This window comes from Eptesicus fuscus, chromosome 2, assembly GCF_027574615.1.
Source record: "Eptesicus fuscus isolate TK198812 chromosome 2, DD_ASM_mEF_20220401, whole genome shotgun sequence".
NCBI lineage: Eukaryota > Metazoa > Chordata > Mammalia > Chiroptera > Vespertilionidae > Eptesicus > Eptesicus fuscus.
In genome coordinates this window covers 3247645-3390397 of record NC_072474.1, presented here as the reverse complement: position 1 = coordinate 3390397, position 142753 = coordinate 3247645, and the positions used below count along the sequence as shown (strand labels likewise).

The following is a 142753-nucleotide window of genomic DNA, read 5'->3' as shown; positions in this document are numbered from 1 at the left end:
TCATAACCTTCCTGTTGATGAGGAGCTCCTGCTGCATAGGGTCCATGGGGTACTTTTGGTGGCAGGAAACAGAGGACTCCATTGAGATTGGTTACGTGGGGAAAGGGTGGGTGACAGTTCCAGCTTCGGTTAATTCAGCTCCTCCATGATGCCATCAAGGACAAGGGTCCTGTCCCTTTTCCTCTCTGCCATCCTCAGGCATGTCCCTTGGTGCATGCAGGATGGCTGCTGCAGCCCCACGCTGGGGGAGGGTCCTGTGTCCTGCTCAGAGAGCTCTGAGCACTCGAGGCGGTGTCCAGAGCAGGGAAGCAACAAGTCCCTTCTTGGTGCAGTTTTTGACAAGCAAGGGATGGATTTTCCAGAAGCCCTGGCAAATTCTCTGCTGTCCAGCCAGACCTGGTGGGACAGGTGTACAATGGTGCTCATTTCACAGATGCCAAAGTTGCTCAGGGAAGCGCAAGGTCACAGCCACAGCAGTCCTGCGTCCGCTCTTAATCTCTGTCTGGATCTCCTGCCCTCTCCTGAGTGCACACAGCCCCTCTGGTGAGATGGAGGGCAGGGGCAGGGGCAAGAAGTAAGGCCCCCATACTGCCACCCAGGGGCTGGACTCACAAAACAGAAAGGAGAAGAAATCACTACTGCTTTAATGAAACTCTGCCTGTCCACCTCACACTCATGCCCTGTCCACCTCACACTCATGCCCCGCCCACCTCACACTCCTGTCCCGCCCTGCCAGCACCCAGGCCCCACTTGCCCCCCCTGGAATCCTTCCCCTCTCTGGCCACAGGAAACAGGACAGTGTAAGCTGTCCCCTGGTACATTAACATCCACCCAAGCAGTCATTAACAGAGTCACAATCAATTTCTCAAAATGATTGCTATTGCACAGGGAACTTAATGGAATCACACGGTCATTTTTCATTTGGAAAATAAAAGGAGATGGTGGGGTGGGTAGCAAAAGGAAGGAAAGAATGCCCACCACCAGCGCAGGCGGCTCCAGTTACCCCTCCTGTGGGGATGGCCGAGAGCCTGATGAGAGCACATGGCATTCTAACCTGCTAATCACCCAGCAGAAGGGACTCAAGCTTGTTAGCCAACTGAAGCATGATGGATGTTCTATTTCAACAGTGCAATTGGGAGAACGAGGGAGACAGGGGAGATGTTGCAGCAACAGCTGGATAAGACTGGTCAGGAAGGGCCAGGTACTGGTATCCGGGCAAAGGCAGGGGGCACCGGAGACTCTAGCACAGAAGACCAGACTGAGGGAGGTGTGAGCAGCAGGAATTCTGTGCTCTACTTACAGAGTGATGGGTTTCCTTTATTGAACAGAAAACTTTCAAATGACACCTTGTGTCACTGCGTATGTGTCCCAGGTGGTAAGACTTAGTGCAGATTGGGAACAGCACACGTTTCCTGTGTCCCTAAGGAAACCTCCTCTGGGGCCATTTCCTCCCCAGGAGGGAGCTCTGCCTGGCTGGGGCGCCTTCTCTTCAGGAGGAAGGACAGCTGGGGCTGCATTGAGCTGGAGGGGGGAGCTACTGCCATGGTCTCAGGCCAGCCAGTCTCCTGTCCCTGCAGCCTGGACGAAGCTGTGCCTCTGAGGTCTGAGCCCTCCACAGCAGCTTGTGGAGCCTGTAACGAGCTGTGGGGTTCCCACAGGTGGAGCCCCTTCCCAGGGGTTCAGGAGAGGCTGGAGAGCCGTCTCCTGGGAGGGAAGCTGGTCAGTTGCAGCTGTCCTCAACACTGGCCGCCCCAGGTAAACTTGTTATCCTCATCCTGTAGCTAAAGAAACCAAGGCAGGGGCCCTTTGCAAGTGAGTCTAGGCAGAGCCAGAATTAGGCCTGACTCTAAGTTGGGCACCCATGGCAGGGCACCTTAGTGGTCTCCTTGGGCAATGCTCTGCTTGAGTGCATCTCTTTTCTCCAGTCTCCTTTGGGAGATGATCCTCTATCCAAGAGAAGAATCCTAGCCTTCTGCTCTTGCACAGGTTTCTTCATTCAGGAGACCTTAACTGGCCAAGCCCTACATGCCTGGTACTTAGAGTTGAACCAGACACGGGCGCTCAGGGGCCCCAGGGCTCGGGCAGCCCAGGAGGGCTGCAGAGAGAACCAATGCTGGCTCCGCAGTCAGGAGCCAGGCCTCAGGACTTGGCTCTACCACTTACCAGCCCTGGCATCTAGGACAAGTTCTTACACTCCCCTAAGCCTTGATTTCTCTACCTGCACAATGGGTATAAAGTTAATCTACTTTTCAGGATTATTGGAAGAATTCAAAGTGATTATTCAGGTCCACAATCATTTATATGAATTCCTTGGACTCAGATGTGTTTCAGAATATTTTTTTTAGAGATGAAATATGGCAGAAATACTACATATTTTGTATTACTCCAGCACGATCTGGGCCTTGTAATTAGACACATTAACATTTCTGCAGAAACTAATGAATATTTATAGCCCATGGGGTAAATAGAGACTAAAAATATGTGCCAAGTACATTTTTTAAAATACTTTTGGTGTTCTGAGTGCTTGATATCTCAGGATTTTGAATAAGGGATTTGGATAGTAATGATAGTAATACTGTTTACTGAACATTTACTGATTTGCATGCATTAACTCATTGAATCCTCATAGCAACTCCATGAGATCAATGATAATGATTATCCTTATTTTGTAGTTAGGGCTGGGAGGCCTGAGAGGGTGGTTCACTTGCCCATAAGCACACAGTGGCTAATGGTAGAGCCAAGATTGGACACAACTAGTCAGGTTAGGAACTGAGAAGGGTGGTGGGGATGCTGGCAGGGCCTCAGACAACACCCACCCAATTTCCTAATGCGGCAGATGGGCACAGAGAGGAAAAGTAACTTCCACGGTCTTCTGTCCTCTTTCCACCAGGCTGAAAATTGAGCCATGCTGCCATGTTTCCAGATTCCGCATCCCGTGTACCTCTAACACACACACACACACACACACACACACACACAGACAAACACACACACACACACACACAGACAAACACACACACACACACACACACACACACACACACACACACACTGGTCTCCCCCTTCCAGCCTCCATCTTCCCAGAACCACCCAGCACACTGCTTGCCCAGACTGAGGTGTGAGGATAGCCAATAGGATATGCTCTGCCGCCTCTCCTTTCCCCTATGTGACCCCCCTGCTCCAGGCCCTTATCACCCCCCTGCTCTTCCCCAGGGGACCAAAGAGGCAGTGAGGGGACATCCCTGGGCAGTAGAGTACTCCTAGTTTCCTGACCTAAGCAGCATAGCTACCACCTGACCATCAATATACAGACTAAGATTAAGGGAGGCCCCAGAGCCCTAGACCTGGAGTCGGATAGGTCTGGGTTTGAATTCCAGTTTCTCTCACAAGCTGGTGCGTGATTTCAGCCCCCTGAGGCCTAGAAAGAATAGCAGGTTCTCAGCAGATGGTTGGGACTCGGAGAGCTAACATTGTTCGCTGGAGCCAAATTGGCCAGCTTGCCTCTCAGGAGACTTCCTGCCAGCCTCTCCCAAGACCTTGAGAGACGGGCTCCTGCGGCCACCTGTGGGAGCCCCACAGCCCAACAGGCTCACAGGCTGCTGCCGAGGGCTCAGACCTCAGAGGCACAGCTTCGTCCAGGCTGCAGGGCCAGGAGACTGGCTGGCCTGAGACCGCAGCGGTAGCTCCCCCGCCAGCTCAATGCAGCCCCAGCGGTCCCTCCTCCTGAAGAGAAGGCGCCCCAGCCAGACAGAGCTCCCTCCTGGGGAGGAAATAGCCCACAGGGGGTTTTCCTAGGGCACAATCATGTGGTTCGGCATGTGCTGTCCCCAATCTGCTTTAAGTCTCACCCGCTGGGACAGTTCCCCTAGTCCACCAGCTGTTATCCCATGGCCTCGTGGGCAATTGCCCCACTGGTGCTACTCAGAAAGCTGTGAGGCTGGGGATCACCCTCCCTCACCCCTCTCTGATTGAAGGGGAGGGTGTGAGCCAACAGCCCTGTCGCTGCCTTCTGTCTGTGGAGAGGAATGATTCCCTCTGGCAGGGTGGTTGAGAGCTCACAGTACAGACTTGTGAGTCAGGAACCTCAGTTTGAATTTCAACTCCACTGCTCATGAGCTGTGTGACCTTAAGCATCTCTCTGAACTCATGTTTCTTCATCTGCAAAATGGGGATAATCACACCTCTTAAAAGGGCCCTTGTGAGGATTAAACAAGATCACTGATTCAACAGCAAAGGATTACAGAGCCCCTGCTATGTGTCCGACATGTTGCTGAGCACTTGGGCAGAGCACTGAGCAAACAGACATGGCTCTGACCTCATGGAGCTTGTAGTCTGGTGGGTGAGCAGACAAAGTGTCAAATAAAACAAAATAGGATGAAAAGAACTTGGCTTAATAAACAATAGTTCTTATTATCCTCCTCTGGGTGTGGCTTAATACTTAGTTAATATTAACTTATTAAAACATTGCTATGTATCAGTATTTATTATTTACTTATGGGTTATTATGAGAGTTACATGAGATTTTATACATAAATATATAATACCATATATGTGTGTGTGTGTGTATAATCTCAATTAACCCTCATAAAAACCTTGAGCAGGGGGGAGGAACCAAGATGGCAGCAAAGTTAAACAACTAAACTGCCGCCTCGCACAACAATTTCAAAAATACAACCAAAAAACAAAACGTCTACCACCCAGAACCATGGGAAAGCTGGCTGAGTGGCAGATTTACAACTAAGAAGAGAAAGGAGCGCAAACGCTGGAGAGCTGAGGTACGGAGGTGCGCGTGAAGCGGGCTGGCGGCGGGCGACTGGGCGCACGGCTTTTCTTCAAACCAAAGGGAGACAAGCTCCCGATCACTCTGAACTCCAGTTTCTGGGGACACACGGGGGACCCAGATGCCTACGGGGAGAAGCTGGACTCTCGGCCATCGGTCGGAGAGTGAGAGTTACTTTTCTGCAGAGGTGCGCCCAGCAATCAGGGTTTGCTGCACTGGAGCGCGGGACACTGGGACTTGGAAACGTGGAAAGGCAGAGACGGCTGAAGGCAGCCATGGCCGTTGGCCACGGCCCAGCCTAGGGACGCCCTGAGACCCGCCCCACCCTGAGACCCTGCCCCGCACATTCTACAAACCCGCCCAGGCTCCACACAGCGGCTTTTACATATAAATGGCCTGTTCTGTGGCAGCTCAACCAAATTAACTGCAGCTCCAGTCAGACTGCTCCAAAACCGCCCAAGCAAAGAGGAGAAAACTGTAGCTCTTGCTGTAGCTCCTGCTGGGAGGCCTCAGACCTGCACCCCATTGGAGTTCCAGACACTAGGGTATCTAGTGGTCGGTGTGGACAACACCAGATTTCAACCACTCTCATAAGGGACACATTTAAGAGGCAGACTCAGTGAGCACCAAAGCCCTACTGTGTCTCCAGCACAGCAATTCTTCCGTTATAGACACAGCAGGTCCTCACAGCCAATTGGCCTGGAGGTCAATTCCTCCCAGTGTACCAACAGCAATCAAGGCTTTTAACCACACCAAGACTTTCCACTCAGCCCACAAAGGGGTGTACCAAGAGCGACCACCTAGAGTGATTGGGGAAGCTGAGCTACCGGCCCCTATAGATCACTGACCACACAAAGCCACTCCATCAACACAGGGAGGCAGCCAAAATGCGGAGACACTGAAGTATGTCATGAGTAGGAGAGATAGAGGAAAGCAAACTAATGGACGACACAGTGTTCAGAACCACATTTATAATGTTACTCAAGAATCTTCTAAAAACCTCTGAGAAACTTGAAGAGACCTTCAAGGACCTTAATGAGAATACCAAAAAAATGGAAAAGGACCAGTCAGAAATTATGCATACACTGTCTGAAATAAAGAATATACAGACACTCAACTGTAGACCACCATACCCAAAGAGTCAAACCAAAGATCTGGAATATGAGGAAGAAAAAAACACCCAACCAGAGAGGTGGAAAGAAAGAAGAATCCAAAAGTGTGTGGATAGCATAAGGAGCCTCTGGGATGGCTTTAAGCGTACCAATATCCGAATTTTGGGGGTTCCAGAAGAAGAGAGAGAGCAAGATACTGAAAACCTATTTGAAGAAATAATGACAGAAAACTTCCCCCACCTGGTGAAAGAAATAGACTTACAAGTTCAGGAAGTGCACAGAACCCAAAACAAGAGGAATCCAAAGAGGACCACACCAAGACACATCATAATTAAAAAGCCAAGGGCAAAAGACAAAGAGAGAATCTTACAAGCAACAAGAGAAAAACAGTTAGTTACCTACAAGGGAGCACCCATACGACTGTCAGCTGATTTCTCAACAGAAACTATGCAGGCCAGACGGGAATGGCAAGAAATATTCAAAGTGATGAATAGCAAGAACCTACAACCAAGACTACTCTACCCAGCAAAGATATCATTCAGAATTGAAGGACAGATAAAGAGCTTCACAGACAAGAAAAAAGCTAAAGGAGTTCATCACCACCAAACCAGTATTATATGAAATGCTGAAAGGTATTCTTTAAGAAGAAGAGGAAAAAGAAGAAAAAAGTAAAGATAAAAATTATGAACAACAAATACATATCTATCAACAAGTGAACCTAAAAATCAAGTGAATTAAAAATCTGAGGAACAGAATAAACTGGTGAACATAATAGAATCAGAGGCATAGAATGGGAGTGGATTGATAATTCTCAGGGGGAAAGGGGTGTCTGTGTGGGGGGTACGGGAAGAGACTGGACAAAAATCATACACCTATGGATAAGGACAATGAGCGGGGAGGTAAGGGCAGAGGGGGGGGGGGAACCTGGGTGGTGGGGAGATATGGGGGGGGGGAAGGAGAAACAATTGTAATAATCTGAACAATAAAGATTTATTTAAAAAATAATAATAATAAAATAAAAAAATAAATAAAATATAAAAAAGAGCCGAAACCAGTTGGGCTCAGTGGATAGAGCATCGGCCTGTGGACTGAAAGGTCCCACGTTCGATTCCGGTCAAGGGCATGTACCTTGGTTACGGGCACATCCCCAGTGGGGGGTGTGCAGGAGGCAGCTAATAGATGTTTCTCTCTCATTGATGTTTCTAACTCTCTATCCCTCTCCCTTCCTCTCTGTAAAAAAACAATAAAATATAACAAAAAATAAAATATAAAAAAAAAAAACCAAAAACCTTGAGCAGTAGGTATTTTCCCCATTTCTCAGGTAAAGAAACTAAGGCTTAGAGAGATAAAGTGGCTTGCCCAAGGTCACACAGCATGTACAGGGTGGGACGGGACACCAGCCCCAGTCAGTGCACCCAGGGCCTATGTTCTTATGTGTAGATTCTGCCTCGTCTTAGCTCAGGGTGTGGTGTATGTGAAAGGGCTCTCTGCAAATTACAGAGCCTTCAAGTACATGGGATTTTCATGGCTCTAATCCCTGCATCAATCTGGTCCCCTGAACACAGGGCAGATGAGCCTGAGATGGGAGCCAGGGAGACCAGCCCAGGTGCTTCCAGAGGAAAAACCAGCTCCCCTTCTGAGGGGGACACTGGACACAGAGGTGGCAGCCTCCTGGTGGATGCCTCTTCGGGGTTTTGTGGGGCTGCTCAGCCCCAGAGGGGGACATCCCAGGAGGACTACTACAGTCTACAGGACAGCCTTTAGCTGGCCACTTTCTCCATCATGTAAAGGTCAGTGCCACCACAGAGAATTGCCTCAGCCCCGAATCTACCACCTGGGAGGAGGCACAGCTTTAGTGACAAGCACACCTGGCTTTGAATACTTGTTTCCCAGCCGTGTGACCTCAGGCAAGCCATCTAGCCTCTCTGAGCCTCAGCTTTCTCCTCTGCAAAGGTAATGGGGACGTCCTGTCTGTAGCAGGTGGTAGGAGATCAAGAGTGGGCTGGTGGGTGGGTGCTAGCAGGTGGAAGTAGTGTCTGTCATTGACTATCTGTTGTGCACGCCTGAACAAAGCAGGAATGACATTGAATTTAGGCAATTAGGAGAATTTCCCATAAAAATTTAATTCTTCAATAAAGCAGGGCAAAATGAAATAGGTGAAACATTTTTAAACTGTGAATTAATGATGTATAGTTATAGCCATAATAATAATAACAACAGCTACTAATTACAGAATACTAAAGGTCAAATCTGGGCCAGGAGCTAGCTGCGCACACAGTGCCCAGCCCCCACCTCTGAGATAGGGCTCGGCTGTGCTTTGCAGCCAGTACACCAGGGTTCAGCAGGTTGGTGTTTGCCCACCATCCCACAGACACCGAATGGCAAAGCTACCGCTTCTCACTCCCATGTCCTCTCTTCCACACCTGGGCCCTTTCACATACACTTAGAGCAAAGTGTAAAGAAAAACAAACCAAGAACAAGAACCTTCTCTCGTTCCCTCTAGCTGTCTCCAGTACTGGTTTACAGAGAATTTGGTCTCAATAGCGCTTCATTATTTTCCACACCTTAAATGTTCCTTTTTCACCCAAGGCCATGATGACCTCCCATAATAGAGGTGGGAGCCAGGAGAGCGCCCTTCCACAAAGCGAGCTCTACAAAAGCCTCATCCTAATGTGCCACGCACAGTGACTAGCACTCACAGGCACACGGTAAATGCCAGTCTTGTGCGCCCAACTCACTTTCTCAGTTAACTTACAACGCTTTTTCCTTTTTTTAAACCATAGGTCAAGTAGAAGCAATTCCATTTTTATTGCCTTCAACAATGTATTTCTTCTTTTTTTTTTTAATCCTTATTGTTCTGATTATTACAGATGTTCCTCCTTTTCCCCCCCATAGCTCCCCTCCACCCGGTTCCCACCCCACTCCAGGCCTTCCCCCCCCCCACCGCATTGACCTCGTCCATAGGTGTAAGCTCTTTGTCCAATCTCTTCCTACACCCCCCTCAACCCCTTCCCTCCCCACCCCCCTGAGAATTGTCAGTCAGCTTCCTTTCCATGCCCTTGATTCTATTACATTCACCAGTCTGTTCTGTTCATCAAGTTTTTTATTCATTTGATTTTTAGGTTCACTTGTTGAAAGATATGTATCTGTTGTCACTTTGTTGTTCATAATTTTTTATTTTTACCTTTTTCTTCTTCTTCCTCTTCTTAGAGAATACCCTTCAGCATTTTATATAATACTGGTTTGGAGGTGATGAACTCCTTTAGCTTTTTCTTGTCTGTGAAGCTCTTTATCTGACCTTCAATTCTAAATGATAGTTTTGCTGGGTAGAGTAATCTTGGTTGTAGGTTCTTGCTATTCATCACTTTGTATATTTCTTGCCACTCCCTTCTGGTCTGCATAGTTTCTGTTGAGAAATCAGCTGACAGTTGTATGGGTACACCCTTATAGGTAACTAACTGTTTTTCTCTTGCTGCTTGTAAGATTCTCTCTTAGTCTTTTGCTCTTGGCATTTTAATTATGATGTGTCATGGTGTGGTCCTCTTTGGATTCCTCTTGTTTGGGATTCTCTGCACTTCCTGGACTTGTAAGTCTATTTCTTTCACCAGGTAGGGGAAGTTTTCTGTCATTATTTCTTCAAATAGGTTTTCAATATCTTGCTCTCTCTCTCTTCTGGCACCCCCATAATTCGGATGTTGGTACACTTCAAGTTGTCCCAGAGGCTCCTTACACTATCTTCATATTTTTGGATTCTTTTTTTCTTTTTGCTTTTCCAGTTGGGTGTTTTTTGCTTCTTCGTATTTCAAATCTTTGACTTGATTCTTGGGATCCTCTAGTCCTGCTGTTGAATCTCTGTATATTATTCTTTATTTCAGTCTGTGTATGCTTAATTTTTGATTGGTCCTTTTTCATACCCTTGTGGGTCTCACTAAATTTCTCAGAGGTTTCTAGAAGATTCTCAAGTAACCTTATAACCGTGGTTTTGAACTCCATGTCCAGTATTTTGCTTTCATCCATTTCTTTCATTTGTGACTTGTTTCTTTGTCTCCGCATTTTGGCTGCTTCCCTGTGTTTGTTTCTATGCACTGTGTAGCTGCTAAGTCTCCTTGAGTTGATAGAGTGGCTTTGTGTGGTAGATGTGCTATAGGGCCCAGTGGCTCAGCCTCCCCAGTTACCTGAGGTGGACGCTCTTGGTGCACCCCTTTGTGGGCTGTTTTCAGTCTTGTTGTAGTTAACCCTTGATTGCTGTTGGAATCACTGGGAAGAATTGACCTCCAGGCCAATTGGTTGTGATGACCAGCTGTGTCTACACTGGAAGATCTGTTGCGCAGGAGACACCCTTATGGGGCAGGACTTGCTTCAGTGGAGCTTTGGTGCTCACTGAGTCTGTCTCTTGAGTGTGTCTCTTATGGATGTGGATAGTTGTAATCTGGTATGGTCTCACTCTGACCACTGGGTACACTGGCTGTTGGATCTCCAAGGAGGTGCAAGGTCAGGCACTGTCTGGGGCCACCCAGAAGGAGCTACAGAGAGATCTGCAGATTCCTCCTCTTTGTATGGGGTTTGGAAGTGCTCATACAAGGCACAGCTGCTGCCGGGCCTTGGACCTTCTTTTGGAAGCTCTGGGTCTCTCTGACCCAGCTGCAGTTTGACAGGTTTTAGAAGGAGAAAGGATGGGCCATTCATATGCAAAAACTGATGCACACAGCTTGGGTAGGGTTGTAAATTGGGAGGGGCAGGGTCTCCAGGAATCACCAGGGCAGAGCAAACAGCAATGGCTGCCCTTCAGCCCTCCACCGGAAAGGTCCCCAGTTCTCCGCTTCCCATGCCCCTGTGCAGGAACAATGATCGCTGCAAGCACCTCTAAGAGTAAGCCGCCCTCATGTTCCTGTCCCGATGCCAGACAGTCCAGTTTCTCCCCGTACGTGTCTGGGTCCCCCAGAGTCTCGCCCGGAACTGGAGTTCAGAGCAGGCAGGAGCTTGTATCTCCCTCCTGATTAAAAGAGCAGCACATCCAGGTGCCAGCACTTTCCGTGCCTCCGCACCTCTTCCCAGTCTCCCTGCGCTTTCTTCTTCACCTCTCTAGTTGTGGAACTTCCACTCAGCCAGCTTTCCCGTGGTTCTGGGTAGTAGATGTTCTGCCTTTTAGATGTAATCTTGATGTGGTTGTGAGAGGCAGCAAGTATAAATGTTTACCTATGCCGCCATCTTGGTTCTCCCCAATGATGTATTTCTTAACTTGTTTTTTCTTTTGTATATTTTAAGAGGACAGAATCATTTTACAAGTCGCCCAGTGATTGCCCCAGTGGTCTCCCAGGGTTGCCTTTCTCTGTGGTGCCCCATTCGTCTAGACCCTACTGCCCTCATGTCCTGCATCCAGCCAGCCCCTCCCTAAATCCTGTGGCTTTCCCTTTAAATGTCTCTCATTCCCAGGCCTATTCTTGGTTCCTGCCCAGAATCCCCCTCACTCTTGGACTGTGACAAGCCCCCCCTTTCACAACCTACTCCACACAATCAGTCACCCCTTTCAGGGGGTCAGTTCCCTCTGCAGACACCCTGGAGGCTCCTCTGTCTGCCCCCCTCCATTCCTGATCCTCATTCTGGGCAGACTTTCCTACTGCCCCTGCCCAGCAGAAACTCCAGAGGCGGCACTGTGCTTTAGGTGCTGTGGGGGCCTTCAGGCTCCCCAACATCTAACAGGATGAGCACAAAAGTGAGCACAGCACAGACGCTTCCCATGGGCCCAAGCATTCAAATCCAGTTCAGCAGCTGCTTCTAGTTTGAGAAATATTCTTGGGCCTGATGTGCCAGTCTGAGGACTAGGTGTGGTGCAAAATGTCAGCAGCTAATTGCTTTAACCATTACTAATAGGTCCGCACTAATTACCCTCTTGCACCCAGGCAGGGTTTTACAAATGAGAGAACCAAGGAAGAGGGAGGAGTGGAGGGCTGAGCCCCAGGCCACAGGTGAGTGGCTGTCAGGATGGGCTGGGCTCGAGGCAGGGCCTTCCCCATGGAGGGAGTAGGGGGAGAGGGGCAGGGCTGCGTAGATGGAGCTACTGCCTTGCTTCTCTCCTCGCTGTCTCCCAGAATGCAATCTACTGAAACCTCTTATTAAAAGTATTCTGGAGGTGATAAAAGTGTCACCAAAGATTTGCTCATTTTCTAAACTGTCATTTAAACAGAATTTATGATCAGGGAAATATAGGCAAGGGCGGAGGGAAGGTGGGCAGGGAGAGAAGGAAGATGATTTAAAACCAGTTCCTTAATAAATTAAAGATGCTGGCTTACAAGAGGGGACTTGGAAAGGGAAAGTGCTAGAAGGTCATCGCTTTCTCCATGCCAGCTGGCCGGGTTCTCACAGGCTACCACACCCCTGCAGTCTCTCCATCCTCATTTGTGCCACCAACCATTCTCCTCCCGACCCATCCCTGCAGGACTGCCCTGCACCTCACCCTCCTCCAGGAGCCTCCCAATCCTCTCACCATGGCTCCATTGTCTGAACATGAACTAGAACCTGAACCAATAGAAGGTGAGGTGGCTGTTTCTGGCCCCCACTGGGCTAGAAGCTCTTTGAAGGCAGAAGTCCTGCCTCTAACTCTTACTTGAGTCTGAATCCTCATGATGCCCCCAAGGGGTGGAGATGGGTGATCTAATTTTCTTATAAACAAAACATATCAACTGAGAAAAGGAACACAGACCCAGGGAGTTTGAGTCCTCAGTATATACATGGAGCCGGATAGGAGGGAGGTGGCATGCACCGCAGGTCACACAGGAGAGCCACAGAATCCCCAGCTCTGGCTTCCAGCTTGGGGGCCTGGCAGGCTACCCAGAGCTCGGACTCTGCTTATAGTCCAACTGAGTCCAACTGTGGCCCCTCTCCACTCATTGCTGTGTGACCCGGAACAAGTCGCCGACCCCTGTGTCCCAGGCCCCGGTCTGAGTTGTGGGTGTCCACTGTGACAATGTAAGTGTTTTCCTATCATTGTCATCACATGACAGGAGGGAGGGCAGGGCAGGTCAAAGCTGTCAGCCTTCTGCCTTTTGTTTGGAGCCACATCTCCTGCTCTACAGTGACCCCCACACCACCATATGCCAAACCCTGTGTTAGGATTGGGGGATATGAAGGCTGGTGCGCCCAGCCCTCAAGATGCTTCCGCTGGCAGGAGACCCTGCTCCGAGTGTGGAGGCCACACTGATGCAGTCCCTGGAAGTTACCTGACCAAGTGTCTTGCTTTGGCCGAGCAAGACCAGCCCTGAAGCAGGCCTCTGGGGAAAGGCCCAGAGGGTGTGCCTGGCAGGGGTGAGAGCAAGGGTGTGGGTGCTGAGCAGGTGCTGACCCACCGAGAAAGGGAAGTGAGAGGACAGGCCGGGGGCAAGGGTGCCGGCTGGGCCCTTGGGGAGGGGTTCTCAGGTCTGCCCCAGGCCAGCAAGGTACAGTCACCCGGCTCCCTTCCTGCCTCCCCAGCACAGGCACCTGGCTCTGGTCCTGAGTGAGGTTCAGGAAGAGGGGCTGGGGCGGGGGCAGCCTGTGGCAAGAGCCAGGCTCTGGGGCTGAGTGCACACAGACAGCTCACGGCTTGGCAAGCTGCCTGACTGGCCTCTGCTTTCCTCGGTCCATGGCACAAGGTGCCTCCGCTGCATGCTCTCCAAGCTGAGGACCCAGTGCCGGCATCCACAGGAGTGAATTTGGAAAAATAGCAAGCACAGCATGAAAGAGTTGCACATTTCAGGACCTGGAGGACCCTGCCTGTGCATGTGCTGTGAGGCCTTGGTGGGTGGGGGGTTGGGGAGGAGATAAAAGGAGAGGACTTTACATCCAGATGGAAGGATGGAGACAGAGAATTTATGTACATGGCATTTGGAAGACAAATACTGCACCACTGAATGTGACCCAGCATGGCAGGCAAAATAAGTCTGGAGAAGACTATTATCAAAAAATAAACAGACAGCCCAGCCAGCATGGCTCAGTGGTTGAGTGTTGACCTATGAACCAGGAGGTCACAGTTCCATTCCCGGTCAGGGCACGTGCCCGGGTTGTGAGTTACAGGCTCCATCCGAAGTGGGTGGCATGCAGGAGGCAGCCAATCAATGATTCTCTCTCATCATTGATGTTTCTATTTCTCCTCTCCTTTCCTCTCTGAAATCAATAAAAATATATCTACACTAATAAAAGAGAAGGATGAAAATTGACCATACCTCTGCAACGCCCACCAGCCAATCAAGAGTGAGTATGCAAATTAACCTGACAAAGATGGTGGGTTAATTTGCATACATGGCACCGAGTGGCCTGGGTCCCGGGAACATCCTCGGGACCCAGACCACTCCGAGCCTGTAGGCCTGCAAGTAGGCCCTGAGCGGCCAGGATCCCAGAATGCCCCAGGCCAGGAGTGGCTTATGGGCAGCGATGCCAAAAGGCCCGGGTCCCAGGACAAGCAGCCGGGGGCGCCAAGCGGGCTGGGTCCTGGGACAAGCAGCTGGGGGTGCCAAGTGCAAGCAGCCGTGGGGCGGGGCAATAACTTCTGCCATGTTGCCATGGCGACAGGGAAGAAGTTCCCGCCCCTCGGCCGCTTGCGCATGCGCCCATGCTAAGTGGCCTGGGTCCACGCCTCCCAACCCTGCGGACACAGCAAACGTGGGCCAGGGACATGCCCCTAGCCCAGTGGACACAACGCAGGGGATCCTCTACACATGGGCTGCAGAGGAAACACCTTTTCTTTTTATAAAAAAATATATTTCATTGATTTTTTACAGAGAAGAGGTGAGAGGGATAGACTGTCAGAAACATCGATGAGAGAGAAACATCGATCAGCTGCCTCCTGCACACTCCCCACTGAGGATGTGCCCCCAACCAAGGTACATGCCCTTAACAGGAATCAAACCTGGGACCTTTGAGTTTGCAGGCCGATGCTCTATCCACTGAGCAAAACCAGTTCGAGCATAAACACCTTTCCTGACTGCTCATTGGCTAAGCTCCCTGTACACTGCCAATTGCAGTATTCTTGGTAACTTGTGTAATAAGAATCCAAGAAGGTGATCTAGGGTTTTTCCACCTCACTCCTGGAGGAAAAAACTAAGGTCCGCTGCTGGAGGGGCTAAGAAATATCATATCCTGCGCTAGCTGGTTTGGCTCAGTGGATAGAGCCTCAGCCTGCCGACCGCAGGGTCCGGGTTTGAATCTGATCAAGGACATGTACCTAGGTTACAGGCTCCTCCCTGGCCAGGGCCCAGGTCAGGGCTCATGCAATTAAAGTGTCCCTCTCACATTGATGATTCTCTCTGTCTCTCCCTTTCTCTCTCTTCCACACTCTCTAAAAATCAATGGAAACATATCCTCAGGTGAGGATAAAAAAAAGAAAGAAAGAAATGTCATATTCTATGAAAGACACATCTTGAAAATGCCTAAAGAAAGTTGTCATTTTTTCATGGTGAAGGGACTGGAGTCCGTGTTGATGAAAACTCCTTGGTGGCTGTGGTGACTGGCAGTGGCTGCAGCAGCGGGGTGATGGGGGTGGTGCCTTCCCCTGATCAGCCTGGTTGCCTCCAGCAGAGGGAGGCCAGACTGCGGCTTAGGCCCGCTCCCAGTCAGTGAGAGGGGGCAGGCTGGGCTGAGGGACCCCCCCCCCGCAGTACATGAATTTCATGCACCGGGCCCCTAGTTTACACATAAATTAATTAATTAATTAATTAAGCAAACAACAAGTGTTGGTGAGGATGTGGAGAAAAGGGAATCCTCATGTACTATTGGTAGGAATGCAGACTGGTGCAACCACTGTGGAAAACAGTATAAGGGTCCTCAAAAAATTAAAAATAGAATTATGATATGATCCAACAATCCCACTTCTAGTATTTATTTAAAGAACATGGAAACAGTAATTTTAAAAGAATATGCACCCCTATGTTCATTACAACATTACTTACAATAGCCAAGATATGGAAGCAACTTAGGTGCTCACTGGTAGGTGAATGGGTAAAGAAGAAGTGGTATAAATGCAATAGGATATTATTCAGCAATAAAAAGGAATAAAATCTTGCCATTTGTGACAGCATGGGTAGATAGAGAGGGTATTATGCTAAGTGAAATAGAGAAAGACAAATACCATATGGTTTCACTTATATGTAGAATCTTAAACAAAACAAAACAAATAAACAACAACAAAACAGAAACAGATCCATAGATACAGAGAACAAGCTGATGGTTACCAAAGGGGAGGAAGATGGAGGGATGAGTCAGGGGAAAAAGAAGTCCAGAAAATGCCCTAGGGGCTCGTGGTCCCGGTGAGCTTCTCAGAGGAGAAGGGGCCTGGGCTGGGCTTTGAAGGCACAATGTGCACACTGGAAGGGAGAAAGGAAGGCCCGGGTGGCAGGAGGGGCCTGGGAACATGGGGGTAGGTGGAGGCCATGGCCACTGCAGGCCTGTGTGGGCCCTATGGGTGGGGAACCAGGACTCTGCAGGCCTCCCAGCCCAGCCTCTGAAGAAGAAGTCCTCCTCTGAAGACCACATCAGTGGGAAAGGAGCAGCTGGCCCGGCAGGCTCCGCCTTCCATCCAGAAAGCAGGCCAGCTCCGTGTGGAGGGAGAGGAGGGCAGGCCAAGGGTCCAGCTGGCAGGCTAGAGGCAGCAGCTCCGAAGGGAAAGCTCTGCCCGAGAGCCCCACGCCAACAGCTCCTCCAGCAGAGGAGCCCCATTCCAGTCAGGCTTCCTCTCCATCTCGTCCTCCTGACATTCTCTTCATGCCTCACTGCCTCACTTCTGTCTGTGGCTCTCGCTTTGTTTTGCTTTCTATTGTTTCTATACTTCTCTTCTCTTCTCTTCTCTTCTCTTCTCTTCTCTTCTCTTCTCTTCTCTTCTCTTCTCTTCTCTTCTCTTCTCATCTCCTCTCCTCTCCTCTCCTCTCCTCTCCTCTCCTCTCCTCTCTTCTCCTCTCCTCTCCTCTCCTCTCTTCTCTTCTCCTCTCCTCTTCTCTCTTCTCTTCTCTTCTCTTCTCTTCTCTTCTCTTCTCTTCTCTTCTCTTCTCTTCTCTCCTCTCCTCTCCTCTCCCTTCTCCTCTCTCTCTCTCTCTCTCTCTCTCTCACTCAGCCCCTCCTTCATCCATCTCCCTCCCCCTTCCTCCCTTCCTCCCCCTTCCCTTCCTTCCTTCCTTCCCACGTTCCATCTCTCTCTCTTTCTCTCTGTGAGTCCCTTGCTTCCTCTCTCATTTTCTCCATACCTATTCCTCCTCTCTTGCTCTCTCTTTCAGGTCCCCCTTCCCTGCTCAGTATGTCTGTCAATCTGTCTGTCCCACAGTTCTAGCTGACAGACGGGAGGGGTCTCCAGGTTGGTAGCCCTGCACTCAGCCTGTGGGAGTGGCTCCTTTACTTCAACCTGGTGTGAACTGACTTTGACTTCCTTGCCCTCTTCTGCCTTTGACCTTTATCTTTCTTTGAAACCCTAGGTTGTTAGAAACCTCTTGATTTCAGATGTTCTCATCCTTCCAAGGCACAGCTGAGGTGGGCCTGGACCGGGAAATATGGTGGGATTATCCCTGGAAATCACCAGGGCAATGACCCTTCAAGAATTAGGGTTGCAGCCTAAGCCTTCACCAGATAAAGGAGACATACCTCCTGGTCCTGCAATCCTGGCACGTAGAGGGGACAGGGTGCATAGGGCACAGGGTGCACAGGGGACAGGGTGCACAGGGGACAAGGTGCATAGGGGACAGGGGGACAAGGGGACAGGGGACAGGGTGCACAGGGGACAGGGTGCACAGGGGACAGGGTGCATAGGGGACAGGGGACATGGGGACAAGGGACAGGGTGCACAGGGGACAGGGTGCACAGGGGACAGGGTGCATAGGGGACAGGATGCATAGGGAAGAGGGGGACAGGGGACAGGGTGAACAGGGGACAGGGTGCACAGGGGACAGGTGCACAGGGGACAGGGTGCACAGGGGACAGGGTGCACAGGGGACAGGATGCATAGGGAAGAGGGGGACAGGGGACAGGGTGAACAGGGGACAGGGTGCACAGGGGACAGGGTGCACAGGGGACAGGGTGCACAGGGGACAGGGTGCACAGGGGACAGGGTGCATAGGGAACAGGGTGCATAGGGGACAGGTTGCACAGGGGGCATGGGGACAGGGGACAGGGTGCACAGGGGACAGGGTGCACAGGGGACAGGGGGACAGGGGACAGGGTGCACAGGGGACAGGGTGCACAGGGGACAGGGTGCACAGGGGACAGGGTGCATAGGGGACAGGGGACAGGGTGCACAGGGGACAGGGTGCACAGGGGACAGGGTGCATAGGGGACAGGGGACAGGGTGCACAGGGGACAGGGTGCACAGGGGACAGGGTGCATAGGGGACAGGGGACAGGGTGCACAGGGGACAGGGTGCACAGGGGACAGGGTGCACAGGGGACAGGGGACAGGGTGCACAGGGGACAGGGTGCACAGGGGACAGGGTGCACAGGGGACAGGATGCACAGGGGACAGGGTGCATAGGGGACAGGGGACAGGGTACACAGGGGACAGGGTGCACAGGGGACAGGGTGCACAGGGGACAGGGTACACACGGGACAGGGGACAGGGTACACAGGGGACAGGGTGCACAGGGGACAGGGTGCATAGGGGACAGGGGACAGGGTGCACAGGGGACAGGGTGCACAGGGGACAGGGTGCACAGGGGACAGGGTGCACAGGGGACAGGGGGACAGGGGACAGGGTGCATAGGGGACAGGGTGCATAGGGGACAGGGTGCACAGGGGACAGGGGACAGGGTACACAGGGACAGGGGACAAGGTGCACAGGGGACAGGGTGCACAGGGGACAGGGTGCACAGGGGACAGGGTGCACAGGGGACAGGGTGCATAGGGGACAGGGGACAGGGTGCACAGGGGACAGGGTGCAGAGGGGGAAGGTGTGAGCCTCACTCACCTCTCTTCCAAGTGGCAGGACAGGCTCGGCTCAGGGTCCTTCTCAACCCTGCCCCTTCCTGGGGTAATTTAGGGTCAAAGGTTTATTAGACCAGCCAGTCCTAGAAATGTGGGTGCTCTATCTGATGCTGGGTGGCCCCCTCGAATTCACTCTATGGGCTTCCTTGCTGGGTGAGGAAATGAATTGAGGGTCACTGGCTCCTAACCCTGGCTGTGCAATGGACTCACCTGGGGCCTTTAGAAAACGGTGCCTGGGCGGCCCTCAGAGACCTCGATGTGACTCCTCTGGGGTGTGGTCCCGCGTGTGGGGTTTCAGAAGCTCCCCAGAGTATTCTACTGTGCAGCTGAGTCTGAGAACCACTGAACCAGGCCACGGGGGTCAGTTCTACGATGTCAGAGCCTGTGACTAAGTGCAGAGCAGGTGTATCATGGGAAGCATTGTCTGAGTGTGTGCGCGAGTCTGTGTCTATCTGTGAGTGTGAATCTGTGCTGGTGTGTGTCTGTTCCACTGGGTCCGTAAACGTGTGTCTGTATGTATGCCTATGTCTGTCTGCCTGTCTTGTGTATCTGTGTGTCAATGTGTGTGTGTCTATGTATCCATGTGTTTGTGTATCATTGTGTATCTGTGCATATGTCTATGTGCCATGTATGTGTGGGTCTGCCTGTGTGTCTGTTAATGTCTGTGTCTGTCTTTCCATGTTTACATCTGGGTCAATGTGTGTCTGTGTGTCTTGTGTGTATGTCTAGGTCTGTGTGTGTCTAAAGAGAAGGCCACGAGGGCAGCTCGTGGTGAGATGGCAGAGCTGTAGAAGCGAGGGAGGGCTCTGGGGATCCAGGTTACGGGCTCAAGCCTCCACACCACATCACACCCCAAGACCTAAGGAAAGAGGCACGAAAGGAGATGAGCTGGTTCGTGGCTCCAGATCTTGTTGGCCGAAGCATACTTGTGCTTGCTTCACCTGCTGCGGAATGCGGGGCCATCCCAATGCAGCCTGTTTTGCTGGTGGGCCAGCCGCTCTGAGAACCATGGGCCTCTAAAGCTGCTCCCCAGTCAGTGAATGCGCCTCCTGCTGCCCACCCAGGCAGGGCTCCAGGCCAGTCAGGGCCGCTCCCCTCTCGGGTCCCATGTAAGGAGGGGCCAAGCACAGCCCCCTCACCTCCCAAACGACCCTCCAGGATCCTGGGGTTGAGGGTTACGGATACCTAGAGAGATGCTGGGAGGTGAAGGTGGGCCAGGCAAGCTGGGGGTTCTGCCTCTTACCAGCTCTGCGATTCGGGGCACAGGTAAGTCCTGGTCTCCTCATCTGCAAATGGGCCCACAAGACCTGCCAACCTTCTACTGGGTGGCTGGCGGCACAGACAGGGGTGCAGGTGAAGGTACTGGGCCAAGGCGTCCCCATCCATGCCCCCGGCTGTTCCCGGGGTTGATGAATGCCAACCACTCTACTCCCGAATGTCTTGCCCACTCACCGGCTACAACTGCTGTTCCCACCATTAGACCTGGCCGTGTGGAGTGAGAGTATTCAGAAGCTCTCTGAATGTCATATTGTTGTTAATAAAAAGACTCCATTTTGAGGTAATTTAAAGATTAAAATACTATATGTAAAGGCAGAACAGTTGTTTTTATTATTTACATTTTGTTGAGGCCTTCCCACAGGCAGACTTATATATTTCCCCCATGTCTCAGTATTCCCCCCCTCCTTGCTGTACTACCTCCCTCCAGACTGGATGGAGTGCAGTCAATAGGGCAGGGGTTAGTGGTCAAAGACCTGGATTCTAAGTCTGCCCTCGCTCTTACAACCTGAGGGACCTGAGACAAGCTCCCTCACCACTCAGAGCCTCGCCATTGAAGTGAGGGCAGTGGATGGGATAATAGCCACTAACTCATGAAGTTGCTGTGAGAATGACATAAATAATATGTCTACAATAGCTCCCATTTGTTCAGCACTTACCAGTGTGCCAGGCATTGTTAAGGAATTCACAAGCATTATTTCAAGGGACTCACCTCTGCAACCTGATAATTACCCCCACTTCTACAGTTGAGAAAACTGAGGCTCAGAGAGGCCAAGCAACGTGGCCAAAGTTCACACAGCTTGCAAATGGGAGAGCTTTCATTTAAACCCCAGCAGCCACTGCTTCGCCGCTTTACTGGGCACAGAACCAAAGCTGGAGGAAGCCTTAAAATACACCTGGTCCAACCACCTGTTTACCACTAAAGGAGTTACCCCTCCACCTTGACCTGTGTCACAACTTCCCAGATGAGTCCCTGTATCTGACAGGTCTTTTCCAGCCACAAGGCATCCACAGAGCAAGTATTCCCTTCAGAGGAGGGTGGTGAGACCAAGAGAAGCCAAGTGACCTACCCGGGGCCAATGGCAAGTCTGAGGCCAGGCGGGACTCCAGCCCCTCCCGCAGGCTCTTGGCTGCAAAGCCTTGTGCCCTGTGTTCTTGGTGGGGCCGGGGGCCTTCCATGCTGGATGAGGGATGGCTAGTGTTCCCGAAACTTCTCTGTCCAAAAGCATCCATGCCAGGCCAGAGTGGTACAATTAGTTGAGCATCGTCTTGTGCAATGAAGGGTTGCAAGTTCAATTCCTGATCAGGGCACATACCTGGGTTGTGGGTTTGATCCCCAGTCAGGGAGCATACGGAAGGCAACCGATCGATGTTTCTCTCTCTCTCTCTCTCTCTCTCTCTCTCTCTCTCTCTCTCTCTCTCTCTCCCCCTCCCCAGTCTCTCTTTCCCTTCCTCTCTCTAAGCATGTCCTTGAGTGAGGATTTAAAAAAGTAACAAATAAAATAATTAAATGAAATCATCCATATGTGACCCTCCATAGTTTGTGGTCTAGGTTCCGAGGAGATGTGGGTGATGTGTCCTCCTCCTCTCCCTAGACTAGCTCGATGTGCATCCAGTTATGGCTGCATTCCTGCTGCACCCTCCTCAGTGCCAATCACGGCCTGGGTGCATGCTGCTGACTGTCTGCTCAGTATTCCTTCAGACTTGTGCTGAGATGTTTACATGCCCAGCCTCAATGACAAACATGACTGGTCTAACTCGTTCATGGTAATCCTTTCCTTTGCCAGTGCCCAGAGGACCCGGTTTCAACCAATAGGAGGGGAGGAGCATTCCACAGGGACCCTCAGGGAAAGAATTCCCCTCCCAAACAAGCAGTCCTGTGAGAAAGAGCTCTTTGGCTCCTCCTCTCTCACCTCCACCTTCTTTCCTGCTCACAACATTCTTGGGTGAAGATATGATGCCTGGAACCATGGCAACTGTCCTGTGACCGTGAGGCATCATCTGTTGAGGATGGGGAGCAGGAGGAGAGGGAGAACCTGGACCCTTGCTGACACTGTTGAGTTGCTACATCATCCTTGGAACCACTGTTCTTGTCAGGTAATATCATACATGTATGTATTGATTATACCATTATCGGATATTTTGTGACTGCAGCTAGGATCATCCTAACTGGTAAAAGCAATAATAGTAATAATAATAATACCGACTTTATGAAGTAGACACTCTAACATCTGTTATATATACAGATGCTCTTGATTTAGGATGGAGTTAAAACCCATTTTAAGTTGCGGGGGGTGTAAAAAGAGAGATAACTAAAATATAAAAAATAAATGAATAAAATGCATTTTATTCACCTAATCTATTGAACATCCTTAGCCTACAGTTAGGCAATTATCTTGAGTTTCCTCTTTAGAGTAATTGCCTTCCTCTTCTTCTCCTCAGAATCAGGACACAGATAGGTGTTTTGTAGGATGATGGGATGCAAAACCACAAAACACCATATCCCAAAACTCTGACAACACAGTGATCGCCTGGCTCACTGGGGGCTGTAGCTTTATGCCGCTGCCCAGCATCACGAGGAAATGTCATACAGGAAGTCACCCGTAGGATAGCTGAGGTTTCGAGAAAATACTGAATTGTCCACTTTATCCCCTCCCCCAGCAAGTAGACTAAATGGGAATTGGGCCAGGTTTGTCTGACCCCCACACCTGTGCACCATACAGCCCTGCCCTCAGAGAGAGCTGGAATCCACTGAAGAGACATCAGAGAAAAGGTAAGATCTGTCTTGAAATGCCCCCATGTCCAAGTATTCAGTGAGCACCATGTTGAAATGTGTCCTGTCAGATGGATGATGTGCTTTGGGGTTGAGAAAGGTAGAGATAATGGGAGTAGGCCTGTGTAGGATGAAATGAGTCCTGCCCTTCAAAGTCTGCCTTTAATGACCAGGATGGTCGCGCTGGACCCGGAGAATAACATGAGAAAGAACACATCTTCTGCTCCCTTTGGTCTGGGCCCTTCACGGTCAGTTCCAGTGTCCCTTCTTCCCGAAGCCTGCCTGACTGTCCCAAGCAGACCTGGCCCCACTGCATATGTTCACCCACTTCTTACTGATGAATTTTTAGTTAATTATGTGCACAGGTACCGTTCCTCCCACGTGAGTGTGAGTGCCTGGGGGACCGACTGAGTCTTACACACAGGTGCCCCCGGCACCCAGCACAGTTCCGAGGCCAAGTGGGAATTGAGGAAAAGCTTGCTGGTTTGATGTGACCTCATTCGGCGCCAACCACATACTCTGTAAGGACAGCTGCCCAGGTCAGTTTCCACACGCGTTCAATGCTCAAAGTAAATCTTTGTCCACCAAAGGGATCGTCTTCCTCCAAAATTTGGGGTAGAGGTTAGGGGGCACGCCCAGAAGTGCAATGGCCATGTGAACCACAGGGGGAACCCAGGACATCAGACATCAGAAAAGACAGCCTGAAGGAGGAGGGACTTGACCTGGCCTGCAGGCTGAGCTAGAAGGGGTGTGGGAGTGGCCCCCTGAGGGGGCCCAGCATGAACAAAGGCATAGGTGAGGCCCTCACACAGGCACAGGGCCGTCAAAGCTGGCTTCAGAAAGCCAACGGCACCACGAGAAATGGCAGCATGCTTCCCTGGCTCGGTCCAGGCGACACCTCCTTGACCCAGGCCTGAGGAAAGTTCTAGCGGCTGGCCAGGCCCTTTCCCTCCGCCTGACTCTTCCCTGGAACATAATGGCTGGGTCTGCAGCAGGCTCTGGGGCTGCCCTAAAGTGGCGTCTCCTCGCGGGTATTGTTAGTCACATTTAATTTGGCAGCACTGAGCACTTTTGATTTCAAATGATTAGTTAGAGCTTGTGTGTGCACTGTTTTCCTTCCTCCCTCCCTCTCTGTGTCCCCCAAGGGGCCTGGGTGTTGTTTTGACTTTTATGTGTTACAGTAAAAACTTTCATTGTAGCAAAATGTTTGCTAGTCAAAATTAGCTTGGTTAATTCCAAAGAATGGTTTCATCTTGGCTCCACGGGCACGGGGATCTTTTTGACAAGACGAATTGGCCATGAGCCAGCTCTCTCCAGGACGATTCCTCTGCAGCGCGCTTCCCCCGGAGTTTACCTTCAAAGAAGCAAGGCCTGTCTCCACTTCCCATCGCCTCTGAACGGGCTGCTGGGTGCAGCGCCCCGCGCGGGCAGGCAGAGCCAGTGCGGCCGGCGGTGTGGCTTCTGGGGGGCTGATTTTGGAAGAAAGCCGCACACAGACACAGACGCTCATGGGCGCGATCCAGGTGTGTGCGCGCACACCACACCCGTGCACACTCAGACATGCTGGGCCTACACCTACACCTACACCCAGAGATGTTACTGCTGGGCACACATCAACACACACGGATGTTCAGACACACCAGGCACAGACCACAGACAAGCAGGCTGCCCCAGGGCCACACAGAAAGAGAGACATAAAGGCAGACCCACACAGCCTGGGCAGTGGGAACCCTTGAGCTGCCTCCTGCACACTGGCAGGGCCCGGCAGGCACGCTGGCCGCAGCGCCGCCCTGCAGGGCGGGAGGTGTAGGTGCTGCCTCCACACACTGCCAGTTACGCTGGGGCCAGGGCTCAAGTGCCTTCCTTGCACTGGAGGAGGCCCACCCCCATGTCCACGCGCATTTGGTGGCTTCAGGAAGTCAGCGTGACAGAGCTGAGCGAGCAGAGAGGAGTGGGGGGAGCAACCAGAGGCCAGGTCTTGTAGGGCTGCAGGAGACATGGTGAGGACTCTGCGCTGAGTCTTCATCTGTAGGCACCAGGACCCACTGGGCAGGAGGTTAACAGCCCCCAGCAGAGAATCGCCCACTCTCCAACTGCTGGTGCTTTTCAATAAAGTTTCTGCGGCCAGCACTCCTGGTTCCCTGGCTTAGAGACCGAGCCCTCCTGCTCAGTCCCGTTTAGCAAAAGGGCTTGCAGAAGCTGCCGAAAACTCTCCCTACACTGCTGTGTGCTGGCCAGGGCCCGCAGGCCCCAGTTGGGAAGAGGAGGAAAGGCAAGACCTGGGATGGAATCCCTGTGGCTTCCCGGCCCAGCTGTGCAGCCTTGAACAAATTGCTTGCCCTCTCTGAGCCCCAGGACCCTTCGCTGTCAAATAGAGAGATGTTCTATCCAGAGTCATGAGGCTCAAATGAGCACCAGGAATCAAGTGCATTGAAAAATGTAAGAATTCTGCACATCTATAAGTTTTTACTTAAAATTGTTTCTCCCCTGTTGGGGGAAGGAGAAGGCTTCTCTGGGAGGGGACTGTGCCTCCGCCCTGCCCACCTCCTTTCGCCGCCACCTGGTCAGGGCCCTTCATCCTGAACAGCGAAGACGCTTCACTAGACTTCGGTGTCCAGCCCACTGGTGCCCAATGTCTCAGCCAAGATTTCTGCTCGTGTTCACGTCGGAAGGGACCTCAGGGGCCTAGGCCCTGCCCCAGGCCAGGATTCAGAGACGGAGGGTCCACGGTGGCTGACAGGACCCGCGGGGCCTTCCTGCCTCCCCAACAGCCCTCACCTCCACCCGCACCCCAATTTCAGCTCTGGTGACTCTCCCTCTCTGCGTTCACTAATGACTTTCTATAAAGACAAATGTTTGTTTTTGATTGATGTTGCTACTTCACCTCATGTTTAGATCCTAAGGATGCACATCTGTGAGTAAATGGGTAGAATATGAGAAAATATGAAGGGAATAGCTGATCGAATAACTAATCTGGGTCATCACGGAATTCTAAAATTGTTTTCCTTCCAATAAGACAAAAAGACTGCTGGTGAGTGAGCAAGGGCGTGGGGACGGTCACAGCTGGGGGGCAGGCCTGGGCCCCCGAGCAGGCCTCTGCTTCCGAAGAAGAGCTCTGGGGTGAGGCGGGGCCTGCCGTGCGCTGGGCCCCCTGACACCTGGGAACACTGGGAGCCCTCTGCCTCCGCCGGGCCCCGCCTGCGCTCCCGCCGGGGCCTTTGCGCTGCATCACAGCTCCGCCAGCCTTTCCTGGGAGCACTGGCCGCTGCGAACGGTGACCCACCGCACGGACGGCATCAGGCCCAGAGGCTGTGTCCGCCGCCTCCGTGATGGCTCCGCTGCGTGCTCAGCCCAGGTCATCCCAAAGCAAGTGGCGGTGTCGGGAGCCTCCTACCAGGCGTGTTGCCCTGTTTCACATGTGAGACGTTGAGCCACTCCAGGAATAATAACTAACGTTTCGTGACTAGTTAGTGGGAGGCAGGAACTCTTCTAAGTACTTTCCACGTTTTAACTAACTTGATCCTCACTATTATGACCTCTGTTTTACAAAGGAGTAAACTGAGGCACCGAGAAGCTAAGTGGCAATTGGCAAAGGAGCCATTTGGAGCTGGGCAGTGACTGTAAGCCTGTGCGCCTGACCACGCCGCTGCCCCCCGTGGGGAAAGCCCACAGCAAAGGGCTGAGGCCCAGAGCCGGCTGGCATCGCCTGTGCCGAGCATGGCCGCCTCCCTGCCCTGCCCTGTCCGCGGCGCCCTTCCCACGCTGAGTCTAAGCAGAACCCCGGAACGCTGGCTCACCAGCTGCCCTCCTCTCTGGGCCCTCCTCCTCCAAACAGGCCAGAGTGAGCCCTTGTCCTCCAGGGCGCCTCCACCCGCCTGGCTCGCCTGCCCGCCAAGCCTCTGGTCGGATGAACCTCTGCTGGGCCCCTGCTTAGTCAAGTCTCTGGCCATCTACCCTTCATTTGGGGGAACCTCTGGGCCCTTCTCACGGGCGCTCACGGTAGAGGGAGGCCTCTCTTCCTTGGGCTGGATTTGCACTCCGCCCAGTTCTTCTCTTCTGAAGCTCTGGGCCACTTTTCCCGGGCCCATGCCCCACTTCCCTTCACCCTCCAATTTCTCCTCAAGGGTCACCCCCGAGGCCCTGGGCTCCCCGCCCCACTGGGTGAGGCTGTCAGCGGCACCAGCCTGCGGGAGAGGCGGAGTGGGATGGAGCTCTCTCAGCTGCCCCCGGGCCTGGGCCTGCACCGCTGGGCCCAGGCTGGCCCAGCCGGTGGCCCAGGGCGTCCGGCAGGTCCAGGTGGGAGGAGCTTCCCGGCATCCTCCAGAGGCAAGACGAAGGAGGGCTGGGCGAGCCGCACTCCCAGGATCACACTCAGATCCCTGGGACTATGGGCTGCCTCTCTGGGCATCTCTTTTGAAGAGAAAAGGTTTCGCTCCACAGCATCATGATCCCTGGGTGGGAGGGAGACACAGGGCTGAGTCCGGACGAGGCACAGAAGAAGGGCCGAGCTCAGGCCTGGAATACTAACCTTGCCAGTTGGGGTGGCCAGATACCTTGGCACAGTAACCGTTCCTCACCCGCACAAAGGCAGCGTTGGGCTTTTTACAAGCATGTTTTGACATAAGCTTTTGTAAAACCTCCTGACGCAGGGAGGCAGGTCTATTTGGATCCATTTCACAAATGAGGAAACTAAGGGCCGGAGAGACTGAGCCCTCCAATGTGCCCAGCATATTAGGGGCAGAGGCCGGGGTAGAGCCAGTTTAGGCCAAGCCCAGTGCTCTGACGCCTGCACTGCCATGGTCAGCAGCCCAACCTGTTAGGCCATTGCACTCCCAAACGGGAAAAGCTTAAGGGGCTTGAAGACTGTAGGCCAGCAACCATTTGGCTGTCACAGTGCTTAGGACTCTCTAGGCCCAGTTAAAAGCCTTCATCCCCAGAGGAAAGTCCTGGTGCCAAAGGGGAGCTAAGGCTCCTGGGGGGGAGACTAAGGGAGGACAGGTGGGCTTCCATAGAGCGACCCCCTCCCCAGCCCCGGAGAAAGCAGCAGAGCCCCGGGGGAAGGCCCAGGCTGGATGGGAGGGGAGCCTGCCGCACCCTGGCTGCAGGGATCTGTGCACCCCCACTTAGACGTGGCTGCAGAGCATCTTCTGGGTGGTCACCAGTGGCTCCTCTGAGCTGCCTGCACGTGGTGCGAGTGTCTTAGTCTCCAGGAGCCCCACAGCCTGCAATCCCTGCCCTTCGGCTCAGAGGGTTTGCCAGTGTGGTCTGGATGGACAGGTCCAGCGGCGGGCAGTGTGCTGGCGTGGGGGTGTTTGTGGGTGTGAGTCCTGGGGAGAGTGCAGATGTCATGGGAGCCTCGAGGTGTGACTCGGATCCGGGCCTGCGTGTGTCTCGCTCATCCCCCAGCGCCTATCACACAGCGCCATCGCCCAGCTGTGTGGCCCTGGGCAGGTGACTTACCTCTCTGTGCTTCAGATTAGCCTTCTGTAAAACCAAGCTGACACTGGGGTTGTGGGAGGGGTCTGAGGAGACAGTGAGAGGACAGTGCCGGCATCCCTTGTGCCCCCAGAGCATTTGGAAACATGAGGGCTGGTACCTGGGGTTCTCCGGGCTTCCCAGCCATCAGGAGGAGGGACTGTTGATCCTAGAAACTGGAACCATCATCAAAGGAGACGGTTAAAGGAGCTGGAAAACTGAAACCTGGGGAATGTTGTTTACTGAGAACACTTCACGCAAGTAATCATTGTTTTCCCTGAGAAGCAGTTCTCCAAAGGGCACTTGAAATACCTCCCCAAGAAATACTCCAAGAAGAACAATTGCAGTGACTTGCTTTGAGGGCCGCCTCAGACAAGGAGACTCACAAGCTTCGCTCCATCCAGATCCAGAGAGGTGAGGGTGGGTCCATGGCCAAGGACTGGGCCAACTCCTTCCACAGAGCTCGGCTGAAAACCCGGGGTTTAAGGTGCTGAAGCATGATTTGTGAATGGGCCTTAGTATGCTGGTGTAGAAAGGACCATAGACTGTCAAAAAGAAAAAAAGTGCTTAGCATGCTCAAGTCTCAATAGCTGTCACTATAATAATTACTTATGTGTTATAAGTATTATTTCTCTATAAGTATACTAGAGGCCCGGTGCATGGATTCATGCACTGGAGGAAGGGGGATCCCCTCAGCCTGGCCTGCACCCTCTCGCAGCCCAGGACCCCGCAGGGGATGTGCACCTGCCTGCAACGGAGGTGGGAGAGGCTCCCGCCACCGCCACTGCACTCGCCAGCTGTGAGCCCAGCTTCTGGCTGAGCGTCTGCCCCCTGGTGGTCAGCACACGTCATAGTGACCAGTCGTTCCTCCATTAGGTCAATTTGCATATTAGGGTTTTATTATATAGGATAATAATGCTATCACAGTATAAAAAATGAATGTCACTACCTGAAAGAGTGGATGAAGCAATCAGGTGTCATTCACATTCATCATTTTGGACATCCTTAGAGGAAATTTGTCCAGGAGAGACTTGCCAAAGTTATGCAGAAAGTCAGGAATGGAGCTGGGATAACCTCCTAGCTTCTGGCTTCCAGGATCCTGTCCATCGAACTCCAGCCTTTCCCCTCACTGCCTGACAGAGCCTCAGCCCAGTAAAGGGACCAGCAGCCCCCGCCTGGCCTATGCTATCTCTGGGCAGGGTGACTCCTGTCAGTCATTCGGGAGGCCCACCCACTTCAGCTCAATGATGAAAGCCAGGAGATCAGAGCCACACTCGCTGCCCACGTACCCTGCCGGGAGGGACGGACCCGGAGATGGCCAGAACCAACCGAACACCCCTGGGAAGTCTCCCTTCACGCCTCCCTCACACACGGGGTCAGCAACCGAGGGCCTCGCGCTCAGAAGGGGCAGCAGCCAGCAGGCCGTGTGGATGGGGGCTTGGCGCCTGCTTTCTCAGAGAGGCCTGCCCAGCACTCTCTCCCGGGAGGAGCGCTGGCACGTTGGGATGAGGGAGAGTTTGAAAGCTCTGGAGCCAGTTTTGCTTTCTCTTGTGCACCAGGGGGCTGGGGGCCGTGAGAGGGGCGGGTTAGAATCCACTCCTTTTATGTGCACGCTTTGCAGGGTGCACAGACTCTGACACTGGGTTTGAAACAGGGCAGCCCCCTTACCAGCTGCTTGAGCTTGGCAGGTCCTTTCAGCTCTCTGAGCCTCAGTTGCCTCCTCTGTACAACGGGGCCATTGGGTGCTACCCCCTGGAGTTGCTGGTAGCGGGAAGTGAGGCACAGCTGGTGACAGTGCACTTGGCACAGATATCGGCCACAGGGGAGGGGTGGGGAGGTGCACGTGTGTGGCAGCAGCTGTAACTATTCGCCTGGTGAAAAGGTCTGAGAATATTCACCAAAATGTTAGTGGGCAGGGGCGATTATCACTAAGGGGCAGGGTTTCAGGCCCTCCAATTTCATTTCTGCTTTCCTTTTTCTTTCCATGTTCCTGAGTTCATTGTTGTTTCAAGATGATAAAGTGAAGAGAAAACCAGGGGCCGCTGGTGTGGGTGGCGGCAGAGGTGCTGGAGACCAGAGTCCAGGGCGTGGGGGGGTGGGGGAGGTGACGTGCCGAGGGTGAGGACCCCCTAAGCCTGAGAGAGGTGGCTGCGTCTTGCTAGCTCCGCTCTGGCTGTGCCTGGATCAGACAATGCGAACACACAATCATTCATTATAACTCAATTACGGTGATTAAAGCTGGTGGCGTGCAGAGGCAGGAGGGAGTGTTGCCAACAGAATTTACACTCCATGTCATCAGGAGAGATAACAGCAGCTGACGCCGCCGCGTGCCTCCCCTGCCATCTGCTCAGCAGGGGCCGACTGAGGGGTCGGCTAATGGAGGCCCACGCAGCAGAGAGCTGCTGCGACGGGGCTGCCAGGCTGGGGCCACGAGGAGCCCGGTGCTGGCTGGGAAGATACGCCTGTGCCCCTCTCTGCAGACATGGCTGCCCAGGAGCCCAACATCTGGGAGGGGGAAGGGAAAGCCACAGTACTGCTCTCAGGTTGTGCCAATGGAGGCAGAGGCTGGGACTCTGATATCTGGTTTTCACCTCCGTGTTTCAGATGGGGAAACTGAGGCACGGACCCAAAAGGATCACAAACATTAAGCCTGGGGCAGAGCCTAACCTCACACCTGCTTTTTCTCTCTTGAGGACATGCAGAGAGGGAGGCTGGGAGTTTGGGGCCACTCTGAACTGCCTGGAGATGGGAGGGATGGAGCTGAGGCCTGAGACCCTAGGGGTCCAGAATGAGTCTAGGGTGGTAACAGGAGGGCCCATGGGGGCAATGCAGGTGATACTATGCACAGGCAGGGCTACGGGGAGTGAGGCTGCAGGAGATGGTCCTTGGTCAGCAGGCATCAGACCCAGACGTGGTGGGTTCTGGGCAGGGGTCCAAGAGGAACTAGGCGGAAGAGAGGAGGCAGAAGTCCATGGCTGGGGTCTGCACCCCCAGGAGGCAGAGGGATGGGGCAGATGGAGCGGCCTGTCAAAGGACAGCAATGACACCAGTCTCCCCAGACACCAGGCCTCCAGCTTTGTCAACCACAGGAAACGGGACACTGTGCGTAGGACCAGCTGATATGCTCGTCTCCATCTGGAGGAGCCTCCCTCACGAGCCCCTGTTGATTGGTGGGGGCGGGGGGCAGGGGGTGTGAGAGGTAAGGGGGGCTTAGTTCATTCAGCACACTTTCCTGGTGGTGCCGGCTCTGACGCCAGTCACCATGTGGTGGTGCTTGCTGCCCCTCCCAGAACCCTGCTCAAGGCCACAGCTAGCACTTGTTCCCTAATGCCCGGAATTCTACCACAGCCTCTTTAGTTAAACTGCTCATTAGTTCCCCTGGGATACATCTGGCCCCCAGGGGTTTTCCCTTGAGCCTCGTGTCTTACCCTCCCACCAGGGCCTTTGCACAGGCTGATGATGGAAGCCCTGCCCTTCCTCCTCTGACCTTCATCCCACCTTGCCTCAGAGCCCAGCTCAGGCATCCCTCCTCCAAGAAGCCATCCCAACCTCCAGGAGTCACCACAGGCCAGGCGGCGGCTGCAGGTCCCTTTACCACGCACCTGTTTTCTGGGTCCCCACACTCGCATGTTCGTCCCCTTACAGCACTGGCCAAGGGACATTAGGGTCATCTGGAGCAGGCCTGCCTCCCTCCAACCCTGGCTGCATCGTGGGGGTGAGGGCTGGGCCCTCTTCATCTCTGAAGTCTCAGGGCTAACTGGTAGATGCTGAACAAGGGCTGGTGGGTGGCCCAGACAGGAGCTGATGAAATGGCTGCTCAGATGACCGACCAGCCTCGGAGAGCACAGAGCCAAGCCCACAGGTGGGGGCCGAGAGCAGTGTCCTCAGAGTGAAGAGGAAGGAAGGGAAGGTGAAGGGACAAGAGCCACCGCCCAGCCCTGGCCTCTCCCACAACCATCAGGGCCCTCAGTCCCCTCAGCGGGCCCACGGGGCACGCCTCCCTCTTGCTCGCAGACAGGCCAGAGGGGGCAGGGGGCGGCCCGGAGGGGGCCTCGGAGCTCTGACTGCTGAGGCCGGAGCGTGGGAAGATGGGGCTGCTGCCTTCTCTCTCGCACACGTCCCGCCGCAGCCCATCTGGAGACCGGCTGTAACCACTGCGGACACCTGGAGGCAGGGCGCCAGAGCGAGGTCCAGGCAGGGCCACACTGTCCTGGCAAGAAGCACAGGCTCTGGAATTCCCCGCGAAGAACTGAAAGAGGAAGCTGAGGAGAGGTGATGGGGCCTGGGGCAGGGTGGGGAGTCTGCGATGCAAAAATCACTCCGAGTCAAGAAATCGGGGTTTTCGTTTCAATCTTGAATCGTGGCTGTGTGAGGTTATTCACTTGTTCACTCTGCCCGCGCAGCTCGGACACAGGACCAAGGCTGGCAGCGGTCCTGCCTCCATGGAACTCCGTCCGGAGTCACTTGTGCTCTCTGGGCCTCCGTTTCCCCATATGGAATGGAGTGTTGGACTGGGTTTGGACAGAGTAGGAAAGGTATTCTCTTTCTGCTTCTCAATCATGCTGATTAGCTCAGGGAGCAAGTTTCCTGTGTGTGCGGCGGGTCCTCAGCACCTCTCAAACACTGCTCCATCTCCCCCTCCTTTCTTTTAACAGAAGCGGAGTAAGGAGGGCTGGAGGCACAGCCCATTAGATCGACCTAATTGCAGTTATTAGTGTAGATACTTTTTAAGGTGAGTGATATTCATTTAGAAAAATAATATAAAGTTTTCTCTTTAAATACTTATATTTAGGCTTTAAAAATGAATTTCAAACAACTATTAAGTAACTCACAGGTGGTAAGGGTTAGCAAAACAGGGGAAATATCACTAGATGATAATTTACAAGTGATGCAATTCTTTGATCCTTGGCTCCAGGGACTGCTGCGTGGGGCGGGTAGCACTGCTCATTGGGGGCTGGACTCTGAGGCCTGACAGCCATGGCTCCTAGAACTGGGCCTGCAGGGCCAGAGCAGGGTGCCCCCTTGATAAAAAGGTGATGGTGAATCAACTGGGAGAGACTTGGGGCTCTCCAGGGACTAGGGAGTGTGTCCCCAGACAAGCTTGAATGCAAATTACTTTGGCTGACAAACTAACTGATCCACAGCAGTTGACAGCAGTTCCTGGACAGTGCTCCTGACAGAGGGAGCCTCTCTGCTTTCCTCAAAGTGACCTGGGCCTGTGGGCTTCCTCCCCTCCCTTCCTCCTTTCCTGCCCTACGGCAGCTCCCTCCAGGGAGATACTAGGGGTCTGGGGAGATCCAAGGAGTGGCAAAGCCTTCAGCCACCCAGGAGCAAACGAGCGCAGCACTACATGGGGCAGGCAACTCAGGGAGTGGTGTGTCTAAAATGCCTCCCCTTCTCCCAACCTGCAACTCCTATTCATCCTTGAACACCAGAACAAATGTGATCTCCTCTGCGAGCCTCCATGATACCTCCCCTTCTGACCCTTCTAAAAGGTGCCTGATCCTTCTCAGGACACACATGGCATGCTGTCCAGACCACTAGTCATTTATTTTATTTATGTACTAGAGGCCCGGTGCATGAAAATTCATGCACTGGTGGGGGGGGGGTCCCTCAGCCCGGCCTGCCCCCTCTCACAGTCCGGGAGCCCTCAGGGGTGGGAGGTGACCTGGCGATCAGGGGAAGGTGACACCCCCATCACACCTCTGCTGCTGCCACTGCCAGCAGTGCAAGCCTTGGCCGGCCCTGGTTACCTGAGCCTCAGGCAGCCCTGGGCGGTTGGGCAGCCACCATCCGAGGTTTGCCTGCGCCTTGGGCTGGCCCTGGGAGGCTGGAGGGCTGAGGGGACTGGGGGACTCTGGAGGCAGGTGCGTGGAGCAGCCGGACCTGCCTGGGGGTGGGCCCAGCCGTGCCATGCACCTGCCACCCTGGCGAGGCTGAGGGGACTGGGCGCCGCCATCTTGTGGCTATGGGCACCACCATCTTTGAGGGCTTGGCAGTCAATTAGCATGTTCCCTCATTGGCTGTGGGTGCCACCATCTTTGTGAGGGCATGATGATCAATTAGCATATTCTCTCTTTATTAGATAGGATTTGTTTATTTTAGTGATTTTAGAGGGGGAGGAAGAGAGAGATACATTGGTGTGAGAGAGACACATTAACCTGTTGCCTCCCTCACATGCCCTAACCAAGGATTCTTACCTCCTCTCTACCCGCAGCTAATCAAGCCCCACGATCTAGCCACAATTCAGCAATCAGCAAAATTCAGCCTGTGAGAAGTTCTCAGGACAAATAATTTTGCTTCTTCAAGAAATAAATGTCTGTTTGCATGTGTGTATGAAAGAGAGAGAGAGAGAGAGAGAGAGAGAGAGAGGAGGGAGGAATCTAAAAGACATATCAGTTATAGTCACTTTGTGTGAACCTTATTTGGATCCTACTTTAAATAAACACATTTTTAAAAATATTATGAGACAATTGAGAAAGTTGAAATACAGATTGGGTATTGATGACATTGAAGATAATTGTTAATTTTTTAGGTGGGTTAGTAATATTGGGATTACATTTTTTAATTTTAAATTTAATTTTAACATGCTTTTATTGATTTCAGAGAGGGAGAGAGAGATAGAAACATCAATGATGAGAGAGGATCATTGATTGGCTGCCTCTTGCATGTCCCCCACTGGGTATCAAGTCCACAACCCAGGCATGTGCCCTGACTGGGAATCAAACCATGACCTCCTGGTTCATAGGTCAATACTCAACCACTGAGCCACACCAGCTGGATTAAATTTATTTTTAAATTACAGTTGACATACAATATTATATTGATTTCAGGTGTACAACATAGTGATTAGACATTTATATACCTTACAAAGTGATCACCCCATGAGTCTCATACCCATGTGACACTCCACACAGTTATTACAATATTATTGACTATATTCTCTTTGCTATATATTTTTAAAAATAGATCTTACCTTTTGGCGATATTAAAATATTTACTAATTAAATGATGAGATGTCTGAGATTTGCTGCATAGTATTCCAGTGATGGTGGCTGGATAGAAATGGGTAGGCGGACATAAAACAAGATTAGCCGAGTTGCTAACTATTGAAGCTGGATGATGGGCACATGAAGGTTCATTATAATGTTCTCTCTGCTTGGCATCTGTTTAGCATATTTTATAATGAAAAGCTAAACAAATTTAATCCATGTTGTCTCTGATTGATAGTGGCCCCTGCACACCTACAAAATCTTCAGAATCACAAAATATCTAGGCTGGAGAGGACACAAAAATTGCTCATCCAGTTTTCAAGCATCACTCCATAGACGGACGAGAAGGTGGGGGACTGGACAGGTCCAGTGACATAGCTGAGATGACACAGTGAGCTTGGGACTTTGCTCTGTGCCACTGGGCATGTGTCCCCAGCCCAGCCCTGTTCCCCGCGTGCCCAAAACTCTCCTTTTAGTCACCAGAAACTATGCTAGGGGTGACTTCCTCAAATCCTGATTTTTATGGCTTTCTTTCTTTATTTAATCTTGAATTATGAAATATATCAAACATGCAGAAAAGAACAGAAAATAATGTGACAATACTAAAGCCACCACACAGGTTTTTTAAAATGGGAACATTTTAATATTTTTTTAAAAAATGTAAAGGTAATACAATGTTTTCCTTCCTTCCCTCCCCACAGATAACCATTATCCTGGTGGAGGGCTATATATTCTTCCTATTTATGTTTGTGTGTGTGTACAAATTTGTAACTGTGGATGTGGATTTACACTTGACATAAATAATATCATATCATGTATTTCCTTTTGCAACTTTCTCTTTTCACTAAACATTGTGTTTGTGAGATTTATCCAAGTTGATATGTAAAGATCTAGTTCATGCATGTTAATGTCCATACACAATTTCATTATACAAAAATGAATAGATTTTCTTTACCCACGCGCCTATAATAAGCAGGTCATTTCCAGTTATTTTTGCTACTTCAAACAGTGGAGCAATAAACATCTCCATGTACACCTCTGTGTGCTTGTGTAAGAGTTTCTCCAGGGTATATACCTGGAAGTAGGGTTATCGGGTCATAGGATTGTGTTGCTTCCACTTGCCTATTGCCAAATGCTCCACAAAGTGGGTGACTCAGTTATGCTCCCACAGCAGTGTTTGACGTACTAGTCGTGCCCCACCCTCACGGAAGCTCCATATTATTAAACTCAAAATTTGCCAATCCAATGCGAATGAGCTGTACTATCTCGCTTTGTTTTTAATTTGCATTTCCCTGGTAACTAGTGAGGTGTGGCATTTTTTACATGTTTACTGGCCATTCTTCTCCCGTGAATCACCTGCTTCTGTCCTCTACCCATTCCTCCTGCATTGTTTGCTTTCACATACTGATTTGGAAGAATTCATTACGTATTCCAGATACCACTCTTTGTCAGTGGCAGGCGCTGCATTCATAGGTCTATGTTGTGTACTTTTATGGCATATCTAACTATACAGGTGTTTCACATTGTAATGTAGTCAATTCGACTCTTTTAGTTTTTAAATTATAGCTTTTGTTTTCTGTGTTGTGTTCAATAATTGTTTCCCTCCGCAGGCTACTGAGGTTGTGCTCTTCAATATTTCATTCTAAGAGTTTAAAGACTTTATTTTTGTGTAGTGTGCGAGATAGAGATTCATCCCCCCCCCCCCCATACTGATGGCCCACTGTGCAGAATTATTTGCTGAACAGTACTTTCTTCACTCACACACGATGCCACCCAGGTCAGTCAGACTCACATCTCCATGGAGGTCTGCTTATGTTTCCATTTGTCCCACTGGTCTTTTCTACACATGCACCAAGAACACTCTCCTGGGACTGTAGCTTTACACAAGTCTTCCTATCTGGAGGGCAAGTCCTCCCTTCTGATTCTTCTTCAGTGTTATATGTGCTATTCTTAGTCCTTTACTCTTCAAATAAATTCAGCTATTAGCTTATCAAACTACATAGAAAACATTTTATTTGGATTTTGCTTAACATTGTAATATAGGCTGGTGGGAAAGACAGTTTTTTTGTTGTTGTTTTGTTTTAAATATATTTTATTGACTTTTTACAGAGAGGAAAGGAGAGGGATAGAGAGTTAGAAACATCGATGAGAGAGAAACATCGATCAGCTGCCTCTTGCACACCCCCTACTGGGGATGTGCCCGCAACCGAGGTACCTGCCCTTGACCAGAATCGAACCTGGGACCCTTCAGTCTGCAGGCCGATGCTCTATCCACTGAGCCAAACTGGTTAGGGCAGGGAAAGACAGTTTTTAAAATGAAATCTAATTTTCTCATCAATGAATAGGGCATAGCTTATGATCTACATAGGTCTTCTAAATATATACTTCAATAAAATTTTATCCTTTTCTCCACTAAATTCTCCTATAGCTTTACTTAGATTTATTCATAAGTATTTTTTATTGTTATTGTAAATGCATTTTATTTCATTATATTACATTTTCTAACTGGTTATTGCTTATGAATAGCAGTTATTCATATTATGAATAGCTTTTGATTAATAAATGTTTTTTATTTCAAACTGAAGAACAGTTTATTTTTATAATTGTAGACAGACTTGTGTCACAATATATTACTCGCATAGGAGCATAGCGACACAATGGAAACCAAGCTTCATAGGACACAGCTCCTTACTGCAGTGCCTCGTAGTCGGCACGCTACTGCGTCTTTCTTTATCTTTTAATTTTTTTATTTGCTTAATCTTTATTGTTCAGATTATTACAGATGTTCCTCTTTTTTCTCCCCATAGCTCCCCTCTACCCAGTTCCCACCCCACTCCAGGCCTTCTCCCTCCTCCCCACTGACCTCGTCCATAGGTGTAAGCTCTTTGTCCAGTCTCTTCCTGCACCCCTCTCAACCCCTTCCCCCTGAGAATTGTCAGTCTGCTCCCTTTCTATGCCCCTGATTCTATTACATTCACCGGTCTGTTCTGTTCATCAGGTTTTTTATTAATTTGATTTTTAGGTTCACTTGTTGAAAGACATGTATTTGTTGTCACTTTGTTGTTCATAATTTTTTATCTTTACCTTTTTCTTCTTCTGCTGCCGGAAGCCAATTCCAGCATGTCATAATTACAAGAGTTTCATCAAAAGGTTGATGAAACTTGGGGGCTCCACAAGGGCTGAGTCACATATGTAATTACCTGTTGGAGTGGCTAAAGGGCACTTCCCCCAAACCTGAATAGGATGATTGCTTGCTGCCAGACAGCTCAGGGCATCTCAATCTACATGTTATTGCCTCCTGTTGGCCAAACACCTGAACAGCTGTAGGCTATTCCCCAATCTGACAATGCTTCTGTACCCTACCCTTTGAAGTGTATTATCTTCACCTTGCCTTAGGACAAATTGTGTTAATAAAAAGCAGGGGTCCTAAGACAAGGAGAAGAAGGATGAACTGAGATCTTTAGCTCCTTTAGCTGAAGCTCCTCTGACCCCCAATGCCTTTCAAAATTATCTTTCATATTTGAACTCTTATTTAATCTATGCACAGCCTTTCTCAAGATTGCTGAACCCTTTGTAATGCTGGGACAAGAACCCTGGCATTCTTCCTCTTCTTAAAGAACACCTTTCAGCATTTCATATAATACTGGTTTGGTGTTGATGAACTCCTTTAGCTTTTTCTTATCTGTGAAGCTATTTATCTGACCTTCAATTCTGAATGATAGCTTTGCTGGGTAGAGTAATCTTGGTTGTAGGTTCTTGCTGTTCATCACTTTGAATATTTCTTGCTACTCCCTTCTGGCCTGCATAGTTTCTGTTGAGAAATCAGCTGACAGTCGTATGGGTACTCCCTTGTAGGTAACTGTTTTTCTCTTGCTGCTTTTAAGATTCTCTCTTTGTCTTTTGCCCTTGGCATTTTAATTATGATGTGTCTTGGTGTGGTCTTCTTTGGAGTCCTCTTGTTTGTGGTTCTCTGCACTTCCTGGACTTGTAAGTCTATTTCTTTCACCAGGCAGGGGAAGTTTTCTGTCATTATTTCTTCAAATAGGTTTTCAATATCTTGCTCTCTCTCTCTTCTTCTGGCACCCCCATAATTCGGATGTTGGTACGCTTGAAGTTGTCCCAGAGGCTCCTTACACTACCTTCATATTTTTGGATTCTTTTTCTTTATGCTTTTCCAGTTGGGTGGTTTTTTTTTTTTTTGTTTGTTTTTTTTTTTGCTTCTTCATATTTCAAATCTTTGACTTGATTCTTGGGATCTTCTAGTCTGCTGTTGAATCTCTGTATATTATTCTTTATTTCAGTCTGCATATGCTTAATTTCTGATTGGTCCTTTTTCATATCCTTGAGGGTCTGACTAAATTTCTCAGAGGTTTCTAGAAGATTCTTGAGTAAACTTATAACCATGATTTTGAACTCTATATCCAGTATTTTGCTTTCATCCATTTCTTTCATTTGTGACTTGTTTCTTCGTCTCCACATTTTGGCTGCTTCCCTGTGTTTGTTTCTATGTACTGGGTAGCTGCTAAGTCTCCTTGAGTTGATAAGAGTGGCCTTGTGTGGTAGGTAGGTGTCCTATAGGGCCCAGTGGCTCAGCCTCCCCAGTCACCTGAGTTGGACGCTCTTGGTGCACCCCTTTGTGGGATGTTTGCAATCTTGTTGTAGTTACCCCTTGATTGCTGTTGGAATCACTGGGAGGAATTGACCTCCAGGCCAACTGGCTGTGATGACCAGCTGTGTCTACACTGGAAGATCTGTTGCACAGGAGACACCCTTATGGGGCAGGAATTGCTTCAGTGGGGCTTTGGTGCTCACTGAGTCTTCCTCTTGAGTTTGTCTCTTATGGATGTGAAGAGTTGTAATCTGGTATGGTCTCACTCTGACCACTGGGTACACTGGCTCTTGGATCTGCAAATAATTACAACTCCAAAGAGGTGCAAGGTCAGCCACTGTTTGGGGCTGCCCAGCAGTAGCTACAGAGACATCTGCAGATTCCTCCTCTTTGTATGGGGTTTGGAAGTGCTCAGACGAGGCCCAGCTGTGAAGCAAGGCAGACTGCTGCTGCTGCTGGGCCTTGGGCCTTCTTTTGGAAGCTCTGGGGCTCTCTGACCCAGCTGCAGTTTGACAGGTTTTAGGCGAAAGGACAGGCCATTCATATGCAAAAGCCAATGCACATAGCTTGGGTAGGGTTGTAAATTGGGTGGGGTGGGGTCTCTGGGAATCACCAGGGCGGAGCAAACAGCAGTGGCTGCCCTGAACCTGAGAAGTCCCTGGTTCTCCGCATCCCACACCCTCATGCAGGAAGAATGATCGCTGTGAGCACCTCTAAGAGAAAGCCGCCCTCGCATTCCTGTCCCGATGCCAGACAGTCCAGTTTCTCCCCGTATGTGTCTGGGTCCCCCAGAGTCTCACCCGGAACTGGAGTTCAGAGCAGGCGGGAGCTTGTATCTCCCTCCCGATTAAAAGAGCAGCACATCCAGGTGCCAGCACTTTCCGCGCCTCCACACCTCTTCCCAGTCTCCCTGCGCTTTCTTCTTCACCTCTCTAGTTGTGGAACTTCCACTCAGCCAGCTTTCCCGTGGTTCTGGGTGGTAGATGTTCTGCCTTTTAGTTGTAATTTTGATGTGGTTGTGAGAGGCAGCAAGTATAGGTGTTTACCTATGTTGCCATCTTGGTTTTCGCCTTGATTAATAAATGTTAATCTTAAATCCAGCAACTAAACTTTTGTTTTAAATTTTTGTACATTTCCTATGCATACAGTTATATCATCTGCAAATAATTACAACTTTCTTTCATTTTATTTATTTATTTTTATTAATTCTCACCCAAGGATATTTTTTCTATTGATTTTATTTTTCTTAAGAGAGTGGAAGGGTGGGGGGAGAAATATTGATGTGAGAGAGATACATCAATTGGTTGCCTCCTGCATACACCCCAATTGGGGCCAGGTATTGATCTTGCAAACCCAGGTACATGCCCTTGACCAGGAATCAAATCTGCAACATTTTGGTGTGGGGGCTGACACTCTAACCATAGAGCAACACGGTCAGGACTCAACTTTTATTTTAATCCTTGTACCTTGTTTAGTCTTTTATTTTGTTCTATTCGCACTGGCTACAGCCTCTAGCACTAGGTTGAATAGAAGCAGTAATAGTATTCTTGTTTTGTTACTGACTTGGAAACAGTGTATCTAAAATTTAACATTAATCTATTACTAGGCCTATAGTCTGGTTTAGCTCCCATTGTCTGTTTTCTTTTATTCCTAGATTGGTTCTTTAAGAAAAGTCATGAATGAGTGTTAAATTTTGTAAAGTGCCTTATCTGCTTCATTTGATTGTAAAATCTACGTCTTCCAGGTTTGTTGGAAAATAATTTGTGCTCTTCAATAGTTGGTTGTAGGATTGTATGTCTTCTATATCCTTATAAATTTCTTTTAGCTCAATCTACCAAATTCTGTTAGTGGTATGTTAAGACCTCCTTTTGTAATTATGTCAGGCTTTGCTTTATGTAGTTTTCACATATTATTCTCAGCATGAGAGTTCCTCACTCTGCCTTTAAAGTCTTTCATTTATTACATTAAAAGATTCCCTTTCTTTCAGAGTAGGTTAGTAAAATTGTTTTAATTTTTTCAACATGTCTGTCTGTCCACACAATTAAAGGAAATCCTTGTTAGCTTGCTGTTTCATTTGCCAGAATTGGAGATTCCAGACCTGGTTTTTGTTTTTTTTTTTCAAGTTTTGTAACCTATTGTCAGCAAATACTTGCCCAGGGCAGGTCTCGTTAGTGACAGCCAGGAGAGATAGGCCCCCGGCCCCATCCCACTCTTCTGTCTGGCCTCAGCAGGCCAGGAGGTCCCAAGGGCCCTCTCCTGAGACTTCAGCCATGCCCTGCGACCTGCCTAGAAGGTTAGCTCAGGTGGGCACACTGTGGAGCTGTCTGGGCAATGACAGAGGTTCCCTAATGGACATGAGGAAGGCCTAAGCTGACCAGGGGGCACTTCTGTCCCTGTCTTTCCCTCTTATGCTCTTCATCTCAAGGTCACTGATCTCCTCCTCCACTTGTGGGATCAGTTCTTTGCAAACTTCTGAACTGGTCCTAATGATGCATCCAGTCCACCATTCATTTATCCAGCCAGCCAGCAGCAATATGAACTCGGGCTAGTTGAACTTCAGTTCCCTCATCTATAAAATGAGCATAATAGCATTGACTTCATAGCAGCGGTCACCAACCTTTCGGACTTCATGGACCACCAGTGGGGACCGCTGCTCCAAAGGTTTCCTTAAACCAGTGGTCGCCAACCTTTCAGACCTCACGGACCACCAGTGGTCCGCGGACCACCAGTTGGTGACCGCTGCTTCATAGGACAGTTATGAATATGGAATTAGACAGTTTATGAAATGACACATACTAAGCACTTTGTTAATATTGCCTGCTATCTCCATCACACACTCACTGATTCATTCAACTAACATCACCTTCTATGTGCCAAGTCCTGGAGATACAAGACACAATTCTTCTCTTGGAGGTCCCTGTCTGGAGGAGGGTCAAGTGGACATCAGATGAAAGGATGATGTAATGAAACTAATAGTCACAATTCATCATGCTTAGTATGTGCTGTAGAGAGCACAAAAGAGACACACCCAACTCAGACTAGAGGAGTGTGTGTGTGTGGGGGGGGGGGGGGGGGGGGGCGCAGGAGAGGCTTCCTGGAAGAGGTGACACTGAAGCTGAGTCCTGAAGTATGAGCAGGGGTTCAAAGAAGGATGCAGGGCATTCCTGGCTGAAACCTAAAATCAGAGGGGTTGTTTGTTATAGGGCATTGGAGGCGTGTGTGGACCGGTGTGTGCAGTGAAGCAAGAAGAGGTGAGGACTGACACTAGAGGTGCAGGGCCCAGGCCTGGGACAAGCTAAGGAGTGTAGACACCGCTATGCAGAGGGCCAGTGAGGAGGCCTCAGAGTGCTGAGGGTGTGAAGGGGCTGCAGGAGTGGATGGGGAACTTACCTGGTGGATCACCAGAGAACGGGCTGACCCCGGACAAGCCAGTGCACAGATCCCCAAGGTTTTGAATGGCAACTGTGTCAGGGACTTAGAGCCCTGAGAGGTCATCACAGGCATTCTCTTGGCCCTGGATTGCCTTTGCATCTCCTCCCCATCCTCCTGCCTCCTCTGGCTCTGGCGGGAGCCCTGGCCTCTGCCCAGGTCCCTCCTCCTGTTTCACTATCCTGCTCAGTGCCGAATCCTAGCCTGGCTCCTGCACTGGAGGAGACTGGCCAGAGAGGCACCGGGAACTGGAAGTTGAGCAAGCTGGATTGGAGCTAGAGCAGGGAAGGAGTTAGAACCACACAGGTTGCGGGTAGGAGAGGTACAGGTAGGGTCGTTTCCTCTTACCCAGGCCTTAGCACATGCTGTTCGTTCTGTCCAGAACACTTTCCCCACCTCCCTTTGGCTCAGCAGCTCTCCATTCTTCACGTCTGTTCAGCTCACACCTTCCAGGAATCCTCGCTCACTCTCCTTGCCCAGGCTAATGCCTCAGCTATGTGCTGGGACATCTGGTTTGAAATTGTCAGTTGATGTGACTGTTCTACCCAGCTGGTGAGAGCTCTGTGCGGTGGGCATTGTCTCATTGATCTTTGCATCCCAGTACCTAGGCTTTCAATTCATAAATGTTGCCTGAATGGATAGGGGGATAGGATGGCCAGATAGAGGGGTAGCTGGATAGGTAGGTGATGGGGGGTGGGGAGGGAGGGAAGGAAGGCAGGAGAGAGGGTGGGAAGGAAGGAGGGAGGGAGGGAAGCACTGGCAAGATGGGTGTGTGAGTTCTAGGATGTTCTCAAGGCAGGAGGCTGGTTGCCATGACTTTCTTTGGCTGTCTCCTTCTGTGAGGAACTTCACCAGTTCTGTGGGAGAAGGGGCAGGAGGCCTCAACCCGGCCACTGGGCAGCTCCCTCCTACCGTCCCCCACTCCCTAGTGTGATCTGTAAATCTCACTCAGGCTATGTGACTCATGATAAGTCACCTGCCCTTTCTGGGTCTTAACCATCCCATTTATAAAACCTGGGGCTCAGCATAGATGTCTCTTCAAATCTAAAAGGCCCAATTTTGGTGCAATATTTAAAAATGCTTCATGGGTACCGCAATAGAGTACATTTTATATTTCACACACACAAAAAATCAAATAGTGCCTAACCATGCAAATAAAAAAAAAGGTTGATCATGTTGTGCTTTATATTATAAACTAGAGGCCCGGTGCACAAAATTTGTGCACGGGGGGGGGGGGGAGGGGTGTCCCTCAGCCCAGCCTGCACAGTCTCCAATCTGGGACCCCTTGAGGGTCCCAGATTGGAGACTGCCCTCACAATCCAGGACTGCTGGCTCCCAACCTCTCACCTGCCTGCCTGCCTGATTTCCCCTAACTGCCCTCCTCTGCCGGCCTGGTCACCCCCAATTGTCCTCCCCTGCAGGCATGGTTGCCCCCAACTGCCCCCACCCCACAGTCCTGGTACCCCCAACTGCCCTCCCCTGCAGGCCTGGTCTCCCCCAACTGCCCTCCTCTGCAGGCCTGGTCTCCCCCAACTGCCCTCCCCTGCAGGCCTTGTCCCTTCCAACTGCCCTCCTCTGTTGGCCATCTTGTCCCCACATGGGAGCAGCCATCTTGTGTGTTGGAGTAACAGTCAATTTGCATATTACCCTTTTATTAGATAGGATAGTGCAGTTTCAAATATGCTCTTGAAAAAAATTTATACCCCATCATCATGGGATATTGGATGGCCAGTCTATAACATTTAGCCTTCTTGCTAAAAATGCTTTTCTACTCAGCAGCCACAGCTCTGTACCTCCAGACCCTCCCACAGGCCCTACAATGACAGAACAGGCAGGCTGAGGCTCCAGCAGCTGAAGAGGAAGGATGTCCCCAACACCCCTTGCTTAAGGGGCTGTCTTGTCTCTCCCCACCCGCAACTGTGACTTCCATGGTGGAGCCTGAATCTTGGTCATCTCCCCATCCTGGACCATGCCCAGGGAATCTTGTAGACAGCCTTTCAGAGAATACCTCCTCTTCTCAGAAACGGAGTAACTCTGGCCTTCACTTTCAGTAGGACAAGCATTCACTGATAGAAGTTTTCCTCTTCCACCCACTGGGTCCGGCCAGCTCCGACTCCAACCCTATCGTGGCACCCGTGGGCAACCGCCAGGCCAGTCCTGGGCACACACAGAATCTCCTGGCTGGAGCCTGCCATCTGGCCCTCTGCTGCAATGTATGGGTCTGGATAAATGAGTGTGGCCCAAAGAGATGCCATTTTACTAGCATGTCAACCGACAGAGCTGTAAGCTGAATTGCAGCTCAACTTCTCTAAAAGCTCAAGGGACATGCTCTCTCCAGCTGAATGACCGAGTCAGCCCAGCTGTCCTTTCTAGACTTAGAATGATCACTCCTTTAAAAAATTTTTTGTTCTTGTGTGAAATAACAGCAGCCAATTGTTTGTGCTGATGTATGACTTTGAGGGAGTAAGCAGTTGGAAACCTTGAGCCCGCAGTTCTGGGAGACTCCGCCAATGGGGGTAGGAAATCCAAGAGCATGGAAACCAGCCCAGCCCTGACCCCCTCCCTGTCACTGACGCACTCCTTTCTGCCCCTTCTGCAAATCCCTCCAAAGCCTTCAAAGCACACCTTGGTGACCGAGGGATTGAAGGTTCCTCCTCCTCCCCCCAAAAACACCTATATTTGTTAAGCTTTTAAAAAAAATGATCTAGGTTTTCAGGGTCTAGATGTTCATGGACACTGCAATTTCAACTGCAGTTCATATTTTTTCCAGTTTTGCACTGGCAGCTATAGAAGACTTTGGTGTAACCTACTATAGCCTTCCCCTCAGGGAACTTTGTCCTGCCCACCTACCTGCAGGAAATCCCTGCTCCCACCCCATTCCCTGGGGCTTAGACTGGGAGGTGCGGGGATGTATGGAGAAAGCACCCTCCTTCACCATCCTGCACAATCAGCATGGGGACTTTGAAATAAGAGCTCATGTTTACAATGACAAAGGCAATCACCCAGGATTCAAACTTGAGGGTGACAGTGGCCCAGGTTCTCTTCTGACAAACTGTGTGTGTGTAGAGGTTGGGGGGCAATTAAAACGCAACAATAAAGCCAACCTTTAAATAGTAACTTTTAAAAATATAAAAACAGCTCATTACAATTACTTTTCATTTTCTTCTTTCTTCAGGAATCAACTTCTACCCTCACCCTCCCTTGTGGCTACAGCCTTAACAACAGTGGCAGATGAACATCTGAGACAGAGACAGAGAGAGAGAGAGAGACAGACAGACAGACAGACAGAGAGACAGATAGATTCTGGCCACCACTCCCCCAACCTCAGAAAGGTAATGGGTGCCTGGCCAGCCTCCGTGGCCTCCTCATCACATCAGGGGAGCTGCTGGCCCAGGAGCAAGATCACTGAATACGGGCAGTTTTCACCAGAGCTCCTCCTTCCTTCTCACCAGACAGAATCACACATTACAAAATAAGCCATAAAAATGCAGTATAAAAATTATCTTCCATACACTTACATCCATGGAGAGCCCACCACCAGGACTCAAAGGGCCTTTAGCTTTTCCTTAAAAAGAAGGAAAAAAAACAGAAAAAAAACAGCCTAACTCCTTGGAACATTTTGGTACAAAAAGTGGTACCTGCAGGAGACAGTATTCTACTTGTAACCTGTTTGGGCTCGAGACTGAAAGCTGCCAAAGTCACCAGTGTGCCCGGACATCGGTGCCCCCCACCTCCTAGTGTCCTCGGCCCCCACAGCCGCCAGACTCAATCCCGCAGATTAAATCACTTTCCCTTGGGGGTGGGGGAGGGAGGGGTCACAGGCAGGAAAGGGGAGAAGGCATTTTATAAAAGGACATCACTTCTAACTCTTTATTCAAATTTAAAAAAAAAAGCACCCACATCAGTTGCTGTTTTTCTCTGGTAGCTCCCTGAGCTGAGTTGCTATGCTTTCCTCTAACTTTCTGTCCTTTTTAGGTTTTGTCTGCAGATTAAGAAGGGCTGGAGAGGGAGTTCTCTGAACTCCATTTCCCAACATGACCAACTGTGCACCGAAGAGATGGAGGCAGGGGAGCGAGCGAGCTGGTCAGAGCCCTGAGAGAGGGTGACAGGAGGCGGGCAGCGCGGGCGGCCAATCTGACAGGCGCTGTGCCCTCAGCCCCGGCCGGGCCCACCTCAGGCACTGTCTGTCCTCTGTGTGGCGTGGTCTTGACCCTCCCGGGACCATCCCCAAGGCCACCGGGAGGCACCCTCATTCCAAGGGACCCGACTGGTCAGTCTGGTCACCAGCTGCAGCTCCCTTTCTCCACCCCAGGATTCCTCTCCCCATTCCTCCCCCTCCCTGACTCCCCTCCCAGGCGGGAACTGGGAACTTCTGTTAAAAAGAAAACACAAAACACCACCACCATGAGTGGATTACAAATACAGCAGGCGAAATACACGGCTAGCATTTCTGGTGAGAAGGAGCCCCCTTCCCCACTGACCAGTCCGAGATAGGAGTCTGTTATTTACATTTTTCACAAACCTTGTGCGCTGCACAAGCGGGAAAATAAGATCCCCGTCCCTGGCACAGGTATGTGGTCCACTCCAGGGTCCCCAGCCCAGGGCAGGGGACGGGTCAAAAGAAAGGAAAGACAGAGATTCACGAGGGTGTCTTTGGGGAGCTGGAGCCATGAGCCTCCACATAAGTCTATTAGTAGCATCTGCCAGCACGGTGAAGGGGACGAGGAGAGAAATCCATTGGAGTCTGAGACACGTCACCTCGGCCCGGAGTCGCACAGTGCCGGCGCCCGCCCAGCCTGCCACAGCGCCGCGGAACGCTCGGCTGCTCCCGGCTGCTCCCGGGCCTCGCCATCCTGGGGGGCCCGCACCAGGATCTCCCTGTCACAGCTGAGTCTGTTTCTCCCAGAGTTTGACAGCCCTGTTAGAGTTCTTGTTTAGTAGATGACCTCATAAACCGTGGCCTTCTTGTCACCAGAGCCTGTTACAATATATTTGTCATCCGCTGAAATGTCACAACTCAAGACAGACGAGGATTCCTTAGACTGGAGGAGGAGAGGCAGGAGGTGCAGGACGGAAAAAAAGACAGGAGTCACTTCAGCTCCGCACCACTTCAATGCTCCAGGTTACACCGCCCTCCCCCGCCCGGAGCTCCCACCTGCCGTGCACACAGCGCCCCTCAGAGGCAGCCCAGGGGGTGCCTCCAGGTAGAGGTGCCCTCCCACGGGCTTGCAGCCGCTGCAGTGCCCACGGGGATCTTAGGTGCCGGGCCCCGGATCTTGAAGAATCATAAAAAGCCTCCTCCCTCTCCCACCGCTTTCTGGACCCTTTTCCTCCTGCCCACCTCTCTCCTTACATTGAAATGTGGAGATGAAACTCGACCTTACTTGCATATCAGGTAACACTGCTCTGAAAAACACTGCCTCACACACCTCCTGAGTGCTCGGCTCCCGGGCCAGAGCCAAGACCATGCTCTCTCTCTGCTTGGCTCTGGAAATCCTACAAGAGCCCCTGCCTAAAGGCCCTCACCCTGAGGGGCCGGATGCCATCAGCAGCAGAGAGAGTCCTGCTGATGTGGCCAAGTCCTTGCTTCTGGAGGCCCATTTGGGACCCCATGAGGGAGGGGCTGGAAGATGGTCCCGCTTTGGCTCCCACCATCCCCCCCCCCCCCCCATCACCACAGTCTGGCCCTGACTCTGGGTAGAACCAAGAGGGGCACTTGGATGGCAGTGGTACCTGGAATATGCTGGCTCCATACGGTGTCCTCCAGGCGTTAAGCAGGTTGTCTTTCCCAGTGCTCACAAACCACTTGCCTGCAGGGGAGAGGAAAAGGGCGTCAGGTTGTGTGTGACCTGCTGCCCTCTAAAGTAAGACCTACCCCGGATGTGGTGGCTGCCATGGAAACATGGTGTGAACACTAACCAGTGCTTAGCTGACTTCCTGCTTCAAGGGACAGATACATAACAGACACATGGACACCCAGAGAATGCCTTTCTTTGCAGTCAAGGTGGAGGGGTGGGCAGGGCTGATGAGAAAAGGTAGGGTTTGCACAACATGGGAGCAATGACACTCCCCCAAAACATTTTTTAAAGCCACCAAGGTAGACTGATCCTTCTCATTTCTATTGGAAGATAGCAGGAGGTGTTGGAAAATGGCAAAGCCCTGAGTCTGCAGACCCAGCTGGGACAGAGGTCAGCGGGTGCCCTTACTCTGCCAGGGCACTGCCAGCATGAACACACTGTGCCCCCCAAGCCATGTGGTGGGCGCCATGCCAATCCCAGGCCAGAGTAAGATGCATCTGAATCAGAGAGGATGAGATGTGTCCCAGGCTGCACAGCTAGTCAGTGGAGAAGCAGACATTCCAGTGCAGGGCTCTGAGCCGTCAGAGGCTGCAGTCTTCACCGCCTGGAAGAACTGCCTAGAGCAGTGATGGCGAACCTATGACACGTGTGTCAGCACTGACACGCGTAGCCATTTCTGATGACACGCGGCCGCTGAGGCGGCGCATGCCGAGGATGAAACATTTGCTGCTCCTGAGGATGAAACATTTGTGAAATAATGTTTTTTCCTCAAAGTGACACACTACCCGAGTTATGCTCAGTTTTTTGGCGAAGTTTGACACACCAAGCTCAAAAGGTTGCCCATCACTGGCCTAGAGGAACTGCCCACAGGGCTGGGAGCACTGTTCCACTGCCCCAGGCCAGCAGCGACTGGCTCTGGCCTGGCGTCCAGAGAGCTCAGTACCCTGTGGCAGTATCTTCATCTGTGGAACAAGGATGGGGAGACCCTGGTTGGGGTCAGGAGGCCTGGCTCCCATCAGGGCTCTGTTCCTAAGCTTTGGGCCCCTCATCTGTATACAGAGGACAGGCCAAGCTGCCGGGACCCCGCTCCCCAGGGCTCACCGCAGTAGGCGAACTTGAGGGAGAGCACGCAGCTCTCGTGCAGGTGCAGCTGGTACTTGTCCGGCTTGGTGTGGTGCAACACCTCCACATTGCTGCTCTCCATGCCCACGGCCAGCCACTCCCCAGTGGGGCAATAACCCAGCGAGAAGATCTGCAGGGGAGGGACCAGATGAGCTCAGCCTCGCCACCCTCCAGATCCCACCACTCATTCCCCATCACCTCTCCACCTGCCCTTTGCAAAGCCAAGCCTTCCTCTCCCTCAGCCCAATAGCCAAGGGGTATGGGATGCCATTTTCATCCCCATTTTATAGGTGAGGAGGTTGAGTCTTAGAGAGGTTGCTGACTCCAGATAGTAAGTGGGAGAGCTAGGATTCAAACTCAGAGGTGGTACAGATCTTTTGCTTTCAAAAAGTTACTCTCCGTGACTTCTGCCTTTCCTTAAGAAAAAAGTGAGCAAATAAAACACTAAAATATTAAATATGTATAGCTAAAAATATTAGAATGAGTAATAAAAAAGAAATTAAAAAAAAATCATAATACCTAGTATCTACAGAATGCTTCCTCTGAGCCAGGCTAATGGCTAAGGCTTTTAGAGGGACCATTCCAGGTATTCACACTGGATCTAGGAGGTAGCTACCATTATGCTTATCCCAGAAATGAGAAAACGGAGGCCAAAGTGCTCAACAGTGGAGGAGCTGGGAATCAAATCTAAGCAGTTGGGTCAAGCGTGGCCATTTCAAGGCCTTGCCAATTCTATTTCATAGCTGCTTCCTCCGGGAAGCCCTCTCGGATGGCTCAGATGCATCATTTGCAATGGCCCACTGGGCGGGAATAAGCTGCTCGCGGGGAGGGGAGGGGAAGAGAGGAGAGGGGAGGGGAGGGGAGGGGAGAGGGTGCTCACCTGAGAGGTGAAGTCATGCTGCTGCAGCTGCCGGCCCTCCCGCAGGTCCCAGGAGCGCACGGTGTTGTCCAGCCCTCCAGTCCACAGTTTGGTGCCGTCGTGGGAAATGTCTATGCAGCTGGCCCCATCGGTGTGGCCCTGGAACTGCCTATGAAGGCCAAGCAGGGAAGAGGAGTGAACCCAGGGAACCACTGAATACCAGCTGGCAGCCTCTGAGCAGAAGAAACTGAGGCCTAGAAAGGGGTATACCACGTGCCCATGGTCCTTTAGTGAGCTTATAGCAGAGCCAGGCCCCTCCCCCACTCCACTCAGGGGTCATGTCCAGGGGCAGGTACGTAACACAGGAACCTCCCTAGGTGGACACTCTGTCTCTCCTCAATGTGCATTCTTAATCCCTTTCCTTACCCCACACGCATGACGAGGGGCTGAGGTCATACGCAAGCTGTATGGTAATGTGACAAACAAGGATGGCCAAGGTGTACTGAGCCGGCTCTGAGCTAGGTACTGAGACACAGGGCTAGGTGACTTGCTCGAGGTCCCTCCCACAGCCGCACCTGACGAGCGTCTGGTTGTGCAGGTCCCACACAGCAATGTTCCCATCGCTGCAGCAGGAAAAGCAGACTTTGGCATCGGGGCTGATGGCCAGGGCATAGCAGGCAGGGGCAGAGGACGTCAGCTCGGCCTTGATGCGGGGTGTGGGTGAGGCCAGGTCCCAGATGGTGAGCGTGCTGGCCTCGCCGCCCACGATGAGCGTGCGCCCGTCAGGGAGCAGCTTGCAGGAGCGGATGTAGTTGTCCCTGTTCTGGAGGAAGCGAGGGCAGTGTTCAGCACCGCCCACCTCCCTTCCCAGGGACCAGGAGTCACAGCCAGCACCTCCGGCCCCCCTGCCACCCCTGCTCACATCCCGCCCTTGTTCCTGGCAGCTGCCAGGCCATCTGCACTGCTCATTCACAACCCTTCAATCTTTCACGCATTTTTTTACACACCCAGGTCAGTATCATCTCTACCTAGACAGTAAAACCATGGATCAGGGAAGTTAGCCAGCTTGCCCAAAGTCACCCAGCCCATACAGGGCTCAGCCAGGTCAACAGGGCTCCCCCGCTGGCCCTAGGCTACCCGGCTCTCCCATGCCAGTTAGAGGTGCCCACAGCCCAGAATCCTCACCAGGCAGTCCAGCTGGGAGATGGGGCTCTTGCTGCCCGGTTGGCTGATGTCCCAGATCTTCACACAACCCTTGCCACCTGTGTAGACGTGCCGCGTGGGGTTGCTGATGGTCACGGCACACACCACCTCCCCGTGGCTGAGCGTGTTGATCTGCCGGGCGTGCCTGGGGATGCCGGGGCCTGCCAGGGCATCGTGGGGAAAGGGCACAGGCTGCATCTGCCCATCAGCACTCACATGGAAAGAGTAGGCTCTGAAAGGGCAAGAACTGTCACTTCCGCTGTCCCCAGTCCTCTCCCAGTCTCCTCAGGTCCTGCCCAGTTCCACTGGAACCACCCCAACTGGCCTCACTGCCTCCAGATGCCCCCCAAATCTTAGGAAACCAGGTAACCCCAACCTTCTTGTCCAGGCTCCACCAGGGTGGGAACTGCTTAATATTCCAGCCTTGACTCTGCGCCTGCTTCCACATCCCTGCTCCAAACCGGTTCACTGGCCCCACCTGTGCCGTGGAATGGCCTCTCCCACCATCTGTGACGTCCCTAACACACCGCCCGCCCCTAAAAAACCCCAGCAGAATGCCACCCCCTCCTTCAGGAGCCAGTGGTATTGGGGGAGGGGGATCTGTTCACATCCTCAAATAAATCGGAGAGTACACATGAGAGCCAGTGTGTGAGCCAGTGCGGGCTGCCTGCTGTTTCAGGCTACTGGGGATGCACCGGGAGTGTTTCAAACAAGTAGAACCCAAAGGAGCCCCCAGGCCAACCGTGGCCTTTGGTTAGAAGGCCCTGATGTCTTTCATGTCCCTGCTCTCCCAGATCCCAGTGAGCATACCTCGAACCCCTCAGTTCCCCTTGGAGAGGGAACCCTGAGCTGATCAGGAGTATGGGGACAGGCTGCTGATTCCTGGGGTTGTAGCCTGGCCTAGGAGAACCTCTAAAGGGCAGGCTAACACCTTCTCAAGGGAGGTCCCCCAGGGCAGCGGCTGCTCTCCCCTGCCCTCCCCAGAAGCATGCAGTAAGTGCAGCCAGAGCTTACGGTTTTCCACCAGGAATGGAGGCGAGGCTCGAGGGCAGGCCTGTGGCCCGCATGGGGGGGTGAGGGTCAAAACCAACCTGTAAGGCAAGACAAGGCCAGCCCTTAGTGAGGGATACACCATATATCCCCCCACCCTGGCCTCCTCCTCCTCGGCTTCCTGGGTCCTGCCTGCACATCACTGCTTCTTCAGAACCCGGGAGACAGACAAGCAGAGCAGCGCCCAGGAGGGCCAGCGCTCACCCAGGACAACGGCAGGGAAGGGATGACAGTCCAGATCTCCCAGCGCTGACCCAGCATCCTCCCCACCTCCCTGTCCCCGCTACCCCACCAGGCAGTGGCCTCTGCCCCGCTTCAGTCCCCCCGCAGTGCCCCAGTGGGCTCTCATGTACAGAGCAGGCCCCCGCAGGTATAGGAGGTACAGACAGAAACTGTCTCCTGAAAAAAGACCCCTCTCTCTACCAGCCCAGTCCAAACTGCTCATCAACACGAACAGACAATTGTTGGTGTCAGATGCAGCCCCATTTGCCAACCCCCTGCTCCCTGCAAGTCATGTGACTCATCTGGCGATCCCATCCCATGGAGCCCAGAAAGACAGGGATCAGCCCCATTTCCCAGCTGAAAAGGCAGGCAGGGAGGCTGCATCATGTGAGGGGACATGGCAGCTGGTGGGCAAGCAGGGGTGGATCTGCGGCTGCTGATCCCCAAAGGCGTTGTTTTCTTCTTTCTAATGAGCACTGTACCCTTAAGGCAGCTAGCTGTCTGGTCGTGAGACCCTTCTGGTCTGCAGGGAGTGCCCCCCTCATCCTCACCAGCTCCCCACTCCTTGCTAGTCCCCAAAAAAGGAGCCAAAAAGTCTACGTACAGCTCCAAAGCTCACCATTGGCGATCGGCCATAGGCGGCAGCGGCGGCCGCGGCGGCCGCACTCATCTGGGGCGGGATGTTGTGGAGGCTGGCGTAGGCACTGGGGCTAGTGAGGGAGCCATTCATCTCGTGGTGGCTCATCATGGCAAAGGGCGCTGCGTAGGAGCTGGTGATGGAGATGGGCGTGCGCAGGGCCGAAGCTGCAAGGAGGCAGGCGTCAGTGGGAAGTGGCCGTCACGGGGAGGGGGCCCCACCCAGCAGCGATCCTGCCAGCACCCTAGAGCTGCCTGCCCCGACAGTCCTCTCAGAGGAACCCACCTCACTGGCTCCCACCTGCACAGCTTAAGAAGATTCAAGCGGAGGGATGTCCCACCCTGTTTTATAGAGCAGGTCACGGAAGCCAAGAAGGGGGTTGTCCAAAGCCTCACAGAGGAAGGCAGGAGCAAACCATGGGTGTCCCAACCTGTCTGAAGTCCCCTGCCCCGTGGCCCCAGCAAGCCCCACATCAGTGTTGAAGCACCAGTCTGTCTCCTCCTGAAACCTGACTATGAGCCCCCCAAAGGCCGGCCCTGGAGAACCTCAGCTCCGACATCTGGTGCTCTGGCCCGTCTGTGCAGCCGCAGCCCTGGCCTGGCAGAGCCCTCCCCTCAACCACAGGTATCCCAGCCCTGTCGTGCCTACCCATTATACCTATCGGGTCCATGCCCGGAGGTTTGCCTGGCATCGACCGGAGCCCTGGGGTCGTGCTAGTGCCTGGAGTCGGGGCATCATTCCTCGGGGTTGGTGTGTTGGACTTGAGCCCAGGAGTGGAGGATTTGTCGTTCTAAAAAGGGAAGATGCAGAGACCCAGGGAAACCATGAAGCTCTTTACATTCGGATCCCCAAAGGCGTTGTTTTCTTCTTTCTAATGAGCACTGCACCCCAAAGGCAGCTAGCTGGTATGCAGGAGGTGCCCCCCAATCCTCACCAGCTCCCACTCGGAGCCGCAGTGCCCAGTGCTGGTCACCACAGGAAGCATGGGCACAGCCCCCACCCCGGTTTTGAATCTTCTGCCCAACAGCCACTCATTCTTGCCCAGCCTTGTTCAGCACAGACCACGGTGACTTGCCCACTTCGTAGATGCAGCAACCAAGGCTTAGAAACGTTAAGTAGCAGTAACACCGGCATCTGAACCGGGCCGAAGCCCAACCTGTTTGTCTTACTCCACCCCTCTGCCTCTGGTCAGCACCACTCCAGCTCCAGTCTCTTTTCCAGGCGGTTCCCCTCCACCCGACCCCCGCAGCGCCAAGGGCAGACCCCACGTACATGACCAAGGTCTTTGGTCTTGGAGGAAGGCGTGCTGCTGGAGGAGGCCACCGAGGCGGGGCTGGTGGGGGCGTCCTTTTTCAGGCCCCGGGCTTTGTCCAGCCCATTTTCAGGAGGGGAGTGTGCCGGGCTCACCCGGGGTGTTGCTGGATCCTGAAAACACAAGTGATGCAGAACTGTACTCAAAGCAACAACCAGCCTAGACTCCTTCCTGCTCTGGGATGGAAGGGAGTGGGCATGGGTGATAGGAAAAGGAACTTGGCTGAGAGACTGGGGACCCCAAAGTGGGGGTAACTAGTTCTTAATTATCTAGTCTGACCCCTTTGACTCCCAGATGGGGCGACTGGGGTCTGGGGGATGGGGTGACCTGCCCAAAATCACACACAGTTCAGGACTCAGATCTGGGCAGCTGGGCCTTTTGGCCTTGGGTGGCCTTCCGGCTGAGGCTGACCCAGGAATCACAACCCCACCTCCAGACCCCAGGGCGGTGGGCAGAACACAGCTGACCTGGAGGACAGGAGGAACCGGCCCTGGCCCTCATCGGGGTCTCCGGGGGTTTCTGTGAGGACCTGTCCTAGGAAACCCAGTGCCCATTGAAGGCCCGGCCACCCCATAGCAAAGCCCTGCTCTGCTCCTCCCCACCAGCCCGATGCCCCAACCTCGGAGGCCTCCTCGCACTCCACAGGCTGCCAGTCTGTGAGCACAGTAGCTGGGACACAGAGCGCCCACCAGGGCGGAACACCCTCACCCCCAAGCCAACAGCCGCCCTGCACTCTGGGCCTGCCCTTACCTCATTGGAAACATCCACCACTAGATCATCACTCTTGTCCCCATCACTGTCCTGCAACCAAGACAGAAGCCAGTAAGAGGCCACGCCCCCCCCACCCCACACTGAGCATGCACCATCCCCACCCTGCTTCCACCAGCCGGATCTGAACCCAGGCCAACCCGAAATCCACCAAAGGCGGCCCTCCTCCTTACTGTGTCCTAGCCCGGCCCGCAGCCCTGGGTCACTCTGCTCCCACACCCACTGGCAGCCATACCAACCGCTGGCCCGTTATATTTCTAAGCCCTTTAACTTGTCTTTTTGAAGCCAGACATTACTTTCCAGTGGGTTTATATCGGCCATCATTCACAAGGAAGTGACCTGGTCTCACTTCACCATTTCCACGTTCTGTGTGGGAGGGAAGGGGAGCCACAGCGCCCAGAAATGCAGCTAAGGCTTCGGCTGTGCGACGTGTCCAAAGCCAGAGAGCAGCCAAGAGGCTGAAGAAGGCTTGGCGTAAGACCACCAGGTCCCAGCACAGCATCGTCCCTCCCTCCGTGCCAGCTCTCACCCCTGCACACTGCACAGCCTGCATAGCAGATACCACGACCGGGCTGTAGGGTCAAACTGTGGGGCAACTCAGATGGGCACGCCAGGAGGGCCACGATGGCAGCGGGGTTGTTGGCCTGTCCCTGAGAGACGCCCTCAGTTCTCCCCAGACCCCGCCACCCTCCGCCCACCTCCCCCAGGCCACCACCTATCCTTGGTGGGACCCTCTCCTGCCCCTGGCCCCAATTATGTCCTTCTGACTCAACCACAACGGGTCCTGTGAGTTCTCCCACACCCCAGCCTGCCCACCACTAAGCCCAGCAGAGCCCACCACACCCTCAGACATACGTATCGGCTCAGGCTGTCCTTCTCCTCGGCCTTCCGCTTCTTGGCTTCCATACTGTAGTCTGCAGAGCCCCGGTGCTTCTCACTGGCCCGCAGGCTTTCCGAGGGTGACACTGAGTTGTTCTGGAAGCAGGAAGGAGGTTCAGTGTGATCATTTCGCACACAGTCATAGCGAAGTGCGCTAACTCAGGCCAGTGGAAGTGTCCTTCGTGTCTGCAGGTCCCAGCTGCATCGGCCCCTCACCAGGAAAGCCCTCCTGACTCCACAGCCAGGTGCCCCTGAGAGAGGCTCTGGGAGCATCACAATTCGCTTTTGTTGCAGAGCCGCTGCTACTGAGTAATTAACCTTGCAATGAGCCTTACGCCCTCTGGCCTATGAGAACTGCGCGCTCCTTCAGGGCGGCAGCCCCACCTGCCTCCTTCACCCCATCTCATGCCTGTCACACGTATTTGTTCCAAGAAGGAATAAAGAAAATTTGCACCGAGTCCTGAAAGATGGATCTGAGCCGACAAACTGGAACCATGTGCAAATCTTCATCTGCTGACCCGACAGGAATGAGTGCTGCCAACATGCTTTCTAAGTGGAGGTGCAGCTTTAGAGAAAGGCCAGGATGACAAAGAGACAGAACTGCAGCGGCGTCTTCCCTCCGGAAGATGGGAAAGAGCGTAAGGGAGGGGCAGGCCCCCCTGCTCCTGTCACAATGGGAAGAGGTGGGAAGCGTGCCCAAGGCCCGCTGACAGGAGGCACCGTGAAGGAAAGCCAGGTTCCTCCAGCCTGGACCTAATGCATTCTCTCTTCAAATATAAAGCAAGTGGGGACAAGACCACTTTGAACTCGAGGCCTGGGGATGGCGAAGACGGGCCTACAGCTGAGGCAGCAGCACCGTGCAGGCCAGCCTGGAAACCATGCTATCCTGGAGGTGAGAGCGCCACCACAGAGGAGGGCCTGTGGGCTCCCCGTGGTGTTGGCAGCAGGAGCGGCACCATGTGGCTGTCAGCACCAGGCTGGGACGTAGGGAGGGGCACCTGCCAGCAAACCTCTGTGCCCAGAGAATAAAGTCAGAACCAATATCCCCCTTGGGAGGGAGGGGGGGCTGGTTGCGTTTACCCTGGTCTAAGAGCCAAATCCCTAACCTTCCCTCACTTTCTCATTACCCACCCCTGTTCTGAGTACCCACCATGCAAGAGAGAGGGGGGTGCCCAGGACGGAGGAAGAAGCTGCCTTCCGGGAGCTTCCAGTCCAGCCCGAGAGAAGGGAAAGGCCAAGCCATCAACATCGCCATGCAGTGCAGAGGTGTGTGACGGGGACACGTGGGGACGCAGAGGGGCCTCTGTACACAGAGGGCATCAAAGGGCGGTGGGATGAGCCCACCTCTGTTTTCCCACTTTCCGGGGGTTCGTGCTGGCGTTTGGGAGAACAGTGTGGAAACCAGCTGCAAACTTAATTTCCTTTGCTAAGTCGGTTTCTGGGCATCCCTTCCCTGCCAAGTTTCTGCCTGAAGCAAATTAAAATGGCAGAGTTATCAAGCCTTGAAGAAAAAAATGGAAGTTATAATGGAACTGCAGTTCAACCTTCCCCACAGCCCTGCGAGTGACGTCGATGTGCGCACAGCCGCAATTCAATTAGCTGCTGCAAGCCTGGCAGAAACATCACCTCATTTCACTTCCCTTCCTCCAACGGTGGCCGCCCCATGCTAAGCAGAAATGCTTCCAGGCCCTGTCCTCGCTGGCGGGCAGGGAGGAGGGGGTGTGTGGCAGCTCATGTTTCTCTCTGCGCCCCAGAGCGCAGCTCAGAGCACAGCGAGCTCTTTCTTCTCATGCAGTCAGGCTGAAAACCCTGCTGCTACCGGAGAGTCATGTCAGGCATTTAGCGGCATCGATCCAGCCCGCCTCTGGCTGGCAGGCGGCCAAAAAACTAAGTATTTTTTATTGCTTCGGCTAGGCAAGGAAATATGAATGAAGCTACCTCTAATTGGACTCTAGACTAACCCCTCTGGGACAGCTTCCAGCCCGTCCAGCCATCCCCCCTCCCACCCGACACAGCCTTGTCCTTCCGGCCGTGGGCCACATCTGTTGACAACCTGGTTTCCAAAGGGCTGATAGCTTCAGTCTGCACCCCCGCCGATACCATCCCCACATGCACACAGCCCCACTGCCTCTCCCAAGCTGCCCATCCCACCCCCAGACGGCATCTTGGCTCATTCCCACTGGACTCTCCAGGGGCCCAAGCCTGCCTCCCTGCTCTGTAAGTCTGATGTGCATGGATATGGGAGAGTGACATCGAGCGAAGAGCTTAGCTCCTGAGGGTTCCCTGGGGGTTTCTTGGAGCAGAAAGCTTTCATAAACTGGGGCACAAAGCCAAGAGCAAACAGCAATGAGGATGAGGGCGATGCGAAGACAGGGAGGGTTTTGGGCTTCAATGACCCATTTCGTTCTGCAACAGGTCCATTAACCAGGTCAGGTCTGGGACCCTGGGTTCTGTTCCGAGGGGTGGGGTCTTCCTAACTAAGCTGAGAGGCTGGCTGGGCAGGAAGATGCCCGTGTTAGAGATAAAGAAACCGAGACCGGGAGAGGCCAAGAGAGTCATCCAGTGTCCCATGAAGCCAGGACCAGACCTAAGCCTTGAGGGATCCAGTCTCAGCCTTCTCCTATCGAGGCAAGCCACCCCTCCAAAAACACCACCTTCTGAGAACCAACACTAAAGCCAACAAAATGAATTTTCAACTTCAGTTATTCCTTTCTTAGGTAGTGAGCCCCTCCCGGGCCCCCCTGTGGATCTGGATTTCTGAGCACGTGGGCCAGTCCAAAGGGGACACGAGCACTGCTGCTCAGAGGGCTCACCCTCAGCCTGGGCAGTGGCTGCGAAGGGGAGGTTAGTTAACTGCCTGACCTCCAAGTCCTACTTAACACAAGGTAATAACCAAAGCCCTCCCAGCAGATTAGATGGCCCCGGATACAAGGACAGCGATGAGGAACAAAATGCCTTTGCTAATCGCTGGAGGCTTTTTTTTATCCAGACTCCACTGTACTTATTCAGAAGGCTTATTCACTTGAAACAGAACCTCTGAGCCTCAGTGTGATCAGAGAGATTTACAACGAATCTCAGAGCTGGCAGATGCACAGGCAGCCTGGCCTTAATGCTCACTTCCTAGCACTTTCTTAAACCCAGAACAGAGAGAAACCTCAGAAAGTGACGAGGCAGGATCCTATGGGGGAAGCCAACCCAGGGAGTGGGGAGGCATCCCACCCAGGATGTGGGACACCTAGGCACTAAGCCCTGGTTCAGCCCAGACTCCACAGACCCCCTGGGAGGCCCCAGGGCGGCCAGCAGACCTCTCTGATCAACCACTTCTCCTGTAAAGGGAGTTGGAGCTCGTTTAGCCAGAGCTCTGTATTTGACAGACGATGGACCAAAAGCCTGGAGATGCAGGCTGCCCCAGCTGAAGGTCCCTCTCCACAGGTGACAACTCTCATCTCCTGACAACGCTCCCACCCCACCACCAGAAAAGCACCTGGTGCCCTCCTCCCACCCCAAACACACCCAATTGGCTCCAGAGTGCTGACACTTACCGCACTGGATTCTCTTTCTTTGGGGACCGAAGGCCAGGACAGGAGGAGGGTCAGGGCCCCAAAACAAAAAAGAAAGAAAAAAGGTCAGTCCCAACATTTTCAAGCAAGCAGCGGGCCTGGCCCGACTGTGGGCCAGCCAAGGCAGGGCTTTGGGGGACGTTTCTCAGTTTGGAAATTAATTGCCCCGATCCTAACACTTCCCCCGGCACCAGCCCTGGGTGGGGCGGCCTTCGTGGCCCGGCTCGCCAAGGAGGACACCAAGGCTACTAGTCAGCAATTAAGCCATAAGCTTGGGAAAGATCATGCTATGGAAAATATCTATAGGACCTGGGATTGAGAACATTATTGTTTGTGGGTTTTTTTTAAAAAAAGAAATTGTGAGAATGGTGTTGTTTGTTGTTTAATTAACACCATTCTCCGTCTCTTTGCCAGAAGCCCCGGGAAGCGGAAACCTCTGATTACTGAACCAGTCGGCCACTAGCACCCTAACTGGCCTGCCTGCTGTGGGAAGGCCCTCTTCCTCTGCAGAGCACCGTCCTACTGCAGGGCAGGGATGTGAGCCTCTGGCTCCCACAGCCTGGTGCCACCCTGGGGCCACAGCCTGGGCAGGATGATGACACTCCAGGCCCCCAGTGCCCAAGAATGTGGCGCCCAGGGGCTCCGAAGGTGCAGCCCTGTGCCTTGGCAAATATCTAAGGGCAAATGAAATCACCCCGCTGAATACTTTTGAATTTACACGATGTTATATGTCAATTATCTCGATAAACCTCGGAAAACCACCTAAGGGCAGAGCACACAAGGTGGCAGTTTTTGAAAAGGGTCTTCCAGGAGGCCGGGCCCCTTCCTTTCCCATTCAAACTGAGTCCTCCTGAGGCCTACTCCATGCAGCTTCCTGGATCCTGATGGTAGGGGCCCAGGGAGGGTGGGGGCAGGTCCTCACTGCAAGTCTTCCCAAGCATCTCCCTGCAGTAGTGTGATGGCTACCTCTGCCTACAGACAGTCAACTCACAAGTCTTTACATGAGTGCTGACTGTGTGCTATTTCCAAGGCACCTGCGTGGGTGAGACGCACATTCAGTTCAATATCCTTGCCCTCAGAGGACTGATACTCTGGGAAGACAAAATGCTTTCCAGGGGTAGGATACAAGAGGACAGTAACAAAGGCTCAGTTCTTGGGACTCTACTTCTTAAACTCTTATGTGAATTTGAAAAAGAACCAGCCTGAAGGCGTGGGACTGAGGCCGGCCCTTAAGGCTAGGCATGGTGTCTAGGAAGATGGGAGGGGAGGGAACTCCAGGATGAATGGACAAGGTGTCTTCCAAGGCAGAGAATTTGGTGTACGTCGGGGATTGGGGGGATTGGCATGGGTGACGGGGCTCTTGTTCCCATCCGCCAGGAATTCAAGAGACAGCTCCAAACCTTTTGCTAACTCCTGATCTTAGGGTGACAGCATCTGCTGTGTCCACTTACAGTGGGGTCTACCGGACCTCTGCCCCAGCCCAGCCCTGCCCTCTGCCCTCTGCCCCCAGCCCCAGACCTAGGCCGCACCTCTGTGATCCAGCTCATGGTGGTTCTTCTCGTCCTTCACTGTCATGTGGGCCTGGCTGCCCAGGGCTCCAAGTGCCAGCAGCCCCGAGCTGCTCCCTGTCACCGGGGGGATCCCTGGAGGCTGGAGGCCTGATGGGTGGGGTGGCAACTGGACCGGGGGGCCATGCGTGGCATGGGAGAGGTGCTGCGCCTGGAGCTGCTGTTGCTGCAATGAAGTTGGTGGTGAGCACAGCTGAGCAGAAAAGGGCAGGGGAAGCCACAGGCTTCCTTCGTGTGGCAGCAGGGGGAAAAGCCCCCCAACACCTGTCCCCAGCTCAGTCCACATGCTGTATTGCTAAAGGAAGTCTGTTAATGGACTGCAATTCAGATACAAGATTTATGTCTTCAAACACTCCACCTGTCCCCCCACCCCATTCAGGATAGAACTTCCCATGTTTAAAAGTCTAAGATAAATAAAGCATGCATTTAAAAACCAGTCATCAGGGGTCCCTCTCAGGAGAGGAGATCCATTTCTAAGCTCCTGGTAGTTCACGTTTGCTCATGCTTACATGCCTTCAACGTTAGCAGCCAGCATCCCCCACCCTGAGCCCCTATGGCAGGGAAGGCTCCCTAACACCGAGGAACTCCAGGCCTGCCTTTGAGGAGGGCCGGCTCCAGCAGCCAAGTCCAAGATCAAGAGAAGGCGGGGGCCTGTGAAATGAGAGCTAATGTCACTGGACATCAGAGTGGAGAAGAGGGTAATAAGAAGAGTGGAGTTTTCCCTAACTGGGCAGCGCAGTGGTTAGAGCAGTCCCGCTATGCCAAGGTTGTGGGTTCGGTCCCCAGTTAGGACACATACAAGAATTAACCAAGGAATGCATAAATAAGTGGAGCAATAAATCTATGTCTCTCTCTCAAATCAATAAACAACAAAGGAAACAGTGGAATCTTTAGAACCAGCGCAGGATGCAAACCCCAGCTCTGGCACTTATTACCGTGTGACCTCAGGCGCGTTACTCATTAAGTGAGCTCATAACAGTAGCTAACATTCACCAGAGGGATTACAATGTCTCCCCTCTGTTCTAAAACCTTGACCTGATTAACTCAGCATTATCAACAACAGCAAAGATAACAGTCCCTGGCTAAGGAGTTTGGGCCCCTGCTCCAGACACCATACCCCTTCCCAGCACTAGCCTCGGGGTCCTCTTTTTCCCTCTCCCCCTCCCACACCCAAGGGATTGGTTTAGGGCAGCCTCAGGTCTCTCCCAGCAGCCAGGACAAAATGCCCTTTATCTTAATACTAGGGGCCCGGTGCACGAAATTCGTGCACTGGGGGGTCGGGGGTCTCTCAGCCCAACCTGCCCCCTCTCACATACTGGGAGCCCTCAGGGGATGTCCTACTGACGGCTTAGGCCCGCGCCCCACAGGGAGCGTACCTAAGCCCCAGTCTGGCCTCCCTTTGTGGGAGGCAACCGGGCTGATCAGGGGAAGGCACCAGCCCCATCACCCCACTGCTGCAGCCACTGCCAGTCACCGCAGCCACCAAGGTGTTTTCATCAACACGACTCCAGTCCCTTCACCAAGAAAAAATGACAACTTTCTTTAGGCATTTTCAAGATATGTCTTTCATAGGATATGGATTTCTTTATTTATTTTTTATCCTCACTGAGGGTATGTTTCCATTGACTTTTAGAGAATGTGGAAGAGAAAGGGAAAGACAGAGAGAAACACTTGGATTTGTTGCCTCCTGCATGAGCCCTGATCTGGGCCCCGGCCAGGGAGGAGCCTGCAACCTAGGTACATGCCCTTGATCAGAATCGAACCCACACCCTGCTGTCTGCAGGCTGAGGCTCTATCCACTGAGCCAAACCGGCTAGGGCAGGATATGACATTTCTTAGCCCTCCAGCAGCGGACCTTCGTTTTTTTCTCCAGAAGTGTGGTGGAAAAACCCTAGATCACCTTTTCGGATTCTTATTACCCAAGTTACTAAGAATATTCCCAGTGGCATACAGGAAGCTTAGCCAATGTGCAGTCAGAAAAGGTGTTTCCTCTATAGTTCACACCAATGGAGGGCTGGGCCCTGCCCAGGCCTAAAGCCTCTGGCCGAAGCTTTAGGCCTGGGCAGGCCTCTCCAGCTCCCTCTGATCACCGGCTCAGCCCCTGCCCAGGCCTGCCCAGACCGAAAGCCTCTTGGGCAGGAGCGGACCCCCAGCTCCCTACAATCAATCGCAGGGGGTCCGCTCCTGCCCAGGCCAAAAGCAGACCCCCAGCTCCCTGCCCAGGTGATCAATCGCAGGGGGTCCGCTGGTGTACCAGGCCGAAGAAACCTCCAGCTCCCTGCAATCAATGGCAGGGGGTCCGCTCGTGCACCAGGCCAAAAGCCTCTGGGGTCCGCTCGCCACGCTCACCATCCAATCAGAGCGAGGAGCTGGGTGTCCACCACGCCCACCATCCATCGAAAGCGGGGAGCTGGGTGTCCGCTCCGGCGGAGGCTTTCGGTCTGGTGCCAGAGCGGACCCCAGCTCCCTGAAGTCCGTCGCAGGGGGTCAGCTCAGGGCACCTATGTATGCAAATTAACCGCCATCTTGGTTGGGTTTATTTGCATACTCGCTCTGATTGGCTGGTGGGCGTGGCGTGGCAGGTGGGCGTGGCTTGGCATAGCGAAGGTGTGGTCAATATGCATATTGTTTTATTAGGTAGGATTCCTAAGCTGGGGCCTTGGATGTGCTGGTACCTTCTGTACATACATCTTTCCTCTCAAATAACAGGAGGGAACCAACATTAATGAATGGCTGGGCATTCCAAATATTATCTCTGACCCTTCCAATCACCTGGCAAAGGAGGAGTTGTGCCCATTTTACAGATGAATAAATAACTAGCAAAGTCGCATCTCTAGTAAGTGGGATCTAGGCTCCAATCTATCAACCACCAGCCTCATCCAGAGAATATTCCTGAGGAGGACCCCAAAGCAAGAAGAGTTCTTTGGGGCTGTGGGGGGACAAAGAGCAAAAGTTTGATAAGCCTGCGTGTCAATGTTAACCGTGGCTTTGGGGCCACTGCGGACCCATGGCAAAACACAGTGAAGGCCCACAGTTCCGGTTGGAGGTGAGGCTCCAAGAGGCAGTATTTGAGGTCAGAAGTTACCTCCCCGCTCTCCCACAGCTAAGCTGTAAACTGCCAACCTGGCCCACCCCAAAGTTAATGGCAACCACAGCTACCACCACACTCCTGGCCCAGAGGGCTTCACTTCTCATCTCTGGGAGAAAGGCTGGGACTTGCAGCCAAGACCTGGGATGCCTGTTGCTGGGCAGTTTACAGAAGCTGCTGTTGGGCACTGGTCCCAGTGTGGCCTGACCCCAGATCTGCCCCCAGGATGCTCAAGCAGGAACCAAGTGCAAGGACCGAGGAGCTGGAGTCACAGAGCCCAGTGCAGAGATCCAACCCGCCAGCTGAACTCAGCTTTCTGGGACTGGAGCTTAGAGTTGAGCTCCCCTACCTTTTCTTTGTCAAGAAAATGTAATTTTTATATCTAATTACAAAAGTAATACATGCTCAATGTCAGAAAATATCACAAATAAATAGAGATTTACAATTTTTTCTAAAAATCTTACCCTTCAATCCCACTCCCTAGAAAATTGACTATTCATCTGTCTAGATTTTCCTTTATGGAAATCCATAAATTTCAAATGAATTTCTATATAAATGGGTTCTTGTTAACTTTATTGCTATACAATTGAATTTTAATTTAGAGGATTACAAACAAATCAACATTTCATTTTTAATGGCTGCATAGTATTCCCTGTGGTTGAACCATTCGACTTTTTTTTTTTTTAATCCTCACCTGAGTATATTTTTCCCATTGAGAGACAAATCGATTAGTTGCCTCCCACATTCACCCTGACTGGGGGCCGGAGATTGAACCCTCAACCTTCCATCTGTACTCTAACCGCTAAGCAAAATTGGCCAGGGCTGGACCATTCAACTTTATCTAGATGCCCAGTTTTAAAATGAGTCTCTGCTGGGGGCCCTGTGGTTTTAGACCAGTTGCTGGTAGGCCCTCCAATACTACTAGGATTAACTATTCAGTAAAATTCCAGAGAGCAAAAATGGAGGTATTTAACCTACTCCTTACTGTGTATGGCCGATAAGATCACTGGAGGGAGAAGGGAAAGAGGAAGGGAGGGTGGCTTCAAAGAAGTAGCTCTGCTGCCTGGGAACAAGGCTAACTCCTCTACTAGCAATTCTGTGTCTACAGAAAGAGCTTATTGAAGATTCGTACCCATGGAAACACCCTGTAAGGTAAGGTCTGCCCTCTGACCCAACCTTCTAGGCTCATCTTTCAAATGCCACCTCCTCTAGAAGCTCCCGTCCTCCTGGTCAGCTTCTCCCTTCTAAGTGTTCTAACAGCTCAGACCTGAAATCAGGCAGACCAAGGTGGACAGGCAGATCTCCTTTACCAGCTGAGACCTTAGATGAGTCAGTGGACCTCTCTGAGCTCAGTCTCCTCATCTGTGAAATGGGAATCAGAATGCAACCCATTTCTTCAGGTTATGCAAGGATCACATGCTTTACTACATGTAAAGGCAAAGCAGGTGCTCAATATTAGCAAAATCTATGACTGGACTGCAAATATAACTATTTCTTTCATCTTTATATGATGCTTGGCAACTTGTGGCTTCCAGAAAAACAGAGACCTTGTTTTATCCATCCCAGCACCTCAAATGTGGTGCCTGGCATGCTTGCCAGGAAAAGGTAAACACAGAGTAAGACAGCACATGGCTCTGTCCAAGAGTGACCATCCACCTCCCACATCCGTGCCTCCTCTCCAAGGCCCACTTGGAGGCAGCTCGAACTGTTATTTGGGACAGGAAGCATCAGCGTGGCTTCCTGCTTCCTTCCCTGAAACACGAGCCAGTGAACAAGCATCAGAAACTTGGAAAACAGAGGCTTGAAAAGCTGTTGTGCTCCCAAGACTGAGGGGTGGTTTCTGCCATTAGCATGTCAAGCACAAGTGTCTCCTTCACCACGGAGGAGAGGAAGCTTCCATGGCGCCATGTACTCCTCATCTTCAAGTACCGGAGCACCCTGCACAGCCAGGTCTCCGCTGAGCGATCTGAAGGCAGTCGAGAGTGGCCCGACAGGCTCCAGGACACAGGAACAGAAGAGCTAGCCTCCGAGGCTTCCTTCTCAGGGTGGGGCAGATGCCAAGGGCTGGCTGGGCACAGGTCTGCTAACAACGGTCTTTGTTACAACAGACAGTAAAACAAAGTTTTCTCCCTAGTGGGGCAGGGGGAGCCAGCTGGCAATCGACGACGATCCGATGATCCTGTGCATCCCACCACCCCATTCACAGCCCGGCCCCTCTGCAGGCAGGCAGGGCCCGGCCCTGCTCAGGCTGCATTTCTACCCACTGTGACATCCCCCACGTCAGAGGACAATGTGCTAAAACACAGTAACATGTGAGTGAGAGGATGGCCATATTTTCAATTGGGGAAGAAGAAATCAAGTCCATAGTCTGAGGAGAGCCCTGAGCTGACCACTTTGCAGCAGCCGGACTCCAGTTACTACTATTCCTTCTAACTCCAGGACTTCTCCATCCGTGATGTGAAAGGAAGTCAACCACCCGCCCTCCCCACTCCAACTCCAAGCCCAGAAAAGGGGCTAGGAAATTGGACCAAGCCCTCCCGTGAATGCTCTTCCTGCCCCTTTACCATTTCATACCAGAACACAAGCATGTCCAAGAAGGTGTCCTATGGGGCTTTTGTGTGTCCCCACCCTCCACACATGTGCCAAGTGCCTGTGCCCTGGGCTCAGGAGGTATAGCCACTTACAAGCGAGGCCACTGGGAAGACTGTAGAGTATATGTAATTGGATTATGCATATCATGCTCTGTGTTTTTGTGAGCTCATTTAATGCTTCACTCCTCAGGTTTGTGATTTGGGCTAAACTCAGCGAAGTTCTGTGTTCTCTAAGTGCTCCCAGAGCCATGGCCCACTGAGGAAGCCCACCAAGGCAAGCACAGATCCTCACCGCATGAAAGAACACTTCTTGCCCTTCAAGGAGAGGGGAGCAGCCCCACGCCTCCACTCGTTCCTTTGCTTCTTTGGCTGGTGGACCCATAGCTGGGGATCACAACAACCTTTCTGATTCCCAGTTCAGAGATGGGGTCAGGGTCCGAGAGGCTAAGGGACTCTGCCAGAAACAACCAGAGCCAGGACTCAACCCCAGCATTACTTGTCTCCACCATGGCCACCTGGCTGAAAGAAACGATGTATTCTAAGGCCTACTTTCTCGCCATCCTTCTTCCTCATGTAAAATTCAATCAACTGCCCAGCTGGTGTGGCTCAGGGGTTGAGCGTTGACCTATGAACCATGAGGTCATGGTTCAATTCCAAGTCAGGGCACATGCCCAGGTTGCGGGCTCCATCCTCAGAAGGGGGCATGCAGGAGGCAGCCAATCAATGATTCTCTCCCATCGTTGATGTTTCTATATCTCTCTCCCTCTCCCTTCCTCTCTGAAATCAAGAAAAATACATTTTAAAAAATTCAATCAATTGAATCCAGCTCAACAACATCCTGGAGTGAATGCAAGAACCTTAGGTATGGCTTCACCACTCTAGTTTGTGACAAAATAGATACAAACTCCCTCTTTCTCCTCCTCACCCCCCACTTTAATAAAGTGCATGTAACAGGAGGGGGTCTGTAGTAACTGGGTCCTGCCAGGCCCCGACGAGCAGAGACATCTTCCAGCCTGTCTTCCCTAGATGGACACAGGGGAGTAGGTGGGCTGGGCCAGCGAGCCTGAGCTCCGTGGACCAGCCCCCATCTCCTCTCCTCTCACACTAACCTGATGCTGGATCCTGGCCCTTCTCACCAGGAAAGGGAGACCCTAGAGCAGGGGTAGGGGACCTTTTTTCTGCCAAGGGCCATTTGGATATTTATAACATCATTCACAAGCCATACAAAATTAGCAACTTAACAATTAGCCTGCTATATTTAGTCAAACATTTAATTAACTCACCCCTAATGCCTTTGGCAGGGCCAGACCAAATGCTTTCGCAGGTCTTTTACAGTCTGCAGGCCAACATTCCCCACTCCTGCCCTAGAGGTATCTCAATCCACGCAGTAAGTATTCCACTAGCTACAGGCATGCCCACGCCAGACATACCTAACTTATCTCTCACCTCTCTCTGAGCTGAGCCAAGACATGGCCCCAGGATCCTTTAACTCCATGCCCAAGAGAGCCCTAAACAACTGACTGAAGCAGGAGGCACATCAGATGAAACTTGCCTAGTTCTTCTCCATCTTTTGCCAAATGGGGAAACTGAGGCCTGGGGGGTTGAAGCAACTTGCTCAAAGCCCTCCTAATTCCCAGATCAGGGGGCTGGGCTACTTCCCCCTCTAGAGGGGCTGATCCACAGCACCATGGGCATACTAAGAGCCTCTTCGGACCTTCTCTTCACTGTCCTTTACGGCTGAGGACAAGACATCTACCCTCCTGCCACCAGCCTCGGCCCTCCTGGCCCCCTGCCCCGCGCCATCCTTCTCCGCCTCACTTTCTGAAGTCAGCTTAGTTAGCTTCAAGCTCACTCTCCCCTCTCCCGCTGAGGAGGTGAGCCATCTCCTCGCTGGCTCGCAGACAAGCCTGGCTCCCAGTGCAGCGGGCCTCAGCTGTCCGTAACTCCTGCCTTGTGAGGCTGTCAGGCGCAGCGACTGTACGCCTGCCTGCTTAATGACAGGGCGACGGCTGCCTTCACTCAGAGCTGCAGAAGCAATTACCTTGAAAATGGGGGTCACAGGCCCCACTCGTTGGCTTTAATTGAATTCCAATATCCGCCTGGAGCTGCCTTGACCTAACTGGTAGCTTCCTAAATACTACTTAAAGGAAGTGGAGCTAATCCAAGCAGCGCCTCTACCCCAATTTCACTCTTTTTTAGGAGTTAGACAAAAATTATTTTCCTAAGAGGATTTTAATTCCAAGGGGGGAACAGAGGGGGAGAGGGGACCCCACTCTGGCCACTGTAGGGAAAGGAGGGCTCATCCTGAAAAGTGGGGGGGGAGAGGCGCTGGAAGAGGAGAAATTCCAGGACAGAACTCACAATGTGCTTGCCACCCGTGATCCCCCTTCTACCCCTGTCAGCTGAGCCACGAGCCGGAACTGGTCACTGAGTCACAGGCCACAGGATGAGGGCTGAGCCCTGAGCTGGGAGTTGGTCCCTGGGCCTCTGCCCGGCTTTGCTCCTGAACAGTATGTGACCGTCCCTAAATCATTCTCTCTGAAAAACAAGGGCACTGGCTGGATGGAGCAGTGGTTCTCCACCAGGGGCCATTCTGCCCCTCCCAGACAGACACTCGGCAATGTCTAGAGACAGTGCTGGGTGTCACAACGTGGGGGGCTGCTACTGGCATCCAGTAAGTAGAGGCCAGGACTGCTGAACGACCTCCAATGCACAGGGCAGCACCCCCCACAAAGCACCTGGTCCCAACACTGGGTTAGATGATCCTAAAGAGACGTCAAACTCTGGTATTATGATGTCCCCCCCGGGGGTGCTGCCCCCCAAACTCAATGGTTAAAAACACTGCTTGCTCACAGTCCCCTTTCCAAACTCCCCCATGCTCCTCGCACGTAACGGATGAGGGTCTGCTCCTCCCGCAGCGCTACCAGGACCCGGTCTAACACTTCATGTCCTTCCCCAGCAGCATTCGGGAGCTGCCAAGGAGCTCACACCAGGAGTCCAGGACCACACAACCACAGTGGTCCCAGCGGCATGAGGGAGGGTCGGGACCCACCGGCATCTCTGTCACTCAGACCTCCGCCTCCAGGCATTTCTGGCCCAGAGAGATGAGCTGGCCCACACCCTCCTTTCACAGATGCAGAAACCGAGGCTAGAAGAAGAAAGGAGCCTGCCCAAGGTCACACGGGAAGAGCCAGAACTAGAGCACAAGTCTCCAGGTTTCTGCCCCAAAATGAAAAGCCAAGAGTCACCATCTACCCCACCAAGCAGAAAACTCTGGGCCTACAGTTCCACTTAGAAATAACAACCTCAGTTAAGAAAAGAAAAAGAATGAAAACCAACCAGGACCCCAGAATGGCTGAAGGGTCCCTGGCCAACCAGTCCACTGTTTCCTAAGCCTGACTATCCTTCAGAATAATCCCAGAGCTATGGAAAAGACTGTGGCGAATTACCTGGAATCTACATTGTTCCAAAGCCCCCGTGGGGATCCGGACCCAGCTGCCTGTGGGTGGGAAGCAGTGCTCTCACCCACCCCCTGCATTTTACCACTTTAGGGACAAAAGGTGAACAGGTACACCCCAAGGGTAAGAACCTTGTCCAAAGTCACCCTGAAAAGGTGTTTTTTCTCAGATGTTTACCTTAAACATCCTTAGCCTCAGCCAAAGTACCAATCAAGAGAAAGCTGCTATTTACAACCAAGAACTAAAGACGCAAACCAAGCAGGGGCTGGGGAAAGGTCTGGCTTCCTCCTTTCACTGAGGGGTCAAACCAGAAGGGGTTCGTAAGGAGCTCTGGGATATGTCTCCCTGTTCCCTTGACCTAGGGGGTCAGGATGACCTGTCTAGGTGCCGCAGCTGGAATTCACAAGGGCACATGAGGAAGGTTCAGCCAGGCAGCTGAGTGCATGGGACAGCAAGGCCCAACCCCAAATTCCACAGCACGCTTCACATCAACAGTACAGCAGAGATAGTTCTGATCCCAGATGGCTAAAGAAAGGCAGACCTTTGCCAGGGAGGGGGAACAGAGCAGACAGGCCCTGGGAAGTCATGAGGAAAGGGTTGGGGACCCCATCAGTCAGCCTGGTCTTAAAGGTGATCTCAGAGCTCATCCCCCTCAAAAGTTGAGGGAGGACAGGGATGATGAGTTTAGAGGTTGATTTGAGACATGTCTTTAATTCAGGGACTGGGGGAGAGCGCCCCAAATGGACCCAAGCCTATGAAATGCTTTAGGAAATGGAGTCCTGGGGCTGCCATTCTTTGAGACCACCTGAGATCAAAATCGATCTCTGGTTATGATAAATGAGAGGAATAAAAGGGCTATACACACGGTGAGAGGCAGATTGGGGAGTCCACGTACCCCGATGATGGCATTCAGCTCCGTCATGGTGACCTGCTTGGCACGTTCCACAGCCTGCGCCACCTGCTGCTGGTGCTGGAGGGAACGGAAGGGGTTAACTGCGGCGGCACAGAGGCAGAGGAGTCCACGACACTGGCAGCGGACACAGGTGGGTCGCGGACAGGACATTTTCCCTTTCTTCTCTAAATCCTTTTCAATGAGCATGTATTACTTTTGTAATAAAAACTTCGTATAAATTGTTTTAAATTAAAATATAAATGAACCAAAAGATGGGTTTTAGTCAACAGCCCCGCTCCAACAGACATACAAAAAAAGGTTTTCCATGCATTAGACTACGAGCAGGGCATCGGATGACGTTATCGAATGAGTATTAATGTTCTAAATGCAGTAACGGCATTGGAGTCACGCAGGAGCCTGTCACGCTGTTAGGAGATGCAGCGGGAGCAGTGAGTGGTGAGCTGTCGGGATGCCTGCAGTTTACACTCAAAGGATTCAGAAGAAATATATGTGTATCTAAATATAATCAAATCTGTACCTACCTAAATAGAGAGAAAACAAAAACATATGTCTACACAGACAGAGAACGAAAAGCAGCATAATGAACCCGAAAGTAAGCAATGAGTCGACTTTGGATGATGAAGATGTGTCCATGTTATGTTCAACAGCTGCAACAAACGCACCACTCTGGTGGGGGCAGCTATGGGAAATCTCTGTACTTTCCACTCAGTTCTGCTATGAACCTAAACTGCTGTAAAAAAGAGTCTTTTTAAAAAAAACTATTTTTCGGTGTATTCATTTCCCTTCAGCCTTGAGGTAGCACCAGCTTCATATGCAGCTGTCTCCCCTACCAGGTGGCAAATTCTAGGACATGGCTATATCCTGTTCTCACAAGAAGTCAATCATTTTGACCCAGGGCTCCAGGAGTGAGCTGAGAGGGCCCAGGAGGGGCATGGAGGGCAGGGCCTGCCCCAGCCGGAGTAGCTCTGCCGGGTGGAAATGGGCCTCGCAGGCGGCCCATCGGCCCACCCTGTGCCAAAGAGCCTCCTTGGAGACGTTTCCACCAGCTCAGCCCCTGCCTCAGGTGGGGGCCGGGGCCCCTGCCAAGTGGCTTAGAAGGGATGTGAGCGATCAGGCGTGCCTTTGGCGAGTGCACTGTTCCGAAGGGTGGGGTCCCCTGTGGGTACCGGCTCCCCTCATAGGGGCTGGGTCTTGACACTGACTGGCCAAGTGTCCTTGCTCCTAGAGGCTCTAGGTGTGGAATCTGAAGCACAGGGAAGCAGAGTTCAACTGGACACAGCATGGGGGCACAGAGGCAGCTGCTGCCATTGCTACCCCAGTGGCAGCCAGAACCCTCCTCTCTGGTCTCAGATAGTGGCAGAGGATTAGTCCTACCAGGAAAATGAGCACATTGTTCCTCTGATGTGGCTGCCAGCCCCTAACCTGGCTGGAGAAGGCTCTGTAAACCCCAGGTTGTCCACTTTAATTTCAGTCCCATGGACGAACCGGGGCTAGAGCTCCGGTGGGACCTCATCGCCAGTGGCTGCTTTGGAAAGAAAAGGACACAACAAAAAGTCTTACCTCTTGTGACAGGAAAGGCATGATCTGTGCTAAAATTGTGTTCAGTCTCTTAGCAATCTCTGTCTGCAAAAGAATGAAGTTCAGGCAAATAAATCGTCGCCATAATGTCAGACAAGTGCAAGTACAAACTCCCCCAAACCACAGACCCTCCCACTGGCTCATCTTTTCCACCCTCAGGAGCCTCTTGGCTAAATCACAGCATGAAGAAATCTTCCAACTCCCCCAACCACTCTGCCTACATTCTGGGGATCTCCAATTCTCTGTCAGAGGTGGTCCAGCTGTTTGGGTCACAATATAGTTTGTCTCCTCTGGATGAAAGCCCTAACGAAAAACAGAGCAACACAAAACAAGAATGACCCCCTCCCCCCACCACACACACACACACACACACACACACACACACACACACACACACACCAGCAAAACCTATTACAAGAGGGAAACCGCGCAGCGAGGAAGGGACTGCTATGCCCAGTGGCCCGAATGGCAACAGCAAGACAGGCCCTCAGACAAATCAGGAGGTCGCCGGGAAGCCCCCAGGGGGTCGTGTACCAAAGGATCCCGAGAGGCCAGCTTCACGCAAGGTGATGTGTGGCTTACAGGGTCTCCTGCACCCCCACTTTTCACTGCTGCCTCTCCCATATATGTGCTGCCCAGCCTAAAATCTCACCATTAACTGTTTTTTAGGGTAAAGCATCGCCTTTCCTAGAAGCCACTCAGGAGGCAACTCTTTAGATCCCGAAGGCTTCACTGAAGTTGATCATAGAAAGGCTTATCAATCCCTACCCCACCTCCTAACACTCCAGAAAACATCACATTTAGAAAAACACCAACTGGTTTTGCCACCCACGTGCTATGTGAATGCCAGATAGAAAGAGGTTAAAAGAGAGTGGTGCTAAATGGTTAACGGAGGCCAGACTGGGAAGGCCTAGTCCTAATAACAGACAAGTCTCCCAATTGCTTCTCTTATCTCCTTCTAAATCCTGAGGCCACTGAGGCTGGGATCCCAGCACTGGCTTCCGAGCTCTCATCAACACACAGCGATCTTCCAGAGACAAAACCGTGACAGCAGCCTTTAAAGATCTGGACCATCTGCATGTCAATGATTCTGGATGAGAAACCCTTGTGCACTGAAAATAAAAGCAATGCTGTTTGCCGGCTTACAAACAGACCCCGGACCTCCGGACCTCTGGACAATTCCTGGGGCAAATACCCCAACCCAGCCAGAGAAGGACGCCTGTGGTTTATGAGGAGCCAGCCATGCACTAGGACTGACAGGCTTTCCCAGCCTGTCCTGGAGCTGCTGGCCACAGGGGCAGGCTCCAAACAGGGAGCCTGCTCATACACCGGGGCCTCCGGACGGGGCCAGAGACTGCGCCTGTCTCCTGGAACACTCCAAGGCTCAAGAGCAGGTCAGGGTTTGGCACTGCGGGCATCTGGGGTGGAACAAGTCTTTATTACGAAGGGCTGCCCTTGTATTCCAGAGCAACCGAGTGTCAATAATGATCCTTCTTCCAAACTTCCAGGGCGACGAGGGAGGGTCACAGGACCCAGAGCCACATCTGCACATCTGAGGCACACCAGCAAGGGCATTTACACCAGGGCTCCTCAACCTCGGTGCTACTGACATTTGGGGCTGTCACTGTAGGGTTTTCTGTGCATTGTAGGGTTTTTAGTAGCATCCCTGGCCTCCACCTAGTAGATACCTGTCTTTCATATTGTAAGGAACCTGGGAAGATTACTAACTAATTATTGTATAAATTTTTAAATAAATCTTTATTGTTCAGATTACAGTTGTCCCTCTTCTCCCCCCCCCCCCCCGCATAGCTCCCCTCCACCCGGTTCCCACCCCACCCTCTGCCCTTACCCCCCCACACACTGTCCTCATCCATAGGTGTACGATCTTTGTCCAGTCTCTTCCCGCCCCCCCACACCCCCTTTCCCCCGAGGATTGTCAGTCCACTCCCTTTCTATGCCCCTGATTCGATATTGTATAAATTATTAATCTAGGTAAGTGGGAAGAGTCGACTCCAAAATAGGTTTTTTTTTTTCTCATTTCTGTTCATTTTTTCCTCCCCCAAATCAACTGATAGTGGGGGAAGGAGAATGAAGTCTGAAAGTCTGAGCTGTATATGGCAGGAGTTCTAGAAACAATCGGCCAGCCTGCATCCCAGTCCAAAGCCGCATAGAGCAACAAGGTCACTCAATGGTCATGTTTATGTGCCAAATAAAAATAGAAAGAGATATAAAAACAAACAGAAATAAACTAGGTTCACTGCTTAAGCAGCTCAATTGGTCCAAGGCCTCTTACCTCAAAGAACTAGCATAGCAGTGCCTAGCACATAGTAGGTGCTCAATAAATGTTTAGCCAAAAGAATCTCACTAGCCTCCCTGTATTTATTTTTCAGAGTGGAGTGTCCCCCTAGCCGCTGACCAGGCCTGACCCGGTGTAGACAGCATCTGTGGGAGGGACCGGGGTGGATGAAGTGTTGACATATTACTGGGAGGTGGGGTGGGCAGCAGCCAAGCCCTCTGAGAGCCAGACCGACCACAGCCGCCTTGGTGGGTCTCAGGCTGTGGCCCCTCCCCACAGCCAGCACTAGGCTCTGAACGTCCGGGTCACTCTGGCCTACTCAGCAACTACAACTCTCACCATCTCTGGGGTAGGTGGTTATGAAAGGGTTCCCAGCGATTGCCTACTTCCTCTAGCAGAGAGGCCAAGTGTCAGGGTCTTGGTAGTTACAGGAAAAAGGAGCTGACCTTCCCTTCCCCACACTCATCAGCAAACAGGCAGCTACAGGCTTCCCCTGCGTGGGACCTTCTCCCCAGGCCTGGCTGGAGCCCAGCGTCTTCTCGGTGTGAGGAAAAGGGATCTGCCGGGATTTCAGGCAGCTGTGCCCAGTTCCAGGCTCGGTCTCCAGGCTACCAGGTGACCACACTGTCATCAGAGCACGTTCCCTCTCAGACTGCCGCCCATCTGAAAGCGGCTTCTGCCTCCTTCACCTGCCTTCCAACATCACAAACAGGGCCTCGGAACAGCTCCACAGACGCGGAATGTTCTGGAGGCCTGGGTCTGGCATCCAGGCTCTCTCCCGGGCTTGACCTCAATGCAGAGGCCTCAGTGCGCAGTTAGAACGTTGGTGCCCCACGAGACAAGACTGTACCGGGCTGGGGCCGGCAGAGGAGGGGGATCTTCCACCCGAGGGCTTCATATAAACCACAGCGGCCCTGTCCTCGGGTCTGGGGTTTGTCTGGGTTGGGGAGAGCTGGGAGAAGGAAGTATGCAAACTGCATCCCTCCTGGCCCTTCTGGCTGTACCTGTGCCATCACCTGCTGCAGAGCATTCCCCTCCCAGTCTCCCTAAAGCGTGGAAGCCGGGGCTGAGCCTTGCCCATCTGTACACATGCCACCCAACACAGAGAACGGCCTGGATACTCTGGTGAGTCAAAGAATGAACAAGAAAACTGTCCACTGCATGATTTTTTTCACAATGATTTTTTTTTTTTTTTTTTTTTTTTATTGAAGGTGGTGATAGCAAAAGGGCAAGTCCTGGAAATAGAAACTGGGCCGGAGAGGACCTCTCTTCACAACACGATAAATAACGACTGACATCCGAAGCCGCAGCTCTTCCAAGCGTTTTATGTTTGTGAACTCACAATCACCCTCACAGGAAGGCACTTACTAAAATCTCCATTTTTCAGATGGGGAAACTGATGCTCAGCAATTAAGCAACTTCACTAAATGACTTCCTACCAAGAAACCAAATTTCCACATTTCGAGAGAGCTTAGAGAAGTATTTTTGAAAGAAAAACTACCATCAGGGTTAATAATTGACAACATTTCTGATGAGAGCAGCTGTTAAAACAGCATTTTATCCAACTCAAACAACAGTTCCAAGAAGGAAGAAAACAAAATCAAGATGTGTGACTTTAACTATCGGGAGAGTCACCAACCGCAAACTGGAAGGAGGCCGTCGCTGGAAACTCCTTTTGGCAGCTCAGGGCACTGTTATCACTAAGGCCACCGCCCTCCATCCTTCCCCGTCTCAGGCCCACCAAACCACCGCCTGAGCCAGTCTCCGCTGTGAAGCGGAGAGGTGCCTACGGCAGGAAGACTGCTTCCTCTGGGAAAGGGTGTGTGGGGAGCTGATGCGGCCTTTGAAAGTTTCTTTCCAAGTGCGGTTCAAAGGCGGCGGCTTTGCTGGTAGAAAACAGTGCTGCTCGGAAGGAACTAATCTACAGGCACCTCAGAGACACGTGCACGGAACCCTGAGAAGTTCTGGATCTGGGCTCCCCACTGGGCGCTTGGAGTAACATCTGCCCTGAGTCTGTCGAGATAGTTAGTCAAATAAATGAGGAAACAAGACAGTGGGGGGCAAGTGTAATTTCCCAAAGAGCAATCTGCTCGATGTGCCTTAGGAGCTCCCATCTGCCCCATCATCTCCTCATGAAAGCAGGACCTCTAAGCATCTTGCTGTAAACTGAGGGCACTTGAGCATTCCAAAGTATATTCTCTCCCAATACGCTAGCATCTCCTTTGCTGCTGCTTACCACCCCTGGGCCTCGGACCCAGGACACTAAATTAAGGGAGATGGGATCTGCTGGTGGTCCTCACCCCCAGCAACCTGTTACCCCTGGCCTCAGCACGAGCCAGGCTTTGGCTTTTTTTTTTTTTTTTTTTTTTTTAATTTAGCCGACTGCTCAAGGCACAGCTGACAGGCATTTCCATCCACGGTCTCTCCACTATTTAGGTTTAAACTGCCAGGCAGCTGTACCAGTCAGCTCTTGAGAATGCACCCTTCTTTTTAACCTCAGACAAATAAAAACAAGGAGAGGGAGCTACCTACCACTTTAAAGAGCATGTTATGACCCAAGGGCACACAGAAATGACCTGGTTTCCATTCCCGGCCCTGCCTCCATCTAGCTGTGTGGCTTTGGGCAAACCACTGCCCTCCACTGTGCTTCAGTGTTGTTGTCTGTAAAACGGAGGATGAACTGGATAACTTATAAGATCCAGGAGCCACCACTTAAGAGTTTAGAATACTAAACATTCCTGAATTGCTCTGTGACATGTCACTCTCCATAGAGCTCAGTAAGATAGTGCATGGCATGAGTTTGAAGGATGAGCAAAGAAGCCAGCCACCTTGAGAGGTAGATGGCTGCTAGGTGGTGGGCTAGGCTGGGGCTCAGTCCCAAGAACCAGTCTTCACAGCAGGAACCACTCAAATGTGACCATCAGGGAAACTGCACGCAACTGCCAGAGCACTGATGTCCTAAATCTCTACACGTCAAGCCACGGTCTGGGTTCTCTGCTTCACGAGAAAAAACTGGTTGTGAGCCGAAGACAGCCAGGCAAGGCCTTTGGAAGATGTATCATTTAGTGGGCAGTGACAGCAATTTCCATGTCTGTGAGACAGCCACGGGGCTGCCACGGCTCCTGGTTCACTTCTGCACTAAGACTCCTTCCTGGGACAATCCAGAACCCTCTGTGGAAGTGTATGAAGAAAAAGATACCTGCCTCTGTGAAGCACGAGTTACGCTCCCAAGCCATGTGGAAATGGTGGTTTTCAACTCAGCTCTGGGTCTGGCGTGCCATGTGACCTCTGGAAAGACCTGCCCACTGGCTGGGCCTCAGGTCACTCTTCTTGAAGCATCTGTGTCTGAGGTGGGGACTCGGTCCACTCCGGGGCTCTTTAATTTGAATCAGCTTTAACCTGGTTCTCTGACTCAAGTCCTGGGGTGTTCAAAGCGAGTCTGCCCCACCTTGAATTAAAATCACAGGGGCACAGGGAGGACTGGGGGGCTGTACAAAAGGAGGAGGCTCCAGCAGCTGGGTGCCACAATCACCCAGCAATAAAATACTGGAAGAGTCCAGAACAATGTGTCTGGGCACTTTAAATTAAAATACCCTGTTGCATTTCTAAGGCAATTCTAAATTGATAGGCCCTCAATTATTGGACTACGAGATGCTATTTCTTGCCAGGAAGTTTCTCCTCGGACCAAGCTGAAATAAAGCAAGTGGGTGTTTTATCGCTGATGGGACGGAAGTTCAGAGACAGAAAGGGGTAAGACCTCCAGCAAAAGCCGGCATGGCATCCCCGGCCCGTCCATCCCTGCCACAGGCCCGAGGGGGAAGCAGCACCACGGTGCCTTTCAGAAGGGAGCAAATGACCCACTTAGCAGCCGAGGGAGATAAGGACCCTGTTCCTGAAGGGGCTAAGGAGGTTACATCACAGACCACTCAGTGACAGGTGAGCCTCCGTAAAGGCCCTTTTAGCACTGACGTATTGATCAGATTATATATAACTACAACACCATTAAATATTTATGCTTCCAGAGAAGCCTGCTGAATTCTTTACGCTGGGAGGGCTCGGTGCAAGAAAAGGCCCAGCCCTGGTGTGACCCCGAGGATCTGTCTCCCCTGGGAGGAAATGGAATGCTGGGGGCACCAGACTCCAGGTCCTTCACACAGGGTAAGGGTGGCCGGAGGTCACTAAACATTCACCCTGACCCAGCTAGACAGGCAAGGGAGTCTGGGGTGCTGAGTTTGTGACGTAACCTTCCCCATGCTTCCCTGGAAGGAATGTGCCTTCTCTTCCTCACCCTTCCAGAAATCTCAGGTATTTTCTGCCAAGAGTCTAGGGGATAAGGGAACTGGAAATAGAAAGACTGAGTGAGGAAGTGGGGGATGGTGGGCATAGACGAAGATTCTAAGCCACTGACCTGGGAAGAACTGACAATGCAAAATCTTGCATTCCAGTCCAGGTATGTCCTGCACTTGGCCTCAGTTTCCGTTACGTGAAGGAGGCAGATTTGGTTCCAATATGATAACCTCAGAAATGAATTAAGTGCTGTGCACAGGGGAGTGCCCATCCTCAGGAGCAGGGTGTAGACACCTCCCCCTGGGAGAGACCGGGGCCTAGATGACGGCCAAGCCCAGCGCTAAGACTCTAAGACTTTCATTTCTCAGGCTCTGGGTTTCCACCCACAGGCTCCCTGTTAACAAGATCCAATGATCTTTAAACATGTGTTCACTTTAATTCCTTGGTTCCCAAACACAGTAAAAACTCTGCTTGCCCCCACACCCACTCCAGGGGCAGCGCTCAAAGAGCCTGCTTATGTAGACAGAGCAGGGAAGGTCTCTTCAGAGTACACCTTCCCCCAACACTGTCCATTCAGCCCAGGCACTGTCACCCCCCGTCCTATCCTCCCCTCAGAAACTTCCCGCAGCCTCCCCCACCGCCCCAGATTCCATGGGCCACTCTCCACAAGCAGGAAAAATTCTCAATTCCTCCCTTGGGGCTGCCATGGCAACCCCCACCTAACCCCCAGGGAACGTTATGAAAACCTCCCCTGGCCCCTCAACAGGCTGTGAAAGTCACATTGCCCTTGCAGAGGCAGCTCCTTAAATTCTGGGGGGTCTCCCCAGGAGGGCAGTACTGCAAATCAAACACTGGCCGTTACTTTTAAAAAACAGGGGCTCTCTAGGAAACCTGGGTGGCAGGGAAGGGAAAATGAGGTGTAGGGGGAGGGGACAGACTGTGGGCAGAAACAGAGCCCCATTTTATCCACCTACCACCAAGTTCACAACCAAAGAGCATGTATGTCTGTCTGTTCCTTAAAGGGTCAGAGGGTCCTCTCACCCCAAACAAGGATGGCAGGAATGGTGGCATTTCATAGGCCACCAAAATCAAAATCAGTTATTAGAAACTTGTTTTTATGATCAGCTCCCTCTCAAACCCACCTCCTCCCAAACTGCCATCCAGTGGTCTAGTAGAGTTTTCATTAGGAATTAAAACCAGGCCTGGCAGGAGTGGCTTGGTGGTTGAGCATGGACCTATGAACCAGGAGGTCATGGTTCGATTCCCTGTCAGGGCACGTGCCCAGGTTGAGGGCTCGATCCCCAGTATAGGGTGTGTAGGAGGCAGCAGATCAATGATTCTCTCTCATCGCTGATGCTTCTATCTCTCCCTCTCTTTTCCTCTATGAAATCAATAAAAATAGATTTAAAAAATAATTAAAATCAAACAAAAAAACAAATTGAGCTGTGAATAATGGTTATCAAGGATTCAGAAGGGCAATGAGCTAAGGCCATAACACTTTAAACTCCACACCTAAATAGACACCGAAGACAAGACAAGCGTAGTTTACTAATAATTTACCTCCAAGCCACTGACCCTGGCTTCCTGCTACTCGGTTCCTACATGTAATCCAAATTCAGCATGTTTACCAAATTCCCCCAAATCTGTTTTATCATCTCTCCTCCTAGCTATCTCTTTTCTCACCTCCCCCTTTCTTACCCTCTCACAAACTATCCATAATGTGAGATGGGAAAAAAAAAAATGCTTCAGCTACATTAAACACACTTTTAAAAAAAGGTATATGACACATTTCTTTCTGTAAACAACTTTTACACTGACAGGCTTCTTTCAGAAACCCGAGAAAGCCAGCCTTCCTTCCTTCCTTCCCAGAAAGTTCAAAATGCTATCCAGGGTTAGGGAGAACCCCCACCTGGAACATAATCCCACTCGAGTCTTCCACAAAATGAATTCTGTGCACCCAGGACTGGCCAAGCAGCACGCAGGGCTCATGGGCTTCAGGGAACACCACAGGTCCCGATCCTCAGGGAACTCCAGCCTTGTCAGTCACACTGCTCTCCCCACCCTGCCATCAGCCCCAATTTAAGAAGACGGGCCTCCGTGGCCCGGAAGTATGCAGGTCATCGTCACACCCCAGTACAGTCACACTGTGCTCTGATGCTTTCATCCTGGGGTGTGTTTGACCCAGACCCAAATGCCTATTATTTTAGGTTCCTAAAAGAAAATGTCTAAACTGCTTTATGAACAATCAAGTGCTACTTAGGGTTATACTATTATAACCAATAACACTTGGAAGATCAAAATTTCCAAACTCTTTATCCTCAACAAAGGTCTTCTTCCTGAGGTCATTTGGTGGTGGTGGCAGCTGCCCCGGGACCCCCAACCCCATCCTTTGTCACTTACATGGTGGGTAAATAAAGGGCAGCTGGCCTCTGAGAGAACGGGCAACAGCCACAGCCAGACGCCAGACTCCAGAGCCAACAGGGCCCGCCTGGCCTCTCAGCCCCACCCCCGGTCTCTCCCAGCACGGGGAATGTGGCTCTCTCTATACCCTTCAAAGGATGCAACTGGTTAAGGGAAGCTTTGGTGACAGTGCGGTGAAGGGAGCCCCTTCCCAAAAGGTTGTTGCATTTTCAAAGGAAGGAAGGTGGCTGGAGTGAAGGGGAGGGAGGCATTTGTTCTCAGGCAAAATCCTCAGGGTCGAGTAAATGGGACCCCTGGGTAACTCCCGAATCCTGGATGAGCCTCCACTTGAGAATATAAATCTCCCTCCCTTTTCCAGAGGGACCTTTGCACAAGAACAGCCGCCTAGAATCTGATTTGAAAGGGGCTGAGAGGTCCGGGATCTGACTCTCCAAAAGGAGGACCCATCCCCCACACCCCCCACCAAGGTGGCCTCTGCCTAAACATTCAGTGACAGCGGGGAGGCCGCCCGCTGCCTGTGCTGTGCTGACTGTGCAACTTCCTTAGCAAACAAAAGAACTCAACATCAATGTTGGCGAGAAACGCCAGGTCCTAAGGACCCTCGGGGGAGGCGCTGCAAGGGATGACTCAAAGCAACAAACCCCCGGAATCATCCTTACTTATTTATGTGAAGGCAGGAAACGCCTCTTCCTGAAGAAGTTTCTCCTTAGCCCCCACTTAAGGGGGAACATCTACTTACTTTGAAAAGCAAGAGAAAGAAAAGAAATAGCCAACGGAGAAAGGCAAAGAGAGAAGGGAAGAAAGCATCTTGGCTGCGAGTCTCAGAGAGCATTTGTTGAAAACAAGACATTGTCCCTTTAAGCATATAAAAACAAGGCCCTTGAGCACGCAGTTCTCACTCTGGTACACAATTATGGGTGCTTTCAGCTGTCTAGCACTACTTCAAGTGCGCTCTTAAACCAGACTGTCAATGGCATGTTGAAAGCTATTTTGCTGGCTGCTATCATTAATAGCAAAGTGGAGAGCTGGGCTGATGAGAATTAAATATGGGGGAGGGGGCGGGTCACAACCAGTCATTACAGAATTACCCATATGAGAAGGGAGACAATGCCACATTAGGAAATGAAGTTCAACCCAGAGTATTCCGATGGGGACACAGACAGGGGAGGCCGCAGACACAGAGCATCCCCCACCCCCACCGCAGGCAGATGGACTCAGGCCAGCCCAGAGCCATATGGGGACGCAGGAGCCACAGAGTCGGGAGTGTGAGAGCAGGAGTCCTTGGAGATCACTCCTGCAAAATGTCACCACCTCGCCTCACTCCCCAAGTGGAACCCCCCTCCACACCACTCTGAAGACTTGCGGACTTGTGGCTTCCGGAACACACTCGCTGCCTCTCTACGCACTGCTGCCGCTTCTGGAGGAGTCTCCAATGGCTTCTGCCTAATAACCCCTTGCCCTCCCTCTAAGATGCGGCTCAAGTAACAGCCCTCGGTGCAGTCCTCCACCGGACTCCCCTTTCCCAGGAGGAATAAGCTGCTGTGCTGCTGTGTCACTCGGCCATATTAGCACTTACCTCACTGCATTGCAATGACTTATTTAGATGCCGACTCCCCAGTGGAAGGAAGGGTGTCTCATTCACCAGCCCCAGCCCACACCCAGCACATCCCAGGTCCCTAATCACCGTTTTGGGAATGAAGCCAACCCCCTCATTTGACTGATGAAGAAACTGGATGCTGAGCTGTGGGAGGAAGCCTGCAGAGCCAGAGGCCAGCCCACAATTAAAACCTCCACTTCCTACTCACAGGGATCAGGGAATCAGAATTCTACCCTCTCAGTAAAGAAAAACCAGTGGGTTTACTGAGCACCTGCCATGTGCTAAGTGCACACAAGAGACCCCAACCTTAGTCCATTACTACAGAAATGAGATAATGAAGTGTGAGAAAGGGCATCGCCGAGGCTAGATTGCAGAGGAAACCCCACTGAGATTGGCCTTGATGACCTTTTTGTTCCTGGTGTCCCCGAACTTTGTACGGCAAATGGGACAGGAAAACATTTTCCTCTGCAGGAAGAAAAGGGGAATTCATTCCTTGATTGACTCACTCCTACAACAAAATGGAAATGAAAGGCCTCTGACACAGACTAGACCCTTCCTATATGAGGTAAGAAGGAAGGAATCCAGAGAAAGAGCTCTGTGCAATCTGGAGCCTCCTGGTCCAGAGAACGAGTCTTAAATTAGAAGCCAGGATCCCTCCCAGGCACTTTCCTTGATCGGTAGACAAGGGAGCATTTGTCCATCTCCCAGGTCACTTAGTGATCAAACGTGTAAGAAAAAGACCCAGAGAAGCACCACACCATACTCTGTGCGTCACTGGCAGCAGATGGGCCGGAGAAGGCTGGCAGTCTGGAAGGTGGGGCTGGGTCTCCTCCTCCTGGGTGGACAGGGCAGAGTGAAGAGAGCTTTGAGCTCAGTAGAGACCACAGCTGAGTAAGGCAGAGACCCAGGACAGTGAGAGGAGCTGTGACTGGAGGAGACTGTTCCAGGGAAAAGTCAGATGGAAACCAGAATGCAGAGGGGTTCTTAGATGCCAGCTCTGTGGCCAAACTGGTACTGGGATTTCTTCTTAGCTCAACACAGATGCCACACAATAGGCACTGCCCTAGTATAAGTACCTGTGTCCCCTTCAACTTTGAGAGGGGTGCCACCTTCTCCCTACCAAGACAGACTACTCCTGGGCAATGTCGTTGTAATCTCGCCACCTGCTGGCTCCCCCTGGCCACCCACACCCTCACATTGGTCACAGAACGTCAAGCTGTCGTACCCAGAGATTTGCCAGCCCAAGCCCCTTACCACGTATGTGAGAGGACCCAGAGGGGGAGATGACAAATGGAGATTTCCCATCTCTCCCTCAGCCCTGTGTTCATGGCCACCACAACGACTATCTGTGTCCCTGAGTAAAAAGTTCACAGGTTTTACCGCTTTACCTCACCCATGAACCTTACCTCTGGGATCTTTACTACTTATACAGTCCATGTATCATTTGCACCTCAAATCATTAATTGTGCAAATAACTGGCAATTCAGACGAGGACCGTGGGCAGAGGGTTCAGCTGACACGGTTATACAACCCAAAGTGGGGTACTTTGGACTCTGGTGTAACCAGGTTTGTAGCCTTAGCCTCTGGAGATAACAGCACAGAAGAAAGCAATAGTAATTAAAGGCACAGCGTGCTATTAGGACCGGAGCCCTCTTCATTTCTCGAGTCTTGCTGAAGAGACCTGGGGTTGGGAGGAGAGGCTTCGATGGCAGCTCTACCGCTCACAAGGGGCTGGATGAGTCAGGATGCACCAGCTGCCCTGCTGGGCCTCAGTTTCCTAATCTGTAACTGGAAAGGTTTGAATGAGAAACCACAGGGTCCCCCGTTCCAGCATGGCAAAAGGAAACTGAGAGAAAGAGTTGCTCGGTTTCCAGAAAAAGCTGACCACAGAGTTGGCATGAGGCTGCCCCCAAATAAAACGCCTCACGTCCTCTTTCAAACCCTCAGTGCTCACTAGCGGAGGGGGCCTGACCCAGCGTCTCAGAGTCAGGGCCTCAAACCCAAGGCATAACAGTTGCTCTGAGGTGCTTGTTTCGAAGTGGCTTTGTGATTTGTGGCTGACGCTGCAAAGCCTGCACAGGAGTGAGATGGAAACTGATGAGCTGGTCAGCCATCCTTTCCACCCTGGCCTCGCTGAATCACCCTTGACATTATGTCTGGAAGCAAGGGCTTGGAGGGGTGAGTGACCTCTTCAAGTCTCAGGCCAGGCCCGTGATTCTGTAATCTTTGCTTTACCATAATTAGGGACGGAGGCAGAAGAGTGGGAGGAGAAACCATTTATTACTTCTCTGGGGTTTGACAGCTTGGAAAAAGCATGAGAGGGAGAGAGTGAAATGGCCAGGAGAGAAGCCAGCCAGTGAGTTTAACCTCTCAGTAAAATGAAAACGGGCTGGACACACCTCATCAGCTGCCCTCTGTCAATACAGGACCCATCTGGCAGAACCGTGCTTCCAATGGTGGGGCTGGGGTGAGGATGTGTGTGAGAACGGGCTGAGGACGCCACACTTCCCAGGTGCCAGCTCAGGAGATCATCTTTATGTAAAAAAGTTCCGACGGTCCCCACCCCCAGCCCTGAGCTTAAAGATGAAGAATCCAGCCTGTTTGTTCCAGGCAGATGTAATCACACGAACAGTCAAGTCTCGAGGGCAGGACACTGCATGAATAATTCAAGCACTCCAGTCACTTGATTGTGTGTGCAGATAAAACACCAGTCAACCGCTAAACAGGTCAGCTGATAAACTTGTTTGCTCAGGCCTAACCACCATCCGCCAAATGCACCCAAGACCCACACTACAATTAGTGGCTGGATTTTCTTCTGCAGAAAGCTCGAAAGCCCAGGCTGTGGCCAATCCCTTTAGGTCAGGGTTGCACTTCTCTGCAGAGGTTTCTTCGCCTCTTTGTCTCTTTGTTCCTACACAGCCACGGGGTGATTTCACCCAACTCAGAGATTGCCATAAACCCTGCAAAGGCACAGCCTTCAAGAGCAGACAGAATCATGCTGGGAAGCCAACGGGAACCGAGGCTGGAAGGCAAAGGTGGCCGCGATTTGAGTACCAGATCTACCTTCTTGGCACCCCTGAAGCCTTCATTTCCTCACCTACAAAAAGGGGAGAGAGAATCTATCTGCCTCTGGCAACTGCCAGGATTAAATGAGATAAGGCAGCCAAACCTCAGGCATTCTCCCCCTAAGAACCCTGTTTCGGAACGGTCAGAAGCCCCAGGTGCACACAGCTGCTCTTTACACAAACCCCACCACCAAATGTGTTAAGGTGGTTAACTCTTCCTGAGTTCAGTGTCCTAAGGACTCTGGGAACAGCTTTGCTCTGCCAACCAAGGTAGATTTTCTGTGCCAACGAACCGTCCACTCACCCGCACGGGGAGGAACACCACCCACCCATTCAGACCTCAACGTGCAACAACATATTACACCTTAATTATGAAGCTCTTAGAATAACTACTGCTGTAAATTTTAAACCCGAGTGCAATTACCCTCTTTAAACACACCCACGATACTAAGCACTGAGGGAACAAGAGGAGGAGGCACAGAAAGGGGGGAGGTGGCACCTTGCGTCAGACCCCAAGGTCCATGAACACCTGGGACCCCAGTTCCACTTCATCCAACCTTATCACACAAATCAGAACCAGTCAGTTCCACCTCAAGTTGGGCAGAACCAATCTCCTGAGAAGAAACATTTTTACATACGAAGCGGTATCTGTTTATGATTTCTGTGGATCAAGAAGTAAAAACCTGGTAGCCTTCATGTGCCGTCCGAAAGCGCTAATCCCTCAGGAAGCCACCAGCTGGCTTCCCACACTGCTCAGAAAACTCCTTTCTGGCTGCCCTTCACCCAACACTGGGGCTCCCTCCAGGAAGGAAAAGGAAACTGAGATTCACAAGGCTCTATGCAAGCCACTGGAGCAGACAGGAATCTCGGCGCATTCCAGAGGTCACCTGCCCTGGGTCCTGCCCCCTGAAAGAGCAAAACCTTGTAAAAGGCTGTTAATTTACAGCAGAAAATCCATTCCAGTCACGGTCACCAAAAGCTAGCATGAGTCAAGAGCCTTCTGAGATTTCAAGAACACCAATTGTTGAAAAGAACAACAGGCCTGTGCCATTTATACATGCCAACGCTAATCGTTGGCCAAGCCAAATTATAGGAGCCTCTCCTTGGAACAAAAATACACAAACAGTCCTCTCCCACAGCCCAGCCTCTCACCAGGGACTACTCACTGATATGCACCGAGATAAAGGGTGTTTGTATTTGCTCAGTCTGAGGTATACTGTTATTAGAAGAGTGACAATAGGAGCAGTTTACATATCCATCAAGCAGCACCATACTAGCTAAACTGGTTTGACTTCAGGATTTCAAAGGTGAGCTCAACTCCCAGTCATCTCAAAAGTCCTGGCCAGGCTGCCCTGGGCAAGTTACTTCACCTCTCCAGTTTATCTTCCTTCTCTGTAAAATGGGAAGGAGACTGCTTTCAAATTAAGAAAGAGCTGAGAAAGTTCCCTCATAAATACAGACAGAACATTAGGGTTTTATTTCATTCCAGTTATATTTTTAAGCAGTTAGTAACTTGTTCCTTTTAAGTTTTGACAGCTCAGCTTGGCTTTTAAAACTCCTGAAGTTAAATCTTATCAAGGCAGAACATCACATTTTTGCGCTCGCACGCTCGCGCGCGCGCACACACACACACCCCTCCTGTATTTCCTCTTGAGAATTTTACATTAAAACAGATAAAGCAGCCAGCCACCTCTGGGCTCCAGGAGCTCTAAAGCAGATCCTGAAGGTACAACTTCCCTTTGCTCCTTTATCCTCCGAGACCAGAACAAATACCGCAAGCTTGAAAGCTCAATGTCTAAGAAATTAGCAAAGCCTCAGACCCTGCATTTCAAGGACTAGATCCGTTCATTCTTCTAGAAGTAGGAGGAAAAGAAGAACTAGGCTCATTTTCAAAAAGGAGGGCCCATAAGAAACCACATATTATATATTTTTAAATAGATATATATATATAATATAAATATATAATATATAATATATAATGTATATTTATATTTATATTTATATTTACATTTTAAGCACTTACCTGCTTGTGCATTTCAATGTTCAAGCCATAGGACATCTCATAGTACTAAAAGTGAAAAGAACTACCATTAACAGACAACTCAGAAATCTCTCTATTTTCCTAAATCAGCTTTTGGGAAAGTTTTGGTCAAATTGTACTTTCATGATACATTTGCTAAGGAAGTTTAAATCAAACCCCAGCCAATAGAGTGGTTTCAGGGCTGAACACAGCAAGGGCTGCCCTCAAGAGCATTATACATACAGTAGTCAGAGAAGCTGGGCCCTCCCTCCACAAGCACATGTGCCACATATCCTGTTTATACAAGGTTCGGGTTCAACAGGGAATCGTGTGTACACTGGGACCCTCTTGTCCCCTGAGAGTTATTTAGCAATGTGTCGAAGGCCTCTTATGTGGAAAGCAGTTCAGGGAGGCGCTTAAGTGCTTTCCATGCCCTCTCACAGAGGGATGATGTAAACTCGCTGGAACAGACACTGGGAAAGGGGAGAATGGCCATCTACTGCCCCAGGGCTGCTAAGATTCTCAGTTGGGAAATCCCTGAGGGCCGTGGAGGCTCTTCCTCCACTCAGCAAAGTCTGGGGAAGGAAATGGGTAGGAGGGAGGGTTTATAGCCCACTGGCTAGATCCCTGGGTTGCAAAGTTTCCAAACACTCCCAAGAGGGCTCTAAGGGACATTTGCTATCCAACCCTGATGTGGGGTCCTGTCCTACTCGCCAAGACAGGGCAACCAGCCCTCGGGGAAAGCTTCAAACATGAACTAAAGGGGCACAAAGGTAGGGCAGAAATGCCGGGACTGGGGTTTGGGTTTCTCTTTCTGCCTCTCCTCTCGCCCACCCTCCTCCAAGTAGCCCCCACCATCCCCCAAGTGGCCGGCGGAAGGAGGGTGGGAAGGCTCAGAAGGCACACTAAGATCGCACCCGCCCCCAGGGCTCCAGCCGGCCTGCCAGCCCGCCCTCACCGCCTCTCACCATCACATAATGGCGTTGCATCTCCGTCTTCTCGTTGGCCAGCTTGTCGTATTCCACTTTGAGGCTGCAAGGACAGGAGCAGCCGGCTCAGGCCTGGGGCCTGCACAGTCTCCCTGAGGCCCCAACGGAGGGCCTCGGAGAGCCACTTTTCCACTTCCCTAATGCCCCCCTGGGTACCCTGTTACCCCAAAGCCTCTGGACGGAGGGAGAGTGAAAAAACTAAAACTTCCCGCTGCCGAGTGAGGAGAGTGATAGGGCCACAGGGAGGCAGGTCACTGACGCTGGCTCTACCCCCAGCACCCAGAGCGAGCCTGCCCAAGACTCCTGCCCTCACCCTGGGCACCCTGCGGGCTGTGCGGGGCGCTGGGAGTCTGCGGGCGGAGATGGGTTAAGGCAAGGCCCTTAGAAAGGCGAAACAAAAGGCAGAGGCCGGCCACCCTGAAGCCCGAGGCCTGGAGACCCCGCCATGCCCACGGAGGTGGCTGGAGCCGCGGCAGGGACTCCCCTTCCCACCAGCCCGGGCGGCCCCAAGGCCTTACCTGTGATATTGAGCTTGCAGAAACTGGAATTCGTCTTTGATCCTGTCACAAGACTCAGCCACTGTGAATTTAAATCCCGGCTGTCCGGGTTGATGGGGAGCCTGAAGACCGCCAGGACAAGACAGGGAGGGAGGAATGGGGGGCGGGGGGGGAGGGGGACATCAGCTGGGGCTCCAAGCGGCCTGGCCCCTTGGCGGCCGCCCTCGGCTCCCCCCACCTCATCCTCACCCCACCAGAGAGCCACTCTCACAGACCCCCACCTTCCCAGCAAGTTTCTCAGCTCCCAGATGGGGCAGGAACGGGGACACCCCAATCTCTTCCAATTGGCTGCAAAGCTCCCATCTCTGTAATGAAGGGGTCCCCCATTCCCAAGTAAGATGGGGGCAGGAGAGACACGAGGCTGAGTTGAGAGACTTAGTCGAGGGAGCAGGGAACAGCGTGAAAACAAACAGGTCTCTGGAACACAGGCAGCGCCCCCTCCCACGGGTAGAAGGAGCCTCCTCTCTCAGAGGCACCCCCATCCCCTTTGTATGAGCGCGCGTGCGTGTGCACGAGGCGCGCGCGCGCACACACACACACACACACACACACACCAGAAAGGTAGCAACAAGCAAAATGGAGGTGCCAGATAAACTGCCCCGTTTACCCTGCCATGATAGATGCTTAAATAAACCGAGAGGCATTACTCACCGGATGTCTGCCTTGCGGATACATGGCAGGGAGGGGTCGTGATTCGCAGAGAGTGGAAGCGCCGAGAGTCCGGGCCGGGGAGAGGCGGGGGAGGGGGGAGCCCAGCCCGAGCGGGGGGCGGCCGGCACACCGAGAGCTCGCCCCCGGCCCCCCCAGCCCGCTCTCACGGCGAAATCCCAGAGTCGGGCGCCCACCCAGGCGGAGACAAAGAGCCGGGAAGCTGGCGGCAAAGTCGTCGGCGGGCACCGAGGTCGGGCGGCGGGCGCGGGCTTTGTGAGCCTAGGACTCGGCGGGCTGCGGCCGGCCGCCTTCCCCCGACTGCGTGGAGCGCGTCAGCACCGGGGGCTGCGTGGACATCGTCTCCTCCCCGGCGGGTCCGGCACGGCTCCCGAGGCCAGGGCCCCTCCGGGGGCGAGCGGGTCCCCTCCGATCACTGAGGTGGGACGGGGGCGCCCCGGGGCAGACCCAGCATTGGTGGCGCGCGGGTCCAAACCCGGAGGCGGCTGTCGGCGAGAAGAGGAAGCAGGCCGGCTCCGAGGTGGCGGGTAGGGGCCTCAGGAACGCCGGAGGGCGAGGGCGGGAGCCCGCAGCGGGCGCTCCGACGCCCCCCCTCGGAGAGGAGAGCCTGCTGTTCGGTCTGCTACTGCCGCCGCCGCCGCCGCCAGCCCTTCCCAGCGCCGAGAAGAAAACTCCGGCTCAGTGGGTGCAAATCGGCCGACCTGGCATCCAAACTCCGGCGGCACAGAAAGCCTCCGCAAAAGGGTCCTCGCGGCTCCCAGCTCCAACGCCGTCCCCAGCGAGGAGCGCTCAGCGCCGCCGCAGCCGCCTCGGAGCGCGCAGGCAGAGGCTGGAGGGAGACGCAGCCGGAGACCGGGAGCTCCGTGGCTTCCTTCCTTCCCCTCGGCGCGGCTCGGCTCGGCTCTCCGCTCTGCGCCACGACAAACCCCCTAAACACACACCCAGCGCGCACACACACACACACACACACACGCACACACACACGCAGACACGCCAAAAAGTGCCCCGGACCTGCGGTACCACACACAGACAGCGAGGGGGGACGAGCACGAGGTCTGAACCGCCGCGAGAGCAGTTCCAAATAGGGACTGAAAAGTAACAAAATAATGTGGCAGCTTCTGCCCGCGCCGGCCAATGGGAGCGCGGGGCCCCCACGTGGGGCCCCGGACTCGGCCTGCGACTGGGCGCCGCCGGGCTGACGTCACAATGCCCTCTTGTGTCTAAAACTATGCATGAAAAGTAGCAATCAGGCCCTGCCCGCGGGTGCCTTTAGCCGGGGAGGGAGGAACAGCGCTCCTCCGATCAGGAATTAACCGAGAGACACATAATAAATAGATATATATTATAGCCCCGGACTGCTGGAGTTTTTTCCACTTTTCCCCCTCAATCTACTAACAATTGTTTGGCGGAAGGAGGAAAGAGAACAGGAATAACAACAAAAGGAAAACAGACGAGCTGTCCAGTCCCCGAGACCTGCGCGGTGTAATGTATCAGTTCGTTCTGCAGCGGCGGCGAACGATTCCTCCCTTTTAATCTCATTAGGTCTGCAGAGCAGCCCAATTAGATCCTGCAAAACGAACAGAATCACTTCGGCACGCCACTGTTTTCCTTCACGGGACGGGGAAAATGGGGGCTCCCAAAGTTGCCTCCCAACTTTGCTCGGAACGGAGGGTGTCCCTTTCTTTACTCCTCCTGCTCCCCCACCCGCCAGGGCCCCCAGCTATTCTTTGTTCTTCCGTCCTTCTTTTCCGAAAGCCAAATACCGCCGTCTTTGATGTGCGGCGGTTGCCTGCAGAGAAATCTGGGGAACGCTCGCTAGGCGGGCAGCTCCGCAGGAAGGGCCTGTGGCCCGCGGACGAACAGCTCAATTCGCGCCTCCCCCACCGGGGGTTCTCCCGCTGGGAACAGCGAAGCCCGGCCGCCGTTCCTCGCCGCGCCCGAGACCGGGGGGGGGGGGGGGGTAGGGTAGGGAGAGGTGGTGACCATGCCCCGGCCCGGCCCGGGAGCTCCGAGTTCCGACCCGGGTTCCTCAGCCTGTCCCGCCAGTGTCGCGGCGTCGCGGAAGGCCTGCGGAGGGGCGCGTGCAGCCCTGCGGGTGCCTCGGCCGCCGGCCTCCACGTCCCGGGAGACGCAGACGCTGGCCCGCCCCCGCGCGACTCCGGGACTCCCCGCGCGGTCGCACACATCACTCAGAGCCCTGCCAACGGGCCCACAAACCGACGGCCTGGCTCTCCTGCGCCCAGGGCTGCTTCAGGGTGGACAGGCCCCGGGGAAGCGACTCCCGGGCAGCTCCGAGGCCGGAGCTGCCGCACCTCCCTCCGCGGGCGACTCCGCGTGGGCGACCCAGGGGGCCCGTGGCCCCGGCCCCTCTCCGGCAGCTCCAACCCGCGGGCACGCGCGAGCCCGGCGCGCGCCCCCGACCTATATTTCCCCTCATTAGGGCCGCGTTCGCCCGCGCATCTTAATGAGGAGCTGCCGGCCAGCGGGCGCTGCAGGCCCGCGGAGTTACACGTGAGCGCCCGCCTCGGAGCTCAACTTCCCCGCGCCCAGGCGCCGGCCGCCCGCCCGAGCCGCGGCTCCTCTCTTCATTTATTTATTTTCTTAAATAAAAACATAAATCGTGTGCGGCGCGCAACGAAGGGGGGAGGGTGGGGAAAAGCCGGGCTCGACAGATGCGAGCAGCATCGCTCCGCAGTATTCATTAGACACAAAATGGCTCCTCTTTGGAGCTGTCTTTCCCCCTCCCCTTCTCTGCCCTCCCCCTGACGTCACGGGTGGGCGCACCCGCTTCCTACCCGCCCCGCCCCTTTCTCGCTCCTGCACCCACGTGGGGACCGCCAGTCCCGCCCCTGAGCAAGGTCAGAAAGACCAATCAGAGACCGCTAGGGGGACTCTCCGTTAATGATTGGTGGAGCTTCCGGGAGCTGTCAGTCCGCGCCAGAACTGTCAGTCAAAACCACGCGGGGTTGGGGAGCGCTGACAAATGCGGAGGCTTCTGAGCCTCCCGCTTGCAAATAGTGCTTGGAATGGCTGCTTAATTAGCTTTGAATGGCTTTTCCTTCCAGCTCAAACAATCTGTCACTACCATGTGGTATAAAGGAGCCATGCATAAAAAAGTAAGCAGAGGCTAAATATCAATTTGATTTTGTGTATCAAAGGAATATTTTATTTTTCTCCCTAGTAATGAAACGTATCAATTTAAATAATAAAAGGTAAAACACACACACACACACACACACACACACACACACACAAAAAAAAAGAAAGAGAAAAAAGAAAAGCATCCAAACTCCACGGTTCCCCGACTTCTGCACATGCCTGAAACAGGTAATTTCTACGCCCGTGTGCAAGATTGCTCTCTCCCTCACCCCACGCACCCACCCCTTAAACTTGTGTTAATTGTTTTGTTGTTGTCCTGAAGTCTAGAAGGAGTGATGGGGGAAGGGTGGCCTGTAAAAGGGGTGGGGCGAGGAAGGGGGCGAACTTTAAAGCGATCTCTTTGAAGCCGCTAATCAAAGTAGAGGGGGGTTTTAAGACCCCATAAACTGGGGATCCCACAGCAGGTCTCGATTTGGGAGACTAGAGGAGAAGGGGGAGGGCGGGGGTGCGTCTAGCCCGGATTTATTAAGCACAATGCCTTCAAGATGCCAGGACTCGGCGCCTCTTCGCGCCTCCCTCTTTGGGTCTCAATCTGGACTGGCTCTGAGGGCGCCCGCCCGCCCCAGTGGGCCCACGAGCTCAGGCCCCAGGCCCGGTCTACGCGGACTGTGGACAGAAGAGCACAGCGGCTCCGTTTCGGGTTCGTGCGTCGCTCCTATCCCGACATCCATACTCCTGGGCACCCCACGACCCGAGCGTCCTGCAGGGTAGACTCCCATCGAGTTCATCTGTGAGCCTCAGCACCGGCTCCTGGCCGGGCACTTCAGTAGAGCCTGGGCAGCGTGGGATGGATGTGGCCTGGCGGTTAGGAACGAGGACTGCGCCGGAGAGCTTATTATGGACAAGGCAGGGCACTGCTACCCAGGCGAGAACTCTCTCCTCAGCTCTCTCCTGAGAGAAGTGGCCTGCCTGGTAGCCCCATTTCATAGAGTAAAAAAGGCCGAGAAAGCTCAATGATTTGCCCTATGCGGGACAGAAGTGTCAGGATTCTAATCCAGGACACCCTAGGACAGCCAACCTCAGTTTCCCATTTGCTTGCTCCAGCTGGATCTGAGGGAGCATTTGCTGAAAGAAAGGCACTTGTTCATGCTTTCCTATGCATTCACTCATCCATCCATCCATCCATCCATCCACTACCAGCCCTTGGCTCCCAGTCACTTCACACCCACCATCAAGTCCAGCTCTCCAGAGCTGTCTGAGCCCCTAAGCTGAGGAGGAGGAGGAGCTGGGAGGTAACTAGGCCAGCACCCCTTTAAGCTCTCCACCGCTCTACCCCTACTCCCACACCACAGCACAAATCAGGAAAAACAAGGAGAAAAATAATTTTTTTATGCTTGAGAAGGAGAAAATGAAATAAAAAAACATGTATACAACACCCTGTCCAAAGCTTTTGACAATTATTTTTAAAGAAGGAGGGAAGTGGGGAGAAAGAGTTCAAACATCTCTTTCTCCAATTCTAATTGGAAAGGTTTCAACTGTTTATGTTACAAGAAGTGTCAGGGTCATTGCTACCAGAGAGCTAACTTTTCATTGGTTGTTTAATTGAGTACCTGGGAGTCCACCCCACGTGGGAGAGGAATTCCTGGCACACCCAGGCGGGCTCGCACTCACACACACACACACACACACACACACACACACACACACACACACACACAGTCACACGGGTGAGTCAGAAAGTCCGGCCTGGATTTTCTGAACAAAGGCTTCCAGCCCCTCTTGTGGGTGCAGGGTGGGTGATGGGCAGCTGTTTGCCAGCCCCAAGAGCTGCCACTCTGGTTCTCTGAAAATCATTGTCCAACACTTTAGATACGTGTTAATAAATGTTTTCCTCCTTTCTCAGGAATTAAAGGGTCTGGCTCAGGTCTGTCACCAGGCTGCGGCCTCTCATTTGAGGAACAAATCCCAGTGCCTTGGGTGGGGATTGTATCTCTTCCCTTACAGCCTTTCTGGCTTTGGTTTTTTGGAGGTCTCTGGGAGGGACTGCCCAAAGAGAGGGGAAATCTCCCTTGCCCACCCCCTTTGGTTGACTGTAAGACTCCTGTGATTGTTGGCCTTTGACTCCATTGCTAGAGCAGTTCTGTCTCTCCACCTTCACCCTCCCTACCCACTACTCACCCCAGGCCTTCCTCCACAAGCAAGCACCTCACCAGAGAGGAAAGGGAATTTTTATTTATTTAACCAACTCTTACACAGTGCTTACTCTGTGCCAGACACTGTTCTAAACACTCCACAGATGTTAAAGCACTTAATCCTCTCACAGTGAATGAGGCGGATGCTATCAGTATCATCCGGATTTTACAGAGGGGCAATTGACAGGCAGTGCTACAATGACTTGCCCAAGGTCACTTCAGTGGCTGATGGAATTGAACCCAGGCAATATGGCTCCAGAGTCTTCACTACCACACCCTAAAATCTACAAGCTTGACTTCCCTGAAAATGCAGATCAGGGTTTTACCTATAGGGTTTTAGGACAGACTACAAGACACTGGAGGGCCCCAGAAAATTCCAAAGGGAACCCCTATAGAGCTCCTCCTGGAACCACCTCATTTCAGGGAAGGCTCTGAGGGCTCACAGGACCTCTCACAGGGTCCCCCAACTTCTCTTCCAATTCTCTGGCTGGAAGCTGTATGACTTATTTAATCTTGCTAAACCTTTATTTCCTCATCTGTAAAGTGGTGATAACAATCCAGTCCACCTCATAGGATTGTTCTGAGGAACCATGAAGAGAACTCCTATGGTGTATTTAGTACAGAACCTGGTACATTAAGTGATCAATAACCATTAGCTTTGGTGGCTATGATGATGATGTGGAACCATCCAGTGATTCAACACCTTGCGCATTTTCTGGGTGCTTGCAGAGAGAGGAGGTCTAATGTCCCAGCCCTTGTGGGGGAATAAACCAGGCAGTAGCCCAACCTTATTGTACACATTCATAGCTAAACCCATCTGGGAATACCCAGCTCCCCTCCCCTGAGCTCCTGCCTAGCAAGGCCCTCCTGAGTTCAGCAAGCCTTCCCCTTCCTTCTGGAATTCCCATTCTTTATCATGGTCCTCAGATGACCTTGGCCTTTTCTACTGCCCAAGGACCACTGAGGAATGTGGGGGATATGAGGAAAGAATAAGGGGACAAATCAAGGAATAGGCCTGTGGAAAGGGGGCGGAGGACTGAGGCAGAGGCAGAGTAATCAGACTGGGACAGCAGTGGAGCCCATACATAGCAGTTCTGAGAAGACGAGCCATAGCAATGACGTATATACTCATAAAGTAGTCTGGCTCTGGGAGAGAACATCAGTTGGGAAGGGGGATCTCAGAGGGTTTCCTGGAAGGGCAGAGCTTGAGCTCAGCCCAGAAGGATAGACAGGAGTTCCAGTGGGCTGTGGGGCCAGAATAAGCAAAAACTTCTAACAGAAACCCTTTCCTCCCCCTCAGCTTGCTTCCTTGGGTTCTTTCTGTGTTTTGCCTTCTGACAAGGCATCTTGTCTTTGCTCCCTAAGAAGGGAGCTAAGAGCTTGTTCCCTCATCCCCACTTCCATTTCTGGCTCCAATGAAATCTGTCTCTGAAGGGCTCCTAAGGTCAATAGAGAGAAATCCAAGCATCAGTATTGTGTGGCAAACCCAGCTTGGGCATCAGAAGGCCTGAGGATCTGCAAGAAACTCATAGCTTCTTGGTTTCCACGTCTCGCTTACATGGTGAGAATTCACAGAAAGTCTATTCTATGTAAGACCTCTTCGGAGGTACCAAAATCTAAGGGAAGCCATTGCCTTTGGGACACACAAGGCCAGACAGCTCCCGATTCAAGCCTGTATATAGGCCCCAAGAGCTGAACAGAGTCTATGCAGGGACGCGATATTGGGTAGAAGGGTGAGGGTTGACCATCAGGGAAGCTGCCTGTAGAGGGTGGTCCTTTGTCTGGCCAACTAGAGAGGAAGGGAGAGAGTTCCAGATAGGGCCCAGGTGCCCAACCAGGACACTCTAGAGAACACTGGGGTGGTTTGGTTTGTTTGGTGGCCCAGCTGGCAGAGGAGGCCACCACCTGTGTTCAGAAAGCTAAGGAAGCCAGGCAATGATTTACAATGACTTTATGGGGGGCAGGTATGCAGAGGAGGTACAGAATATGTTTGTTCACCTGTCCTTAGCAGAAGCATAAGACTGGAAACATTCTCCCAGCAAGCCATGCAAAGCCAAACAGAATTGTGCCCTTTACTGACCTCTATTGACTGATGGCTCAGAGTTTCCATGCCTCATGTCCAACCTGGTAAATATTTATTGAAGTGATTGGGCGTCCTAATTAAGAGATTTGTGCCCTTTCTTTCTTTCCTTTTTAAGGATTCAAAGCAGAGGCTTAGGAGATTAAGAAATATTTTGCTGGTATTGATGCATCCAGCTTCACAAGGGTGAGGCACATGCTGCGAGAATGACCCAGGCCAGTGGAGGAGAGTGCCCTGGGTCCACCTGGGTGATTAAAGCCGCCTCTCACCAAGCACACCTGGGCTTTTATGGTGGGTGGGGCGTGGAGAGGAAAGAGGAGAGGGGATTTGCCTGACAGCTTTGATTTTCACTTCCAAATCTGCTCTCAACTTTCTGTCCTTTCAGTAAATGAATTGGTAACTCTGTGTTTGTCACAAGCATGCAATGTAGTGAAATTCACATACAGGGGTGGTTCTCAACTGGAAGTTATTTTGCTTCCAAAGGGACATTGGACAATATCTGGAGACATATTTGGTTGTCACAACTCAGGGTAGGGGTGCTACTAGCATCTAGTGAGTACAGGCCAGAGATGCCTCTAAACATCCTACAGTGCACAGAACAGTCCACAACAAATTATTTGGTCCCAAACACCAATAGCAGTGAGGCTGCAGAACCCTGGCAAATATTATTTCATCCAATCTTAACAAGGAGGGTAGTTCTCCATGTCTTTACTTCGCAGATGAACTAACTGAGATACCAGAAAGAAAATATTACGTGTGCAGGCAGGGAAGGAGTGGTTGTTATACTCGGACCCTCTATCTTTAAACCCTTTAGCAGGGTCTTCAGACCTCTTTTCTTCTCTTTTTTTTCTATTCTCAGTGCCCTCTCCACTAGAAAATGATTAAAACCAACCATCTCTGGAATTTTATCTCATGTATAAGGTTGCCCTCTATAAATTAGCCATTATGTAGTTGTTCAAATGAAGTCTCTCTGTGAAGAGCTGCCTCTAGACAAGGTTCTGAGATCCCCTGGTAGCTCCTACAAGCCTGGGCCTCTGGGCATGTGTTACACTAGAAAATAGGCAGGAAAGCAGCCATTGGCTCAACTCTGAAAGACATCAAGGTGGAAAGCTAAAGAGGACAAGGTTGTATGCAGTTGGGGGTAAAGAGAGGGCTGGCCCAGGAATGGTATATACTTTGCCTTCTTTGGGGGTGCATTTCCTGGAATTGAGGTTCTATAGGAGGGCCTCCAGAACAGGGCGGGCAGGGCAGGAGTTAGGAGGCAGAGAGAAGAGGGTGATGGGGACTCTAAAAGTCCAGGCTGTACCTATCAATGATTCTTTTTCATCATTGATGTTTCTATCTCTCCCTCTCTCTTCCTCTCTGAAATCAATAAAAATATTTTTAAAAAAATCTTCTAAAAGAAATAATAAGCCCAGGCTGCAGATAGAGCCTGGAATTCTGGTAACATGGAGAGATAGGGGCAGGAACAGAGGGAGGGGGCTTCAGTTGTAAGAAATGAGGAAATAAGGCAGATAGACCATGTCAAATTTTGATGTTGGAATAATGTTGCAAAACAATACTCATTTTGAAAGTCTGAAGGTTTAACTTAACATTTGACCACTAACCCACTGCAAAACATTTGCAGACTAAAGCAAGGTACAAATAACAAACACCACCTTACTTCTGTGTTTTCACCTTAAAACACTGTTATATCTATGGACTCAGGCAAGGCACAACATGTATAGCAGGGAAAATTATCCCCATTTAGGAGCTCAAAAATCTGAGGATCAGAGAGAGTTAATCGTCCATCACCACACAAGTTGATAACAGCAAGTTCTATCAGAATTGGGCCTTGAAATGAACTTTTCATAAACCAGTCTGGTTTTCAAATTGTGCTCTAAGGAGGTCCTGGGATCTGCGGAAGTTGATGGGGTAGGAAGAAGGTGGGGAAGTAGAGATATATTACCTCAACTCTATTAGGATGGCCCCTTTAAAAACAATACAGAAAATAACATGTCGGTGGTGATGTAGGAAAATTCACACCTTTGTGCATTGTTGGTAGGAATTTAAACTGATACAGCCACTGTGGAAAATAGTATGGAGGTTTCTCAAAACATTAAAAATAGTTCTATTTTTACCATCTGACCCAGCATTGCACTTCAGAGTATACACCCCAAAACATTGGAAGCAGGATCTTGTAGAGATATTTGCAGAATATTTCATTGAAGCATTATTTTCATTTTCTTTGAAGCATTATTCACAATAGCCAAAAAGAGAAAGCAACTTAAATGTTCATCTACAGTTAAATGGAAAAATAAAAGGTAGCATATACTAGTACATATAATGGAATATTACTCGGTCTTTAAAAAGAAGGAACTCTTGTTACATACTACAATATGGATAAATCTTGAAGACATTATGCTAAGGGAAATGACCCAGTTACAAAAAGACATATATTGCCCAGCCAGTGTGACTCAGTGGTTGAGCGTCGACCCATGAACCAGGAGGTCATAGTTCCATTCCAGGTCAGGCACATGCCTGGGTTTTAGGCTCAATCTCTAGTGAGGGGCATATAGGAGGCAGCCGATCAATTGTTCTTTCTCATCATTGATGTTTCCATCTCTTTCTCCCTCTCCCTTCCTCTCTTTTTTTTTTTTAATATATTTTATTGATTTATTACAGTGAGGAAGAGAGAGGGATAGAGAGTTAGAAACATCGATGAGAGAGAAACATCGACCAGCTGCCTCCTGCACACCCCCCATTGGGGATGTGCCCGCAACCAAGGTACATGCCCTTGACCGGAATCGAACCTGGGACCTTTCAGTCCACAGGCCGACGCTCTATCCACTGAGCCAAACTGGTTTCGGCTCCCTTCCTCTCTTTGAAATCAATAAAAATATATTTAAAAGAAAAAAGACAAATAATATATGATTCCTTTTATATGAGGGTCCAGAATAGTCAAACTCATAGAAACAGAAAGTAGAATGGTGGTTGCCAGGAGCTTGGGGGGAAGGGGAAAAGGGAGTTGCTAATGGGTACAGTTTCAGTTTTGCAAGTTGAAAGAGTTCTAGAGATCTGTTGCTCAACAATGTGAACATAGTTAACACACTGAACTAGACACTTGAAACTGGTTAAGATGATAAATGTTATGTGCTTGGTTTTTTTAACCACAATTTTTTTTTTTTAAAGAGGCCGTCCCCCTGGCAGGTGAGTTTTTCAGAGTTCTAGGCATGGTTCCCGGAGGCCCAGTTCCCCAGCCCACTCCTTTAGCCCTTGCAGCGGGGTCTCTGATGCTAACTCCTCCCACTGAATGTTGTTTGTGTCACATACCTTCAGTGGCTCCTGCTCCCTGCACCTGCGTCCTGACGGGTACACTCCTGCTTATTCCAGCAAACCTTCTGACTGTGCCAATCTCAGCCTGACTTGGGCTTTTGGGATGTTTTGTCTTTCTTTGCTGTTTACCTGTTTTACAAGAATAGTGATGGAAAATAACTCAAGGCCATCAAACCTGAGCATAAACAGAGGAATCCATGCAACCTAGCAGAGGGCACTCCTCTACCATTCAGAGTTCAAGTGCTTCTCCTGGTAGACAGGTGGGTGGAATGCTATGGGACCTTGGGCAAATGCTTGTTTTGCCAAGGCTCAGTTTCCTCATCTGTAAAATGGGGATATTAATAGTGCCTTCCTGACAGGGTGGTTATGAGAATTAAGTAGGATAACCCCAGTTGGCAGCAAGTTTTCAACAACTGTCAGTGATTCTGAATGAATGAAGGCACATTAACCACTTTGTCTCAATGTGTTCAGACCCCTCAGCCTCTTTATCTATATCCAAACTTATACGTCTTTCTACTAGAGCCAGATTCTCTGCACCCAGAACTTAAATATGTCTCACATTGGTGGGAGAGGTGGAAAAAAGGGAAGCTGCGGACTCCAAGGCCCGTATGCTGGAGGTCAGTATTAATCAGAGGGCCCCTGGAGACCTTGAAAAGAGAGTACGCGAGGGGAGTAGGTGGGTCGGTTTTCAGTGAGTCACAGATGTGAGGGGAGGGATGAGGTTGTGGACTTGCTCATCCAGAACTAGCAAGGCCCTGGACAGAGGTAGTCCCTGCCTACCTGCCTACGGAGATGCTGGGAAGCACAGCCAGGCTGCCCCTGCAACTGGCAATGCAGGGATCCCCTTTCAGCCAATGGTGAACATGTCTTCTCCAACTCAATGGACTGTAATCTCATAACTCATAACTAAGAGAAGAAAGAGGCCAGACCCAGACAGGGGAAGACCAACGCCTCCATGACTGTGATTGGGGTCTGGGCTTGAGACAGAATCATTAGAAGATCTGCATTGCACTCTTGATTGGGATCTGCAAAATTGAAGGCGGGAGCAGAGCTGGTCACCAATGCACAGGGAACTGTGATCATGCACCCCTCCCAGATGTTAAGTCAACAGGCCTGATTTTGGAAAGGGCTTCCCAAAAGGAGCTGAGGGAAATTGGCAGAGCAGATAACTTGAACCTTGATGGCTGATGATTGATGGTCTTGAGGGCCATGCTAAGTGACCTGACCTTTCTGGGGGATGCTAAAATCACTGACCACTAAACTAAGCTGTTTACACAGTTGTCTCACCAACTGGATAACACTGGGTCAAGGTTGCTGTGGTGGTGTCTGATGTCCTCCCTTCAGAACTGAAGTCTCCATGCGGAGGAAGAGGGCATTGGGGGCTGACAGTGCAGAGCTGAGTCCCTCTGCTGGAACTACCTTCAGCAGAGACACCTTGCCCAAGATCATACCCTCCTCCGGGAGAGCCAGAATCCGATGATAGGCAGGGCATGGGAATATAAAGGCCCCGAGCCCTAGCCTCAGTTTGGGGCAGCGCTGAAAGGCCGGCCCAGCCCCAGAGCTCCCTCCACCCCCGGGTCAGGTTGGCTGAGACCTTTGTGTGACAGCACCACTGCCCTACTTCTCCCTCGGCTCCGGTCTGCTGCCTGGCTCCTGAGCAGGCACTCACACTGAGAGCTCTCCTCAACCCCCGCACGTGGACTGTCTCCATCCTACCATTGTCACATTGAACAAATGCAAATACAGGATACCCATTTACATTTAAATTTCGGATAAGCAATGAATAATTTTTTTAATATAAGTGTGTCCCAAATATTACATGGGACATACTTACACTAAAAAAAAATATTCCTTCGATGTTGAAATTCATATATAATTGGGGCCCTATATTTTATCCAGCAGCCCTGCTCCATCTCAGAGTCCATTCTTTGGGGCATCTGACCTATACTAAACCGCTTGAAGTGGTAATATCATTGTCTTGCTTTAGAAACATAACTAAGCCTCAAAGAAGTTACAGTCATCTAAGTGACACTGATTATTAGGGAAGGCATGAGACAACAAAAGCAATGTATTCAGGAGCTGGATCAGCTGGATAGGGTGGGGGTGCAGAAAACTCCAACCATTTTCAAAGCCCCACTTTTTACTAGTACTGGGCCTGCAGTTCTGGAGGAGAGGGTTCCTCCCCAGGATTTCCAGCCAGCCTTCCCAGGGCAGGGCTGAACAACCCTGGGGAAGAACGTTTTAATCAGCCACCCAGTCTCCACCCCGCCCCCTTTTGCTTTCATTGTCAGAGTCTGTGTCAATAGCTGGAAATCCAGGCAGCCGCACAAGTAGACATTTTGCTTCTACCCAAGCAGAAATCTCACAAAGGGCAGGGCTCCCCTCTTTACAAGAAAACAAACAGGTCTCTAGGCTCCCAGGAGCTGGGAGTGGGCTGGGGGAGGGGGTGTGGGCAGCCAGCTGGCTCAGCCTGGCCCAAGCTCCCACTCTCACTGGCTCCCCACTTCCACCTGCCTTTCCCCATGCACACCTGGACTGCCCGTGCACACCGACAGGCTTCCCTCTCTGATAGTAGAGCTGGCTCAAGCCTCCAGATTGCTCAGCTGGGCCATAGCAATGCCACTCCACCCCTGCCTGGGAGTCAGTGTGACCTCTAAGGCCAATCTGGTTCTGCCACTGCCCTGCCCCAAACCCTCCCATAGCTCCCAGTAGCCATTTGCAATGTACCTTCACACTCTGCCTTTGCCTGTGTGTTCCCTCTCCCTGAAAGGCCCTTTCTTCTCTGTTTAAGCTAATGCAATCCACCCACTCTCCAAGGCCCTTTCTTCTATAAAGTCTCACTGTCCCCCCTTGGTCAGAATAAGTCATGCCCATCTGGGCTCTGTGGCATCCTTACTGGTGTCTGATGTCCTCCCCACAGTGGTTAGCTGGGTATGTGAGGGTCTCTCCCCCCTAGGCTGTGCACGATCAGTTTGTAAAGTCACTTTTACATTCATGCTCCCTTGGATAGGAACCACTGTCCCCATTTTTAAAATAATGCAATAGAGGCCTGGACAGTTTCCTTGTATGTCCATGATCATATAGCAGCTAACTGCGGAACACAACTCAACTACCCATATCTTCTTAGTCCAACACCAGAGCTGTTTCTACCAAAGGCTGGCCTAACCCTCTTGTATGCCAGCAACACCTAGCTCGGTGGCTAGGTGCACACACAGTAGGAACTTATTAAATGCTGAATTAATTGCAGTGAAACAGAGATTGTGCACAAATTTGGAGATGTCTGATGAGTTTCAATAATGCTGAGAGAAAAGCCTTCCTTTGCTCCCCGCTCCACCCCCAGAGGGCATGGGGATGCGAGGGTAGGAGTTCCACTTCCGGTGCTACCTCCTCTTTAACTGGAATGCCTGGCCAGGTGACTGAGAGGTCAGCTTTTGGGGAGTGCAATAGGAAGCTACCATCATTGTGCCATTGGTGGTAACACCAAGAGGAACTGGGATTGACGCCCATGCTGTTGGGAAAGGGGAGGTATAGGAGGTGCTTTCCACTTCTGGGGTGGCCCCTGCATCACCAGCCTACCTGGGGAAAAAGCAGACTTGGAATCTCCCCCGAGAGGGCTGACTCCTAGGACAGGGCCTGGGTAAGGGTTTCCACTCAAATTTCTCACATGAACAGAGTCCTCAGGGAACCCTGATGGCTCCCACCTTTCAAGTAGATTCCAAATCCCAGCACTTGTCTCTCCGCTGCAGGCAGCAGGTCCCAGCCAGCATAGGTCTCTGCGTGATAAGGGTAGCAAGCCCCGCAGGCTGTGTGTTTCAACCCTTAGTCTGCTCTTACCAGAGAAGTCAGGATGATGGGGCCACTCTGTTGCTCAAAACCTGGCCCAGCTTTCCAGTTTTCTCCAAGGAAAGTGCAGGTCCTTACAGGGCCCACCAGGCCCTCCATGAGCAGCTCCATCGCCCCTATGCTCACTCCCCTGGCCTACTCCTCAGACACACTCCTACCTCTGGGCCTTCACTCTGGCTGTTCCCTCTACCTGGAAGGTTCTTGCCCCAGAAATCCACTCAGCTAACTCTCTCTCAAATGGTTGCTAAGAACACCACCTTCTCAACAAGGCCACCTGGCTGCCCTGTTTCATACTGAAGTGGGCCCGATGCTCTCCCACCACTCCTGACGCCCTTCCCTACTCTACTTTTTCTTTCTAAGGTAGGACTATCACCTTCAAGCAAAACAGTGGTTCCCAACATGGGGCACCCCCCCACAGGGGGACAATTTGATTTTTAAGGGGGGCAATTCAAGAACGAGTCATTAACAATGAGTTTTTTTGCATTTCTTATGGTTGTAGGGGCCTCATATACAGTATATAAATATATATTGTGACATGTTTATGCATTTCAGTTCTCTATTATATGTTTTGAAACTTTATTTGCTATTTTTTCATATCACTTTATATTATTATTATTTTTTAACTATTTCTTCCTCGGTACTTCAACTGTCCTTTCATTTTGCTTTTCTCTTTCATGGATGCCATGTTCTTTGGAAGCTTGTTTAGACCAAGTTAGTGGCCTTTTAGGCTTCCTCCACAGGGAGGGCATCAGGATTTTAGAGGTGCATAGGTAGGGCATGGCCAAAAAAAGGTTGGGAACCACTAAAACAAAACATAAGCCTCCCTGTGTTGATGGCCTGTCTCCTGCCCTGGAATGTCAACTCCATGAGGTCAGGGACTCTGCCTTGCTCTCTGTTGTGGCCCTAAAACAGTGCTTGCGTGTGGTATGTACTCAGTACGTATTTGTGGATTGGATGGGACCTGTAAACAGGGATGACAGAAGTCCCTACATAATCTGGCTGTGCCAGAATTAAATCAGTCTATTAAGACTTGGCCTAATGCCTGTCATGTGATACGAATTCAGTGACTCTTACCTAATAATAGACAAACATGTAAATTGACCATACCTCCACTATGCCCACAGCCAATCAGAGTGAGTATGCAAATTAGAAGGCCAAAGATGGCAGCTGCCCAGCTGCTCCAGGCGTGGAGTGGCCAGGCGGGGCAGGACACCTGCTATGAGAGGGAGGGCGGGGGGCAAAGGGATCTACAGGAGCAGAGTGCCACAGCAAAGATAAGACTGCAGACTCCGGAGTTTGCAGCGAAGACGAAGATGGCAGACTCCAGCCAGAGTCTGCAGTGAAGCAGCGAAGACGAACCAGCCGGAGTCTGCAGCAAAGACGAAGAAGGCAGACTCTGGCCAGAGCGAAGGCCTGGGTCCCAGGTGCTGGAGGAAAACCGGTGCTGGAAGCCAAGGGAAGGAAGGCCTATTGCACGAATCTCTTCGTGCAATAGGCCTCTAGTGTTCTTATAATGAATATGGTAAAATGAATGGTTTAGAAAGATAAAGGGTAAAAAGGGGCATCTCTGGTGAAAGGGGGAAGGATGCTCCAACCCTCCTTCCCATTGCTGGGGCCTGGGGACCTTTTCTGTGAGTGGGACCTTAGCTAGCCTCCCCCGACAGCTGCCTTCTCAGCCCATCTTACCTAGGAGGGTGGTGGTAGGCGGCTCATCCCATGGGGATTCTAGGACAGCCTAGCTTGAAGGAGCTCAGGTCAGCCTGTGTTTGTGTCCCCGGGGAACACAAGGCCAGTGTGGGAAGGGGCCTAGACCAGGCTAGAGAGACCTCGCTCACTATTCCTCCAGCAGCTGCATATTTGGAATCCAAAGCAGGAGTCAATATCTGACAAAGGACTTGAAAACACACAAACAAACAAACAAATAAACAAACAAAAAATGGTTGTAAAATGTTTTAACATGAAAAGCCTTATACAGGCATTTTTAATCTTTATTTGGTTGCAAAGAATAAAATGATAGGGAATTTAAAGTGTCCTGGAAAATCTGAGCTACATAATTATCTCTGTGTTTTTTGTTTCAATAGACATTCATTGAGGACCCATTATGTGTAAATCTTGGAGACAGAGAAGCACAAGGTACATTCTTTGCCTTCCAAGAGTTCTCCAGTTGGGATAGGGAGTCAGGGACATCGTGTAAAAGAGTACCATGAGGATCCAGTAAGTATTCTCCCTGGTATTGACTGAAACGAATTGAAAACTTACATCCACACAAAAACCTGCACATGAATGTTTATACAGTAGTTCCCCTTATCTATGAGGATACATTCCAAGACCCCCAATGGAAGCCTGAAACTGCAGATAGTATGGAACCCTATGTATTAGTATACCATGTTTTTTCCCATACATACATACCTATTATAATGTATAATACATATTTAATTTATAAATTAGGCACAGTAAAGATTAATAATGAATAATAAAACAGAACAATTATAATACACTGTCATAAATGTTATGTGAATATGCTCTCTCTCAAAGTATCTTATTGTATCGTGCTCCCCCTTCTTGTGATGTCTACGTGACGAGATGAAGTGAATAAGTGACACAGGCATTGTGGCAATGGTGTTAGCCTATCATAAAGCTTATTGAACACCAGCACTGTGATACTACGCAGCCAATCTGATAACTAAGATGGCTACTAAGTGGCTAACTGGAGGGTAGCATATAAAACGTGGATATGCTCGAGTGGTACAGTGTGAGGATTCATCATACTACTCAGAATCGTGTGCAATTTAAGATTTATGAATTTTTGCCTGGCTGACATGGCTCAGTGGTTGATCTCCTATGAACCAGGAAATCACGGTTTGATTTCTGGTCAGGGCACATGCCTGGGTTGTGGGTTCAATCCCCAGTGTGGGGCATGCAGGAGGCAGCTGATCCATGATTCTCTCTCATCATTGATGTATCTATCTCTCCCATCCTCTCTGAAATCAATAAAAATATTTTTTTAAAAATTTATGAATTGTTTATTCTAGAATTTACCATTTAATAGTTTTGAACTGAGGTTGGTACAGGTAACTGAAACCATAAAAAGTGAAACCTCAGGTAAGGAGGGACTATGATAGCAGCTTTATTTATACTTGCCCAAACTTGGCAATAACCCAGATGTCCTTCAGTACCTGAATGGATAAACAAACTGTGGTATATCCATACAATGGAATATTATTCAGCGATAAAAAGGAATGAACTATCAAGCCATGAAAAGACATGGAAGAAACTTAAATGCATATTGTTTGAATGAAAGTAGCTAATCTGAAAAGGCACACACTGTATGATGTTCTGGAAAAAGGCAAAACTATGGAGACAATGAAAAGATCAGTGATTGCCAGAAGTTAGGGGGGAGGCAGGGATGAATAGATGGAGCACAGAGGATTTTTAGTGCAGTGAAACTCTTCTACAGTATGATACTCTAATGGAGAATACATGTCATTATACACTTGTCTAAAGCCACTGAATATGCACCAACAGTGAACCTAATGTAAATTATGAACTTTAGTTAATAATATATCAATATTGGCTCATTAACCATAAGCAATGTACTAGTACTACGCTAATGCAAGGTTTTAACAACAGGGGAAACCAGGAGGGGGATAAGGGGGTGTATGGAAATTCTTTGTACTCCAAACTAATTTTTCCTGAAAGTCTAAAACTGCTAGAAAGAAAAGTCTATAGAAAATTAAAGAGCAACATGAAATATGATCATAGAAAAATGCTGTAGAAGCAGTTTGGGGTAGGGGATAGGAAGGGTTTGGGAGGGTGGGAATCAGTGATGGGGGTCAAGACCCTCACATGTGAAGTTAGATAATATTTCAAATCTTGCCTCTGCCACTTACCCACTATGTGACCTTAGCCAAGTTATTGAACATCTCTTAAGCCTCAGTCTACTCCTCCGCAAAATGGGATTAGTGATGCTTATTACAGAATTGTTATGAGATTTATATAAAATTTGAATGAAGCACTTGGCATTGCCCTAGATTACAGTCAGTGCTTCTCCTTATACCACTGGAGGAGAGGCACCATCTCTACTCTTCCGGGCTCAGGTGAAGTCAGTGGGTAAAGGAAGAGAAAAAATGTGTGCCAGGCATAGAAGCAATGTGGACAGAGTCCTGCAAGCACAAGATAAAGCAGATGCAGGAGGTCTGGCTCAGTGAAGGAGGACATGTGTGGTGCATGGGGGGTGAGGCTGCAGAGGCAGAAGAGATAGGATGCTGGTGCCCTGGAGTGCTATGCCAGGGAGTTGGGGAATCTTCCTGAGAACAGATGGAGAACACAGGCTGATCATCACTGGGAGAGCCATGATTGGGTGGCAGTTTGGAATGATCCCTTTGGTAGCCACAGAAGGATGGGTGGGAGAAGTGGGAAGGGAAGCAAGACAGGAGATGACAGCAGCAATCCAGCCCAGGGGAGATTTTTCTGGGGCTACTTGAAGCAGTGAGAAGAGTTACACTGTGGGGTCTGGTAGCACATGGTGTGAATCCTTGGAAACCAGCTTGTCAGCGGTCACACACTGGCTGACTGTGTGACTTCGGACAAGTCACTTAACCTCTCAGAATCTCAATTTGTTCTTTTATAAAAAAGCCTATCTCCCAGGGCAATCCTCAAGTTGAAAAATATGATAAAAATTAAGAGGGTCTGGGGGTGGGAGAGACATGAACTGTACTTAAACCTCCTACTGGGGAAGGTTAAAGATGAAAACGGCACAGTCTGAAACTGCCCGGTTTTGAACAAGGACTCTGGGACTGACCGTGCTGGGTTTGCATTCTAGCTGCACTCCTTACTTGTGTGTGGTCTGGATCTAGCCACTTCATTTCTCTGAGCCTCCTCTTTTAGCAGCTGTAAAGTGGACATAGTAATATCTGCCCCCACAGATATGACTATGGTGGGGTGACCTGAGACAATTGCCGAGCACCCAGAACACAGCGAGTCACAAAGACAGGAACGGTTGTCACTATAGGCGTCATTATTATCATCCTTAGAGAACTGGAATCAAGAATATTTTTCTTTTATTTTGATCTTTGTTATCAACATGCTGTGTACATAGTAGTTGTTTTAATAATGACAATTTTAACTCATCAAGAGAATGAGAAGGTAAGCCACAGACTGGGGGAAAATATTTGCAAAAGACATGTCTGATAAAGGAATGTTATCCAAAATATACCGATTTCTTAAAACTCAACAATAAGAAAATGAACAACTCAATTGAAAAAATGGACAAAAGATCTGAACAGACAACTCACCAGAGAAGATATATGGATGGTAAGTGAGCATATGCAAAGATGCTCTACCTCATCTGTCATCAAGGAAATGCAAATATAAACAACAATGAGCTACCACGACACACCTATTAGAATGGCCTGAATCCAAAACACTGACAACCCCTGATGCTGGCGAGGATGTGGAGGAACAGGAACTCTCATTCACTGATGGGAATACAAACTGGTTCAGCCACTTTGCAAAACTAAACATATTCTTAGCATACAATCCAGCAATTCCACTCCATGGTATTTACCCAAAGAAGTTTAAAACTTATGTCTACACAAAAACCTGCACATAGATGTGTACAGCAGCTTTAGTCATAATTTCCAAACTTGGAAACAACCAAGATGTCCTTCAGTAGGAGAATAGATAAAGAAACTGTACATTCAGGCAATGGAATATTTTTTAGTACTAAAAGGAAATGAGTTATCAAAACAGGAAAAGACATAGAGGAATCTTAAATGCACATTGCTAAGTGAAAGAAGCCCATCTGAAAGGCTAACACACTGTACGATTCCAACGATATGACATTCTGGAAAAGGCAAAACTATGGGGACAGTAACAGGATTAGTGGTTGCTAGGAGTGGGGGAGCGGGATGAATAGGTGGAGCACAGGGGTTTTTAGGGCTGGTTCAGACTGGGAAGATTAGGTGCAGGGTGCCAGGTTCAGGAGGAGAGGGGGGAGGGGTTGGGAAATGAAAGTGCCCTGTCCTCAAGGTCCAGCACTCAGTCCTGCCCTTTCCAAGCCCCTCCTCCTTCCTGTGAGTGGCTGATCCTCCTAGGACAGTGGTCGGCAAACTCATTAGTCAACAGAGCCAAATATCAACAGTACAACGATTGAAATTTCTTTCGAGAGCCAAATTTTTTAAACTTAAACTTCTTCTAACGCCACTTGTTCAAAATAGACTCGCCCAGGCCATGGTATTTTGTGGAAGAGCCACACTCAAGGGGCCAAAGAGCCGCATGTGGGCTGGGGCTGGGGCTGGAGCTGGAGCAGCTGTCTGCCTATCTGCCATCACCTGGTCCTCCTCTGCCTAGCTCTAACCTTCTCTACAATGGGAATGGAGAGATGCCCCCCAGCCAAGAGCTGCCAGGGCCAGGGTTTTGGAGGGGCGAAATTCAGGTCTGTATCTTACCTTTCCACCCCAGCCTGGCTGCCCAGCTGGACCTCCTCAGGCAGAAGGGCTGGTGAACTGACAACAGCTTGATTGGAATTTGGGTCCTGCCACTGAGGGGTAGACAGAGGCACTTCCAGGGACATCCCACCCATGGTTACAAAGCTTCTGCCCCCTTCTCACCAGATGAAAAGCCAGCAACTGCTCCCGTGAGGAACTAATTAATTCTCTCCTCCTTACTTAACACCAGGAACTCTGGGCCTAGGGTGTAACCTGGCAGAGCTCTGAGGGGAATGGGAAGATGAAATAGAGACCTGTGCTCACAATCTACACATGCCACTGGCAGGCTAAAGCCCACACCTCCTCCAAGGCCAGCACCAGCCTCTGGTGCCCCTGGCTGGGCTTCTGTCCCTTCAGCTACCCAAGTGCCTGCCTGCCTCAGGCCTCGCACACCAGTGATGGGCTGGAGCTGCCACCCACTGGCTTGTGATTGATTGCCCGTGTCAGTGACATCCTGCCACAGCCAGAGTATTTACACCACAGAAGTGGGCAAACACTGCCAGTTAGCTCCCCCGCTGCCCCCAGAGGCAGGTATTATACATTCGCCAGCACACTGTGGCACATACTGCTCCTTTTGCCGGGAACACGGCCCTTCCCCTTTTATTCCTCAGGTCTCAGTGCAAATGGACTTCCTCCAAGACGCCTCCTCTGCTTTCTGGGCCTGACCACACCTGCAGTTACAGGCTTATTTCTCTTGTCTCTCTTCAGAGCTAAGTAGAGTGCGGGACACATGGTGGGGACTCCTTAGGATGTGGGGTGTGCATGGGACCAGCTTATCAAGACAGCTGTGAGAATGAACGGGCGGCGCCGTCCCTCCCGGGGACCCGTGGAGCACCGCCTCTGCTCTTGTGATGAGAAATGAGGCCATCTTCCTGCAGCCCTCCTCGCAGGCACAGGTGATTTTCACTTTCCTGCCTTCAGAGCCTCAAATTGCTGCCTGTCTCTGGGCCAGAGAGGACTCAGGCACATAGCCTTCCTTCTTACCAATGGGAACTTCTCCTCCGAGCTCTGCTTTTTCTTTTCAGCAAAGCCCTGTCAAGTTGCAACTCTCATCCTTACCCCTGCAAGGCGCTCTGCCTTTCCGAGCCCTCTCCTTGTCTAGCACTGCTTCCCTTCTCCCTTAGGGACTCCACCCTGCCCTCAGTTTCCCTCTTCCCTTCTGTTGACTAGTCTTGCTTCCGGGCTCCAACCTGCAGTTAATCGTTTACACCGCAGCGAGAGCTGGTGGTGAGGCAGCCAGTAGCAATGGAGAGGCACTGGATTCTCTTCACCTTTCACCTTCCAGGGCGCAGCCTGGATCCGGCTCCTCAGAGATGTCTGCTCTGAACAACCTCCTCGTTTGTTTAGATTTGTTTATTTTCCTCAGAGCCTTGACCACAAGCTGCACTATTTATTTATTTTTCTGGCTTGTTATGCAAGGAACATGTTTGTCTTCTTTATCCTCGTATCCCTAGTGCCTGGCCCAGCAGTGCTCAGTACACATTTCTCGACTGTACGGATGATTTCTAATCCATGCTCAGATCTGCACTTCGACCCTGCCCAGCTGGGTCACCATACACAACGCCCTTGCTCTTTGTGCCTCAGTGATCTCATCTGTAAATGGGGAGAATAGTATCCACTTTTCTAGATTTCAAGCTTGTTTTAAGGATGAAATATGATGCTGACTAGGAGTTCTGAGTACCTGCAATGTGCTGTTGGGGTGCTAGGTCTTACTCATCACAACTGTGCAAATGGCTGTCTCCTCTCCCTGTGCAATGAAGGGGTTAAAGTAATTCCAGATGGCAGCGAAGAGGTGAAGAGGATAATAAATAACTAACCATACTACTAGTAATAACTAAGTAATAATAACTGAATAAATATCATGTCAGTTCTTTATAGGAATTAACTCATATCATCTTAGAACGACCTTATGAAATAGGTCCTATCACTATCTCTATTTTATAGTTGAGGAAACTGAGGCACAGAGAGGTTATGTGATTTATCCAAATAGTGGAGATGGGATCAACTTTTAATTTTCTTTTAAATTATATTTTTATTTATTTCAGAGAGGATGGGAGAGGGAGAGAGAGATAGAAACATCAATGATGAGAGAGAATCATCAATCAGCTGCCTCCTACTGGGGATCGAGCCTGAAACCCAGACATGTGCCCTGACTGGGAATTGAACTATGACCTTCTGGTTCATAGGTTGATGCTCAACCACTGAGCCACACTGGCTGTGCAAGTTTTAATTTTCTATGAGAATTTTCCAAAATCTCTTCAATCTAATAACTGTTTACCAGTTCAATTTCAGGTTTGTTTACTAGTATTAGATTGCTAACACCAAGAGTTTATGTTTGAGTGTGGCTTTGCCTCTATGGCAGGCCCTGGGGGACAGAGTTGAGTGGGGCTGATCCCTGCCTTCAGGGAACCCACTGCCTCTGAGGGGGACAGCTGGGAGTGTGGGCGCTGAGGCTCTGAAGGCTGCTGAGCTGGGGGAGGGGGCTTCCTTCTGGGCTTCAGCCTTGCCCAAGGCATTGCCCATCATGGAACTCCTGGCAGGTACAGGAGGCTACTCCTTCCCAGGCCTGGTAACCCGGACCCCACTAAACTTCTAAAGTCCAAGAACCCCAGAAAATCCCTAGGCCCTGTGCTGGCACTGGGCTCCACAATGCTGGGCATGCACTGCCCATCCTTAAAGGGCTTCGTCGGCAAGGCGGGGGGGGGGAAGGGGGTAGGTTGGGTGCAATGCAGGGAAATTCCTAAGGCAAACAGCTCAGAGAGGGCAGGACCTGTCCACAGTCAGGAACGAGTCAGTGCAGAGCTAGGACCAGAATTTAGGGTTCCCCACTCCCAACCTAGATCCTTCAAGTCTACCATCTGCCTCAGGGTCCTCAGATCCTGGCTCCCCCAGGCCAGGGGCTCCTCCAAAGAGCCTGGTTCTCCCTTCCTCCAGAGTCTCAGGTTGCTGCCAGGGACAGCAGCCAGAGATGAAAAAGCCTCCCAGCCTGAGGCTGACCCAGGTCACAGGCTTTTAACCCAAGGCTGGGGTCTGCTGGGGTCTGCTGGGGTCTGCACATTGCTGGCGCCAGTGAACCGCCCTCCTGCCCTCCACCCTGGCCCACGCCTGCCTCCCTTTATCACCTTGTTAAAGGATTTTTACTCTCCATTTGGAATCTGGAATTTCATTATTCTGTGCGTGAAGCTTAGGGATAATAGGCTGCCACTTGAAGGCTGTTTTTCATCTTCAAAGCCCTCAGCAGACTGTTAATTAGCCCTCTCTCCCCTGCACCCCATGATGGAGATAAATGTTTTGGGGCCTGGGAGGGAAGCCTAAGGGAGGCTGAGGGACTTCCCTGAGGGGTGTGGGGCTGAGCAAGATGTCTGAGGAGGAGAAGGAGGAGCCCCGAATTCTGGAGTCTCCTCCTAATGTGTTCTGAGCTCTGGGGCTCCTCCTCCCCTGTTAGGAAGCAGTATAACTGAGGGCAGGGATGGGATGGGCCTCCTGCAGAGCCAGACAGCTCTAAGTTGGAGTCCCAGCCCCTATCAATTACATGACCTTGGATCAGAGACCTCCTAAGCCCTTGTTTTCTTCTCTGTAAAAAGGGGATAATGGTGAAGCTCTCCTCAGATTATCAGGGGTTGAGTGAGTATCTGCACAGAGTGCTCACTAGGAATGAATGGATGAATAAGTGCGGATATTGGGGGGTTGGAGTGGGGAGAGATTAGAGGGTACAGAGAGACAGATTGGGGACCAAATGGGAGGGAAGGGCTCTTTATCTTCCTTTGCCCCTCCTTATCTTTACCCCCATGGCCAGGCCTCTGCCTAGAGGGCAACCACTATCCCTGGCATTGCGTGGCTGGCCAAAAGGGAGTTGCTCTAGTCTGCCTTTGTGGGCCCTTGACACCCACTGGCAAATGGTAATGTGATCTAATGTCCAACCATGGAGAGCTCCACCAAAGGGTTGCCAGGTGAGGAAACTCCCCAACCCACCGCAATGATGGCCAAACCAGACAACGGATGCTGCAGCCCTTGCTTCAGGGTCTCCAGACCTGAGCTCAAATCACTGCTGTATTCAGCTGGACAAACACTCAGGCTGAATGGGGAAATCATCCCCACTTCTCAGGGTGGCTTAGTGAAGTTCCAGGGGCTGTGTGTGTGCGCCAAGCAGCTCAAGGTCGGGATAAGTGATAGCCAGTCATCAGTCACAATAGGGGAACTTGGGAGTGAAGCATGAGAGGGGCACCAATAGGTGGGAGCCACACGGGACAGGGAGTGAGGGTGCCTCTGGCCAACTAGTCGCCTGCGCCATCTTCTCCACAGATTAGCATGGGGCTAGCGAGGAGGCTGAGAAACACACGCAGCCTCTACAAACATTCCTTCACATCTTGGCACCCTCTACATTTCAGCTGCAGAGACTCCTGTGCACCCATTGCTCACCCTGCTTAGGGCTCCTATGGAAGTTACTTAATGACAGGTTTATCCTTCATGTCCTCTCTCCAAACCCGTCAAAAGCAGAGACCACAATCGGGGCACATTGTAGGCACACAGTTAACACTTGTTGGTGGTAACAATGTAAAGTGTGGGTTTCAAATGTGAGGGAATCTCATGAGAAATCAGAAGCACTGATCCTATTTCCTATTTGGGGTCAGAAGGTGGAGAAATATAGAAAGAGACGACCAGGGAAAACACCCATGGAAGAAATAGGTACAACCTGCCAGATGCTTCCACCATCGCCCAGCCCTCTTGACTGGGGGAGGGGAGCAGAGGGGCTGCCAGACAGATGGTGGCTGGAAAGGCACGCCCCTCCCTGGGTCAAAATCCCCCTGGCTCCTCAGTTCTTGTGCTAGAGGTCCCTGGTCTGGTCGCTGTGACGGTGGTTGCTGTGATGATGGTTACACGGGTAGGCTGTAGGTTCTTTCCATTCCTTCAGGAAGCTTGGTGGATGCGAATGGTGCCTTTTTCCATGGCTCTCCAGGTCAACCTGCAATGACACATCATATTCACTCACTCATTCACGGCTTGCTCATTACTTGACCTTTGTTGAACTCTGCTGTATTGCAGAGTGCTGGCCACTGGGATTGCATGCGGAGTCCCTGTTTCAGGTGTTCACAGCCTCCTGAGGGAGACAGACAAGGAAAAAGCAAGCCCACACAGTGTGATTGATCAGAGCTCAGCACCTAACCTAGATCTGGGCTCAGGCAACATTGCCTGGAGGAAGCATTGAAGTCTGAGCCTAGAGAAGCCAGAAGATATGGAGGTGGGAAAGAACGGGAGGCTTCCATGCAGAGGGGCAGCATACTCAGAAGTTTGAAGGGGGAATGTGCAGGTCTGAAGAAACAATGGCAAGGCCCAGCAGAGAGTGAGGGGCCAGGAGGCCAACGGCCCTGCATGCTGGACTTTATCCTGAGGGCAATGGAAGCCATTGAAGAGTCTGGAACACCAGAGTAACATGTTCAGAAAATTTTATTTTTTCTTTGGCTAGAATAATCTCAACTGAGCCAAGACTGGTTATACTGTGGGAAAACACATAGATTATTGTTTAATAGATGGAGAATATTCCGTAAAGAAGGCCTGCTAAAGGATGAGATCCTTAGAGAAAATGGGACTAAAGTTCTTGGGTGGTGAACTTTTGGTGGCCTCAGGCCAGCAGGGTCACGTCTAACTTTACCCCACTGCAGCCAGCTTTGCCCTCATTGCTCCATCCATCCATCATCCACGTGTGTGTGTGTGTGTGTGTGTGTGTGTGTGTGTGTGTGTGTGTATGACTTGGCTTTGTGGTCACCTTAACTTTTTGTGCCACAGCCCCCTACTCCCTCCTTCCCACCTTTCCATCTCTCCAAAAACCCAATCCTACTACCTCCTCTAGGAAGTCTGCTCTGGTATCTGCCAGTCCCTGGGACTAGTTTTCTCTTTGCACTTGGAAGGATTGCAATAGGGCTTTCTAAGGCAGGAGGTGGTAGAGTCATCTGTGCTCAAGCCTAAATCTCCATGACTAGACAGTGAGCAATCTGAGGACAGGGACTATGCCTTGTTCCTCTTTGGATTCCGTGGTCATCTAGCATTGTGCCAGGCAATAACAGGTCCACATTAAAATGTCTGTTCAATGGAATCATGCTTTATTGTATGCATCTCAAAGTTGTCCAGAAATATCGTGGAGTAAGTGCAAGACCCCCTAAGTTTCAGCAGATCCCCTTTCTTCAGTGCCTGGTGGCCCGAGTTGCCTCTTTTTGAGCCTTGTTGACTTGCCAGGTGCAGTTAGCCACCCTTGCTGGGCTCCCCATCTTTCCTGCCTACCTCTATTATGTTACTTATTATATTGGGTCAAAGTCATTTTCACAAATCTCCATTCTCCCTACCTCTCCCTCCCCCACTCAGCCCAGTGCCAAGTGCACAGAAGGAGATCAGTAAGTGTTTGTTGAATGAAAAAAAAAATGCCCTGGCAAGAGTACAAGAGCACTCCTCAGGCATATTAAATGGGAACACAATCACCAATTGAATTTGTTTCCTTCAAAAGAACCATATATCCTGGAAGCTCCATTCTGGACGCCCAGATGGCAAGGCCTGGGAGAATTCAGAGTTATTCCTATTGAAACCATTTCCTCCAGAAGGTCCAGAGTAAAAAAGGAAAGCATTTGCCACAAACAATTGGGCCAGTGTGAGAGGATGTGGGTGGCACGTTTCCAAGGCCTCGGTGGGCCTTTGAGCAGTGAGCAATGCCAATATCAGAGAAAGACTTGTCCCGGGGCAAATGTGGTCACCCAGAAATGGACCCTCTGGCAATGAGAAGGAGAAGAAACCAGGGCAGCCATCAGTGTGGGCTACTGAAAGGGAAGGCTGCTGGCCCTGGAGCCAGGAGGCTTAAATTCTCAGCTGGAATCTGGGTTTCAGATCAAGGTTTCTGATAATCTAGGCTCAGCCTTATTTCCCAGGGACAGTTTCCATGCCAAGAATTCGATGCAGGGCACACTAAGGGAATTTTTCTGATTTGTGAATTGTTAACTCAGGCTTCAGAATGAAGCTCTTTTCTTATTCTTTGAGGAGATGCACCTATTGAATGTAAGACTACCCCTGAAAAACACTACTCCTGTGACTTTCATCTGATTCTTCCCTGTGTGGATCCAACTTTCCAGCTCGAAGCCTGTGCTCATGCTTTCTTCCTCCTAGAGTGTCATCTGGCATCGCAAGCCTGCTCAAAACTGAGTTCAATTGTTACCTCTTCTTTGAAGACTTTCCCTGATCACCACAATTTATAGGGATCCAGAGGGACAGAGAGAGAACTGGTTGTGACTACTGAATGAATATTCATCCAATAATTATGCATTAGTAACTGACATTGACTAAACACTTACCAGGTGCTAGGCACTGTGCTAAGCTCTCTACAAATGTGATCACACTTTGCCCTCACAACAACCCTGTGAGGGAGATAACATACAATTTTCGGCATTTATGATAGTCTTTAGTGTTATCATCATATATTTCTGTTTCTCCTCCTTCTGAGTACCAAGTAGAATTTCACTTCCTGAGCCTCTTGTTATATGTGACCAATGACTTGTGAGAAGTACAGAACATTCCATGTTTCCTCCAACATGGTGACAGGCCAGCAATATTTGAGAAAGTGACAGCATCATCAACCTGCTTATTTTTAAAGAAAAACTTATTAATTAATTAATTTACTTATTTTTCACCCATCCCTTTACCCCCTTTCATTTAGGAATCATCAGATTGTTCTCTTTATCTATGAGTTCATTTCTGTTTTGTATTATTTATTTATTTGTTTGTTTTGTTTTAGATTTCTCATATAAGTGAAACTTATATTTGTCTGTAGATACATGTCTGACTTATTTCACTTAGCATAATACCTTCTAGTTACATTTATGTTATCACAAATGATAATATTTCATTATTTTTTATTGCTGCATATTATTCATCAGCCTACTATTTGCTGAGTGAGTATAATGAGCAGATACTCAGGCTGGCCCATGATGGACATGCAGGATGAGCAAAAATTAAGTTTTGACTGTTTTAAGCCACTGAAATTCTGGACTTGCTTGCTGCATAACCTAGCTTATGTAGACCAATATACCTTTTTTTTTCAGATGAAGAAGTCAAGATTGCATGGGGAGGCATGGATGACCCTGAAGGAAAGGTAACTGGAGCCCTCACTGTGCCCAGTGCCCTCACTGACTGACTATGAAAGGCCTGAGAACAGACACATGGCTGGATATTTATACTGTTATCTCCGGAGTGCAAGGGAAGAGTTTGAAAACAGAGGAGCAACACAGTCATACTTGGGCTTCAGAAGGCTCCTCCTGGCAGCTGCTCTTGGCTGAGAAGTCACTCTCTATTTGTCCATCTGGAAGGATCAGTGATGAACCCCATTGAAGGCCAAACTCCCAGCATACATAGAGGTATCCCGGGCAAGTCTGCAGAGTGCCTGGGCTTCCGCAGCACCCAGAGTGGAGCACCAGGCCCCGGCAGAACAGGTGAGGCTGGTAGGCAGAGGAACTCCCAGGAGAGCCTTCTCCTCATGCAGGGAGAGCTGTTGGCTCTGTTGTCTTTTTAAATGACCAAAACACAGCACAGAAATGAATGCCAACAAACAAGGTTAAAGGATCCTTAAAAAAAAAAAAAATGATGCCATTTCCCCCCAACTCATTGCTGAGTAAAAATTTGTCACTTCAGTAAGCATTTTATTGGTAATTACTGAGTTACTTTATTTGCATATTACAGAACTGCTATCCATCCTGGTGAAAATGCTTAATGTCTTTGAGCATCTTGGAAGGAATTACTTAACACAGGGAGGGAGAATTCAATAATTATTTCCTTAAAACTGGAATTTGCTAATAACTTTGCAATATATCACTTTGTGCTTCCCAATACAGGAATTAAATAATAAGCAATTAAGAACCAAAATAACTCAGGCATAGAACCTACCCCAAATAGGGGAATAGAGTTAAAGCTAACCCTTTGACTCCTGAACCACAAGGGACCACTGATTCTTCTTGGAGCCAGTTAGAAAGGGCTGGAGCCAAATATCATCTGCTCGTTTTCAGAGTGGTATGTGGGAGCCCAAGGAGAGGACTGGGGCGCAGTCTGAAACAAGGACTGGGCCCCTTCCCCAGTAGCTGGGATGGGCGGGTGCACAGATGTTCAACAAGGAGATTCTAAAATCAAACTGACCGTGTCTGTAAATTGGGCCCGGTGCTTACCATCCAGGTGGCTTGGGCAAATTACTCACCCCCTTTAGTTCTCAGTTTTCTCATCAGTCAGGGGGTTCATAATGGTATCTTCACTTGGTGGTTGTGAGGATTAAATGACATAAGGAACATAACAGCATGAACTCAGAGCACAGTATATTCTCAGTAAGTATGAATTGCACCATGTGTCCCAGAGCCCGGGTCTCCGCCTGCTATGTGAGGGGGAGGGATTGGTCTGCCTGCACTCACGAGCTGCTCTAGGGGAGGTGAGGGTGGCTCTGACCACCTGGAGTTGGTTTGCCATGTGTGAACACTCAGTTGCCTTGTGACTTGGGGGCACTCCGACACGCTGAGGCCTGGGGCCCCTCGCCTGTACCCTGAGGAGAGTGATACCCATGGGAGAGGCAAGGGTGCTGGGTGGCCTGTGTTTTAGCAACACTTTAGTTTTTTAGCTTCGTGCCGGACAGATTTTAAAAAAAAGTCAAGGGGACTGGGAGCTGTCCTTTAAAGGATCATTACAATTTCAGACTTCTTCTGTCTTAATTTCTGATTGACACTTAATCAACAGGGGCGTGGAGCACTTTGGCGTTAGTGTCTCCTTCCCTTAAGTATTTAATGATCTGAAAACAAACACTGGCAACGACACTACCTCTAGAGGCCCTGGATCATCTGCGGTGGCTGGCCCCAGGGACCCTCCTGTGATGGGCGGGGCTTACCCTTTATTTCATCTGTCTGCAAGGTGTGCTCAGGTGTTTAATAATGTAAAATGCTATTCTGTGGAGGAGAGAGGACAGAGATGTATATTTTAAGAGATTCACCTTCCCACCTCCACACCAGGCCTGCCTACCACCAGGGAGGTTTATGGGGAATGTCTAGTAGTCTTCTGCGCAGTAATGTTAAATGGGAGCAAAGGTCCAGACCCAGCCCAGGACTTGACATCGAGGTCTGTAATGGCTATGTCCGTCTTGGCAGCACCTGACATTACACCTCATAAGTTTTCTCTTTAGCTTAAGGCAGTGGTCCAGGTTAACATCCCTTTCTAACCCTAGAAGCTGGGAGGGCCTCATTGCTATTGGTACGTCTCAGCAGGCATTTTTGAGACCAGCTTCATAACTGTCTTGCATCTCAGGGCTGGCAGGAAGAAGTGTGGCCAGGTCCCAACATCAGGAAGGTGAACACATAGGCAGTGCCGCCTTTTGACCGCCTCCGGGGCCTTTAACCCTTGTGGGCTGCGGCAGCATGGGGGACGAGGGCACTGCCCCATGTGCTGGCCGAGGTGATTTTAAAAGGTTTCTCTTTGACCAGTTTCCAGCAAGTGGAGACCAGTCTGACCCTCGCTTTTGCCAACCTCAGAGGCCTGTGCAGGCAGCAGGCTGTAGCTCTAAGTGCCGGAGCACCTCCTGGACTTGAGCTGTGTCGCCTCGTGGATACTCCTCCTTTGTCAAGTTTGCCTTCCACTGTCACACAGAAGACAAATCCCATATCCGTGTGGTGGCTTTGTCAGCTTCCCAAGTCCATTCCTGGGGCAGAACCTCACCATAACTGATGATGCCAGGCTTCTACCCTCTCTCCTGTGCTTGGCTTTGGGGCTAGCTGAATTACCTGCTCCTGGACCCAGTGCAATTTATTAATGCTGCCCCTCAAAATTGGGCCATCTTATTTCTTCTGTGCAGGTGCTTCCAATGGATCCCTGTGGAAGCCAGCTGGAGCCGATGGCTCAGCTTACCCACCATTGCCCAGGGGTTTGCAAGGAGAGAGATTCCTGACCAAAGCTAAACATGGTGGGAGGTCAGACAGGAGATTTGGGTAGGGCTGAGCAAGGGTTCATCAGAGGCTCTTCAGGGAGCTTGGCTCTCTGCTACGGCCATGTCCCAGAGAGTCCATCAGGGGCTCCAGGGAAATGCCAGAATGGCACAGAGAATAAGAGGGTAAATCCACGTAGGAATGTCTTTAGAGCAATAAAATTATGTGAGATGTCCTATCCTCGTGAGACGATCATGGATAACTGAGCAGCTAACACCTTCCTACCCACCTGCCACCTGCCTCTTAGCGAGCCCACCCCTTCTGCAAGGCTCCCAATGTTGTCAGCACATCCATTTGACAATCTGGGCTGTGAGAGTCTCTCATTTCTTACTTTATCTGTCACCCATGTCTTCCTGGTCATTCAGCTCTTTGCCCTTGGTGTCTCTGCAGTGAGATGGGATCCCTCGGGGCCAAGGCCACTTCTGGAGTCTCCATGGTCCCTCCAGGGCCCACAAAGAGCACGGGCCAGCCTGTGTTTGCCGCTGTGGGCTGCTGTGGGTAGCGGGTGGTGGAGGCAGGAAGCTGCTCAGATGGATGGAGAGCAAAGAACCTGGGCAGAGGGCACAGAAGACATATTTCCAGCCTGGAAAATAGGAGCTTTCAGGAGGGAATCTGTCCTGGAATGGAGGGTATATTGATTAAAACTCTGACTTCAGATGGAGGCCAAACCTAAAGACAGTGACATACTGGTAAATGCTTAACAATTGGCTCAGGGGTAAGGGGTGGGTGGGTAGGAATTGTCTATATCCCGAGTGGTAGCATTTACCCATTGCCATGGTACCCATCTTCTCACCATGGCAGATTTCAAGGTTCAAATGGAACGCTGCTGAGCACAAAGCTGAGAATAAATGTGTACAAATGGCCCTTAGACGCCAGTGGGAGATGGCTCCAGCACATGGCAATGATGACCTCTTTGTGCAAGCCCCTCTGCCCTCCCCTCAGTACCTCACCCCTTCCATGGGCTTCTAGGGATTTGAGGGTCTCCAGGTCCTACTTCTTGTTCACTCCCCGTCACTCCTCCCTGGGGCCAAGGAGCAGCGGTCCTCACTCTGAACTATGTATCAGACTCCCTTAGGGAGCGTTGAAAACTCCTATGCCCAGACCTTTACCCAGACCAATTAAACCAACATTTTTGGGCATGTGACCCAGGCATCATGAGTTTTTGAAACTCCCCACATGACTCCAGTGTGCAGCCAAGATTGAGAACCATTGTTTAAAAAAAAAAACAAAAACAAAAACAAATGCTTGGCCCTGGCCAGGTAGCTCAGTTGAATGCAGGTTTGATTCCAGGTCAGGGCACATACTTAGGTTGCCGGTTCAATCCCTGGTGGGGGAAGCCACTCTCTCTCACTCTCTCTCTCTTTCTCTCTCTCTCTCTCTCTCTCGGTCTCTCTAATAAATAAACATAGCTTCAGGTGAAGAGTGAAAAACACATCCAATGCTTGTTCCCACTGCCTCCCAGGGAATCATGCTCCTCTGGAAGGGGCCTTCGCTCTTTTGTATGACTGCAGGCTCTCCAGGTGGAGCCATGACTGAGACTCACCATCACGGAGGCCCCTGGGCCTGTCTTCACCCCTTCTCTACATGTGCCCACCATTCTCCTCCAGGTGACCTCATCTCCTATAATGTCCCCTTCCCCCACCTCAATCCAGCCGTGATCTCTCTTGAATGCTTCCTGCCTTGCCATACCCACCTGCAGTGCCTCAGCCTCCGCTCTCCTCCTCCACCATTGAACTCAGAGCTTCCGTCATTCCCCATCTTCTTTGTTCATGCCCCTCTCTTGAGATGTGGTACTCACACCATCCCCAACCCCCACCTCTTCCTCACTGTCCAGCTGTCCTGGCCCACATCTGGGGAAGCCTGAGTCTGTGGTTCTTTTCATTTCTACTCCAGCAACCCCAACAGTTCTGGGCTTTTAGAAAGTTGCTCTCTACATTCCTCTTCCTGCACTGCTGGAGGTGTGATCTTCCTAAATCACTCCCCTCTTCAACCGAATGCCTTGGCTCCCCCTGGCCAACAGCAAAACATATATAAGCCTCACATGCCTGTCCTCATTACAAGCATCTGTCTTACTTCATGCCTTCATGTTGATTACATCCCATCCTTACCAAACCGTTCAAATGCCCAGCACTCTCCTGCCTTCTTTTCTGTTGGCCATCAGCCTTCCAACTGGGGACACCATTTATCTCCAAAAGGCTCAGTTCAAATGCTACCATTTCCATGCAACTCCTTGATCCCTCCATAGAATGAATTATTTGAGCCTTGTGCCATGTTGTGAGCATGTTCCTATGGTCCTCCACTCCTTGGGTGATTTTGATTTTGATATCTGCCACTTTTTCTCTATCAACTTTATAGCTTTCCAGTACTTAACAAAGCACCTAGAAGATAGGAGGTACCGGCTATGTATTGTGATATGAACTTATTTATTCAATTAATTAAGTCAATTAATGATGTTGTAGGTATTGTGGGTCAGCGCCCCCCCCCCCCATTCATTTCATGTGTTGAAGTCCTCAGTACCTCAGAATATATCTTATTTGGAGAAAGGGTCTTTATTGAGGCAATTAAGTTAAAATATGGTCGTCACTGTGAGTCCCAACCCTATATGACTAGTGTCCTTATAAAAAGGGGACATTTGAACACAGACATGGACACCAGAATAGTGCCTCATTAAGTTGAAGACAAAAATTGGTGACACTTCTATAAGCCAAGGAATACCAAAGGTGGCCAGCAAACCTCCAGCGGCTAGAAGGGTGGCAGGGACAGATTGTTCCTCATGGCCTCAGAAGAACCAACCCTGCCGACATCTTGGTCTCAGACTTCTGGTCTCCAAAACTGTGAGACAACAAATTTCTGTGTGGAACCACTCAGTCTGTGCTTCTGTGTTATGCTAGCCCTAGCAAACTAGTACAGCTAGTGCCTCCCAGAATTTTAATTCAAAACTTTCAAAAACCAGGATCCCTTCAAGGATCATCTTATTCTACAAATTCTGACTTCTGGCATGCTGACTACGGACAAGGTGGGTCCTGGAGATATAGCAATAAACAAAATGGACAAAGTTCCTTCTCTCCTGGAGCGTCTTTTCCAATGGGAAAATACAGGCATTAAACAAAGAAGTAAATATCTAATCGTGAGAGCTGCAAAGGCTCCTGGGATGCAGACCCTTCTTTCCATTCTCTTTCCCTTACCTGGGTCATGAAAACTCATTGATAAGTGTTCCATATCTGCATTTTGTTTGCATGGGGTTCATAAGAACAAAATGATATTTTAATAATGAAAGTACCTTTTGTTTTTTCTCACCCCTCTGGTTAAAAATGGGCTAATAAAATAAATGAAACAGATGCTTTATTTTTAGTCTTTATAAGAGAAACCATTCAAAATATTCACATGAAGCCATAGCTCTGCAGGACGCATGCTGAGATGCTTCTCCCAGTGGCTCAGAATGTGGTTGTTGGCAGTGGGGAGGGAGGAAGAGGGTACTTGCATGAGGAAATGGGTTAAGTGGCCCCCAGGAGCCAAGGCTACATGGAAGTGGGCATGTTGCTTTGGCTGGCTGGGGCTCTAAACAAAAAATCTTCCCAGGAAGCCAGGGATCCCTTCCCAAGACAAGCCTTCACCAGGGCCCGCTGCCTAAGGAGCAGTGAGGGTGTGCTTCAAGCCAAGCCTCTGGATGATTTTTATTTTCTGGGTGAAAAATCACAAAGACTCTAATTTGAGTATCTATAGAATGGTAACACCTCATTTAGCCAGCGTCATTAGGGAGTGAGGAGTTCCACATAAGTGAGTTTTCCAGATAATTGAACTTTATTCCCCTAAGAGCCAAGGCTTAAAAGAAATTAACCACTTTGACAGCTTTCTAAAATATGTTCCCCTGCTCTCAGAGGCTGTACCCAGATACAGATTTAGTCCCTTCTGGGCAACTCTGATAGTTAGGACCCTCCACATCTGTTTCTGAGTTGGGTTGCGTTACAGTTGTCTCCAGGGCTGGGGTTCTCAGCGGAGGGCGAATGTTAGAATCCTCTGGAGAGTTCAAAAAGTCCTGATGCCTGGGCACAATCAGGCCATTTGATTCAGAATCTCTGAGCGGTGGAGCCAGGCAAGAGTGTTTATTAAAGCTCCCCAGATGATTCCAACGTGGAGACAAGTTTGAGATGACTGTCTGGGATGTGCTGAGTTCCCTCCAATAAAATATAATAAATAATCATGATACAAGTGACAGCTCTTGAGCCAGACTCTCAGCTGGTGGCCCGCATGCTTCGTGCCCTTCACTTCCCGCGGTGGTCTGAGGCCTGGTTTTTAGAAGTGGAAACCGAGCCTCTGAGGAGCAGACAGTATCCCACCCTCACTCAGCTGAACAGCAGTCGGAACACCCCGCTCTGTCCCGGCCACAGCCCTGCTTGGTCAGACGGCCTCACCGCTCTGCACAGGAGCACTTGCAGCCGCCTCGCTTTGGTTGCCCCAAACCCTTCTTCGCAGTGAGTTTCCTCGCGCACCACTCTGAACCCGAGCTTCTAACTGGCCTGGGGCTGGGATTCAGGTCACTCACTCTGTCACTTAATTCATATCCACCAGCCTGTTTGCCCACCTGACAGGTGGGATAATAGCACAGACACAGCTCCACTGTATGCAAACTACGAGAAACAGGCTTCCGAGGGAGGCCTCGAAATGCATGTGAACTCTAGGACATAAGCTCTGGAAATCTGTTTTCCTTATGGAGGGCCCAGGATGGTTGTATAATTCAATCGATCCACTTCTCTGCCCTTTGTCTGTTTCTTGGGGTTTTCCCAGGCCCTGGGCACCCGCAAGGTGCTCAGTCGGTATTTGCTGCCGCCTATTTGGCGGATGGCCCCACGCTGGGCACCTCACCACATGGAAGGAGGGGTGGAGGTCCTTTGGTTAGCGCCCGCCTGCCTCTGTCTGGCTTCATGTCCCCAGTCTCCTTTCTCTCCTGCCAAACTGGGCTTTTCCAGACTCTCAAGTTGCCCCAAACATCTCATCTTTATGCTCTGGGGCCAATTTCCTCCACGTTCCCTTCTCTGTGAGCCCTGACTCTACTGCCTTTCAGCAAACACCTCCCAGAGCCTCTGCACATAAGAAGGTCACTGGGCCCTGTGCCAGGAGCTTCCCCAGGGTTCTGGCCCTTGCGCAAGAGCCCAATCTGTTCTAGCATCACTTTCTTTATCTGTGAAATGGGAATGGCGCAGCCATCTCAAGAAGTTTGAAGAAAACAAGGCCTAGAAAACACCTGGCCTAAATGAACACTCAAGGCATGGTTGCTCATCCTCCTTGGGGATCAGTTGAAACCCACGGGGTCTCCATCAGTCCTCCCTGCCTCCCTCCCCAGACCCTCTAGCTCAGCCCCAGGCAACTGGGCTAATGGCTCCTTAGAGCCACACAGCTCAAATCAACGTCCATTCCTCTCCAACTGGCTCCTGGCAGGTTGAGGAGTTTCCATGTCCCTGTGAGTGGAGAGGTGGGTGCTGGTGATTGGAGGAGGGGGACTGGAAGGACCCGGGCCCAGCATGTCTGCAGAAGCACTGCAGGAGGCTCAGCTTTCACTCCAACACTTGGCCTGAGCCTTCGATCCTTGGTCTGAATCTGTCGGTGCACATGGCTGCCTCCCTGCTGCCTCGGAGTGTGTCCTTGGCCTCTCTCTGCTCTCCCCAGGCGGCCCCAGCAGGCCTAGCCCAGAGAGCAGCGTCTTCCCACTGGGACCCAATTTTGTAACCACACAGAGCCTCCAGCATCTCTGAACACAGGACTTGTGTGACCTGAGCTTGTATGGGCTTCTGAATGCAAATAAGCAGTGAAGTATTTCAAAACCCGGTATTTCACCAGAAACGGCCCTTCAGAGGGGCCCAAACTACAGAGCCCAGTGTTTGCAGTTAGAGTGGGAGGCCCAGCCCAAAGCCAGGGGCCAGATCTTCCTGTGTCAACAAAGGAAAGGAAGGCAGCTTGGCTGTGTTTGGGACCTGACCAGGGGTTTTCTGACTGGGGCTGGAGGAGGGAGGACAGAGCAGGCGCTGTCAGCTCCTCTGGGTGTTTCCTGCAAATGGCGTGAAGACCCTGGGGCTTTCTTGTGAGCTCAGGGGAGAACCTCATAGGGGATTCCCCCAATAATGACAGTAGCTCCTGTTACTGTGTGTGGTGTGCTAAGCTCTTTCCATCATTACTTCTCTATAATCCAGAGAGGTCTGTACTGTCGTTGTCCCCATGTTGTCGATTAGATCACGGAGGCTTGGAAAGGCTTGACTCACACATTGATCAATGGTGATGTGAATGGGCCTGGAGTGCTCCTATCAGTAAAGAAGTTTGGTCCTCCCTCCCTCCAGGTCCAGGCAGTGAAGATACTGAGGAGAATCAAGTGCATCCTCACAGAGCTGCCAGTTGAAAGGAGGGTCGCCCTTTAGACCTAATGGCCATGTGTGAGCACTCGCGCTCTCGCAGAGGCTAATTCAGGAGTGCGTGGGTGGGGAGAGGAAGCACTCCCTCTGCAGGGCTGCATCTGGAAGAGGGGCCCACGGAGCTAAGTTCTGAGAGAGCTGGCATTTTCCAGGCAGGCAGGAGGGAGAGGACACTGCAGGCCCTGTAACTGGCCAAACCCTGCATGCACGCTGTGTTTCTGGTGACAGGGGATGCGCGTGGGGGAGTAAAGTATGGTGGGACTGGGCCTCGGCAGAAATCAGAGGAACTGGGGGAGTCCAGAGGATGAACTGTGCTGCTGCTGACCTGGAGGACCAGGGATACACTGAGGGGTGACAGGGCATCGACGATCCTGTCATGGGCTCTCGGCATGTCAGCCCCAAGTGGACCCCAGTGCCAGTTTCTCAAGGCCCCATGCAGACAGTTTGGGTAGTGATGACAGAGTGGTGGTGTCCCAGATGTGCCCAGAACTTGCCAGTGTCACATTTTGACAGACCCATCCATTGCACAGGTCTGAGATGCAGGTGTTCTTGGCCTTGTGGTACTGATGAGGAGGCTGGTGGGGATGGTACTGATGAGGAGGCTGGTGGGGATGGTACTGATGAGGAGGATAGTGGGGTGGTACTGATGAGGAGGCTGGTGGGGATGGTACTGATGAGGAGGCTGGTGGGGATGGTACTGATGAGGAGGATAGTGGGGTGGTACTGATGAGGAGGATAGTGGGGTGGTACTGATGAGGGGGATAGTGGGGTGGTACTGATGAGGAGGATAGTGGGGTGGTACTGATGAGGAGGATAGTGGGGTGGTACTGATGAGGAGGATAGTGGGGTGGTACTGATGAGGAGGCTGGTGGGGATGGTACTGATGAGGAGGGTAGTGGGGTGGTACTGATGAGGAGGATAGTGGGGTGGTACTGATGAGGAGGATAGTGGGGTGGTACTGATGAGGGGGATAGTGGGGTGGTACTGATGAGGAGGATAGTGGGGTGGTACTGATGAGGGGGATAGTGGGGTGGTACTGATGAGGAGGCTGGTACTGATGAGGAGGCTGGTGGGGTGGGATGACTCTGGGTTTTGTCAGGAGACTGGGGTACTTTGTGGTGTGATCATGGGGAGGTCCTTTCACTTCCCTCTATGGGTCTCAGTTGTTTAGCAGAAATTGAAGTAGACAGGATGACCCCTGAAGTCTGGCTTGAACAGAGCGTCCACGAGGAGATGAAGGGGCAGAGAGGTTTGGATCACAGTCTGCCCCAAAAGGTGGGATGAGCCGGGACCCAGAGACCAGCCCATAAAGGAGGTTCAACCCCAACTCTTGCAGGATGTGTGACATGGGCAAGTCATTTCACTGCTACCGAGTAGAGATAATAAGCCCCCTCTTGGCTCAGGGGTTATTGTGAACATCAAATGAAGTAACAAGCATGAAAGTATGTTGTTTAAGCTGTAAGCTACAGTAAAAAAACTGAATTACCTTCTGGTTCAAGGACTATAGGAAGGATTTAACCCAATTTTCTCATTTTTCAGGAGAGGAAGCAGAAGTTCAGAGTGGCTGTGACTTGTCCAAAGTTCTCTAGGCAGAACTGAGACCAACTCCTAGAGACAATCTCTTCTCTTTAACCACCACGGTTGCTGCTATGATTCATTTTGTCAGAAAAAAATTTAACCACCATCCAGCTGACCCTGGTATGGAGCATCTCTTCGCCTTCAAAAGAAAAAAAGGAAAAAACTCCAAACCTCAGTAACCACAGAGCAATACTTCTCAAGAAAAGCCACTGCCCGCTGCCACTAGGAATGCATGACAAAACTGGCCTCACTGCCGGCCATCAGGCAAACGTGGCCTGCTCTGACAGCTCTGTGGCCAATGTCTTGCTGTCACCAAGCTCCTCCAAATCGCTGGGGGAGGTTGTTTTGCTATTTGATTAGCCACAGAGAGTAACTTGTGAGTGCTTGAGCCAGCCAACTTCAAAGCCATCACTGTGTTGAGTGCTTCAGGCTGTTAGAGATACCCCCGTATCAGGGAAAGTAATGATGGGCAAGGCTCCAAGAGGGAAGATAAGTGGGCTGTTGGGAGAAATTAATATGAAGAAAGGAAGTGGTGAATGAAAACAGGTCCCTGTGATATCCATGACTCATAAATTTCATTGATATGCGGGATGTGAGTTCCCTGCTCTCCCTTGAGTTAGTAAATGGCTTGTCCTCAGGGCGACTCTTCCAGAAGATTCATAGGTGAGGGTGAGCTGAGAGGAGATGAGAGGGTACAGGGGTAGGACTGGAAAGCCTGTGTAACTTTTAGGTAGAGCTCACATAAAGTTCCACCTCTCCTATGGGGGGCATCCTATGAAGATCAGCCCTGAGAGAAGCGGGCACCTGCCTAGGGCAGGGTTCCGGGAGACAGGTGGAGGTAGAGGCGCAGGCAGGTGATCACTGAGGGATGGGAAGGGAGGTGGGAGGGACCCAAGACAGGAGGCAAAACGAATCCTAATTTCTCAGTAACGTTGCTCGGGCTAACCCACTGCAAATTATTTATCACTAAGAGCCCCCCTTTATCATTTTTAACCACAACGAGCCCCCCAATCTGAAAGACCATATCTGCCAAATGAATTTCATTTTTTCCATCTTCTTATTTTAATTTTTAAATCAGAAATCTCTCTAAGCTCCTGCTTAGAGATCTGACCCTATTGCCTGTCAAACCAAACAGGATTCCCTCGCACTGCCAGAGTGGAAAGTGAGGGCACTGTCTCTAGTTGCTGCCCAAGATGAGGGGAGGCTGCTGGAGTTGCAGGGGGTCCACACACACAGTTGTCCGGTCTCTGCTTAGTCCCTCCTCCCAGGGCCCCAGGATTCCGGGGCTGCATGCAGCAGCAGGCTAACTTCAACAAAAAGGGGAGCTTGAAGAGAGGGTGTGGGGGAGGCTACAGGGTAGCAGGAAGGATGAAAGCAGCCAGGAACTAACGGACAGGAAGCAGGGTGGCCCAGAGCTCCGGAGGAGCAGCCCTTCTCACCTCCCTGGCTGGCCACTGCTGGGTGGCCAGCCTGTCTCCTAACCTTGCTTCTGCTCAGGATTCAGAGTCCCAGGAAAGAGTCTCATTGGTCAGGTGCCCATCCCCTGGCCCAGGAAGTTTCCAGCAAAGGGGTCTGGGGTGATTGTTTCCCAGGGGAACACAGGCCTCCTGTGTTTACTATAAACTAAGACTGTATGCTGGGCTCGGGGGAGGAGAACAGATGCTGAAGTCCCCTGAAAGCAAATGTGTACTCTTCACGGCCCTCCCCACTCAGAGCCTAGAGAGATGGGCTGGGTTGGTTTTTACTTAAGATGTTTTTGTTTGTAAGTGACAGCATCCAACTCAAGCTAGCTTCATCAGAAAAAAGAGGTTTCTCCTAAGGAAACCAGGAGAAATTCAAAGCCTTAGGGGAGGCCATCCAAGGACCCAGCCTCTCTGTTGGCCTGTCTTTCTACTTGAGATTACATCATTTCTTGAGTAGGCTTCCCCTGCTTATCTGGGCCTCTCTCCCCTCTCCTTCTCCCCTCTCCCTTCTCCCCTCTCCTCCCTCTCTACCCTCTGCCTCACCGTCTCTCTCACCCTCTAGAGTCTAGACTGTCCATCCTTTATGCCCACAGCCACATATTTACATTTCCACTATTCAAGAAAGTAGTCCAGCTGTCTGGCTGCTTCTCAACCTCAATTATGAATTTTCTAGAGCCGTGGTTGGCAAACTGCGGCTCGCGAGCCACATGCGGCTCTTTGGCCCCTTGATTGTGGCTCTTCCACAAAATACCATGGCCTGGGTGAGTCTATTTTGAAGAAGTGGCATTAGAAGAAGGTTAAGTTTAAAAAATTTGGCTCTCAAAAGAAATTTCAATCGTTGTACTGTTGATATTTGGCTCTGATGACTAATGAGTTTGCCGACCACTGTTCTAGAGGGACCAGGGTTGGCTCTGCTTGGTCAGGAGGTCATCCTTGCTCCAATCAGCAGGGTTGCACAGTGTAGACCTGTCTGCTGGGGGCCTCAACCCAGGCAATGGGAACAGAGGGAGGAAATGGAGTGCTGAGTCTAGCAAACCAAGAGCATCTCTAACTCCACAGAAAGTCAGAGGCAAAAGTACAGGGGTCCTGTATGGAGGTGGGGGTCCCAGCAAGGGGCAGATCAGTGGGAGTAAACAGGAGCCCCAGCCATGGGAACTGCCTGAAATTCCCAAGACTTTTGCTGCTTGCTTTTAGGAGCTGCACTGAGGCATGATGGGGAGCAGGGTCAGCTGGGCTTCTAGAATCAGGCATGGAGACAACAGTTCTTAAGAAACTGGGGATATAGTTTGGAATTTTTTTTACTTTTCTAAAGTAAGGTACACAAGTAGTTCTAAGAAATTAAATAACACTAAGAGTGCAAGCAGCTGTCCTTGCCCACTGCCCCTCATCTCTCCCACTCCTGAGAGGCAGCAGTCTCAACTCTCCAGGCCCTGCTTCTATTACTTACCTCCATATACTTCTACATAACTGGCTCCACTTTCTATTGACCTCTTGCTCTGGTAATTGAGGACTTAGCTACTTTACAAGCTTCCCTCCCCCATTCTCTTTTCTCATGATCCTACTATGTTATATCACAGTTTGGGTCTGTGTTTGTTATTACGGCTATGAAAACACTGTCTGGTACTATGATTGTATTCCTCCTTTTGTACAAAATTTTGCTTTTCTTGGCATTAATTTCTTATTAATTCAGATCTCTAAGCTCCAAAAGAGCGATTGAATGCCCATCAATACTGTTTTCTGAAAGTTTGGAACAACAATTTCAACTCCGTGGCCCTCCTACTGTCACCGCTCATTGGGACTGGCTGCTGTGCGGGCTCCGGGGGCTCTGGACTACTGCACATTAGTATCTAAAATAGTTCCAGTTTCTTGGGTGGGATCCCTGCGTCCTATAATTCCACATGTTTTATTTTTTGGTTCCTTCTCTTGTTTGACTGAAGCACATGCTATAGTAACTTCCTAAGAAAAGGTGCAAGGGAGTCAATTTTTTGCATGCCTGAATGTATTTATTCCACCATCAACACTTGATTTATAATCAGGTTGAGCACAGAATCCTCTGCATTTTTTGGACACGTTTCCATGGTGTTCCACTTTCTCAAGTTCCAGTTGAAGCCTGATACCCTGTGGATGCTGTGGAGGGTGGGACAAGCTCCAGGAGGGCAACTGCTCTAGATGTAGACTTTCAACCCCCACACGGCCTTCAGCTCTGCACCACACCGTGGACTCTCAGGTGGAAATGTGCAAGCGCTGAGCCTCTCGGCCATTCTCTGAGACAATCAATTTGCTTCTTATTGGCCTTCCTTCTGCAAGTGCTTGAGTTTGTAGCTCTCTGTACTCTGCTGAGTCCTGATCGCTCTTAATGACTTTCCAGAGTCAGATGTGTTGACATCTCTCATCTCCTGATGTTACGACCACCTTGGAGTTGGGGTTTTATATGTCTCCCCCTTTAATGAGATGTTGAGAGTTAGGGAACGTCAAGGTGTGTTAAATTCACCACTGGATGAGAATCTTGATTTTTTTTCTGCCATTAAAACATAAATATATTTCCATGTTGCTGTAGGCTGTGGACTTCTTTTGTAATTGATGTATAATATTTTGTATTACATCAAGAAGATACGGGTGGTTTACTTCAACTGATTCCTTATTGCTGAATGTTTAATTTGCTTTAATTTTCACATTATGAACACCTTTCTGAATATGGATCTCCCTGTGCTTTGAATTATTTCCTTAGGATATATTCCAAAGGATACAAATCTTTTAAAAATCCCAATGAGTTTTGCCAAACTTCTCAGAGTATTTTTAGCAGTTTTCCCTATGGGCAAGAAAAGGGGCAGGCCGGTTACCGCCTGGCTGGTCCCTGGGGCTGTGCATATCTTGTTGAAACCTCAGTTCCCCTGCAGGCCTCCCCAACGCCAAGTTCCGGAGACTCTGTGGGAGCTGACAAAGGCGCTCATTCTTGCTAAGAAATATCCACATGCTTGTCTCGACCAGTTAAAAAGACAATGCTTGTGAAGGAAGAAAGGAAAGTCGATTCCTTCATTTTTCTTCCTTAGTGTTACCTCTGCATGGGGGGTGGGGAGTACAGGGAAAGAACCTCATTTTTAAAAAGTTACTTGAAAAAGTAGCATAAATTGAAACCAGCCTGGAAGGTTTCCTATTACTTCACCTCCTTTCTCTTGGAAAGAATAAAAGCATTTCATGCACCAGTAGGGGCACTGTCTGAAATCTGCTTGTAAATCTTGTGATGGAGGAACTAATGAGGCTTTTAACTCAGGGCCCACTTTGCTGATGAGAAGACAGAGCCAGAGAGGAAAGGGACTGGTGCATGGCGACAGAGCAAGGCCTGAAAGAAAGCCTGTGTGCCCCAGAGGAAGCTGCTCCCCTCCAAAGCGGGCACGCCTGGACCAGCATCTTGCCTGTGATGAAGAGGATGTCCGTGGTTTCCCACAGTGGCCGCGGGCTGTTCCCCGCACCGCATGCTGGAGGAATCACCGCAGTAGCAGTCGAATCAATATTGCACTTGGCGGGGACATGTGGCAAATTGTGGATCTTGGGTCATGGCTGTCCTGGGCCTTCCAGTGGCTATCTGCGAGGCTGGCTAGGCCTGGGACTGGCAGGTTTGGGTCCTGCAGTCCCTAAGGAGCCTAACAAGCCTCATGATTTGCTGTTCAGAGTCTGGGTGCCTCCCGCACACAGAGCCTCACTTTGACTCTTACACTGGGTTTTTCCAGAACTCTGACTGGGTCCGACCAAGTGTTTCTAGTGCCAACAGGTTGGAATCGGGGATAATCCTATGAAAACAGGACCAGCAATGGTTGTCCTCTTTCCCAGAGCCCAGGGGTTTCTCATGGACCCTCTGTTTCCCCATCCAGCCTGACTAAACTGACAGGCCCCACTGTTGACTGCCAGGCACCCACCTGCTCCATCATTGGCTGATGTGCCTGGTCTGAGCACATCAACATCCCTGAGCCCAGCTGCCTCACCGATAGGTGGAAGACATAAAACTACTGATATTCATCCATTTTTGACTTATGAAACCAACAAATTTCACATAGCCCAATCTGCTAATAGTACCCAATTTATAGCAAATTGAGGAGTAAAATGAGATTATTCATATCCAACACATAGCACATATCTACAGTATGAGAACCACCAACGATGGTGCTTATTTTCTACACACAGGGCTTAGTCAAAGAGGAATAAGAAAGCTAATGTATATTTTCTGCCACTTCCTGAGTCTCCCTGAAGAAGTCCTGAGTGTTGGGGATTTAATGGTCTTTCCCCAAATTTTAAGTTACGAAAATGAAAGGTTATTATGAGTTATCTCCAATGAGTTAACAAGTCTCAGGTGTATAATGCTTTGTTTGAGTTCGTAAAATAGTATCAAGCATCATATCACTCCATGAAAGTGGAACTCTTGTCTTTATTTTGCAGATAAGAAAACTGAGGCTCTTAAGCAAAAACAAAAACAAACAAACAAACAAACAAAAACCCCTCTTAGACACAGGCAACAGTATGGTGATTACCAGAGGGAAAGGCGGGTAGGGGGAGGTAGAAGAGGGTAAAGGAGGGATAAATGGTAATGGAAGGAGACCTGACTTGGGGTGGTGAACACACAATGCAATATATAGATGAGTATATTGTAGAATTGAATATCTGAACCCTATATCCCTTTATTAACCAACTAGAGGTCCGGTGCATGAAAATTCATGCACTGGCCCTAACTGGTCTGGCTCCGTGGATAGAGCGTTGGCCTGTGAACTGAAAAGTCCCAGGTTCGATTCCGGTCAAGGGCATATATCTTGGTTGTGGGCACATCCCCAGTAGGAGGTGTGCAGGAGGCAGCTGATCGATGTTTCTCTCTCATCGATGTTTCTAACTCTTTATCCCTCTCCCTTCCTCTCTGTAAAAAATCAATAAAAGTATATTAAAAAAAAAAGAAAATTCATGCACTGGAGTGGGGGTCCCTCAGCCCGGCCTGCCCCCTCTCACAGTCCGGGAGCCCTCAGGGGCAGGAGGTGACCCGGTGATCAAGGGAAGGCGACGCCCCCATCACACCTCTGCTGCTGCCACTGCCGGCAGTGCAAGTCTCGGCCGGCCAGGGTTACCTGAGCCTTGGCGGCCCTGTGCAGCTGGGGGGCTGAGGGTTCTGGGGGACTCTGGAGGCAGGCGCTCGGAGCTGCCAGACTTGCCTGGGGGTGGGCCTGGCCGTGTCGGGTGCCTGCTGCCCTGGTGGGGTTGAGGGGACTGGGCACCACCATCTTGTGGCTGTGGGCGCTGCCATATTTGAGGGTGTGGCAGTCAATTAGTATATTCCTTCTTTATTAGATAGGATGTGACCCCAACAAATTCAATTAAAAAACAACAACGGAGGCTCAGAGAGGTTATAGGACTTGCCTAAAGTCACACAGCAGGAAGCAGAACAGTGGAGATCCACTTCCTAGCCCACTGGACTCCAAAACCCTTGCTCTCCATCTGCTGGGTAAGAACCGGGCTTCTCATGTCCTGCAGAAAGAGCCACAGCTAGGCCAGTTGCTGCTGGAATGCTCTCATCCGGGGGCTGAGGTGGTCCCTCTCCCATTCTCCCTGTCCTGGCTGCACTTCACATGCCTGCAGTGGGGCAGGGCCCCGGTTTGTGGAAGCCATATATCACTGGGGTCACGGTAAACTGCAGTGGCCCCCCTTCTCCCAGCACACACACACCAGAGCTCTGGGGGGAGGCAGAGGGCCCTCCTGGCTCAAAATAGCTCTGTGTTATTAGCTGCATTTAATTGAAGGTGTTTCGAGGGCAGCCTCCACCGGGCCCAAACCAAATGGAAAATGACACACTGTCAAATTAATGTCCCCAGTCCATGATAAATGGCCAGGGTGGTGAGTAATGCTTCCATTTCTTGTTTTAAAGGGGAAGGATGCAGCCAGGCTCTGTGCATCTGTCCCTGTTGTGTGGGGAAAGGTCAGAGGCATCCTGCGGATAAATAGCATCCCTCCCTGGCCTGCCCACCCGGGGCGGGCTTCTCTGGCTCCTGCTGAGCTGTGCTTTATTTCCCTTCCCATCTCTGGAGGCTGGGGAGACTCTGAACAGCTTGCAAGTCTCGAGGCCAATGTCCAGGGAGGAAGGAACAGGAGATAAGACTAATCCTTCACCATCCACCTGTACCGTGGACTTCCAGAGTGCAGTCACCTCGGTTATCTCATTTGATTAGTTGGCATTCCAGGCCTGCTCCTGACCTCCAGCTGCACCCCTCCACGTTCTTGGTGTCAGCCCTGCCGATTCCTTAAACTTGTCCTGCATGTCCAACCTCTGTGCCACATAGGACATGACTGCTGAGTGCCTGCTCTTGCCAGGCCAGGAAGGAGTGAGCGTGGGCCCCACCCGGGGGATGCAGACAGCCCCGATGGCCAGAGCTGGCCTGCCACTCCGTCAGGGCCGCAGGGGTCTCCTATTGAACATAATTTCCCAGAACATAAACACCAGACAAGGCCACAGCAAGACGAGAACAAGACCAGTCTGTAATCGTGTCTGAACACAGACAAAAACAAGACCATTGTCCAAACCACAAAAATCACCAAGCAGCCCCCTATTCTGGCTAATATCAGCGACTACTGCCTCCTTAGCGTTGCTCTCTCCTTCCCTCCTTCTAGATAAGATCCATTAAGGCAGTCACAGAATTACTCCCGCCCCCACTTCCTGGAAGCATTCAATCCAGAAAACAGCTCTGCTCCCTTATATCCTCCCCCAAATCACTCCCACCAGACAAAATCCAGGAGCCCACTTCCAGCACTCTCTCACTGGGCTCCCTCCCCACCTTTGTTCAAATACAGGTATGTTCCCGTGGTCTTTGGCTGGTGGCATTGGCACCTCCAACCTTGGGCATAGTTATGAAAGAGCTAAATTGCCTCACAGATAACCCACTGCAAGAGTCAGGGTGCCGGGCCCTTCATGCTGGCTGCGGAGCCTTTCCGGGGGAGGTGGCATGAGCTGGCAGTTGAAGGAGGAGAAAAGTGAGCAGCGAGGCACAGGGGAAAGGGTGGCAGGACCCTCCGTGTGACAGGAGGCTGAGCAAAGGTCCAGAGGTGCCAACTCGCATCTCCTTCCTCCTGCCCTGGCCTCTCCACATGGGAGATTCTGCTTATTCTTCAAGGCTCCATGCTCATACACCTCCCTGGGCCGTCCTCCCCGGCTGCCTTGGAGTCATTTCAGCAGTCTGGGCTTCGGTTTCCCTGTTAATAAAATATGAAGATTGGACTAAATCAATTCTTTTCAAACTTTTTCTTTGAAAAAAAGGAATACAATCCTTTGCACTAAGGTGATCTTCCACAGAAGCCCAACCAATAAAAAGCATAAGAAATATAAATTGACCTGCTGTGGTTGAAATGGGGGCCAGCACCTGTTGCTTGGGTTTTTGGCAACTTCTAGAAGGCTCCTAGAAACTCGAAGGACTTCCTCAGTGCCAGCTGGAAGGCATGAGAGGGGAGGGCGTCGGTGGTCCCCGTCAGCCCTTTAATTCAGTCTCCCCCACTCCCCTGGAGGCTCCCTGAGGACTGGAGCCATGTCCTAATTCACTACCTTTCTATCTGCCCTGCACTTGGATGCTAAGCAGATGCTGCCTGAGTCCACGTGGACTCACATCAGCTCTGCTCGATTCTTGCTCTCCCATTCTTCTGACATGGCTGCTGAGGACCTCAAGAAGGCCCCGGGTAGGCAGGGGCAGTGTCTGTGAATGGCCAGCCAGAGATCCCCTGATCTCCCGCCTGGGTCCAGCACTTGGCCCACTGTGCGGGAATCCGAGGCGCAAGGCACACTCTGATGTCCATCTGTCTGCCTCCGGGGGCGCAGGCTCCTTCCTTCCCTATGACAGCCTGAGGCAATATTGAGGGCACGCAATGTCTCTCCCAGCTCCATTATTGCCAACTCTCCTGCTGCCGTGAATAGACCATCAGTCCCTGATGATACATCGCAGAAAATTGGTTGTCAGGCCAATAAATGTATCCGATTGGAGTTTTGACATCCCGGCGAACCCATTCGTGAGACATTTGATTAGAGTGCTAAAAGGCAGTGCGGCAATAGCTGGGCAGAGCTGCCCTCCATCTGGCCTAAATAGGGTGCTGTCTTCCCTCTGGGCACCGTGCTCCCTCCTTCCCCATCTGCTCCTCTCCCTCCGTCCCTATTTTCATCCCTCACTGCTCTGCAGGTGCAGCACTCGATCAGGGCCCCCGGTGGTGGGAAGACAGCCTGGCCACATGGGAGGGGCTTTCCTTCCTTGGCTGCTGGCCTCAGAAGCTCAGGCCCCCAGGTCTGGCCCTAGTCCCCGCCAGAGCCCCGCCTGCACCTGCCCTTCCTCCTGGGCTGTCAGTGGGTGACGGTCACCAAATCGCAGCCATTCATCTTCCTGGGGCTTAGTGAGTGGGAGGAGCGCCGTAGAACAGGCTGGTTCACATCTCTCCTCAGCCCTTCCTGGGCTTTGTGACCCCGGTGCGTTCCTATCCATGAGCCCGTTCCCCACCTGATGAAGGGGTGATGACAGACACAGCTCCACGCACACATATGCGGAGCTCGCGTTGGAAATGGCATGGCTGATAATTAGGGAACATGCTACATGCTACTGGACTGCTACTGTGAGGACATGATCATGGCGGGAAACCCCATGTGTGGGAAATGTGCTGTTTTATTATTTTTAGCTTGCAGTCGCAAACTACATGTTTGAGTGTAAGACTTCGTAATTATTGGAATCAGCACAGACAAAATAACTTTTTTGAGTCAATCTTTTTTTCATTCTGTGATCTTTCCTTTGTCTCTTGCTAAAGTTCCTTTTGCAATGTTTTGACCACATGTTTCTTAGGAGCCCAGTCGTCCCATTGTAGTGGCAGTTGAGAGAATGAAATGGGGTGGAGGTGCACAGAATGGATGTTCAGCAATTCTTTTTTCTCTCCCTCCCTCTTTCCCTCCCTCTTTCCCTCCTTCCTTTTCTCTCTCCCTCCCTCCCCATTACATTTTTTTTTCCCACTCCATCCTCAGACCCACCACCCTGTGCGAACTCTCATTACTCTTTTAGCGTCTGGACAACAGTCTCCAACTAATCTCTTCGTCCTGTTCTCTCTTGCACACCCCCTCCCTCCCGCCCCCAAGTCCATCGTACATGTGGCCCCTTCATTGATCTTCCCGAAATCCAACCCAATTGTCACTCCTGAGCTACAAGATTGAGTGGGTCCTGGGTCCCTAGAATACCTGCTTCCAGGCTTATATCCCAAAGCTAAACTCTACATAAACTGCTTTCCAGTTGTCACCGAGCACTTAGAATGCTTTCTTGCCCACACCACTGTCCCCAATCTCCACCCTGCAGGCCACACTCCGCTACTTCTCTTTGTGTGCACAGTTCTGCTCCACCTGCAGCTCCTGAACACTGGGGCAGTGCCCATGACTTTCTCCCTTCACA

General features: G+C 51.1%; 1 protein-coding gene and 1 long non-coding RNA gene across 12 annotated transcripts; both read right to left on the bottom strand.

The window, feature by feature from the left end:
• Nucleotides 1-28668: 28668 nt before the first annotated feature.
• LOC129150596 (uncharacterized) lies at nt 28669-31648 on the bottom strand. The gene is made up of 3 exons (XR_008557313.1): nt 31606-31648; nt 30013-30228; nt 28669-28867 (listed from the first exon to the last, which is right to left on the bottom strand). It is a non-coding gene; the product is annotated as an uncharacterized LOC129150596 (long non-coding RNA).
• A 14827-nt stretch (nt 31649-46475) lies between these two features.
• Nucleotides 46476-92952, bottom strand: TLE3 (TLE family member 3, transcriptional corepressor). Of its 11 annotated transcripts, none has more exons than XM_008151357.3 (20): nt 91864-92952; nt 91174-91274; nt 90635-90698; nt 89670-89714; nt 73963-74025; nt 72355-72459; nt 62314-62518; nt 60767-60783; nt 57201-57320; nt 56328-56378; nt 55538-55690; nt 54914-55055; nt 54233-54432; nt 53371-53447; nt 52339-52588; nt 51729-51976; nt 51175-51322; nt 50274-50424; nt 49108-49184; nt 46476-48416 (listed from the first exon to the last, which is right to left on the bottom strand). In XM_008151357.3, exons 1-20 carry the CDS (start codon nt 91885-91887, stop codon nt 48309-48311), a joined length of 2349 nt encoding a protein of 782 aa, XP_008149579.1. In that variant the 5' UTR covers nt 91888-92952; the 3' UTR covers nt 46476-48308. The 11 variants fall into 11 exon arrangements, with proteins under 11 accessions (XP_008149579.1, XP_028016135.1, XP_028016139.1 ...); XM_028160334.2 differs by having other exon boundaries at nt 53371-53471; nt 54248-54432; XM_028160338.2 differs by having other exon boundaries at nt 54248-54432.
• Between the last annotated feature and the right edge of the window lie 49801 nt (nt 92953-142753).

Excerpts from the sequence above, each read along its gene's own strand:
- TLE3 (XM_028160334.2), bottom strand. The coding sequence starts at position 91,887 with ATGTATCCGCAAGGCAGACATCCG. Across the intron at positions 51,323-51,728 it reads CACAACCAGACGCTCGTCAG|GCAGTTCCAGGGCCACACCG; the intron begins GTGCGGCTGTGG and ends TGGCCTTCATAG. Across the intron at positions 50,425-51,174 it reads AGCATGACTTCACCTCTCAG|ATCTTCTCGCTGGGTTATTG; the intron begins GTGAGCACCCTC and ends CCTCCCCTGCAG.